Source organism: Cupressus sempervirens, chromosome 3 (genome assembly GCF_028749045.1).
Source record: "Cupressus sempervirens isolate cs-2001-9-10 chromosome 3, ASM2874904v1, whole genome shotgun sequence".
Lineage (NCBI taxonomy): Eukaryota > Viridiplantae > Streptophyta > Pinopsida > Cupressales > Cupressaceae > Cupressus > Cupressus sempervirens.
The window spans coordinates 414,547,404-414,691,582 of NC_143120.1; positions in this window are offsets into that span (position 1 = coordinate 414,547,404).

A 144,179-nucleotide genomic window follows, 5' to 3' on the forward strand; every position below is an offset into this window, starting at 1 on the left:
AGAAAAAATTAAGTAGAATCATCTCAACTTAATCTTACAAATATACCTACTTAGAGTTACACATGGAAGAAACATACGGGCATAAGACAAGATTCTAGAATTTTACTTGGCTATAATTAATAATCAACATGTTTGAACATAAGGGTCAACAATTGGTAGCCACATTAGTGAAATAATTAAAAGAGGTCTTTCAACATGCCCAATTGTGAGGCCATCTAGGTTTCATCCATATACAATAAAATTACAGAGTTAGAATCCAAATTTGCATCCTATCTAGCTTCTCCATATATTTTTAAGTCTCCTCACTACTCTCCTAACTCTAACCAAGCTCCTTATATAGCTTATTAAGCCAAAAGTTGGCTAGTCAAGCATTTAATTACATAATAGTTCCAATCTCTAAAGAGTAAACCAAAATTGGTGCTAAAGGAAATATAATTCATTGTACACTTGAAGGAAAATCCACACATGTCCAAGGAGTTATCTCCTAACTTTGCAAAATGTCACATTAACTTAAGAAACCACATCAAATGAAACAACATGCCTTGCTAGAAGGAAACATACTAGAATAGAGACCACAAAGAATAGTTGACAACTTGAGAAATAAAAATAATCAAAGCTTACACTCTTAGGAGGTGGATCATAAATAAGTCCTCATCAACATATTAATTGCACATAACATGAGAATGGAAATAACAACCACTACTTCATAAACAAAAGATTGGTACAAAAAATAAGATATATTTTCAGTTGATACAAGATCTCTCAAAGACACAAGATTCTCCTACATCACACACTTATGGTTAATAAATAACTAATATCAACATCAAGAACTACTCATATTGTGATGTACATCATAAAGATCCAATTCAGCTTGTGTAATCCAAAAACTATCTTCAACACGTTTATCTTTCTTGTTATTCCATGTAATATTTTCCTCTAGTAATCTTTCTTACTCTAATATAAAAAATCTTTTCAATGTCTTCTTTCTACTTTCTAGGATAATCAAGGTTATTTTTATTCTCATATTCTAATTCATAGTACTCAAAGATATCTTCAATGTTAAATATAGGCAATGTTTCCATATCTTCTAGTAATTTCACTTCATATGCATTTCCATTGTCAAACTTTTTGAAAGTCTTACAAGCTCCAAACTTCTTCATTTTCAGCTTATTGTAGGTACCATCTATAAATATATTATTCTTTAAATGAATCATAACCTCATCACCAACTTTGAAATATTTTTATCTCTTCCACATATTAGCTCCTTATTTATACTTCTGATTATTTTCTTTCAAATTTCTTTTAACTTCCTCATGCAAAGTCTTCATGAAAATTATAAATTCCTTAGGTTCAACACTCCTTCTTGTCCTAGAAGGAATTTCTCTCAACTCTATGGTTCCTTTAGGATTAAATCTAGCAACAATATCAAATGGCATCTTATTACTTATATTCATAGAATTATTGTATGCAAACTTTGCTTGTGCCAAAACTAAATCCCAACTAGTAGGCTTATCTCCAACTAGAAATCTTAGTCAATTACCCAAACTTCTATTCTCTACTTTAGTTTGTCCATTTGTCTAAGGGTGAAATGTAGAACTAAACTTCAACTCTATATTCATCTTTTTCCAAAATGTCCTCCAAAAATAGTTAGTAAACTTAGTGTCTCTATCGAAAACAATAGTCTTAGGAAAACCATGCAATCTTATTATTTCCTTGAAAAATAACTTAGCTAAATGCAATGCATCAAAGGTCTTCTTACAAGGTATGAAATGTGTCATCTTGCAAAATCTGTCAACCACTACAAAAATAGAGTCATTACCTCTTTGAGTTCTAGCAAATCCAAGAAAAAAACCCATGCTCACATGTTACCAAGGTTTATTAGGTACAGGTAAAGGTGAATACAATCACACATTTTGACTAGTTCCTTTCACTACTTGAAAAATTCTACAACCTCTAACCATTCATTGCATATCCCTATAAATATGTGGCCAAAAGGATCTCCTTGAAATAAGTTCAATAGTTTTATTTATCCCAAAATATCCAACAAGTTCATCACTACGTTTCTCTTTTATTATATTCTCTCTCATAGATCCTCTAGGTATATACAACTAAATTCCTCTGAACAACATATCCTATTGAATGAAATAATCAATCCACTTATCACTCATTGTCTATTCCTTACAAACTTTCCAAGGTTCTACAAAATCTGAATCATTCTCATACAAACACTTCAAGTCATCAAAACCAAGTACCTCAACTCTCATTGTTGTCAGCAAATTTCTTCTTTAGTTCAATGCATTAACAACTTTTTTTTAACTATCCACTTTTATGCTTCAATGAAAAGGAAAAATTCTGAAGAACTTAACACACTTCATATGTCTTTGATTCAACTTATTTTGACTTCCCAACTACTACAAAGCTTTGTGGTCAGCATACAATACAAAATTCTTAGGCATCAAATAATTTCTCCATTTCTTCAAAGCTTGAAGAATAGCATAGAATTGATGATCATAAACTGAATATTTTCTCTTAGCATCACTCAACTTCTCACTAAATAATGTTATAGACCTTCCTTATTAACTCAAAATAATTCCAATCATAGTTCCACTAGGATCACATTCAACTTGAAAAACCTTATTGAAATCAGACAAAGCAAGTGTAGGCAATCTTGGAATATTCTGTTTCAATGTTTCAAACTTGTTTGTTCTTTGTGTGTCCATTTGAAATCCATTTTATCTCCTCTCATATAGTCTTAACCATAGACTTATAAATAGAAATGAAATTTCTTATAAACTTCCTATAAAAACTTGCGAATCCATGAAGTAATATTACCTCTCCAATATCCTCAAGTGTAGGCCAATCAATAATTTCTCTCACCTTTTTAGGGTCCATCTTCAAACCATCAACTAAAATTATGAAACCAATGTACACAATCTCCTCTTTCATAATTGAACATTTCTTCAAGTTAATCAAACACTTTTTCTCTTTCAATCTTGGCAATACTTGTCTAATATGTTTAAGGTGCCCTCTCTTACTTTTACTGAATATAAAAATGTCATCAAGGTATACAATCATAAATTTACTCAACAAAATTTTCAAAATCTCATTCATTAGCCTCTTGAAAGTACTAGGTGCATTAGTTAACCCAAAGGGTATAATCAACCATTCATACAAACTTTGATTACTCTTAAAAATAGTCTTCCATTCATCTCATTTTCTTATTCTAATCTACTAATATCGACTTGATGGGGACACAACCCAAGAACAGAATGGAAACAACAGAAAAGGGAAATTATATTAACTGAGAAAATAAGCTAGTATAAACAGTGCAGAGAAAATAAACTTCAAAAATGCCCTAAGGGCTTACAATAGCATAAATCTGGAGATAATTTCTCCTTTTAGTACCTCCTCTCAAACTCCACTCCGAACTGCCTTTTACAATGCCAAAAATCTCCTTAAATAGACCCCGAAGGGTTAAGGACTAGGAGTACATTCTAGAAATTTCTAGTAGGCATCCACTGACCAAATAGAAGGTTCCAGAAGCGGCGTTAGAAGTCGGTGCAAATCTAGAAGAATCCAAAAATGGTAACCGAACTTCTGGGAGGCATAACTTTTGAACTGTAGCTCTGATTGACGAACCGTTTACATTTTTGAAAAGATCTCAAAGTGCTCTATAGCCCTATGGACTAGCTTTGCTTGTCCCCATTTTTTGGCCCTTTTCGAGGTCATTTAATGCCCCTAACCTGACTTTGAAGCATTCTTAGGTGGTCTCAAAAACTTGAAAAATTGCAATAACTTTCAAGCCATGGGGCCTTTTGACCTGATTCTTTTTCTAGAATGCTCTAAATCATAATTATATTCATTTGGCCAATTCACACCTTCTAGGTCACCAAAATGATGGCCAAATTGCATGCTCCTATTTTTTTGGGATTTTCAAACACACTGATAGTGAAATTGTGAGAGTTGAAACCTTTATTTGACCCAAATGGGTATCAAAAAATGTAAAGACATGAAATAGAAACTAAGTCTAAGTACATTTTTTTGGGTGACATAGGATTGCCCTTATACCTCTGGATGCTCCTGCATCATGAATTCAATTCAATATTTGTAAAATATTTTTCTCCACTCAAACTATCCATTATGTCATCCATCGTAGGCAAAAAAAAATTGTATTTAACTAATATCTTATTTATAGCTCTAGAATCAGTGCACATTCTCATTTTACATTTTTCTTAGGTTCCAATAATACAGGTGCAACATGGGCTCAAACTTTTTCTAATCAACCCTTTCTCTAGCAATTATTGCACTTATCTATTTAGCTCAATCTTCTCATCAGGTGTTAACCTAGATGTGGTGCTTTATTAGACAAACTAGCTCTAGGTATCAAATCCATACAATGACTTATACTTCTCATAGTAGGAAAACCATTAGGTACGTTATCATAAATGATTTTATGAAATTCTATCAGAAAATGTTCAATCTCAAGTGCATGTACTAATCCATCTTGTTTCTCAATTTTCCTTGGAATCAAAGCATAGAAAACATTTTTTTCTTTCATCTCTCTTACAAACCTATTACCCTTAAGTAAACATACTCTAACTATAGTACAATGATTTTCACTCAAATTTTCCACCAAATGTAACAATATTGGTTTCTTTTCATTCACCCAAATAGTATACCTATTCAATCTACCATCATGCAAAGCTTTTCTGTCATACTACCAACGTCTTCCCAAAAGAATATGACAACAACCCAAAGGCATATTTCTACACAAGACTTCATCTTGATAATTCCTAATTTTAAATTTGACAAGGCACCATTCACTTACAAGTAATTTATGTTCATTCTAGATCCAAGCAACATGGTAAGGCTTAGGGTATCTCAACCTCTATAGCTACAATTCGTTAACTATCTCTTTAAATGCCAAGGTAACATAACTTCCACTATCAATGTTTACCTTGCAACTTTTTTCAGCTATCTTACATTTCATTTTGAATAAACTTCTTCTTGGAATAGTTTCTTCATCTTTTTCTTCATTTCATAGGATTATTTTCACCACCAAGCTTTCATCCTTCTTAGGTTCGTTAAATTTTTCATCAAATTCTTCACAAGCCAAAGTATTTATGTTGCTACCTCCATCTTTCTTTCTAGAATTAGTACATTCAAAATCTCTGACTTTCTTCTCCACATTTATAACAAGTACCCTTAAACCAAGATTTTTCTTCCCTCTTTCCATTATTGTTATTCATAGAGTAACTAGTATAGTTTCTGCTAGAGTAATTACCTCTTTTACTAGAAGCTTCATCTTTCCATCCTTTATCTTGCACTGTATTGTTAGATCTACTACATTCTCCATAAGTTTTGCCTCTGCTTCTCTAATATCCAACACCTCTTCCTCTCTATCTTTAATCATGTTTCTGTGTCAATCTTTCTTCAACCATTAAAAAAAATTGATATGAGTCCTCCATATTATCCATCATAACATAGATGATATCATCTTGAATTGATATTCTCAGGCCATTTAGGTATCTAGCCACCTTTTCAACTTCATCATCCACATGTCCAAATGTGTTATCTAGTTTGTAGAAATCCTTAGTATATTCCTTCACACCCATGTCTTTTTTCCTAAAATTTTGCCTCTCCCTTAGCAAAATAACCTGGTAGTCTATAGGGAGAAACTTCTTCTTCATCTTTCCAAGCATTTTCATCCATGTCTTGATCTTTTCCTTCCCTCTATTTTATCTATCAAACTACAAATGATCCAACCAAAGAGATGCATGACCTTTCAATTTTGTAACTATTATCCTGACCTTGTTTTTATTAGTAGACCCTTTATACTCAAAGTACTTTTCTATTTTGGAGATTTAATCCAATACCACATTGGTCTCAACTTTTCCATCATAGCAAGAAACTTCAATAATAGGTATAGTATTTTCTCTAGGAAAAACTCTCAAAATCTTTTCTTTACCTTGTTTAACATAAGGTTCAATATTAGGGTTAGCTATTGCCTCTTCTTCATCACTAACATCTTCAAGATGTGCTCCTCTTCTCTAGGCTATCTCCATAGTTTCAAGTCTAGTTGTAATCTACCTCAACATATCCATTATAGAATTTTCAAGATTTCCTCTACCACAAACAATCTTGAGAATAATTCCTACAAGATTGTAACCTTCTGCAAGTGATAGGTTAGATCTCAGATTTTCCACCCTACAACTAATCCAATAAGGTTCCCCATGATCCAATCCATAAGAAAGAAGGAACTCAAATTCTACTTGATATAGGAAGTAGTCAAACTTAAGAAAAATCAACTCGAGCTTACAAATAGCCCTATGCAGAGTTACACATGGAGGAAACATACACATAATGAAAGGTTGGAGACTTTTGGTCAGGTTTAATTATAAGAATAAGGCTCGACAATTGAAAGCCACACTAGTTAAATAATTAAAAGAAGTATTTCATCATGTCCAGCTATGAGGCCATCTAGGTTTCAACTATATACAATAAAATTACAAAACTAAAATCCAAATTCACTTCCTACCATGCTTCTTCATATCTCTTGTTAGTATCCTCACTACTCTTGTAACTCTAACTAGGCTCCTTATATGGCCAACTAGGCCACAAGTCAACTAGTCAAGAATTTTATTACCTTATAGATCCAATCTCAAAAGAGTAAACAAAAATCAATGCTAAATGCAACATAAGACATTGTACACTTGAAGGAAAATCTATACATGTCCAATGATTCATCTCCTAACTTCAAAACATGCCATGTTAAGATAAGAAATTGCACTAAATGAAACAAAAGTCCTTGCTTGAAGGAAACACACCAAAAAAAAGACTAAAAGAACATTCAGTACTTGAGAAACATAAATGATCAAAGCTTGTTCTCTTAGGAGAAGGATCAAGAATAGGTCCTCATCAACATGTTAACTACACATAAAATGACACTAATAGTAGCAATGACTATTTCACAAATAAACTAGTACAAAAACCAAGATTAATTGTCAGTTAATGCAAAATTGTTCAAAGACCCAAGATGATCTTAAATCAATCAATAAAAAAACATATGATGCCATGCAAGTCAAAACAAGTTGTAACTAAGATCTGGGTTCTTTGTCCACATATTAAAGAAAATTGTACAACTCAAAGATAGGAGAAAATATTCAAAATGAAAGCACTCTAAGAATTTCTTATGTATTCATTTGTTTGAAACTGAATACATCAAGATGCAAATTAAAACTCAAAGGAACACAATAAACTAGGACCATAATTATTGCTTCACTATTTTCTCAAGGAAAATATATCTATTTTTTATACAATTAAAATGTTGAAAGAATGGTAGAATCACATCTTGAGAACTTTCTCAACAAGATGGAACCTACTCTATATAATGAGAAGAGAGAAGAAGATATAAGAAGAAGAAAATGGCCGAATCTAATCTTTGGATGTTAAATTTCACCTTCATTTTCTATTTGTTTTTGTTTCAAACTCAAGTTTATAGTTGTCAAAATTAAATAGCTCAAATGTAGTAAGTCTTCCAACTATTCCTCCAAAGGCTAGTGTGTTCCCTTGTACACACCTCAACCCTTGGATGGCTAAAACTCTTATAGCATGGATAGGGAGAAGAGTTATTAATTATTTTATTATGGATGTTTCTTCTTCAAGTTGTCCACCTAAACTTCTTATTGCACTCACCACTTCTTTTATTCTTGCAGCATACTGAGCAGCATTTTCACCTTCCTCCATCTTCATGTCATCAAACTTTCCACTTAGACTTTCTCTCTTTGCTCTCTAGACATTCTATTCACCTCCATAGATTTTTGATAAGGTTTTCCACATCTTGAATGCAGTGTCATAGTCTTTGATGTCATCATATTTTGCATAGTTGAGTACAGAGGCAATCTCCAACATTTTTTGATTATGCTCCTTCCTTTTGTTCAAATCATCTGTTGTCAGAGGTCCTAATAGAATTACATGTTCTATTCCAATTGAGGTTTGTGCATAGTCACCTATTGATTCAAGGTGTAATTTCATCAAACTCTACCATGCAACAAAGTTGTCTTTTTGATCTTGGAAACTTCTCTCTTGGACATCTTGATCTTCCTACTTCTAGTACCTTGAAACTAAATCAGCAAATGGCTCTAATACCAATTGTTATAATTTCTTTAGAATAACTAAGAGGGAGTGAGGTGAATCAGTAAATAAATTTCCAAATGTCCTATTCAAACTTTAACTTATCTAATCAGCAAGTTACTGTAGATCAACATGCAAGTATAACACATAAGAAATCAACACATGACATAGTGATTTATGTGGAAACCCAATATGGGAAAAACCACTAGTAACATGCTACTCAAATTTCACCCTTCTGAAGTGATACCCTATGAGAGGCTTGCCCTATTAAAGGCTTACAATACACTATTAAATGTGACCTTGTTAGAGGATTTAACCACCCTATTAGAAGTGGACCTAGTTAGAGGACTTTAGGACATCCACTTGGAATGCCACCATGTTAAAGGATTTACAAATGGCTGTTAGGCCAACCTATGTTCATAGGATTTTTAGATCTAATACAATTGCTAGAGAGTATTAGAAAATCTTGACCTGACTACAACATACAACTTATCTTGTAGATCTCATATCACTTCCCAGTTTATACCCTTGTCTAGCCTTCAATATCTGCAACTCTTGATAGATTATTCTCCTTTCAAGCTTTATCCTCTGTGAGTCTCCCTACTCAATGTACCAGTACAATCATTTCTTAATGAAAACTCATAAAATTAGAGCCTCTATGCTCTTCCTTCTACTAGATGTCTTCTTCTTTACACCCTTTCAACCACTTTACAGATTTGGCACTTTAGTAGCAACAGTATCAGCAACTCTCTACTTCTTGGTCTATGAATCCTTAAATAGAAGTCTTGGAGTTCATTTTCCCACTTTATTCTTCCATTCTTCAATTTCAATTCACATGGATTAGGTAGGATTCATTATATCTAACCCATATTCTATTTCCTCTGGAAACTTTTTGAACAATCCTTTAGAATTCGCCCAAAAATGGTTTACATAAGATTCTTTGCCAACAACTTATCATCCTTATCTTCCAACTTGTTCACAAAATTCAATGTAACCACTATGTCAGCTTAGATTTGGCAAATATTCATCATTTGAAATAATGTAGTAGCTCGGCACTATTGAAATACTAGTGCTCGACACATACTGTGTTACTCAGCATCAACTATGTTTTTCCTGATGCTTGGCACCTGAAGATCACTTGGCACTTGAAGATCACTTAGCACTTGAAGATCACTCAACACATACTAGAAATGTCTATTACTTGGCTTCTACTAAGAATTTACTTGACTTTAACTAACTTGCTCAGCACCTACTGATGATCTTAGTTAAAGCTTTGTAGTCAACCTTATTACAACTTCTTCCAATGTATCTATGTGTGAACAACCTCTATATCTTTGAGTATGTCATCAATAAATTACTTAAAAATTGTCTTAACTAATCATTTCACTTCATTACAACATCATAACTCAACCTTTCCTTAGGTGCTCTTGTTACATCTTGTTGATCAAATCCTCTTTATCAATCAACTAAGTGATAGTACTTAGATCTTATAAGAAAATATCATCCCTGCAAATAGTAGGTTTGACATCAATGGAAAAAAAATGATTGAACACATTCTTTTACAACAATCACCCTCTTTGATCTTCAAGAACAATGAACTTTTCAATCAAATTTCCAACAATCTCCCTCTTTGGCATTGATGGCAAACCAAACTGATCAACCATCAGTCTAAACTATTCCACCTAAAGCTTACTAGGTTAGAACAGTAAGTTAAATGCCAAAAATTAAATTGTAACATTACATCTCCTTCTACTATTTTCATTTCAGCTTCTCCCTCTTTGCTGCAGTATCCTTGTCCTTTGTCTTTCTCCCTCTGTCTTTATTTCAGTTGTCTACTTCTCCCTTCTTTTTTTATCATTCAATAGTTTATCAGTTGTTTACCTCTCCCTCTTTGAAAATAATTCCAAAGACATGTTAGAATCTTAGTATGTAGATGTAACTCTTACAAGTTTATTTAATGTCTCCCTCTATCACCTTACTTGTGATTGATTTGACGTTTCGGCACTTCTTCTACTTCAGGCATGGATCCCAAAGTAAATACCTTCTACATCAATTTATAAAATCTTCAACATTTTTCTTATTTGATGTAAAGCATTCTTGCTTTTTGGTTCAAGTAGCCTTTGCTAGGGGTATCACCCCTAACTTACCTCTAAGATACTCAAAAGAATCTTTAGGTAGTGCTTTTGTAAAGATATCAGCAATATGTTCCTTTGAGCTGACATATTCCATCTTCACTTTTCTGTCTTCCACCAGCTTTCTTACATAGTGATACTTGATTGCAATATGCTTAGTTTTAGCATCCATCACTAGGTTCTTTGGTATATTGATAGAAATTTTATTATCACAATAAAGTGTCATAGGCTCAATCACTTCTTCCTTCATACCTTGCAAAAAATGTTTGATCCACACATTATTGGTGCAGTTTATAGCAGTGGCCACAAATTCAACTTCAATAGTGGACTATGAGGTGCAACTTTTCTTTTTGCTTGTCCATGTAATCAACCTCTTTCCTAAGAAGAGTACTTCTCCACTGGTTCTTTTTCTATCATCAATGTTACCTCCCTAATCTACATTAGTGTAAGCTTTCAGTTCAAACTTCTCATTTCTCTTATAGTACAAACCAAAGTCATTAGTTCCTTTTAGGTATCCCAATATTCTCTTCATTGCTATTAAGTGATTTTCTCTTGGATTGGCTGAAAATATTGCTACTATTCCAATAGCTAATGCAATTTCTAGTCTACTATGTACAACATATTTTAGCTTTCAAATTATTGACCTATGCAATGTCTAATTTAATTCAGTAGATTCATCATTCTTGGATAGTTTATGGCCAATTTCCATTGGTGTGCTAACTATTTTTGAGTCTTTCAGATCAACTATTTTGAGTAATTCCTTGATGTATTTTGATTGGGTCACAAATACACCATACTTCAACTGATATACTTGTAATCCAACAAAGAATTTGATTTCTACGAACATTAACATCTAAAATTCATGCTTCATTTGATTAGCAAAATCTTTGCATAAAAAATCTTTTCCTCCAAACATTATATCATCAACAAAGATATTTGATATCAAAATGTCTTTACTTTACATAGCTTTGATGTATAAATTGTTGTTGTCATTTGTTCTTTTTAATTCTAATATCACAAGATATTTGTGCAACCTCTCATACCATGCTCTTGGTGCTTGCTTCAATCCATAAAGTGCTTTTTGTAGTTTTCAAACCATGTCTTTGCTCTTCTCCTCAACAAATCCCTCTAGTTGTTCTATGTAAACTTCCTCTTTTAGTATACCATTCAGAAAAGAAAACTTCACATCCATCTAGTAGACTTTGAAACCTTTGTATGTAGCATATGCAAGTAATGTTCTTACTCCTTCCATTCTTGCAATAGGGGAAAATGTCTCTCCATAATCTACTCCTTCTTCTTGTGCATAGCCTTTGTAAACTAATCTAGATTTGTTTCTTATTATTTCACCATTCTCATCAAGTTTGTTTCTAAACACCCATTTGGTATCAATCACATTCTTATTAGCTGGTCTAGGAACTAGAGACCAAGCTTTGTTCTTCTCAATCTGATCTATCTCTTCTTTCATGGAATTATACCAATCATCATCTTGTAGTGCATCTTTGACTATTTTGGGCTCAACCTTTCTTAGCAGACATGATTCATTCCTCAATCTACTCCTTGTCATTGGTCTAGCATCCTTCTCACTAATGATTTGATCTACAGGGTGATGTCTTCTCACATACTTGGCTAAACTGGGTTCGGTCCTTCTTTCCACATTTGATCCTTTAGCTTTAGATTCATTTCATTCTTCTTCATTTTGAATTTCATCATTTCTTTCTTGCATACTATTTACAAAATTAGTATATACATTTTCTACATTCTCCAACTTGGCTTATGAATGTAACTTGGCATTCACTAGTTGAGACTCGGCTGATACTGAAGTTTTTTGCTGATTCCCAACTTGATTTGCAACATTGTCTTCAACTTTCATTCCTTCATAAAAGTATACAAAGGATCTATAATCCTCTATTTTCTTTGACTCATCAACTTGAACTTTCCCATGCTCATCAAATTTATATTTGCACTCTCCACAACTTTGTTAGAGTTAGCATTCAAACACTTATATGCCTTACTTTTGGTGGAGTATCCAAAGAATATGCCTTCATCACTTTTTGCACCAAAATTTCTATTTATAGTGTCTTTTAGAATATATAATTACAACCAAACACTTTGAAATGGTTAACATTAGGTGAATGACCATACCACAATTCAAAGGGTGTTGCATTTGTACCTGTCTTGACTTGAACTCTATTTAGTGTGTAGACTACAATACTTACAGCTACTCTCCAGTATTTTAGTGCAACATTTTTCTCCATCATCAAGGTTCTAGCATAGCCAATCACTAACCTATTTCTCCTTTCAGTAATACCATTTTGTGGTGGAGTTCTTGGTGCTAATGTTTTCCTTTTGATACCTTTTTCATTGCAAAATGCTTCAAACTCTCTTGATGTGAACTGACCTCCTTTGTCTAACCTTAGGCATTTTAGATTCTTTCTTGTTTCCTTCTAAAATCTAGCCGAATACCACTTGAACATTTGGAATGCATCAAACTTTTTCTTTAAGAACATAGTAGTCATCATCCTAGAGTAGTCATGTACAAATAGCATTATGTATCTGTCTCCTAGGTAGCTTTGCACTTATATTGGGCCACATAAGTTTGTATGGACTAACTCTAGTACTTCATTTGAAGTGTATTTTTTTCTTTTGAAAGTAGACTTAGTCATCTTCCCTAGTTGACATTATTTTCACATTGTGTTTTTAAGTTTCTTTAGCTTGGGCAATCCTCTAACTTTCTTTTTCTTGTTGATTCTGATCATATTATCAAAGTTGACATGGCACATCCTTTTATGCGATAACCACACATCATCAAGTCTAACAACAAGACATGTTGTATCTTCCATATCTAGATAAAATAGATTACTCCTTGTTTGTTCACCCTTTCCTATCAGATTTCCATTGGTATCATAGATTTTGGAAGTTTTATTTCGAAATTCAACTTTGCAACCTACATTGCCTAATTGTGATAAACTCAACAAGTTGTAGTTTAATCCTTCAAAAAAATATGCATTATCGCATGAAATCTTCTTTGTAAGTTTGATAGAGCCTTTTCTTTTGATTTGACAGGGGACATCATTACCTAATCTAACACTATTTCCATCATATTGAGTAAAGGTAATGAACTTACTTTTGTCTCCTATCATGTGATGTGAGCATCCACTATCTATGATCCACTTGTCATTCTTGTTCACATAGGTAACTAATTTTGTTGCTTCATCTTCATCTTTGTTTGATTCATCCTTCATGGCAACATAGACTAATTCATCATCATTTTCATTAGAGTCTTCTTCAATAATGTAGCATCTCTTGCTTTTCTCCTTGTAATCTTTGTTTTCATCTTCTCTTTTGTTCTTGAACTTGTTTCCTTCTTTGTAGTTTTTCCTCTGTGGACATCTTGCAGCTATATGACCTACTTCATTGCAATTAAAACATATTATTGGGAGCTTGCCTTTGAATTTTCTTTTTCCTCTATGGAATCTCCTTGCCAGTAGTGCTTCTAATTATTCTACATCTTCTTCATTAGCATTGCTATCACTAGATGCATGTTTTCCTTTTCTTCTTCTCTTTCTTGATGTTTCCTCCTTACTATCTTTTATTTTCATCTTGGCCTTAAAAGAAAATTCAAGGTTCTCAAGTCTATAGTTGTCAAAATTGGATAGCTCAAATGTAGTAAGTCTTCCAACTATTCCTTCGAAGGTTAGTGTGTTCCCTTGTACACACCTTAGCTCTTGGATGGTTGAAACTCTTATAGCATATATAGGGATTAGAGTTCTTAAGTATTTTTTGATTGATGTTTCTTCTACCATTTGTCCACCTAGACTTCTTATTGCATTTGCCACTTCTTTTATTCTTGCAGCATACTAAGCAGCATTTTCACCTTCCTCCATCTTCATGTCATCAAACTTTCCTCTTAGACTTTCTCTCTTTGCTCTCTGGACATTCTAATCACCTCCATAGATTTTTCATAAGGTTTTTCACATCTTGAATGTAGTGTCATAATCTTTGATGCCATCATATTCTACATAGCTGAGTGTAGAGGCAATCTCCAACATTGCTTGATTATGCTCCTTCCTTTTGTTCAAATAATCTACTATCAGAGATCGTACTGGAATTACATGTTCTGTTCCAATTGAGATTTATGCATAGTTACCTATTGATCTAAGGTGCAATTTCATCAAACTCTATCATGCAACAAAGTTGTCTTTGTTGAGCTTGGGAACTTCTCTCTTAGACATCTTGATCTTCCTACTTCTAGTACCTTGAAACTAAATCAGTAGATGGCTATGATACAAATTATTACAATTTCTTTAAAATAATTGGGGGACTGGTGAATCAATTATTCAAGGTCTAAATGTCCTATTCAAACTTTAACTTATCTAATTAGAAAGTTACTATAGATCAACATGCAAGTATAACACATAAGAAATCAACACATGACACAATGATTTACGTAGAAACCTAATATGGGAAATGCCACTAGTAACATGCTACTCAATTTTCACCCTTCTCAAGTGATGCCCTATGAAAGGCTTGCGCTATTAAATACTTACAAAACACTATTTAGTGTGACCTTGTTAGAGGATTTAACCACCCTATTAGAAGTGGACCTGGTTAGAGGAATTTAGAACATCCACTTGGAATGCCACCCTATTAAAGGATTTACAAATGGTTGTTAGCCCAACCTAAGTCCATAGGATTTTTAGATCTAATATAATTGCTAGAGAGTATTATAAAATCTTGACTTGACTACAACATATAACTTATCTTGCAGATCTCAGATCACTTAACAACTCATACCCTTGCCTGGCCTTCAATCTTAGCAACTCTTGATAGCTTGTTCTCCTTTCAAGCTTTGTCCTATCTGAGTCTCCCCACTCAATGTAATAATACAATCATTTCTTCATGAACACTTGTAGAAGTAGAGGCTTTGTGCTTTTCCTTCTCCTAGATGTCTCCTTCTTGACACCCTTTCAACCACTTTGCAGATTTGGCACTTTAGTAGGAATACTATCAGTAGCTCTCTACTTCTTGGTCTATGAATCCTTAAATAGAAGTCTTGGAGTTCCTTTTCCCACTCAATTCTTCCATTTTTCAATTTCAATTTGCATGGATTAGGTAGGATTCATTCTATCTAACCCATATTATGTTTCCTCTAGAAACTTCTTCAATAATCCTTTAGAATTCGCCCAAAAAAAGTTTACATAAGATTCTGTGCTGACAACTCATCATCCTTATCTTCCAACTCATTCAAAAAATTCAATGTAACCACTATGTCAACTTAGATTTGGAAAATCTTCATTATTTGAAATAATGCAACAGCTCACTACTATTGAAATACTAGTGCTCAACACATACTGTGTCACTCGACATCAACTATGTTTTTCCTGATGCTCGGCACCTAAAGATCACTCAACACTTAAAGATCACTTGGCACTTGAAGATCACTTGGAACTTGAAGATCACTCGACACATACTAGAAATTCCTATTACTTAGCTTCTACTAAGAATTTTCTTAGCTTTAACTAACTTGCTTGGCACCTACTGATGATCTTAGTTAAAGCTTTGTAGTCAACCTTATTACAACTTCTTCTTTGATTGTATCTAAGTGTGACCAACCTCTATATCATTGAGTATGTCATCAATAAATTACTTAACCATTGTCTTAATTGATCCTTGCACTTCAATACAACATCATTACTCAACTGTTCCTTAGGTGGTCTTGTTACATCCTATTGATCAAATCCTCTTCATTAATCAACTAAGTGATAGTACTTAGATCTTATAAAGAAATATCATCCCTACAAATAGTAGGTTTGAGATCAATGGAAAAATAATGATTGAAAACATTCTTTTACAACAATCTCCCTCTTTGATCTTCAACAACAATGAGCTTTTCAATTAGATTCCCAACAAGAATCACATCTTGAGAACTTTCTCAACAAGATGGAACCTACTCTATATAATGAGAAGAGAGAAGAAGATATAGGAAGAAGAAAATGGCTGGATCTAATCTTAGGATGTAAAATTTCACCTTAATTTTCTATTTGTTTTTGTTTCAAAGTCTCTATCATCTATCCCCAACTAAAAACCAAATCAAATTCTATCATTTGGCATAACAAATTTGCAAAATATCTCAAAATGATGAGAAAAATATCTAATAGAAATAATTTTTGAAATAATGCTAAAAGCTCTAAGAAAAATCACTAAATAGATAGAAAAGAAAAATAGCACTACAAGGAATAGCTCTATCATGTTTGGAGTAAACCCACTTCATCATTTGCTCAAAAAATGAATCTGAACTACCTTTGGAAAACCAATAGAAAATTGTCTAAAAATGGCCTTGCTTTACAAATATGAGAAAATGATTCACCCTATTAGAACTAAACATGTTTTTATTGCCGAAATGGAATTTTTTCTCCAAGACATTTCTATTCATGCATAATAATCCTATGTTTGGATCAAAACCATGCCACGTGCATCCATTTGAAGTTTCAAGTTTCCACAATAAAACATTACTTTGAATTTAATTGAAACTTTAAATTACTTTTTCCCTCCAAATTCACATGCTTGGTCAAACTAGGTCAACTACCTGATATGACACATGGTTCTCTCTCATTAACTCCTTCTATCCTTGTCAAGGGCTAGTTGTTTCTCTATCATCCCTTACATGGGTTCCTTGCCACATCAATGCCATGAGGCACACTGTGATTAGTTTGTTTGCACACTAGCTACTTGGGCCCTCATGCATAGAGATGTTGCAATGAATCTCCCAATCTCCCATGCCAATGTTGCAATGAATCTCCCAATTATCCATATCATTCATGATAGTGTGGTGCTTCACCATGTGTTAATGTTGTAACGAATCTCTCAATCTGTCATATCATTCATGACAGTGCAATGCTTTGCCATGTGTCAATGTTGAAATGAATCTCCCAATCTACCATATCATTCATGGTGATGTTGCAATGAATCCCCCAATCTACCATATCATTCATGGTGGCATTGCAATTAATCTCCCAATCTAGCATATCATTCATGATGATGTTGCGATGAATCTCTTCAATCTACCATATCAGTCATGATGATGTTGCAATAACTCTCCCAATCTACCATATTATTCATGATAGTGTGACACTTTGCCACATGTCACTACTACTTTGTCTACCTATTTCATTATGCATTCCATGTGGCATCTCCTTCCTCATCCATCTATCATCTCCAAGTCTATGTGTCATGTCATTTAAATTATCTTATCATTGGAACATCAAGTAGTGTTGCATCTTCTTCTAGCTTAGCATCTAGTCATGTTGCATCTTCTTCTGGCTTGCTCTTCCACATATCATTCATGGTGATGTTGCAATGAATCTCCCAATCTACCATATCATTCATCATGATGTTGTAATGAATCTCCCGATCTACCATATCATTCACAGTGATGTTGCAATGAATCTCCCAATTTGCCATATCATTCATGATGATATTGTAATGTATCTCCCAATCTGCCATATCATTCATGGTTATGTTGTAATGAATCTCCCAATCTACCATATCATTTGTGGCAATGTTGTAATGAATCTCCCAATCTGCCACATCATTCATGGTGATGTTACAATGAATCTCCCAATCTAGCATATCATTCATGGTGATATTGTAATGAATCTCCCATCTGGCATACCATTCATGATGACATCACTGTAACATCTCCCAATCTAGCATATCATTCATGGTGATGTTGTAATTAATCTCCCATCTAGCATATCATTCATGATGACATCGCAATGAATCTCCCAGTCCACCATATCATTCATGATAATGCAACACTTCACCACATGTCACTACTACTTTGTTAGCCTATTCCATTATGCATTCCATGTGGCACCTCCTTCCTCATCCTTCTATCATCTCCAAATTATCTTATCATTTAAACATCCAGTCATGTCACATCTACTTTTGGCTTAACATCTAGTCATGTTACATCTTCTTCTGGCTTGCTCTTCTACATGTTGGCCCATCACAATGTTGCAATTAATCTCCCAATCTACCATATCATTCATGATAGTGTGATGCTTGGCCATGTGATGATGTTGAAATAAATCTTCCAATCTACCATGGTGACATTGCAATGAATCTCCCAATCTACCCATATCATTCATGATAGTGCTATGCTTCACCATGTGTTAATGCAGCAATGAATCTCCCAATTTTTCATATCATTCATGGAAATGTTACAATGAATCTCCTAATATTCCATATCATTCATGATAATGCGACACTTCACCATGTGTTGGATGTTGCAATGAATCCCAATCTCCCATATCATTCATGGCAATGTGGAAATGAATCTCCAAATCTACCATATCATTCATGGCAATGTTGCAATGAATCTCCCAATCTACCATGGTGACATTCTAGTAGTGAATCTCCCAATCTATCATGATAACATTCAGTTAATAAATCTCCCAATTTTACATATAATGCAAGATGATGTGGAATGAATCTGCTAATTTTCCATAATCATGATAGTGTAATGCTTTACCACATGTTAATGTTGCAATGAATCTCCCAATTTGAGATATAATTCAAGACAATGTGCAATGAATCTACCAATTTTCCATATTCACGATAGTGTGATGCTTCACCACATGTTAATTTTACAATGAATCTCCCAAACTAACATATCATTCATGACAACATTGCAATGAATCTCCCAATCTATGTGGGATGCTTCACTACATGTCACTACTCCTTTGTTGGCCTATTTCATTATGCATTCCACATGGCACCTCCTTCCTCATCCATCGGTCATCTCCGTGTTGGCCTATGAGGACCTCCTTCCTCCTTCACCACATATCGCTACTACTTTGTTGGTCTATTTCATTATGCATTCCGCATGACACCTCCTTCCTCATCCATCTATCATCTCCATCCATGTTGGCCTATTTCTTCCTCATCCATCATTTCTATGGCACCTCCTTAACCACCTATCTATCATCTCTATGTAGTATGTGTGTTTTCATTTATCAATTCCCTTACTTTGTTGGCCTATTTCTCCATCTGTTATCTCCTCCCTCATTATCCATCATCTCCATCTGTGTTGGCCTATTTCTTCCTCATTTGTCATTTCCATGGCACCTCCTTCCTCACCTATCTTGGAAATGTTCTAGAAATGAATCTCCCAATGTGCCATATCATTCATGGCAATGTCGCAATGAATATCCCAATCTATCATGGCAACATTTCAACAATGAATCTCCCAATTTGACATATAATGCATGGTAGTGTGCAATGAATCTACCAATTTTCCATAATCATGATAGTACAATGCTTCCCCACATGTCGATATTGCAATGAATCTAGAAATGAATCTTACAATTTGACATATAATGCATGATGACATGCAATGCATCTGCCAATTTTCCATATTCATGATAATGCAACGCTTCACCACATGTTGATGTTGCAATAAATCTCCCAATATGAAATATTATTCATGATGACATTGTAATGAATCTCCCAATATACATGTGATGCTTCACCACATGTCACTACTACTTTTTTGGCCTATTTCATTATGCATTCCACATGGCACCCTCCTTCCTTATCCATCTATCATCTCCATCCATGTTGGCCTATTTCTTCCTCATCCATCATTTCCATGGCACCTCCTTCCTCACCTATTTATTATCTTGATGTAGTATATGTGTTTTCATTTATCATTGCCACTACTTTTTTGGCCTATTTCTCCATCTATCATCTCCTCCCTCATCCATCTATCATCTCCATCCATGTTGGCTTATTTCTTCCTCATCCATCATTTCCATGGCATCTCCTTCTTCACCTATATATCATCTTCATGTAGTATGTGCATTTTCATTTATCATCGCCACTACTTTTGTGGCCTATTTCTCCATCTATCATATCCTCCTACCTCATCCATTGCCACTACTTTGTTGGCCTATTTGTCCATCTATCATCTCCTCCTTCCTCATCCATCTATCATCTCCATACATGTTGGCCTATTTCTTCCTCATCCGTCATTTCCATGGCACCTCCTTCCTCACCTATATGTCATCTCCATGTAGTATGTGTCTTTTCATTCAAATTACCTTTATCATTGTATCTGTGTTTTCATTCAAATTATCTTTATCATTGCCACTACTTTGTTGGCCTGTTTCTCCATCTGTCATCTCCAAGTGTGTCATCACCACTACTTTGTTGGCTTATTTCATTATGAATTCCCTTATCTTATCATCACCAACAGTCTTGTTGGCCTATTTCTCCATCTTGTCATCTCCATCTTCATCTCCATGTAATATGTGTGTTTTCATTCAAATTATCTTTATCATTAGCACTACTTTGTTGGCCTATTTCTCCATTTTCCATCTCCAAGTGTGTGTCATTGCCACTACTTTGCTTGCCTATTTCATTATGAATTCCCTTATCTTATCATTGCAAGCAGTCTTTTTGGTTTATTTCTCCATCTTGTCATCTCCACATGTGTGTTTGTGTTGCATCATTGCCACTACTTTGTTGGCCTATTTCATCATGAATTCCCTTATCTTATCATAGCTAGTAGTCTCAAACCATGTGAGCAATGATCTCTCATCTTTTTCAAAATACTTCATGTCTTTAACACAAATTTGTATAACTTTAGTATATTAAAACATTTGTGAATATAGACCTAGAGAAAATGTGGGATATTGGCTTATAAGCCTTTTTTCATAACATAACAAAAGAAGTCTTATGAAAATGATGAGTGACCTAGCTTTATCCATCTTATCAATTCTCATTTCACACCAAGCCAAGAAAGGTAGTGATAATTTCACATAACAGATAATGAAGGATTTGTTCACACTAAGATGCAATGACCCTACTAGGCCAACTAAGATAGTATGTGGAATTTATGGATTACTTGACCGACATGCAAATTGGGGTGCATAACATTTATCTATTATCTACTTTTTCTAACATGCCATTGCACCTGTTACCTCTGATTTGGATCAATGCAATCAGCATTGGAAATTGTCATGAGCTCCATAATACCAATCACAAATTTTTACTATTAAAATCTTCTCTTTCTAGGCATAATCAAGTTGGTCCCTACTTTATATGAGACAAAATAATGCCCTCCTACAAGATATTTTGACTACAATTAGAATTCATTCATGTTTTTCTTTGATCAGCGTGTCTTCTCCATATTCCAATTTTTCAAATCAATTATTTTCTTATTCTTGCACAAGAGGTGAAGGAGAAGAGAATAATTAAAGATCTTAACTTTTGTTAGTAATGAATAACTAAATTCACAAATGACTCATTTATCCTTATCCAACTTCTTGCAATTGGCTAAGTCGTGGGTTTTATGCAAATCAAACTAGGAGGCCATCATTTTAATGGAGGACTATGAACCAATCCACTTTATTTCTTAAGTTTTTGCAATTGCAAATTGGGGAGAATTCAATGATGGATTCTCTTGACTATGGTCAACTTCATGACAAGGTGTCATGTAAAGTTATCCTTTATTTGGGTTTGGAATTGACTAGCTCCTCCTTAAATAAGCTCATCTCCTTTTATCCTTGAAGAATAACAACCATATATATCTATTGACTACCCTTAATAGTACAATTAAAATAATTGAATCATCCCAAATGCTAGCGCAATACTACTAATGTAAAATCCATTCTATGTTGGTTGCACTTCAAATTAGCATTGTTTGATGTGTCTAGCCTAGAAACTAAAATTTTAGTTAATATGCATTTTGGTACAATAGAAAAATCAATGGATGCACAAATGTCCTTTGAACTCATGATTCCACTTAATAATGAAGAAATTTTTCATATCATATGGTTATGATATTCTTATCTACTATGCACTAGGCTGAAATAATCCTATTCAAACTAGAAAACGGTTCACCCTAATTCAACTTTGATATGTGCCTCTCCTACCATCCATTAAAAGATCACCATCCAATATCCCCACAACCTTTTATTAAAGTGGATGATGCCAAGTATAAGCTATGGGGACTCCCTTTTATATTCAATTTCCTCCTCTATAGTTCATTGTGTGCATAATCCCACACTCATTTATATGGAATACTTTCCTATGGAGGACACATTACTCTTTCCCACATTAACTCCCATCTCTATTGATCTCCTCCTTTGTACCAACTTCAACATGAAATTTGAAAATGGCATATAAGAGAAATGAGGACATAAGTAATATTATCCAAATTGACCTATAGAAAGAAACGATTAACTCAGATAGCATCATAATATGCCATCATGTTGCCCAAACCAAACAGTCTCCTCTATTTACCAAGTGGATTCTCACTTCATCAAGCATTATTCAATGAAGTTCATTGTGTGTTTAGAACAATTAATCCTTGTTAATTAATTATGATAAGCCTCATTTCAATAGCTCCCCATTTGGATATTTTTTGCAAATAAAAACAGACATCATGAGAGTAGTGTGATAACAACCACCCTTTAGCTTTGAAATGTAAGCCATATTTCAGTGTGCCATAACTTGGTTATAAATTGTTATTTTCAATTTATTCATGTATTATTTAAAATAAATAACCCTATAAATCTCACATTTTCTATAATGTTTACAAATTTAGAAAACTCCTCCTTGACCTTGTGTACATTATAATTTCGTATAGTAGAAATAAATGAATTACAAATCCATCTACAAAATCAACCATCAAAGATCTGACACTTTGCAAGAATGTTTATTGCTTTAGGTTTTTTCATCCCACAAATTTTCACCTCAGGATGAAATCTAGGCCAATAATTATAAATTTTTGAAATTGCCCTTTTCAATTTGTCTTGTAAAAAACTTCTTAGAAACAAATAATTGTATTTGGATTTGGCTTTGAAATTTAGTCAAATGGTCACTTGGGGAAATTAATATTTGGGCATAGGTGCACTTTTATATGGAGAGTATGAATTTGAATTTTTTTCTCATGACAAATAATTGGTTGTGATTGCAAAATGTGCAAAGTTGGCTCCCAAGAATCGCAAAGCTAGGCAACTTGGTAAAACTATAATTTTTGCAAATGAAATGGCTTTAGAAAAATGTATCGATGGATTCATAAAGACTTATAAAATAAAAAACTTTAAAAATATTTTTTGTAGAATACAATGATATAATTAGTTAAGGCTCATCTATCACAATTTCAATGTTATAGCATCCTGAACAAGGCTTCTAATCACTTTGCGCATTTGATCAACAACAAAACTTTAGAAATTGTATTTTGAATTGCATTTGAAAACTTATCAAATAGATTCATCATTAGCTCAAATATAGAATAAATGAATTGTTTCACTCCTATAATGAATTGGTGGAGGAAATTTCACATTTTTTTCAACTAGGTCAATTCCTTAACAAAGTGCATTAGCATGACAACAATTAACAATTGACTTTGGGAAACTCAAAACCTTATCAAAACATGTCTAAATGACTTGAAATGTAGAACATAGGATCTCTAATATGCATGGTAAACATTACCAAAGTGGTGGGTCATTAACCTCAACCTGGTGCAATATATTGAAATGCAAACTAACCCTCTAAATATTGTTTGACGCTAATGCAAAAATGGAGATATGACAGATTCTCCAAATGGCATCTCATGAAATGAATCAAAATTGAATCCTAACAACCTAATATGAATGTATATTCTAAATTAAATGCATGGAAAACTTGAAACACATCATAGGCCTCAAAATAATAAATGGGTATACATTCAAAAAATCATTTTCAATGCTATAATATCTTGATTTTAATTATCATGACAACAATTAACATTTTTGTCAACTGGGCGATTTCTTAACTAAGTGCATCAGCATGATAATAATTAACAATTGACTTTTGGAAACTCAAAAAATTATCAAAGTGGTGGGTCATTAAACTCAACCTAGTGCAATATATTGATATGCAAACTAACCCTCTAAATATTGTTTGACGCTAATGCAAAAATGGAGATATGACAGATTCTCCAAATGGCATCTCATGAAATTATTCAAAATTTCATCCTAACAACCTAATATGAATGTATATGATAAATTAAATGCATGGAAAACTTGAAACACATCATAGGCCTCAAAATCATAAATGGGTATATGTGCATAAAAATCATTTATAGGGGCTCGCTCTTGCAAGGTTTACATATATGGTATGACAGATCTTTTTACAATTTTGAGTCCGAACAGGTTGAAGAGAGGATTAGATTGGATCTAATACCTAGGAAGTAATATTTTAACCCAAAAAATGGGGATGGTTGGGTATTAAACCTATAAGTCTTATAAATAAGGCCCTTCTATCAAAAATAGGTTTGAATAATTTATGGGGAGACTAAGGAATGGAATCAAATTCTGAGAAGAAAAGACCAATTTTCCTTTCACATTTTGTGTTTATTTCCTTGGGTTGGATAACAATAAAAATTTCTCTTTTATTTATAACAAAATTTATAATGCAAAGGATACTACCTCTGCTAGATTGAGGTGGAGGTTGGGGTATGGTGAAAAAATAAAGTCTTGGGAAGACCTTTGGATAAGGGATAGCCCCCCTTCTCTAACCCTTCCTTATTACTAGTTATGGACATTTGTATTCAAATATATGGACATACTTTGGGGGAATATTGGACTAATTATTATTGGATTAAACGTGACTAAAGTAGACATTTCTCTAAAACCCATAATGGAAGCTCTGAATGTTTGGAATGTACAAGAAAAATGTGGATGATGCTTTGATTTTGGTAGCTAATTCTTTAGGTTCTTTATTTTTTTCTCTGCTAAATCTATGTTTTTGATCCAAATTGGATTGCCCCCATTTTTTATCCAAAGTGTGGGACTAGTACCTTATCCTAAAAATTAATATCTTCTTTTGGATGGATCTTCAAAATAAGATCCTCGCTATGGACAATCTTTGCAAATGAAGTATGACAATTCCTAACATATGTTTTTTTGTGTAACAAGGAGGATATGGTCTTGGTATCCTTTTCTTATGTATGGGAGATTTGGTCCCTATTTTTACAAAGCTAGAATTTGTGTTAGATTTTCCTAGATTCTATCCATAATTTTTTATATAGCTTAAGTTGGGGAGTATTAATGTGGAGAAAACACTATGAAATCTAGTTACTTCTCATGTGGTCTAGGATATCAAGAAATAAATAAACAGTAGACTTTAGAGATTTTTTTTTCCCTCCTATAATTATATCATAAAAAGTGAGAAGCGTTAAATAAAACTACATAATTAATGTTAGTCTAGAGCTTGATTTTAATGTTGATAGTGGTAAAGGAAACTCCAAGTTGGATGCTTGAAAAATTAAGGGAATTGGGAAAATGTGGTTAGGATGTGTGAAAAATAAATTTTGATGAGTTAGTGGAGGGAAACCTAGATATTGTAGAATGTAGTGGACTTATTTGAGACAATAAAGGAAATGAAATTATTGTTATGGCTTGTTCTCTTGGACTCATCCCAATCATGTGGTGAAATCTATAGTCTTATTTCTTATCGAATGGGCTTATTTCTTATCCTTAGCCTACTTAAGAATTCTCATTATAAAAAAGTATGAATCGAGGGAGATTCTATTAATATCCTTAATTGCAAAAATAAAATGAAAAAATCAAGAAATCATGTACTATTAATTCTCTAATTTCAAAAGCCAAAAATATTATTAATGGTTTTGATGAGGTTTTTGTTTCACATGTGTATCCTAAGGTGAATCTAGTTATTGACACCTTTGCGAGTATATTTTTCAAGTCAAATGCCAACATCACTTGTAAAGGTGAAAGTAAATTCAATGTAGATATTAACAATATCTTAAATTATGATATGATAGAGTATAAATGTGGTGATTTAGAGAATATTCTAGGTAATTATGACAAGAAAAAGAATAGTTCACATCAATTTAGATATTTTTCAGGGAATGATTCATCTTTCCCAGAAAGATTCTTATAGAAAATTCTTCAAAAACCTTTTTTTTGGGTTTTCATTTTTATTCTGGTTCCTTTGTGCATGTGCTCAGATATTTTCTATTTTTACACTATGAACTACAAAATATGGGGATTTGAAAGGGAGAGAGCCTCCAAATGAAGGAGGCTAAGGTCTCGTAAAATCTTACCAAAGGTTCCCTTACTCCTTTCTTGCACAAGCTTCAATACTTGATGCAAGAGCATCTAGTGGTGTAAGGGAAATTCTATATCAACCAAAAATATGCTTAATGTTAGTTTCTATTTAATTTTTCTTTATTTTTGGATATACATTTGGGTCGAATAGATATTTCAACTCTCATAGTCTCACTATTGGTTTTCTAGGTTAGAGTTTTTGAGCACCTTGGGATACCAACCAATGCAAAAGAAAGGTTATTTTCATATTTGAGCCATAACTATGATGATTTAGAGGGTGTAAGTTTGAGGGATGATTGTACCTATAATTTGAAGCACTTCACAAAAACAATTAGGTCAAAAGGCTTTATGATTTGAAAGTTATTACAATTTTAAATTGCTTAGAGACCCCATAAGAGCTCTTCAAAGTTAGATTTCAGCAATTAAATGGCCTTGTATGAACCCAAAAAATGGGGGATGAGCATATCTAGTCCATAGGGCTATAGAGTGCTTGGAGAGATTTCTAGGAATGTAAATGATTCATCAATTAGAGTCCTAGATCAAAAGTTATGCCTCCTGAAAGTTGGACTACCATTTCTAGATTCTTCTAATTTTACACAAACTTTTGATGTCTTTTCTAGAACCTTATATTTTGGAAATGGATTCCATATGGCATATTATAAAATTTATTCCTAACCCTAAACCTAAATTTTGTTACTTAGTATCATTTCTATGATTCTAAACATAGTTTTCGTGGAGTTTGGGAGAAGGTATTGTGAGGAGGGTTTTCTCTAGAATTAGACAACATTGTAAGCCCCTAGGGTACATCATTGAGTCTATTTTCATTGTAATGAATGTAATAGCATATCACTTTTGATAATAATATTCCCTTTTCCTATTGTTTTCATTTTGTCTTGGGTTGTCAGAGCAAGTTTTCTTGAGTGTGTAGACAAAGTGCTGACTATGAGGTAGTTTATACCAAGACTGTGTGCTTCTAGGTATTGGTATAGTGAACAGATGCCTCCATAAAAATAGCATGGTGAAATGGCTAGATTTGTTCCTCTCTAGGTTAGAGTCATTTAGAGACAAGTTTAGACATTGCAAGATGAGATCCGTAGAGTGATGAATATTGTCTTAGGCGATGAAAGTGAGGAGGAAAATAAAGAAGAAGGAAATACTATGAAGGAAGGGTAAGGAGAAGGAGATGTCCTAAACTAGGTAGAGGAGAATATTTTTAGATCCATTTCCAAGCTAGAAAAAAGAGCTAAAATTGGCGTTGGCATGTTTTCAGTAAATCTAAACCTAGATGAGTTGATTGACTAGATCAACGAGCTAGAGGAATATTTTGAGTATGAGGATATCAACAAAGGCTAGAATGAAAGGCCATGCAAAAATCTAGTGGCAAGAGATTTAGTAGAAGAAAAATAGAAGAGGAAAGGAGAAAATCACAAGATGGGATTGGATGGTGGAAAAACTAAAGAAGTAGTTCATTCATGTTGATTACAAGTTTGATTTGTTTAAGAAGATGCAAGGGTTAAAGAGATTAGGAAAATATATCCATGAATACATAGAGGAATTTTACTGAGTCCTTATTAGAGTAGGGCATGTGGAAGAAAACAAGGAAAGGTTGTCTATTACCTTCATAGGTTAAGACCTAGCATTTAGGAGGAGTTAAGTTTGGTTAGAATGACTAGCATTGAAGAGGCATAAAATTTTACCTTGTGACTTGAGGGAAAGTTAAACAAAAAGTTTGATAAAAGGAAAAGAGGGAACATCCAAGGAGGAAGGAGTGATGATAGGTCATTTGGAGGTCAAAAAAACCATAGGAATGAGAGTTTCAATAGCCTCTGTGATCAAAACTTTGGAGATTGGAGAGGAAGATGTAGAGGACATGGACAAATTTTAGGAAGAGGAGGCTTCTGTGCTACCTATTTTCATTGCAATGAAGAAGTCATTGTGCCTAAAAATGCCCTCAATGCTATGAAAGGATAGATATGAGAGATGATTTTCAAGCAAGGTTTTCTCATGCATATGACAATGCACAATCATTGCATTCAGAGGATGTAGAAGGAGGAGAGGTTTTGGTAAATGAAAGGGTCTTGCTCAGTAGTGAGAATGAACCTCGACAAATGAGGAGTTTGTTTCATACTAGCTGCAAGTGTGAGGATAAATGTTGTGATGTAATTGTTGATTGTGGGAGCACTAATGACTTGGTGTTAGAGGAGATGGTCTAAAAGATAAAGCTCAAGAGGGAGAAACACTACTATCCCTATAAGATTTCTTGGGTGTAGGATGATCATAAGGTCCTAGTTAGTAAGCAATGTTTGCTAAAGTTCAAGATTGGGAGTTACCATGAAAAGGATCTCTATGACATCATCCCTATGGATGTTTACCATTTATTATTGGGAAGGCCATGGTAGTTTGATAGGCATGCTATACATGATAGTCATGAAAATACATAATATTTGGCAAAGGATGGATTCCATCACAAATTGAAACCCTTGATAAAGGAGGGTGAAAATATATACAATAGTACTAGGGTATGTCTTGTTGAAGGAAGAAAATTTATGGATGGCATGAAACATTAGCATATGTGTTATGCTTTAATTCCTAGAAAGGATAAGGAAGGTAGTAGTGAAGTTCCACTTCAAGTTTTGTGTCTATTAAGTAAGTATGGAAATGTCATCTCAGCTAATGTTCTAGAAAAATAGTCACCAATAAGGCAAATTAGTCATCAAATAGATTTAGTCCATGGAGCTAGTTTTCCTAAAATGGGTGCTCATAGGATGACTTCTACTGAGACTATGGAGCTAAATAGACAAGTTCAAGAGCTATTGAGGAAAGATTTAATTTGGGATAGCCAGAGTCCATGTGCAGTACTTATAGTGCTAGTACCAAAGAAGGATGTAAAGTGGAGAATGTGTATAGACTCTTGGGCTATAAATAAAATAAGTGGAGCTCAGTACTACATAAAGATAGATCTCAAGAGTGGCTATCATGAAATATAGATATGAGAGGGAGATGAGTAGAAGACTACATTCAAGACCAAGGAGGGTCTATATGAGTTGTTAGTCATGCCCTTTGGAATGACCAATGTGCCAAGTGCCTTCATGAAACCTATGAATGAGGTACTAAATATTTTTTTTGGAAAATTTGTTATTTTCTATCTAGATGATATTTTTATTTTTGGTAAGTCTTTTGATGAACATTTATTGCACATTCATAGTGTCCTTAAAAGGTTGAGGGAAGAGAAATTATTGATTAATTTGAAGAAGTGTAGGTTTGTCAAAAGGGAGTTAGTATATTTGGGGTTTGTTGTATTAGTTGAAGGTTGCATAATGGACCCATAAAAGGGAAAGGTCATCTTAGATTGGCCTACTCCAAGGTCTACCATTAAGGTTAGGTCATTCCATGATCTAGCTAGTTTTTATAGGAAGTTTATTAGGAATTTCAGTAGTATATGTGCACCCCTAGCTAAAATAATGAGGGGGGATAGAAAAGAGTTCAAGTGGACTACAAGAGCTACAAGGAGCTTTGTATTGTTGAAGAAGAAGGTGATAGAGAAACCTATGTTGGCACTTCCTAATTTCAACAAAGTGTTCTAGGCTATGTGCAAGATCATGGTCAACCAAACTATGCTCTTAAGTGGCAATAAAAAATTAGAAAATCAGGGTTATATCAACTTGATGTGCAATTTTCTACTTGTTATTAACTTTATATCAAAAATTCAATAGAAAAGAATCTCTAGAAAATTGAATCTAGTTTCTAAAATACTAGGACTTATCTCAAAAAAATAAAAATTGATTGGTCAAAGTTTTGAATTTTAATGCAATATTACAAAAAATTTAAAACAAAAATAAGAAGTAGATGTATGTCTGACCACCTTAATCAAAATCAAATGATAATATTTTTTAATAATATTCTAGATATAAGTAGTAGAATCATACTTGGATGTGACATATTTTTGGGTTTTTTAATTCTAAATAAATAATAATTAATTAATTTTTGACTTTAGTATTTTTGGAATTCAAAAACTCTCATGTCTAACCACCTTAACTAATTCAGAACTCTACAAAATTCAATTTTTCATTTTTTCTCCTTATAGTAGAAGAAACATAGAATGTGATGCAACTTTTGGATTTAAAAAATGTTGTACCATTTGAAACTTCTAGTTATTTTTTAAGTAGTGTGTCAGTCAACACTTTATACATAACTCCATTAGAAAATAAGTAATAATTACTTACTAAACTCATAATTTGACAAACCTTACATTTATGGAAAGCTAAGAACATTCTTAAGAAACCCTTTTCATTTCATCAAATTTTGGCAAAAAAAAAAGTCATCAGCTACATGTTTGAAGTAAAAATCACATAAAAATAGGCCAAAAGCACATTTTAAGTATTTTTTTTAAGTTAACCATATAGGTTTGGTATCAATATAAAGTAGACCTTATAAAGATGTTAATTATTTTTATTTAGTATCAAGGTGGGTAGGAAAAAAGTTGGAATAAATTTTGAAATGGTTTGAGATATTTTAGAACTAATTTATTTTTTTAGATTGCCACTTTTTGACACACCATGATCTTCCACATACTCTCGAAGTGGATTGCAGTGCTAGTGGAAATGATATTGGGGCTATGTTGAGCCAAGAAGGTGAGCCTATTGCCTATTTTAGTGAAAAAATGAGTGATGCAAAGAAGAAGTATTATGTTTATGATCAAGAGTTCTATGAAATAGAGCCATTATTTGTTTCCAAATGAATTGTTCTTGTATACTAATAATTAGAAATTTTAGTACCTAAATAGCCAAGGTAAATTGAATTAGAGACATATAAAATAGGTAGAGTTTATGCAAAGCTATACATTTGTGTTGAAACATAGAATTGAAAGGTCTAACAAGGTTGCAGATGCATTAAGTAGGAGATAGTTGTTGCTAATAGAAATTTAGGTTGAAGTGGTTGGGTTTGATGAACTCAAGAATCTATAACCTAAGGATCCAAACTTTGCAAAGGCATAGAAGGCTTGTAAAGAACCTGTTACTCTAGAGAAGACTAGGTGGTGAGATTGCATGATCTAGGATAGTATGTTATTTAAAGGAAGTCAATTATGCATTCTAAGGAGTTCCATGAGGGAGAACATGATCAAGAAGAAACACAATGGAGGGATAATAGGAAACTTATGTCAAGATAAGACCATTTTCAGTATTAGCGAACATTATTTTTGGCCTCAACTATTGCAGGATGTGAAGAAGTTTGTGTGGAGTTGTTGAGTATTTCAAATAGCCAAAAGATTTAGCCAAAACACTAGACTCTATCAGCCGTTACCTGTTCCATCAAAGCCTTGAGAGGACATAAGTATGGATTTTGTTCTTGAATTTTCAAGGACGCAAAGGGGTAATGAATCTATATTTTTGTGGTTGATAGGTTCTCGAAGATCGAAAACTTCATTCCATGGCACAAGACTCATGATGCAATGCATATTGTAAATTTATTTTTTAAAGAAGTGGTGAGGCTACATGGCCTCTCCAATGGGGAGAGTTAGGTTACACTAACAATTATATGTCAATAATCCTCAACTAGGATTTTGGTGTTCTCTTGAAACCTATGGTGGTCTATAGGATTCCTTGTTCACTCTTGGATTCCTCTAACCTACTCTAACCTACCCACTAGGTTGAGCAAACAAAATCTTGTAGCATTGCTCCTTTGTTCTTCTAAGAAATCAATTCCTCCAAAAGGCTTGTATAGGTCTACTAGGGTTCCACAACACTCTCTATTCCAACAAAATTTTTCATGAGTTATAAGGTGTTATTTGGAGCACTTTTAACATATCTAAAGAGAATGGGTTCATGCTTGAATACTTGGTTTCTTCACAATAGGGCTACTAGAAGAGGCCCTAATTAGGCCTCCACATAGATTTATACATCTTATATCTAAATTCACTAAAAGATTTAGCACATATTTCCTAAAGAACATATACTACACTAGACCCATTCTTAAGGATTTTTAGGATCTTAGGCTTCCAAAGGGTCGTACAACATTAATGGTGAACATGCATGTTATGGAGGGTATTAATGGTTGCCTCTTGTCCCCACTTTTTGGACACCTTCCTCATCTCAAGAAAAATTCTTCTCTTTAGGATGGAATATTCACATACTCTCCTTCATTCCCTCAAAGAAGTAGGTCAAGATCTTTCTGTCTTTGCTTTTGAGAACTCTTTCACCATTGTTTGCTCCTAGTCGGGCATTGCCTAACTCACCTAGGGCTTTGTAAAATAATTAGCTACACTTTTTTGGTTGGCCCTTGCTTGCATATTATTAAAAATTAGGGTCTTTAGTCTTAGAATTCAAAGAACCAAGGTTTTCCCATGGTGGAAACAAGAAAAAAAACCCATTTTCCATTAAACACTTCAAAATTGGTAGTGTATAGTCACTTTCAAAGAAATTTATAAAAAACCTATAAATTTTAAACACAAATCAAAATTAATTCAACTAAAATAGAGAACACACCATACACAAACTAATTCATTCAACAATTTGACAACTACAATGTTATTTGATTCCAAAAAAAGCCAAAAACTAGTCAATACTATTGTAAAACATTCATAGTCTGTTGCAACTGTACGGTGGCCATACTAGGAAATGAATTCCAACCCTTGGTTAGGGTTATTCAAACCTTAAATAGGTTCCTCCTTAGTGTGTGGAAAGGTTTTAGGTATTTATGTTTCCCATCTTACAAGTTATACCTTTTCTTAAACAAAGGGAAAAGTTTCTCAACAACTTTGAAAAGTTGCTAGCAACTTTGGAGCAATTTTTATTGCCCGAGTAGCATTATTTTTTCCCACACTTTCAAAACATTGCTAGGTCTTCCCAAAAAACTATTTGAGGTTGATGGTTTATTAGGATACATGTTACCAGGATGTCCAAGTTGTCCACATTGATAACACTTCATCGCGGCTAAGTAGGAGCTATTTCTTCCTACTCCTCTTCCTTTGTTACCTTGAGATACTCTTCCTCTTCCAACAGATCCCCTTGTGCTTATTTCATAACTTTGTTCCAAGAGTCTACTCTCCCCTTGGTTTCTTGATTCACTAGCTCTACTAGAATTACCTCTTTGACCACCTCTAGAATTTCTACCTCTTCCTCTATTCTTGGAAGTACAATTCTGCTTTCTTTTTCCTTTGTCTTCAACCTTTAGGGCCATTTGATAACATTGATGAACTTTTTTAGGAGTGACAAGGCTTATGTCTTCTTGAATAGACCACTTTAGACCTTAAGGATAGCTTTTGGAATTATTTAGTATAAGAGTGTACATCCATAACTTTTTGTTTCCTATTTTGTCTCCTCCTATGTGGTTATATTTCATAGTCTTTAGGAATGTAGGATTGTTTGATTTTAGCCACCATTCCTTTCTAGGTAGCAATATGACCTTTTTCCTTCACTTTTCGTCTCTATTTGAACAAATTTCCACTAGGTTAGAGCAATACCTCTCAAACTTTACCTTGCCATCTTAACCTTATGAGCATCAGAGAAACCATCACATTCAATGTCATTCTCCATTTCTTTAATCCATTCCATGATGAGATCAAGATTCATCTTGCAACTAAATAGAGGAATGCCTTTTAAGGATTTATTGTTTATTGCCTTGATTGCCTTCAAAAAAGGGTCTTCTAGTAAAACAAGGTCTAGTGTTGGAATTGTAGACACCTAAAATTGTCGAAATACCAGTTCATAACCAATTAAATAAATACTTATTATTTATTTAATTACCCTACCATTTAGTTAAATAAATTTACATTTATTTAATTATGTTCACCTTTCCTTGATTTAAATAAACTAAGGTTTATTTAAATCCTACCTCATTCACTTTAATTAAGTACTTTTTTTACTTAATTAATCCCCTTCCTAATCCCACTTGGAATTAAATATTAAATTTAATCCTATTTGAGCACATGGCTCCTAACTTTAACCCTCATCTAACCTCACTTTCCTAACCTAACCCATCCTTCTAACCTAGGTCAAACCACTTATCCACTAATTAATCCTAGTTTCTTATCTAATTACATCCTTGATCATTTGCACAATCCTAATCAAAAGATTAGCAAACCCTAGTCACATGTGACATGCAACTCTTACACACTTACAACTTTGTCCCCCTTTACATGTGAACCAAGGTGTCTCACACATGTGTGAGAAACCTTGAGCCTCCAACCCTCTTAAACCTATCATAGATATGTCACCATCAAAGGTTGCTCACACATGTGTGAGCATCTTGCCCCCTTTGAATGGTCACAAACCTAATCCACATGGAGTCTACTTGGTCTCCACCTCATGGACACCTCATTGATCCTAAGAGATCCTAGCCCTCCATCTTGGCTTCAGTCTCAACCATCTATTGCATCTCTTTTCCTATAAAAGGAGAACCCTCTCCTCATTTCCACAAACACTATCTACCTCATTGTTATGCTATAGGAATTGTGAGCAACCACATCCCATAACAATGAAATCATCTACACTTGATGATTTCATGAGGTTTGCATATGTGCTATTTTGAATAGTTTATACTCTTTTGATTTCATGTCATGCTTAGTTACATGTTTATCTTTCATATTTTGAGGTTTTCATAATCATGTAGGAATATATGTTAGTTGCTTAGTGTTTATTCTCGTGATTACATTTTTTTGCAATACATTTTGGCATGCCTGGTGGGACCCACTTCACCAGTTTGAACTAATGATCTAATGTGTTTTTGAGTATTTTGTGAGTCTAAACTTGTAGGTCAAAGGCTTGCATTTGGGGATCAAGTTTCATGAGGAGCGTCTAATCGAGCCATAAAGCCCATCATGGCGTTTGGAGGACATAAAGGAAGTTTTTTGATATAAAACACTCTATATTTTGCTTATTGCTTTATTTCCAAGTTATAGAGGTACATATGCATTAAATATACTCTTTGTTAATAGAAAATAGAAAATAGAAAAAATAAAAAAAATATTCCTTCTTTATTGATAGATAAATAGTTTAAAGGCAAAAAAAAAAAAAATAGGGGTGGGGGGGTTACCTAATTTTGCTTTATTTGATTTATGTTAAAAAATTTTAAAAAATAAATAAATTTACTTCTCTTTACATAAAATTTTGCTTTTCTTATTTAACTTGCTTTTTTTTGTTGTAGGTTCGACCACTTGCGGTGCCACCAGTGGTGGTGCTAGAAAGTGGCACCCCTGCACCGCTGCAAACCCCTAGCAACTCCTCCCTTTCTCCCCACCCATGTCATCTCCTCCACCTGCCTTTGCACTTCCTATTCATTTTGGCCACTACCGCTTCCACCACCACCACCACTTGCAACCCTAACTCACCCCTGCACCTCTCTTCCCCATTGTCTAGCATTGGCCTCACTTGACATCACTTCTCCACCCCACTCAGCATTGGCTGCCGCTTAGCCCGACTCACCTTTGCTTCTATTGCTCTGCACCTGTACACCCACCGCCTGCACAACCTTTCACAACCACCACTGTAGTGCTGCCCACCACCGCATCCCCCCTTCCCTCCCCCACATCCACCCCACAGCTACGCCACTGTGTCTATCCCACAGCCGCTGCTCATTATGGAAAAAACACCACTGCCTTAGTCCTCCCCGCCATCCGCACTGAACGCGACCTCCTCCACCTTGCCCACTGCAGTCGAGCCACCTCCTCCATGTGGCTGCTTCCTGTAGCCTGCCCATGTTGCACTTCCTCCACCTACCACGGCTCACTTGCTCCCCATCCACCCTCATGACCACCACCAATGCGCCACTCTACCAAAATGCCAGACCTCCCTCCTGCTCATCTTCCGCCTGGTCTCAAAAAACCCTTCGGCCCTCTTACACATTATTGTTTTGTTTCTGATACTTAGGTTAAATTATAAGTATTATTATTATTATTTAAAAAAACAAACTTTATTTTCAAAAAATAAAATAAAAAATTAGCTTTTTACTAACCAATCTAGGATTTTTTTATTTTTTAAAATTTTTCAATAACTTAAAAAAAAAAAAAATTGCTTGACATGCACCTAACCATCAAATTTAATCCTATAGGTCATTGATGCCAGCACTACATTAGTAGTTTTCATGCCCTTTTAGGCCATAAAGAGTAGCCTTTTTTTTTTTGCTCATAACTTGAGCATACGGGCCTTGTTTTCAAAAAATGAAATATCATTGAAAATTTGATTTCGAGCCCATCACACTGATGTTGGTTTCATGAGATTTTGATGCTATTTATATCTTTTTTTTTTTTTTGACAAAGATGAAACTTTATGCTAACACTTTCATTGTAGGGTTGTTTCACGTTTGTCCTACAATTTTTGCTCCCCTAACTTGTGTTTGCAAGGATATTTTTCTCACTAACCATATTGCTTGCAGGTTTTGCCTTAATTTTGTCTTGGGAATGAACTTGTATACATAAACACTCATCTTTGAATGCATGATTAATGCTAAAACTCAATCTTGAATACATGGTTAATCGAACAATTTTGGTTTGGAATGAATGATCACATAATATTGAATGTCTAAGGATCAACAAACATTGCAACACACACTTCATTTTGGTGCATAAAATGAACAATCTTTCCTTATCAAATTTTCTTATGTGGATGATGCTCACGTTACTTATGTTGGCAAACTCTCAATTTTTCTGATGTTGTCAAATTGGAAAGAACATTGTATGCTTTAATCATGTGTGTCTTCAAAGTAGATAGAAAACCTAAATCTTCATTAGGAACGAATGCGTGTTTGTTAAACCTCGAGGCCACTTACGTACTCTCTCCCCTCATGCCTTTGGGTGATCTTGGGTGCACAAGAAATAATTGGTCTTATTTTTATTTTTTAGGAGGCCTACTTGGGGATTTCATCACCCTTTGGGATGACCTCAACTCTAGTGTTCTGGCAAAGTATAAAAATTGAGAGGTGAATCGAAAGAAACCTCTCTTGGAAGCATAATATTGTCACTCTTGGCTAAGCCTCAAATAACTTTATACCTTTGGGAAGTAAAGGAGATTTGGGTTACCATCTCCCCCCAACTATGTCATAGTATTTTCTTTCATCTACAAATTTGGGCCTCACATACCTTACGTATATTGAGGATGCCCTTTAGTTGATCCTTGTATATCCTAGTTGAAACCTTATAGGATTGTTGGTGTGTTTGACATGCTTGAGTGTTTGAAACCCTCCCCAGTTGCAGGAGACACACTGGCTACACTTTCCTTGTACATATTTCCTTGTTTGATTTTACATAATAAAACATAAAAATCCAAAAAAATCATAAAACATAAAAATCAAAAAAAATCATAAAACATAAAATCCAAAAAAATTGTATAACTTTAAAAGTCCAAAAAAAAATCCAAAAAATTCAAAAAAAACAAAAAGAAGCTCTCAATTTCATGTCACTTCTTCTATCCATCAAATTCATCACCCTCACATATTTCGTCTTCATCATTCAAACCATTCCTTGATGTCTTAATCATATCCATTTGTCCAAATCATTTTCCTCGTCATTCAATCTAATTCGTAGTCTTCATCCTAGTCATACTTCATCATCATCCAGCTTCAATTTCCTCTACCAATCTCATAATGCATTCTTAATTCAATCTTTCACATCATCATCCTTCTAATCCAATCCCTTGTCAAATTCAATCATTTCTAATCAATTCTTAATTCGATCCATTTACATCTTTATCCATAATCAATCTTTCTAATTTCATTCACCTATTCTTCTAATTCAACTTTTCATCACATCTTTTACTTTGAACAAAGGAGCATTTTCATGAATATAGGACTTTCATTCAAATCCCACATTCACTTGTTGGCAATATCATAATGTTTTTAACAAATAAAATAAAATAAAATCAAATCAAATCAATATCAAGTCAAATCCAATTCAAAACAACACAAAGTCCAAAGCCCCTAATCCTAAGTTCATATTCCATCCATCATCGAATCTTTCATCACTCTTCATCTGACATCAATGGATTTGAATATTCCTAATCAAATGGTTGACAATCTTCAAAGACAATATGGAGTTCTTCCTCCTGTTCAACCTTCATATCAAATTTATCCTCACAACTATGTATCCAACTCTCATCCATCTCATGTTCATTATTCTTCTACCTTTGACAAGGGAAATCAACCTCATAATCCTTCAACTCCATACAATTCCATTCATAGCCCACACAATTCCTCAAACACAAATGCCCTTGCCATGGAAATGGAGCAACTAAAGAATTATCTTTTAGCAAGCCAACAGAAAGAGGCCACCTTCCATGCCATGTGTCCTCTTCCCCCATGCTTCGAAGACCATAGTCCTGATGTCCCATCCAACCAAAACCCTCCATGTAATCCCCTACCTATAGTTGAACCTTCAAATAATCCTAATCCTCCACAAACATTACCCCCACCTTGTAAGGGGTATTTCTCATCATTCTTGGCTAAGTGTAAAATCCAAAATGAAGAGAGCCAATCACCCAAAGTCATACTCCCCATTCCATCCCAAGACTTTCCTCCAAAGCATGACATTATAGATTCCTCTTGTCCCCTAGATCTGAGCATTTCTCCATCCCATCATTCCTCTAGCCCTCAAGATCCCTTTATCACTCCTAGTCCATCTAATGATCCCCTTCCTAATCAAGATCAAGACATTCCATGTACTGCACCCATTACCAATTCCATTCCCTCCCATGAGTTAGCCTCCTTCTATCCTCCACTTCATGAAGAAATTCCTTCCACTCCATCCATTGATATTCCTCCAAGGCAAGATCAAATCACTCCATCTCATGATCCTATTTCATCTCAAGATCCACTCATTTTGCTACATGATCCCCTTTAAAGTCAAGATCAAAGCACCCCTTCCTTTGTCTTTCATGATCCCCTTCTATCTCAAGATCCTATTATCCCTCATAATCCCCCTTGAAATCCTAATCCTCCACATGACCTTATCACACCTATCCAATCCACTCATGCACCCCTTATACCTAGACTTGCATCTTGTGTTGACAATGATAAGCATCCCATTGAAGAAATAATGTCTCAAGGTGTTGGTATACCTTCCACTTCTTCCAACTCCAAAATTCCTCCTTCCAAACCTTAAGCTTCCCATCATCCATATTCCAAATCTACTTTGGGCCCTTACATCCATATTCACATTCCTTCCTCACTTCCATCCATTCTAGGTCCTTATGTTCCACTGCCAAATCCTTCATCCCTTCCTTCCATTTTGGGTCCTTACATGCATCCATCCACCATATCAAATTCTTCTACTTCATCTACTCATGCTTCTAATCAAGATCAACAAAGGCACACATCCTTGAATTCCTTACCATGTTCACCATCCATACACTCTCCATCCCATTTATCTTCATGCACCCATACCATGGCCAATGGAAGCAAATTGGATGCCAAAGAAAAAGTGAATAAAGCCAAAAATCCACAAAAGTCCAAGGGTCAACATGTCCCCTCTAAATGACATGTCCAAGAAAAGAAAAATCTGATCCAAAGCAACATCAAAAGGCCACAAAGGCTGAAAATAAAAAATGCAAAAATTATGTGGATCCCAAAGCTACTTAATGTAGCAATGAATCTCAAAGAAATATTCCAAATGACATCCAATTTGCTAATCCCAAGGCTTCCCTCATTCATAAATCCTCCAAGCTTCCATTTTTCAAATCCATTTTGGGTCCTTTTATTCCCAAATCCATCATTTCCTTCATCCATTTTGGGTCCCTATATCCCCAAATTCAAACCCACACTTTCTCCTACATACCCTCCAAAATTTCCTCCTTTCCATCACCCTTCAAGGTGTGTGCCAATGAAAATCTTTCCACCTCTTTCATCCACCCATTCACAAGTCTTCCAACCTAGCATCCATCAACCATGTCTTCCTCCCTCCCACTCCACCCCCTTAATCCAACCTTTTTCATAAGCCATTTTCCTCCATTCATTATCCTACCAACATCTAGGAGAAACTAGTAAAAATTCCTTGAAAAATCAAAAACGAAAAAAGAAAAAAATTATCAAGGGATACCATCCATGAGAATAGATGCTTGAGTCCCCCCTTCATTTTCCTATCATGCATTCATTGCCTTCCTCTTCCACTTATCCACCCATCTACTTTTCCTCTTCCACTTGCACTCTACACTGAGGGCAAGCTCCATCCATACCATTTTCCCTTACATATCTTCCATACTTCCATCTACCATTCATCATCCTTTTCTATCTTTGATCTTGACTTTCACTTTCCTTTCATCCATCCATATGCACTTTCCATATCCCCTGTGCATTATCCATACATCTTCCTACATACTTCCATAATCCTTCCATACATTTGATGTATGGAAGGATTATGCCTTTCTCTTTAGCTTCCTTCTCTTCTTTCTACTCCATCTTGTCCTTCAATTTATCTATGGTCACTTGGATGTCACTCAATAATTGTTCTATTTGTGCCAATCTTTCTCTCAAAGAACTATTGTCGTCCTCTTACTCTTCTACCTTCTTGGAAAATTCAGCATTGGTTACCATTGTGTTAGAATGACTAGATTCACTAGGTGACAACATTCACCTTTCTTTGCACTTGCTTTGTCCCACACCTTTGCATGCTTCGATACAAATCTAATGGGGAGAGTTAGGGTAGAATGACTAGTTTATGCCAATAAGCCTCAACTAGGATTTTGGTGTTCTCCTGACACCTATGATGTTCTATAAGATTCCTTACCCACTCTTGGATCCCTAACTTACCCTAACCTACCCTATAGGTTAAACAAACCAGATCTTGTAGCATTTCTCCTTTGTTCTTCTAAGAAATCAATTCCTCCAAAAGGCTTGTATAGGTCTACTAGGGTTTCTAATCACTCTCTAGTCCAACCAAGGTTTTCATGAGTTATAAAGTGTTATTTGGAACACTTGTGGCATATCTAAACTAATGGTGAGAATGGGTTTATACCTGATTACTTTGTTTCTTCACAAAAGGGCTACTAGAAGAGCCCCTAATTACATCTCCACCTGGATTTATAGGGCTTATTTCTACTTTCCCAAAAAGATTCAACATGTATCCTAAAGAATATCTACTACACTAGATCCATTCTCAAGGATTTTTGGGGTCTTATGCGTCCAAAAGACCATACAACATTAATCGTGAAAATGAGGGTTTTGGAGGGTTTTAAGGGTTGCCTATTGTCCCCACTTTTTGGACACCTTCCTCAACTAAAAAAACTTCTCCTCTTCAATATGGAAGCTTCATATACTCCCCTTCATTCCCTCAAAAGAGCAGGTCATGATCTTTCTTTATTTTCTCATGAGAATTTTTTCTCTATTGTTTGCTCCTACCCGAGCATTGCCTAGCTCACCTATGGCTTTGTCAAATAATTATCTCCACTTGTTTATTGGGAAAATTCTTACATAGTTTTAAAAATTAGGGTCTATATTCTTGTAATCCAAATAACAAGGTTTTTCCATTGTGGAACAAGAGCTACAACCCATTTTCCATTGAACACTTCAAAACTAGCAGTGTATAGTCACTTCCAAAGAAAATTACAAAAAACCTATAAAAGTTGAACACAAATCAAAAATAATACAGCTAAAATATAGAAAAAACCATACACAAACTAATTCATCCAACAATATGAAAACTACAATGTTATTTACATCCAAATAAAGGAAAAAACTAGTCACTACTATTGTAAAACATTCACAGTATGTTGCAACTGTCTAGTGGTTGTACTAGAAAATGAATTTCAACCCTTGGTCAGGGTTATTCAAACCTTAAATAGGTTCCTCCTCAATGTGTGTGGATAGGTTTTAGGTCTTTATGTTATCCACTTTACAAATTATACCTTTTTTTAAAATAAAGGGAAAACTTGCTCAACAACTTTGGAGCAATTTTTATTGCTCGAGTAGCATTGTTTTCTCCCACACTTGAAGAACATTTCTAGGTCTTCCAAAAACATAATTTGGAGTTAAAAATTCATCAACTTACCTCACCTAAGACCTCCAAAATCTTAACTATATATATCATATGGTGATAGTTTTTAGATAACATTGTATAGTTTAAGAAACTTTTGGTCTTTATAATGCACACATGTGCTCATAGTGCAAAATGACTCCTATTACCACCTTTTAACAACATGGGAAATCAAGGAACTCAAGATGATACCAAACTAAGATTGTGATACCTTTCCCATCAAACACTAAAGAGGACTCTTTAAGAACTACCATAAGCCTAGACACACAAGCATGAGTTAAAAATCTTATTATACTTACATGCTTCCTATGAGAAGTTAAACACAAAAAAAATGCGATGATGGGAGACTTTGAATGGTGCTTCTATACCATACTACCCCCCTCAACACAAACTAAGGCTCTTTGGGGTCAAGAAGAGTTCAATCAATGCCAAGCTTCTTGAAATGTCCTTCCTCAACCCAAGTGGCTTTAGATTCAGGTTGATCCTTCCATTTGATTAGATGTTCCATATACACTTGATTCCTTGTAGCTTTATTTACTCTAGATTCCAATACTTTCTCTAATTTGGCTAGTTTCTTCTTTGGCATTGCATTGTTGTCAATGTCTTGTAGGACCCTTGGTGGAGCTATACTTTATTAACTACCATCTCCTTTAAATCTAATCAGATCTACAACATTAAACATTGGTGAGCTAGCTATGTCTGATGGCAAGTCCACTTCTTAGGCATTCTCTCCATATTTAGCTAGAACTTTACATGGGCCAACTCTTCTAATCTAGAGCTTAGTGTGCATATGTTGCTACATTCTTGCTTTGTTAAGGTGGACCATGACATAGTCCCTAATATGAAATTGTACTTATTTCCTGTTCTCATCGATTTTTCCTTGAGTCATTGATTAGATTCCAATATAGTTTTCTTCACTTGTTCTTGAACTTCTTGGATAGTTTGAGAAAAAATTTCATCTTGTCCACTTTTTAACTCCATAGAACCTATGTCTCTTAACTCACTCGCTCCTCTACAGTTCCTTCCATACACTATCTCAAAAGGACTTCTTCCTATGGTCCTATTGACACTATCATTATAAGAATATTCAACCTAAGATAGAACAAGATCCCATGTCTACCCATACTCTTTTTTTAAACACCTTAGCAATTACCAGGCACTCTATTGATGACCTTAGTTTGACCATCAAATGGTATGCTGAATTGAAAGAGATATTAGTTTGCAGCCTTTTCCATAAGGCTTGCCAAAAATAATGTATGAACTTATTGTTCCTATCAAACACAATACTTAAAGGGAGTCCATGAATACTAACTATCTCCTTCAAGAAGAGATGTGCTATATAGCTTGCATTGTGAGTATTTTTACATGGAATGAAATGACTCATTTAGGGAACCTATCTACTACAACATAAATGCTAGCCATACGTAAATTAGTTTTAGGGAGTCCAACCACATAATACATGCTTACACATTCCTAAGGCTTATTTGAAATTGGCAAAGGTTGATAGAGTCCTACATTGCTTGAACTTCCTTTAGCTCTTTGGCATATTCCACATTGCTCAACATATCTCTATACATCCCTTGCTAACTTAGGCAAAAAGTAGTATCTTTGTACTAACTCCAATTTCATGTTTATGCCAAAATGTCCACTCGAGCTGCCATTATGTGTCTCTTGAATCAAATTTTCTATCATGGATCCCTTAGGTACACATAACTGATTATCTTTAAATAACAATCAATTTTTAAGGGTATAATCTGCAAACTTACTATGGAAATGGTTCTCAAACTCTAGGCATATGTTGTAGGCTTGGGAGACATCTTCATCTTCCTCATGTAAGTCTTTGAAAACTACTTGTCCAATGCTTTGCAATTGTACTTCTTAAATAGTCAAAAGACTTCTACTCAAGGCATATGCTACCTTGTTGAGTTGCCTATTCTTATATTTGATTGTGAATGTAAAAGACTGTAGATACTCCATCTAGTTAAAATGCCTATTACTAAGCTTCTCTTGAGTGTTTATGTGACTCAAAGTCTAATTCTTAGTGAAGACAAAAAATTCTCTAGGTAGGAGGTAATGTCTCTATTTCTTGAGAGATTGTATTGATGCATAGAACTCCAAGTCATAAGCTAGAAACTTCTTCTTTGCCTCATTGAGTTTCTCATTAAAGAATTCCACAAGTCTTCCTTCCTGACTCAATACTCCCCCTACTACTACATTACTTGCATCACATTCAATAGTTAATAACCTATTAAAATGGGTTTTGTGGCTACCTCTTGTTTCAATGTTTGAAATGTCTTCTCTACTTCCTTGGATCATTTGAACTATTTTTTTCAGCCCTCCTTTGATGGTGTTTAATATTCATGCATAAATCCCATTGATGTTCCTCACAAACTTTCTATAAATTGTGCCAAACTATGAAAATTTCTAACTTTAGTTCCTATTTTAGGAGTAGGCCAATCTAATATTGCCTACACTTTTCTTGGGTCCATTTTTAGATTACCCTTGGACACTACAAAGCCCAAATAAAATAGTCTTTTTCTGCATGACTACACACTTTTTTAGGTTAATGGCTAGTTGTTCTTCCCAGAGTCTCTTCATGACCAACCTTGAACTTTCAAGGTGCTCTTCTTTTGGTTTGCTATAGATGAGTATGTCATCTAGATACACTACCAAAAATCTACCTATGAAAACCCTCAAGAATTCATTCATTAATCTCATGAAAGTTCTTGGGGCATTTGTAAGCCCAAATGGCATTACAAGCAATTCATACAATCCATCTATGGTTTTAAAAGAAATCTTCCACTCATCACCCTCCTTTATTCTAATTTGGTGATAACCACTCTTTAAATCTAGCTTGGAAAAGTACGTAACACCTCCTAAATAGTCCATCAAGTCATCTATTCTTGGAATAGGGAATCTTTACCTAATAGTGATTTAGTTAATAGCCCTTGACTCTATAAAAAGCTTCCATTTTTCTCCTTTCTTTACTACTAAGACCACTAGGACTATACATGGACTAATACACTTCTTAATCAGCCCTTAATCCAATAGTTCTTGCACTTGTCTTGCCACTTCCTTATTCTAATATAGAGTAAGCTTATAGGATTCTTTGTTAGGAAAAGAAGCTCTAGATACAAAATTATTTTGATGTTTTATTTCTCTTTTAGTTGGTAGTACTGTTGGTGTACCATTTGAAATAATGTCCTTGAAATAATCAAGAATTTTTTGCACTTTAAGAGGTATTGGCTACAACTTCTTGTCTTTCTCCTTTGGCTTCTCTATAATGGCACATCTTATAGTCTCCTCATCCTATAAAGATTCCAAGAACTCCTTACCACTACTAAGTAACACACTAGGTGTCTTAGAAGTTTCCCCTTCATTCTCTATTAAGGATTGAATTTTCAATGTCTTTCAATCTTTCTTGAAAGAAATGTCATTTTCTTCTCCATCATAGATCACCTTCCTATCAAATTTCCATGGTCTTCCCAATAGAAGATAAAATTCATCCATGGGTAAGGCATCACAAAACACTTTGTCTTTATAGGCTTCAATAGAAAACTCAACCCATGTCTACTCATTAACTAGTACACTTTGCACTTGATTCAACCAAGTCACCTTATAGGATTTGTATGGGGAACCCTTGTAAGTTTCAACTTGTTTGTTGTGTCCTCTTATTTAATGTTATCTATAGATCCTAAATCAATTATAATCTTGCAAAATTTTCCTTGAATCTTATACCTAACTCTAAAAGGAGCCCATTTCTATTACGGTTCACTTTGATTAGGTTGCTTGATGCGTATCTTTCTAATCATCAAGTTCTCACCCATTTCTAATTCTAATTTTCTAAATGCATTAGTGCATGAGCTGCTGCTATCTTCTTGGGCATAAGCTACCATCTTCTCACTACTTGAGGCTGATGGTTTATCAGGACACCTATTAGCAAGATGTCCAAGCTATCAACATTGATAACACTTCATGGTGGCAAAGTAGGAGCTATTTCTTCCTACTACTCTTCCTTTTTTACCTTGAGATACTCTTCCTCTACCAAAAGATCTCCTTGTGCTTATTTCATAACTTTGTTCCAAGATTCTACTCTCCCCTTGGTTTCTTGATTCACTAGCTGTACTAGAATTACCTCTAGGACCACCTCTAGAATCTCTACCTCTTCCTCTATTCTTGGAAGTACAGTCCTACTTTTTTCTCCTTTCTCTTCCACCTTTAGGGCCATTTGATAACATTGATGAACTATTTTAGGTGTGACAAGGCTCATGTCTTCTTGAATAGACCATTTTATTTCATTCATATATCTTTCCAATTTGATACTTTCATTTTCTACCACTTTAGATCTTAAGGATAGCTGTTGAAATTCTTTAGTATAAGAGTGCACATCCATATATTTTTGTCTCATGTTTTGTCTCTTCCTATGTAGTTTTATTTCATAGTCTTTAGGAATGTAGGCTTGTTTGATTTTAGCCACCATTCCTTTCTAGGTAGCAATATGACCCTTTTCCTTCATTTTTCATCTCTGTTTGAACAAATTTCCACCAGGTTAGAGATGTGCCTCTCAACCTTGACCTTGCCACCTTAACCTTCTAAGCATTAGAGATGCCATCACATTCAATGTGATTCTCTATTCCTTTAATCCATTCCATGATGAGATCAAGATTCATCTTGCCACCGAATAGAGGAATGCCTTCCAAAGATTTACTATTTATTGCCTTGATTGCCTACAAGAAAGGCTCTTCTAGTAAAACAAGGTTTGGTGTTGGAGTTTCTTCTTATAACTCAATGTCTTTCTCTTTATCTTCCTTCTCTTCTTTCTACTCCATCTTGTCCTTGACTTTATTTGTGGTGTCTTGGACATCACTCAACAATTTTTTTAGTTGTGCCAATATTTCTCTCAAAGAACTATTGTCTTCCTCTTGCCCTTCTACCTTCTTGGAGATTCAGCATCAATTACCATTGTGTTAGAATGACTACATTCACTAGGTGACAATATTCACCTTTCTTTGCACTTTATTTTTCCCATGACTTTGTAGGCTTTGATACAAATCTATTAGGGAGAGTTAGGGTAGACTGACTAGTTTATGCTAATAAGCCTCAACTAGGATTTTGGTGTTCTCCTCACACCTATGATCATCTATAGGATTCCTTTTCCACTCTTGGATCCTCTAACCTACCCTAACCTACCCAACAGGTTAACAAACCAAATCTTGTAGCATTGCTCCTTTGTTCTTCTAAGAACTCAATTCCTCCAAAAGGCTTGTATAGGTCTAATAGGGTTCCACATCACTCCCTAGTCCAACCAAGTTTTTCATGAGTTATAAAGTGTTATTTGGAACACTTTTGGCATATCTAAATTGATGGTGAGAATGGGTTCATACCCAATTACATGGTTTCTTCACAATAGAGCTACTAGAAGAGCCCCTAATTATGTCTTCCCCTAGATTATAGGGCTTATATCTACTTTCCCTAAAAGATTAAACAAATATATCCTAAAATAATATCTATTACACTAGACCCTTTCTCAAGGATTTTTGGGGTGTTATGCTTCCAAAAGACCGTACAACATTAATGGTGAAAATGAGTGTTTTGGAATGTTTTAAGGGTTGTCTATTGTCCCCACTTTTTGGACACCTTCCTCAGCTAAAAAAAATTCTCCTCTTCAAGATGGAACCTTCATGTACTCCCCTCCATTACCTCAAAAGGGTAGGTCATGATGTTTTTTTCTTTTCTCTTGAGAACTCTTTTTCTATTGTTTCCTCCTAGCCAAGCATTGCCTAGCTTGCCTATGGCTTTGTCAATAATTATCTACACTTTTTTTCTAGGCCCTTTCTTACATAGTATTAAAAACTAGAATATATAGTCTTTAAATCCAAAGAACAAGGTTTTCTTGTTGTTGAAACAAAAATTACAACCCATTTTCCACTAAAAACTTCAAAACTTGCAATGTATAGTCACTTTCAAAGAAATTTACCAAAGGCTTATAAAACTTGAACAAAAATAAAATATAATGCAACTATAATAGAAAAAATATCATACATAAACAAATTCATCCAACAAGATTATGAATATAATGTTATTTACTTCAAAACAAAGCCAAAAGCCAATAAATGTGACTTTAAAACATTCATAGTCTATTGCAACTGTTCAATGGTCATACTAGAAAATGAATTCCAACACTTGGTCTGGGTTATTCAAACCTTGAATAGATTCCCCCTTAGCTTTTGGATAGGTTTTAGGGCTTTATGTTAGCCACTTTACAAGTTAGACCTTGTTTTAAACAAAAGGAAAAGTTTCTTAGCAACTTTGGAGCAATTTTGATTGCTCGAGTAGCATTGTTTTTTCCCACACTTTAAGACCATTGGTAGGTCTTCCCAAAACATCCTTGGGAGTTAAAACTTCACCAAATTACATCATATAATACTTGAGAACTCTTAATGATATCTATATCATATAGTGACAGTTTTTGCATAAGATTGTATTTTTAAAGCAAGTTTTGGTGTTTCAAGTGAATAATCCACCTTGGAAGTTCTTCTAATACACACATGTGATGATATTACAAAAAATACTCCTATTCCAACCTTTTAACAATGTGGAAAATAAAGTAACTCAAGATGATACCAACCTAAGGTTGTGATACCATTCCCATCAAACACCAAAGATGAATCTTTAAGAACTACCCTAAGCCTAGACAAACAAGTATGAGTGAAAACTCTTACTATACTTATATACTTCCTATGAGAAGTTCAACACACCAAATATGTGATGGTGGTTGCCATTTAAGGGTGCTTCTACACCACTCCCAAAAGGTATTATTTCATGTAGAGATGGTAAATTTGCTGGGTATTTTTTGAGGATGTTGTGGAAGATGTTGAAGATAGAATGGAAATTTATTTCTTCACATCACCCATAGAATGATGGACAAATAGAAGTAGTGAATAGAAGGTTGTAAAATTTACTAAGGTGTTTAGTAGGAGATAAGCAAAAAGAATGGGATTTAACTATACTACAAGAATAATTTTCTTACAATGATTTTGTGAATGGGAGTATTGGTAGATCTCCATTCCAAATTGTGTATGGGAGTAGTCCAAGGACTACACCAGAGCTAAGGAAGATGGAGGAAGGAGAGAGGAAAAGTGTAGATGTAGAAGAATTTTTTGAAAATGTAAGAACCTATATGATGAGGCATGTATACATATTACCAAGATGAACTTGTTGTATAAGGGTTGAGTAGATCAAAATAGGAGACCTAAGGAGTTCCAAGTTAGGGATATAATTATGGAATACTTGATGAAGGAATGATTTCTATTGGGCACCTACAAAAAGCTAAGGATGAAGAAATTTGGTCCTTACAAAATTTTGAAGAAACATGATTTAGGAAATACTTATAAGGTGGAGTTACCAAATGGGATTCAAATTTCTCCTATTTTGAATATTATAGACTTAATAGAATATCATGATGAGGGTACCAAGGAGGGACTAATTATGGAACCATGCCTAAATCCTACTTTTGAGAAGGAATAGATTGAAGAAATGTTGGATAGTCATGTGGGTTGGAGTACCAGAAATAGGCAATATGAAAAATACTTGCTAAAGTGGAAAGGATGACTAGTGGAAGATTCAAAGTGGGTATCTGCAATAGAGGTGGCCCATTTGGGTTTTCCTCTAATGCATATAAATTGATAGGGTCACTTTTCCATTTACCTTGGGTGTCTGATGTAGGAGCATTCAACGGTGTAAGGGCAATCTTGTAACAACCAAAAATATACTTTTTGTTAATTTTTATTTAATGTGTCTTTATTTTTGTATACCCATTTAGGTCAAATAGAGATTCCAACTCTTATAGTTCCACTATTAGTTTTTTGGGTTAGAGTTCTTGACCACCTAAGTTTATGTGACAATGTAGACAATAGGTTATTTGTAGTTGAGCCATAATTATGATGAGTTAGATAGTGTAATTTGGAGGGATGATTATACTTGTAATTTAAAACACTCTAGAAAAGGAATCAAGTCAAAAGGCTTTACAATTTGAAATTTATTATAGTTTGAAGTTGCCTAGAGACCCCCTAAGAGTGCTTCATAGTTAGATTTGAGGCACTAAATAGCATTTTATGGGCCCAAAAATGGGGGACAAGAATAGCTAGTCCACAGGGCTATAGTGAACTTGGAGATCCTTTTCAACATGTAAAAAATCCATCAATCAAAGTCCCAAATCAAAAGTTATGCTTCTCAAAAGTTAGACTACCAATTTTAGATTCTTCTAATTTTACACCAACTTCTAACATGTTTTCTAGAACCTTCTACTTTGGTAGTTGATGTCAAATGGCATATTCTAAAATTTATTCCTAACCCTCAATCTAATTTAGGTTACTTAAGGTAATTTTTGGAATTGTAAATGCAATTTTGGTGGAGTTTGGGAGAAGCTACTATGAGGATGGTTTTCTCTAGAATTAGAAAACATTGTAAGCCCCTAGGGAATGCCATTGATTCTATTTTCATGGTACTAAATGTAATATCATATCACTTCTGAGAATAATATTCCCCTTTTCCTATTGTGTTCATTTTTTCTTCGATTATGCCCTCATCAAGAATTTTATGAGAGGGTTACCAATAAGTTTGTCAAAGATTGGAAGGAGGTCTCTATGATAATGTATAGGAAGTTTTCTAATGTTACTATTGAGGTCATTGTGGAGATTTTTGGCCTCAAATTGAAATGTATGATTTTTTTGTGATAATAAAATTTCTTAGAGGATTATTAAAATGTTCCCTAATGATATTATGGAGGTTAAGAAAAGTGTTAAAGATTCTAGGGGGTTTTATGATGTTAATTTGACTAAGTTAATCTAGATATGGTAATGGTAGTATGTAGTATATAAAGAGGGTACATTATTACCATTTTGTCTTGTTTAATCACTTCCAACATAAGTAAAGGGTTTCCTTTCCATTTTACTTAATTAATTCTCTTCAACATAGTATTTTTGTTCATAAGAACAAGCCTAGAAAATTTGTGGTGCATAAAGCGTTGATTCTTTTGATTATGAAATATATTAGAGATAAGGCCCCTAAACTAGTTCAGTTGGGTATTTAGGGTGTTGATAATAAGGATTACATTTCTAGTTCTAGCAAGGGCAAAGGAAAAATTAGAAAGAATGAGGATATTTCCATACCCTCCTCTTCTAAGAAACAAAAGGTTGTTTCTAAAACTATGGGTGACGATTGTATGGAGACAAAGAATGAGGATACTATTAATGATCAATGGATTATTGGTGAGGGTGAGAAAATGGCCAATGCTTCTTCTAAACCTAACACCATGTCTCCCACTATTAAAGAAACTTCTACTGAACCTTGTGAGAAAATGTATTTCCTTTATCATAGTGATAAGATAGATAAAAATATGGATAGAGTGAGAGGGTCATAATCCTACTAGACTATGAGCATTATGTGGATCATGATGTGTCAATGTTTCTAAAGAATAAGGAGGAAATAGAAAAAATTAGGAACTATGCATGGTGACAGAAAGAGCCATATGGTGGATGAGATAAAGTAGGAAAATAATACCAAGAATATCCCTTTCATCAAGACTCTAAACTTGGAAGAGCAATATATTTGGGTTATAGTGGAAGATCTACAAGATAAGGTTGAATCAATGTTGGGTGTGTTGAAAAAAACTAAGGCTATGTCTTCTTTCCATCTATAGAAATAGAACTTCTAGGAGATTAAGTCTTTCCAATTTAAGTAGAGGTCCCTATTGCCAAAATTCAATGGTTATATCTAGAACCAATTTCATGTGCAACTAAAATTACATAGAATAACTATGATAAAGGTTATCTCAAGAATAAATTGAAGGATTTTTTGGAGATAGTGGGGAACATGGAAAGTAATATGAAGAACCTCATCCAAAACTTTCATGATATTGTTTTTTCCTCTTTTGAAAATTTCAATAAAATGATTTCTGAGTATGGAATCTACTTCTAGTTCTCCTTTGATCCTAGATATGGATGAGGGAAACATGTTTAGGCAAGGATCCAGTTCAAGGAAAAGGGCTTGGACTATGATGAAGATGATGGCTACATAAGCATCTCTATACCTCCTTGATAATTATAAATATAGGAGGAGTAATTGAGTAGGGAGGGGTGAATCACTTACTACTAAAGTAAATCCCAGACTACTTAGATGTCACCATAGAACATAAATACTACTAAAAAATATTGTAGCTCGACAAATACACAAGCACTTAGTTAACACTGATAATATGCTATAATGTGGTAACCACTAAAATAACAATTGTTACTTGATAAATGCTTAACATGAAAATCTTAAGATATTATCTATGATTAACCTTAACTAAATTATTTTCTTAAACATGAAAGAAATATCATGAACACAAGTGACACCAAGATTTAACATGGAAACCCAATTTGGGAAAAACCACCAATTGCAACTAGTTACTAACTTTCACTCTTCTTAAGTGAGACCTGTTAGGAGCCCACCCTACTAAAGGTTACAAAACATATTGTTAGGTGTGACCTTGTTAGAGGATTTACTCACCTTTTTAGGAGTGGTCGTGTTAGGGGTCTTTAGACACTTGAATCTAGAAATTCCACCTTGTTAGAGGATTTACAAATAGCTATTAAGCCAACTCTATTAAGAGATTTAGATCACTACTACAATGGTTAGAGAGTAATAACAAGATGACATGATTTCTAAGGCAACTGTATTGCTGATTTTAGATCTCAATTTTGGCTTGAATACTTGATTCTTCCTGATCAAATGTATCTTTGCATCTCTTTGAGCATATTCTACTTATCCTTCTAATTCACTTTCTCTTAGCATCTTCTATTCTTCCATTGCATTTTCACACATTCAATCCTCAACTTGATCTTATACCTATATCATATCCATTATCAAGTTGGCTTGAATATAACTTAGAATAATTAATATTCATCTCCTTGGTTAGCTAGAACCATAAAATAAATCTAATAAACTTAATAAATCTAATAAACTCAATATTCCATAACAAGAAAATCCTTCATTAGTTGACCTTGCTTGGGAGACACTAACTCACAAATGATTTTCCTATGTTAACCAAGGTAACTCGATTAGCACTGAACCTTCACAAACTTTCCTTGGTAACCAAGTGAACTTGGTTAACAATGGTTCCATAAAAATTTCCTTTGCTACCCAAGTGAGCTTTGTTAACACTCAACTTCATTAAAATACTCTACTTCTATTTTAGACTGATAAATATAATTCTTATTCTTACTTGTCCAAGACACCAATCTTTTACCAAGAAAGTACTCTCCACCATTGGTGCTCTTCTTATCATCAACACTTCTTGCTCAATCAACACCTATAAAGGATTTCAAATCTAAACTACCTTCTTTCTTGTACCATAATTCATAATCTTCAATAACCTTTAGATACCTCATGATTCTCTTGATTGCCATTATATGATCTTCTTTAGTATATGCTGAGAATCTTTCCACCATACCAACTACTAATGTAATATCCGGCCTTGTATGTACTAGATATTGTGGTTTACCAGTCATTGATCTATATGTTGTCTAATCTACTTCCTTGGAATTATCATTCTTGGAAAGCTTATGTCTAGTAGATATAGGATTTCCAACTAGTCTTGAATCCTCCATTCCAATTTTCTTTAGTATCTCCTTGATATATTAAGATTGAGTAATGTAGATACCAAATTTCTTTTGTTGAATCTACAATCTAAGAAATAATTTTATCTCTTCAAACATGGACATCTCAAATTACATACTTATTTCCTCTAAAAAACCTTTGCACAAGTCATCAATTCTAGTAAACAATGTGTCATCCAAAAATATTTATGCCAATGCAATCTTCTTCTCTGATCCTTCTCTAATATATATACTTAAGATGTTCTTATCATTTATCTTTTGAAAGCTAATCTTTATCAAGTAGTTATGAAGTCTTTCATACCAAGCTCTGGGAGCTTTCTTGAGACCATACAATTCTTTGTGAAGTTTACAAACCATATCCCTTTTGCTAGGATCTACAAAACCTTTAGGTTGTTCTATGTAAACTTCCTCTTCAAGAATTTCATTCAAGAATGCAGATTTCACATCCATTTGATAAACTTTAAATCTTTTAAATGTAGCGTAAGAAAGTAAAGTCCTAACACCTTCTAATTTTGCAACAAGAGAAAAATGTTCTCCATAATCAATACCTTCTTCTTGAGAACAACTTTTGCATTATAGGGTAGATGCACAAAGTTGGGTAGGGTACCCGATTATAACAAATTGGCTTCCTATTATGGTTCAAATGTCTAATCCATATTAAAAAATTGGGTACCCAATTTTTAAATATTGATTAGTCACTCAAAGTATATTTTAAAAATTAGGTACATTATTTTGAACAAATTAGGTACCTGATTTTGAACAAATCAGGTACTAATTTTGAAAAACTACAAAACTCACTTCTTTTGGGTTTTTTAGTGATTTTTGCTAGCATTGAAAAGGAGAGCCCAATTTTAGCATAGAAATAGAAGCCTATTTTTGGATTTCTCCTAACCCTTTGTTGCTCTTTTTCAATATACTAGGTATTTTACTTTGTTTTCTAGTATTTTATTTCATTTTTTTAGTTTTATGCTTTATAATTCCATCAATTTTTTTTTTTTCACTTTTAATATGTAAAATTGTAAATTTCCATTATTAATAGTTTTATTTTGAGATTATTGTATCTATTCATATAAATAATTTCATATCTATTCATTTAAAAAAAAAAATTGTAGATGTACATTTAAAATTTATTATTTTAGCTGTTTTGATGTATTTAATAAAAATTACAATGTTGAATGATTAGACAAATGTAAATTAGATTGTTTAAACATGTAATTACATTGATGTTTTAGATTTATTTCAACTATATAGTAATTAATTATAAATTAGTTTGTAAACCATATAACAAAAAAAGTAAAACTAACTATATTCCTAGGTTTAACCTCAACCTAACCATAACTATACAATACTTTAATCTAAACCCTAAACATAAAACTAAGTATTTAATGTGTTCCCTTACCTTAAAACCATAATTTTAACTCTAAACCATAGATTCATGTAACTCAAATCCTAAGCTCAATTCTTTAATCCTAACATCAACTAATTCTCTAACACTAAACAATCATACATAACCATTTATACTTTACACAACCTTAGCCTTAATTATGACATTTAAATGTAGACAAGCTCTTAAATTATATTTTTTATTTTCAATAAGTAATTTTTCCCTTCCAAATCAAGTGTAATTTTAAATCCCCTACTCCAAATTATGTGGACAATCATAGATTCATTTATCATTTAATTATTTAGTTAGATAAATTTTACAACAAAATTTTCAATAATTTAATGATCATATCTTTTTTTATAAAACTAAACACTAACTGTAAACTTGAATGTAAAATCTCACTCTCACCATAATTCTAAGCCTAACCCTAACACTGATTAAAATTTTAACCATTATATAATTAAAATTGAGAAACCTAACACTAATCATTAATAAACTTAATCCTAAATATTAAACCACAATTCTAATTGTAACTTCAAATCTTAAACCTAACACTTGATCCCTAGCCAGATAACCATAGCAGTACCCATAATGAAAAATAATCTTAATCCTAACCATAATTAAAAATTGTAATCCTTAAAGCTGGCATGTGATCCTAAAATGTAAACCCTAATTCTAATCCTAATCTTTAAACACTAGAATTGTAAATGTTAAAATATATAATATTAAATAGTCATCTATCAATGCTAAATCAAAACCTAAACCATAATTCTAAACTCTAATGCCTAATCTTAAACATTATAAGTCTTGAAATACTAGTTGTAATCCTAAATCTTATATTTTGTACCCCAATAATTTAATTTTAAAATTTACTCTGCCCTAATTCTAAATGGATAACCCTAAGTCCTAACCCAAACCAAAATCTTATTAAGTTAAATCCTAGTTGTTTTAATAATGAACCTTAATTGTAAATGCTAGAGCATAATCATAAATATTTAAACATAAATGTTAAACACTCATATTAAATTTCCTAGAAAATGCATACCATAATCCTAATCATATTTCTAATTTAATGGTGTAAACCCACACCATAATCTTTACCCTAGTCCTAATTCTAAATGCCAATCCATGATTATAAATGGCAGGCCCTAATTTCTGAATAATTGTCCTAAATGCTAAAATCTAAATTACTAAACACTAAATTAAATCTCAAACTTAACCATAATTAAAAATCACAATCCTTAAATCATAATGTCAATTAAATTAACTTATTGGTATATTTTGTACCCCAATCATAATGTTAATTATTCTACCCTAATTCTAAATGGATAACCCTAAATTCTAACCCAAACCAAAATCTTATTTATATTAAATCCTAATTGTTTTAATATTAAACCCTATGGTATATTAAGCTTTATGGTAACTAAATTGATTTATTGCAAATTTTGACAATTAATTTATGGTATCCTAATTGTAAATTAAGCTTTAAATAGTATATTAACATTAATGGTAAATTAATCTATGGTATCCTAATTGGAAGCTTTATGGTAATTAGATTAATTTAGGTTATATTCTATGCCCCAATCATAATGTAAATTACTCTACCCTAATTCTAAATGGATGATTCCTAAATGCTAACCCAAATCACAATCTTATGTATGTAAAATCCTAATTGCTTTAATATTAATCCTTATGGTATATTAAGCATTATGGTAATTAAATTAATTTATGGTATCCTAATTGTAAATTAAGCTTTAAAAGGTATGTTAAGCTTTATAGTAAATTAATTTATGGTATATTGTGTGCCCCAATCATAATGTTAATTACTCTACCCTAGTTCTAAATGGATAACCCTAAATCCTAACCTAAACCATAATATTATTTATGCTAAAGCCTAATTGTTTTAATATTAAATCTTAATTGTAAATGCTTTAAAGAATAATCATAAACATTTAAATATAAATGGTAAACACTCATATTCAATTTCCTGTAAAATGCATATCATAATCATAATCATATTTCTAAGTTAATGATGTAAACCCATACCATAATCTTTACCTTTGCCCTAATTTTAAATGCCAAACCATGATTATAAATGGTAAACCCTAATTTCTCAATAATTTCCCTAAGTGCTAAAATCTAAATTACTAAACACTAAGTTATCCCAATCTTAACAATAATTAAAAATTGCAACCATTAAAGCTAGCATGTGATCCTAAAATTTGTAAACCCTAATTTTAATCCTAATTTTCAAACACTTATTCTAATTTTAATCCCAATCATAAATGCTAATTGCACTTATATTTTGTGCCCCAATCATTATGCTAATTCTAAATCTTATATTTTGTGCCTCAATCATAATGCTAATTACTCTACCCTAATTCTACATGGATAGCCCTAAATCCTAACCCAAACCATAATATTATTTATATGGTTAATCCTATTTTTTTTAAATATTAACCTTAATTGTGAATTTGCTAAGGCATAATCATAAACATAAATATAAGATATTTTTAGAATTCACATTTAAGTAGATTTATTAATAGTTTTTGGGAGTATTATTTTATGATTAGGCTTTAAATTTGGTATTATGTTCAATTAGCCTTAACATTAAAGTTTACTTAAGTGTTTAACTTTATTTCTATAATTGATATGGTTTTACAGATGTGTGTTTATATAATTGATAGTTTAGATTTAATTTAATAAATAGTGATTTTGGATTTTTTATGTTGTTTAAACATATATACAGATTATATTTGATGGACCCAATTGAACCCCACCTCCACCCCTACCTCCACCCCCTCCATCTCCACCTCCACCTCCACTCCCACCTCCATGAACATCTAATCCTCCTCCAACACCTATCACAAAGTATTTGAGGGATAGGATGAGGCACAACCTTTGTGACCTCATGCATGATATTCAGACCTTTAAGCATGAGGCCCACCCTACGCACCCACTTTTCCTTGCAGATAGTACGCAAAGCATTGCACACTCTATTGAGCATTTGGATTGTGAAATCAATAGCTTTAGATTATGGAGGCAAAACGTGTGTAGCTTTTATTTTGATGACCTATCCTATAGAGAAGTCCATCAACTCAAAATAAATAAAGGTCATTTTACAAGATATTTTATAAACCCTAAGGTGGGTCTTGAGATTACTAAGAAGAAGCCTTACATTTCTATTAGATGGTACATGCATCCATATATATTAACACACTTACATGAAAATCAAGAGGTGCCCATGTACATCCTTAGGAAACTATGGGCTGAATTTGAATTAGGTTTGAAACCCAATTATTTTGATATTAGATCATTCTAGGGGGTTGGTGGAGGGATGCCTCAAGAGGGGTAATATGAGGAATCACATATGGCCTCAGCAAGTATGTGCACCAAGTTGTGGTGCCAAAAGGGGGGTATAAGTGGACACCTTTTTCCTAAAATCAGTAACTTCTGAATTTCAACAAGATCTTGAAGATGGTTACACTCAAAATTTTAAGATATGACAAAACCAAAAATCATAGTCCTTTGAATCTAGTTTCTAATCTACTAATTTTTTTTCAAAAATATTTAGTTTTAGGTCCTCAAAAAAGGGGGCCACAGAAAGTGGTACTATTTATTCCAAAAAAACATAACATAGTACAAAGTGTGGCCCTCATAAAATTTTAACGTTTAAAAAAAAAAAAAAAAATTGCTTTGGTCAAAAGTTACTAAACACTATGTAGTTTATCCCAAATTTTTCGGGTAATTTTATAATGTGTATTTTTTTTTAATGAATTTTTTAACTAGACACATCCCAAAAACATGAAATATCTATGTGCTTCCCCTAGAAATAATTGAAAACTAACCTAAAATCAAAAATTTTTTTTTTTTTCAAAGTTTTTAGAATGTAGTCTAGGTTCTTACAAACTAAGTTGTTACAAAATTTGATGAATGAGCTAAAATCTATAGCCCAATTAGTACATGGTGGTTTTTGACAAAAAATGGACATACATTCAAAAGAAATTATATATGAAAGGCCTGAAATAGTTCAAATTAAAAATAAATTATATGGTTATATAGCTAACACAGAGACCTACAATTTCATGTAACCTGATTTTATCAATGCTCAACCACGAGGAAACTTGATGGAGAGCACACGAGAAAAATCAATCATTTTTTGTATGTTTGCAGCAAAACACATCTTAGACCAGTTTACAAACTCCAAACCCTTGCGTTGGATCCCCAAGGCAAAACCAAACCTTAGGCTTGGTAGAATGGAAAGATTTAAATAGCATGTGCACCCTATAAGGCGTGCATGCTATAGTGCGCATGCGCTATTTAAAACCTTTTAAATTTAATTCTAAATAGTACATATATGCTTTATACTTTTTTTAAAAAGTGTGTATATGTTATAATGCGTACACACTATAGCATGTGCACACTATTTAAATTTAATTCTTAATAGCACGTATGCACTTTATAATTTTTTTTGAACAGAACATACGCACTATAATGCGAACACACTATAGCGTGTGTACACTATAGTTCATACGCACTTTTCAAAACTAGAAAAGAAAAAAAATGTTTCATCATTTTGGCACCAAAACTTGGTGCACTTACCCTAGCCTCTTATACCTCTTCCTACACCAATTATCCCAGCGCCACACCATCATTGAGCAATGTCATCTGCTCTTACCTCATTGAGTGCCCTTTTGTAAAATTTAGTAGAGCAGTGGATGTAAGGCAACAAATATTCATCCACTTGGACACATTTGTACTAGTTGTGGAGATATATGTAGAGGCCACTAGAGCCATGTTGATGTGGCACATGATGACCATTATGCTGAGGGTGCTGATTTTGATGATGATGCATACACTACTCATGGTGATGGTTGCAATGATATTGATGTGTCATCATTTTTTGACCTCATGCATTGAGAGCCCATAGATAGTTAGGAGCAATAGGTAAATTTTTTATTAAAATTTAAATAATGTGCATAATTATTTACTTTCCAAATACATGCATAATTATATTAAACATATTAATGTATTTTGATTTTGAAATACTAGAGGATGGATGATACTATTCCTCCTAGGAGATAGTATAATCTTTTTTTGAGACCTATAGACATTGGCATCCCTCATCTGGTATGCAATTTGAATTACATTGTAAATAATGTACATTTGAAGTAAAATTTAATAACATGTGCTCATATGTTATTTTTATCTAATTTTGTAGGGATTGCCATCTACTACACAGTTTGATGTTTGTACAAGTCTTGATCCATTGATCATTGAGGCACAACCTCAAATACCTATGGTATATTTTTTGTCTCAAGATAAATAATTTGTACTATTTTTTATGTACACATTGTTATTTTAAAATTATAATCTTGAACTTTCATTCATGTATAATTTTATGTGTTTGCATTTTACAAATAGGAGATGGATTCTACTTATCCATATAGGCCTCAATATAGTTTATTTTTGACTCCATTTTTTGACCAATTGAGACATGTCAATGATCATCATGGTAGCATATCTTTAGACACATCTATGGAATTGGCTACTACTCAGGTATGATATATATGTTTATATATTAACTTATAAATAGTGTAGTGTAAATTATGTACTTTGTAATTCATGTATATATAATTTTGACTCGTGGTTTATGTATCCATAAGTTTACGACTATGTTGCCATGAGTGTTGTTGAGAGTATGAGACTAAGCTAGATGGAGGTACATACACCATCCTTTGAGGTTAGTATTGTGATTTATGTACATACATAGTTCATTATGCTCTTTATCAACTTATTAAAATTTATTTATTATAAATTACAAGACCTCACCACTGCCACATTTGGTAGCTTTCACACTACACCTTCTTCTATTATAAAGGGACACCCATCTCATGTGGTATTATTATGTAGTAAATAATTTATTTATTTTTAAGCTAGATTTTGAAACCCATTTCAATTAAGCATGTGCATGATAAGACATCTCATGTTACATAGGATGACACCTCATTTTACATATGATGATCCATCTATCTCATAGGGTGTCCCACATGATGAGACACCTCATGTTACATAGGATGATCCATTCGAGTCCTCTTTGTGTGGAGTAAAGAGGATTGTAGATCAAATAGATTAGGTCTTTTCAACACCTTTAGATTGTGTTTTTATAACACATATTGTTTATTATGATACACTTTATATTAGGATAGTTAATTGTATTATATGTATTTTTTTGACTTTATAGATCATGTTATGGCATGTTAGATGATGTACTATATTTTTACAACTTCTTATCATGCTAGTGAATGCATTATAGATTATTATGTTATCATGTTGTATGTATTAACCATTTTCTTTAATGTGACATATTTCGTAAGTATATGGTACATGAATGGTAATTTTAATAATTTTAATTACTTATATATAGGAACATTAATTTAAACATGTTTGAATGTAAAAACAAAATGAAAAAAATAGGAGGTCATTACTTGAATTGATGGTTAATTTATAATATCAAGTGCACACCTTTAACTTTCAAATAGAAGTAAACTCTTGTTTTTAAATGTTTACAACATGTTTCATAATATATGTATGACAATTTCAATGACATAAATAGAAGTGAACTCAAAATATAAAATTGGTTCAATGGATTTCTTCAAATGAGGTCCTAAGAAATAGAATTGTAAAACAAAAACATGTTTTAATAAAAGCATAAATTAATATGAGCTATATGAATTATGTAAATATGCATAATTTGTATGTGCTTGTGTTATGTGTAATTACACAAGATGTTGGTGTTCAATCCACCTTAAACATTTAAATTTGCATAAATTGTAATTGAGACTTGAGTAAGAGGCATATATAAGTTCTTTAATTTTCTATTGACAACACATACATACATTTAATTTAATTATATAAGTTCATCTATAAAAATAGCAAAATAAGAAAAAACTTACATGTGTTTGATTTAAATGTAGTCATCCCACTGTACCAGCTACATCCTCTCTCTTTTGCAATGCATCTATGACTGTCTCATGCTCATCCATTGAAATTGTCCATAATACCTCATTGGTGGGTCTCCCTTTGTATCTTTCTAATTTGATATTCATTGCCACAACCAAATGAGAATAGTATAAAATCTACTTTTTAGATTGTTAGTCTTCAATTGTCAATAAGTCATTTCTTCGTATGAAGCTAGGTGCTAGCTACAATGATAGATGCAATTGGATACTCAAAATCATCATCATCTACTTGATGACATATCATTTTTTTCTTAGGTTCCACACATCTAGCTAGCTAGTACTCAATCTATTCATCATTATCACTAGGTGCAATAGTTCAACATAAACATGTCCTACAAGATAAGATAAAGTACATAAACACTTTAATCATGTATGTGTACATCTATAAATAATATATTAAATACATTTACATTAATAAAAAATATAAATTGAAGCGTGATCACATGAAAATTTAGTTAAATTGCACATACTAGGTTATATGAGGTTTGAAATATGACCATAGTCTTCTAATACAAAAGTAACATTATGGCCTTCATTTATTGTATCATCTTGAAATTGTGTTTCAATAGGTGCTAATGATTTTGTTGCCAATCTTTAAACCATTTTGTATTCTCACATTCTTCCCGTTCACCTACAAGACAAAATTAACAAAAATAAGTGAGCTCCCTAGTCCATATAGTGCACGTTTTAGAATTTGAACTCCTAAATGAATGACATTTAATTGACTTGCTAATTATGTCACAGTCATACCTTGAAAAAATATTCATCTTTTCAACTAGGAAAAAGAAACATTTAATTGTAGAGTTTTGACTTGATCTTGTGTATAAATATTTGTTACACATTCCACAATCTCATGTGCATTTTTGAATTTGGCTTTTTCCTCAAATTTTAATTTCTTTCTACTAGGGACACTCTACATGCATGCACCAACACCATCATGTTTTCCTTTACCATGTCCAGCCTCAAAAAAACTCCACACATGCTGCATATTAGTTTGCCTATGTCTCCTACTCAAGCACTAGAACATTCTAGCATTCTTGAATTTTACTATACAATTATCTGACTATATCCAATGTTGTGTCATTTGAATTTGTCTCTCTTTTAAATTATCATAAAGAACCTTGAAAAAATATTGTAAAAACTTAGATGAATTAAGTTTATTATCTCTCATATATAAATGGTATTCTCTCAATATTTTTTAATCCTCCTCTATATTGTTAGGTGTGTGCCTATAAACTATACATGTATACAAATTGTTGCTTGCACTTAATTTTAATATTGTGGTTGTACCTTATCTTGTGGTGCAAGTGTGTAGTTCTCTGCAAAGTCAACAACTAAAAGTATAGTACAAATGGGAAATGTATTCTTGCATATGAAAAATTATCCATCAAGTCATCTAGCATATTCAGAGTATTTAACATATTTTGGTATGATCAAACTCTTAAACTCACCCATAAATGCATGAAAACTATCTTTATCTATAACTAGATCACACATTCTTCCAATCTTCTCATCCTTCAATGGATATTCAATAGTTTTGAATCTTTTTACATCAAATAATTATTTTTCAAAAGTAATCAAAATATTTTCATGTAAAAATTCATCTAACAAAGAAAGATTGTCACACATATCACATGTACTAGAAAGATATGCATTGAAAAGAAAGCATTGATCTTTACGTGGCTTACAAAATAAACATGATATGAAATCCTTTATAGTTTTAGGTGGTATTTTTATACCACATTCTTGCAAGATTTCTTTACTATGCATGGTACCACATATAGATTGAAATACATCATAATGGTAACAAAATTGAACACAAGCTTTACAAAAACATCTAATTCATTCCTTGTTAATCCTTACATACCATGGCTTACACTTTTCAAAAGATATTTAACTAATGGAAATAGTTAACACCTTACCATCTACAAATATTTTGAACAATTTAGTTTGAGTCATATCCAAAAGGTGTTTAGGATGTGGATCATACATTTTTGAACCAAATCTCAATTTAAGAAAATCTCTTGAATTAGGTGATACTCTTGTATTCTTCACTAGTAAGTTTCATATAATCTCAGGAGTCTACCACTAGAAATCCACAAAATATTTGTTGGGTCACATTCAAAGTTAACCCTTCTCTTTACAACTCTTTCTAAAGTCTTACAATTTACATTAATATATCCACTTATGTTACTAATAAATATTTTTTAAGTTTTTGAGTTTTTAACTAAAGTTTTTGTTATTGCTCATCATGTTGCATTCCTATCTTTAGAGTGACTTCTCTTTCCGGTAACATCAAAGGCACTAGAAATAGTGGATACAACATGTTTTCAAGACTTATTTTTATTGTTAGGTTTTGCATACATTCCTCACCTTTTCATTACTTTTCACATTTTAGTTTTTTTAATTAGTTGCAAGATCTACTAACATTGAAACCCAAATTTCTTATTATAAAAAAAAATGTCTACATAATCTATTAGCATGTTTCCTAATTTATCTCTATGAAACCAATCCATAAAGATTATTGAGCACATCATTAGAAAAATGAAAAGTATGTTCATGCACTTCAATATCATTTTGACATGTTTGTTCAGTACTTGGTATTTCCATGTCTATATTCATACCATTTTTATTTTCAATTGTTGTTTCATCTTCAATGTTATTTGGAATTTGAATCTCATTTTGATTTTTTCTTGGTATTTCTTTCAGGGCATGGATTTTTGTTGGATTTTTTTGTGCATTATCATTTGGAAATCTACTCTTATGAAGAAAATCTAATTCATTTAAATCATAACCTACTTCTAAAATATCACCAATTTCATCATGAGAAAAAAACTTGAAGGTTTGAAGACACACTTGTATTGAATGTTTGATTACAATGTGCACTTGAATCTCCTTGTACTAGGTTCTCTTCTTTAGCCTCTTCATTGATCATGGTATCCTCAATGTCTTTCTCCTCTAAAACATTGCTCAACTCTCTAATTCTTTGTCTTCTCTCCCATTGATCTTGTGTTCCATTCTCTTTATTTGTTGCAATATCCTCATTTGTCAAAACTTTTTTTTCTTTCTTCATTGTTTTGATCCCATGTTTGTATCTATTTTGACTTCAAATCAATAGATTGAAAATTGCACAAGAAGATAGGAAAATAGAATAACTATGACAGAAAATTGCTATTGTAGTTTGAAACTATCATTCAATCATTGCTATCATTGAATTATAAGGTATGACACCCTTATATGTAAGATATGCAATGAATTTTTTTTTTACTAAATCATTGGGATGGTGTGTGCTCTTCACCTAAGAAAAGAATAGGATAAACCAGGATGTTCGTAGCTACAAAAACCCTAGGCAGAAATAGATTTGGGCAACCTATAACACCTAGTGGAATAGATATCACAAGTTACCTTAAAGACCTTATAATACTACTCCTACTCTAATCTAAATGTATATTAGTCCTACTAAGATGCAATCTAGGGGGGAGAGGAGAGATGCACATGAAACATGAAATGGAATCCAACATTACTAATAACCCTCCACTAAAATAGAATCTAGTAAGATATCACTAGCTTCAAATACATCTATCCTACAATCCCACAGAAACTACTTTACTATGCATATTTAGCTCAGATGGAGGAGACAATAAATAAAACATTAGAATTGTTGATCCCAAATAGAATTAAGACCACACAAAACCTAGTTGTTGGTATAATCAAATCCTCTATTTCATAGAATCTCTTGATTCTCAATCAATATCTACAAATATAGGGAAAAAAGTTGTATAAAATTGCTGATCCTTTCTATTAATTTAGAAAATTACATATATAGGGCCCCTCTTAGGGTTCTTGGCTAGTTATAAATTCATCTGTTACATTAACAAAGGACTTGAATCACTCAAAAATCCAATAGTCACCAATTAAAATTCAATGCATCAAAGAAAGAAATTAGAAATGATTAGAAACCCTCAAAATGGTTCATATTATTCTTTGATTTGTAATAGTCACCTTGTGCCAAATCCATATAATTTGAATCTCAATGATCATAGCAAGTTTAAATCTCCACCACTAATCTCATATCAATGATCACAATCAAAACCTAATAATCCTCATTTTTTCTCCCTTATCACTTCTATTGGAAATCTAATTGAAAAACTCATTGTTGAAGATCAAAGAGGGAGATTGTAGTAAAGAAGAAATTTTTTTGGTAACAAAATGTTTTCAATAATTGTTTTGTCATTGATGTCAAACCTGCTATTTGTAGGAATGAAATTTTCTTATAAGATCCAAGTACCATCACTTAATTGATTGATGAAGAGGATTTGATCAATAAGATGTAACAAGAGCACCTAAGGGAAAGGTTGAGTTATGATGTTGTAATAAAGTACAAGAATTAGTTAAGACAATGGTTAAATGATGTACTAATAACATATTCAAAGATACAAAGGTAGGTCACACTTAGAAACATTGAAGGAATAAGTTGTAACAAGGTTGATTGCAATGCTTAAACTAAGTTCATTAGTGTGTGCTGAGCAAGTTTGTTGAAGCCAAGAAAATTCTCAGTTGGAGACAAGTAATAGGAAATCCTAGTTGGTGCCAAGTGATCTTTAGGTGTTGAGAATTAGGAAAAACACAATTGATGTCGAGTAACATAGTATCTGTCGAGCACCAGTATCTCAATAGTGTCAAGCTACTGCATTATTTTAAATGACAAAGATTTGCCAAATCTAGGCCAACTTAGTGGTTACGTTGAATTTTGTGAATGAAATGAAGGATAAGGGTGATGAGTTGGTGGCATAGAATTCTATGTAAACCATTTTTGGCAAATTCAAAAAGGTTATTCAAGAAGTTTCTAGAGAAAAAAAAATGGGTTAGATACAATGAATCCTACCTAATCCATACAAATTGAAATTAAAGAATGGAAGAATTGAGTGGGAAAGAAATTCCTAGGCTTTTATTTAAGGAGTCATAGACCAAGAACCAAAGGTTGCTGATGTTATTGCTACTAAGGAGCCAAATTGTGAAGTGGTTAGAAGGGTGTAAAGGAGAAGACATCTAGGAGAAGGAAGAGTATAGAAGCTCTACTTCTACAAGTGGTCATGAAGAGATGATTGCACTGGTAGATTGAGCATAGAGACTCAAGGAAACTAAGCTTGAAAGGAGTGTAAGTTGTCAAAGTTGTAGAGATTGAAAGCAAGACAATGGTATGAGCTAAGAAGTGATCTGAGATCTGCAAGTTAAGTTGTATGCTGCAATTAGGTCAAAATCCCTAATTTTTACTCTTTAGCAATTGTATCAGTTAGGATAGAGGGAAAATCCTATGGACTTAGGTTGGCCTAATAACCATTTGTAAATCCTTTAACACAGTGGCATTCCAAGTGAATGTTCTAAAGTCCTCTAACAAGGCCCACTTCTAATAGGGTGTATAAATCCTCTAACAAGGTCACATTTAATAGTGTGTTGTAAGCTTTTAATATGGCTAGTCTTTTATAGGGCATCATTTCAGAAGAGTGAGAATTGAGTACTATGTTACTAGTGGTTTTTGCCAAATTGGCTTTCTACATAAATCATTGTATTATGTGTTGATTTCTTATGAGTTATGCATGCATGTTAATTTATAGTAACTTGTTGATTAGAAAAGTTAATGCTTGATGAATGAATCATTGAATGGGCTCACTACACTTAGTGAGAAAGTTTGAATAGGGCATTTGGACCTTAAATAACTAATTCCCCCCCACACCCCACACCCCCCCCCCCTCCCCCTCTTAGTCATTATAAATAATTTCTAACAATTGGTATCAGAGACATCCGCTGATTTAGTTTCAAGGTACTAGAAGTAGGAAGATGAAGATGTCCAAGAGAGAAGTCCCCATGCTCAATAAAGACAATTTTGTTACATGATAGAGTCTGATGAAACTACACCTTGGATCAATAGGTGACTATGCACAAACCTCAATTAGAATAGAAAATTTAAGTCTAATTGGATCTCTTACTGCAAATGATTTGAGCAAAAGGAAGGAGCACAATCAAGCAATACTAGAGATTGCCTCTACACTTAGTTATGCAGAATATGATGACGTCAAAGATTGTGACACTACATTCAAGATGTGGAAAGCCTTATTAGATATCTATGGAGGAGATTATAATGTCTAGAGAGAAAGAAGAGAAAGTCTAAGAGGAATTTTGATGACATGAAAATGGATGAAGGAAAAAATCTTGCTCAATATGTTGCTAGAATAAAAGAAGTGGTAAGTGCAATAAGAGGTCTAGGTGGTCAATTAGAAGAAGAAACTATCATTAGCAAATATTTAAGAACTTTTCTCCCTATCTATGCTATTAGAGTGTCATCCATCCAAGAACCAGGGTGTGTACATGGAAATATGCTAACCTTTGGAGGTATAGTGGGAAGACTTATTGCATTTGAATTATCCAAATTTGATAACTATAAATTTGAGAACCTTGAATTTTCTTTCAAGGAAAAGATGAAAATAAAAGATATCAAGGAGGACACATCAAGAAAGAAAAGAAGAAAAGGAAAACATGCATCTAGTGATAGCAGCGTAGATGAGGAAGATGTGAAATAGTTAGAAGCACTACTAGCTAGAAGATTCCATAGAGGCAAAGGTAAATTCAAAGGTAAGCTCCCTATCATATGTTTCAATTAAAATGAAGTAGGTCATATTGCTACAAGATGCACACAAAAAAAGAACTACAAAAAAGGAAACAAGTATAGGAATGAGAGAGAAGATGATAGCAAAGACTACAAGGAGAAAGGCAAATGATGCTATATTGTTGAAGAAGATTCTGATGAGAATGATAATGAAGTAGTCTATGTGTCCTTGAAGGATGAATCAGATAAAGATGAAGATGAAGAAACAACATTGGTAACCTATGTGAATAAGAATGACAAGTGGATCATAGAGAGTGGATGCTCACATCACATGACAGGAGATAAAAGTAAGTCCATTACTTTTACTCAATATGATAGAAATACTGATAGATTTGGTAATGATGCTCCGTGTTTGATCAAAGGAAAGGCTTCCATTAAACTCATAGAGAAAATTCCATGTGATAATGCATACTATGTTGAAGGATTGAATTACAAATTTTTGAGTGTATCATAGTTAGGTAATGTAGGTTGCAAAGTTGAATTTGGAAAGAAAACTACCAAGATCTATGACATTGTTGGAAATTTGATAAGAAAATGTGAACAAGCTAGGTGTAATCTATTTTACCTAGATATGAAAGAAGCAATATGTATTGTTGTTAGACTTGATGATGTGTGGTTGTGACATAAAATATTATGTCATGATAATTTTGATAATCTGATTTGTATCAGCAAAAAGAAGAAGGTCAGAGGGTTGCCCAAATTAAAGAAACCTAAGAACACTATATGCAAACAATGTCAACTAGGGAAGATGACTAAGTCTAGTTTCAAAAGAAAAATATACACTTCCAAAGAAGTACTAGAGCTAGTCCATATAGACTTATGTGCTCCAATAGAAGTGCAAAGCTACCTAGGAGATAGATACATAATGTTATTTGTAGATGACTATTCAAAGATGATGACTACTATGTTTTAAAGAAAAAATCTGATGTATTTCAAATGCTTAAGTGGTATTTGGCTAGAGTTGAGAAGGAGACAGGGAAAAATTTGAAATGCTTAAGGTTAGATAGAGGAGGTGAGTTTACATGAAAGGAGTTTGAGATATTTTGCAATGAGAAAGGCATCAAAAGGAAAACATCAAAACCAAGAAGTCCACCATAAAATGGTATTGTTGAAAGAAGAAATAGGTCAGCGATTGACTATGCTAGAACCTTGATGATGGAGAAAAATATTGCACTAAAGTATTGGAGAGAAGCTATAAGCACTACAATCTACACACTAAATAGAGTTCAAGTCAAGAAAGGTAAAAATGAAACACCTTTTGAACTATGGTATGGTCACTCACCCAATGTTAAACATTTCAAGATATTTGGTTGTAAATGCTATATTTGTAAAGATACTAGAAATGGAAAGTTTGATGCAAAGAGTGATGAAGGCATATTCCTTGGATACTCCACTAGAACCAAAGCATACAAGTGTTTGAACACTAACACTAACAAGATTGTAGAAAGTGCAAATGTAAATTTTGATGAGCATGCAAAAGTTAAAGTTGATAAGTCTAAGTAGTGAGATAATTATAGATCCTTTGTATACTTCTATGAAGGAATGACTGTTGAAGAAAATGTTGCCAATCAAGTTGGGAGTTAGCAACAAATTTTAGTATCAACTGAGCCATAGCAAATGAATGCCTAGCTGCATTTAGAAGCTGAGCTATAGAATGTAGAAAATGCACATTCTAATTCTAAAAATAGCACACATGAGAGAAATGATGAAGTATCAGATGAAGAAGAACAAAATGACTCTGAAGCTAAAGGATCAAACATGGAAAGAAGGACAAAACCAAGGTTAGCCAAATATGTAAGAGGACATCACCCTACTGATCAAATCATTGGTGACAAGGATGCTAAACCAATGACAAGGAATAGGCTCAAGAATGAATCATGTCTACTGAGCAAGGTTGAACCCAAAATAGTAAAGGATGCACTATAATATGATGACTAGTATAAAGCTATGGACGAGGAGATAGATCAAATTGAGAAGAACATAACTTGGACCCTAGTTCCTAGACCACCTAATAATAATGTAATTGGTACCAAATGTGTGTTTAGAAAAAAACTTGTTGAGAATGGTGAGTTAAGAATAAATAAAGCTAGATTATTTTGAAAAGGCTATAGAAGGACTGGATTATGGGGAAACATTTTCCCCTATTGCAAGAATGGAAGGAGTAAGAACGCTGCTTGCATATGTTGCATACAAAGGTTTCAAAGTCTACCAAATGGATGTCAACTCTAATTTTCTAAATGGTATACTAGAAGAAGAAGTCTACATAGAACAACCTAAGGGATATGTTAATGACAAGAACAAGGATATGGTCTGCAAACTACACAAGGCACTTTATGGCTTGAAGCAAGCACCTAGAGGATGGTATGAGAGATTGCACAAATATCTTGTGAAAATAGGATTTGAGAGAACATATAACAAAAACAACTTGAATATCAAAGCTAAAAAGGTAAAAACATTTTGATATCAAAAATCTTTGTTGATGATATAATATTTGGAGGAAAAGATGTGCTATGCAAAGATTTTTCTGATTAAATGAAGCATGAGTTTGAGATGTCAATGTTTGGAGAAATCAAATTCTTTGTTGGATTACAAGTACATCAATTGAAGAATGGAATATTTGTGACCCAATCAAAATACATCAAGTGGATACTTAAGACATTTGGATTAGAAGAGTCAAAACTAGTCAACACACTAATGGCAACAGGACATAATTCATCCAAGAATGATGAGTCTATTGAAGTGAATCAGACATTGTATAGACCAATGATTGAAAATTTGCAATATGTTGTGTGTAGTAGACCAAAAATTGCATTCGTTATTGGAATAATGGCAAGATTTTTTGCAAATCCAAGAGAAAATCATTTAATGGCAGTAAAGAGAATACTAAAGTATCTAAAATGAACTGATGACTTTGGTCTATAGTATAAGAAAAGTGAAAAGTTTGAGCTAAAAGCCTACACTAATGTAGATTGGGGAGGTAACATTGATGATAGAAAAGGTACCAGTGGAGGAACACTTTTCTTGGGAAAAAGATTGATTACATGGACCAAAAAAAAGAAAAGTTGTACCTCGCAGTCCACTGTTGAAGTTGAATATGTTGTAGCCATTATAAATTACATCAATATTGTATGGATCAAAAAATTATTGCAAGGTATGAAGGAAGAGGTAAATGAGCCTATGATACTTTATTGTGATAATACAAGTTCTATGAACATATCAAAAAACCCTGTAATGCGCATGCTAAAACCAAGCACATTGTAATCAAGTATCACTATGTAAGAGAATTGGTGGAAGATAAACAAGGGAAGATAGAATATGTAAGCTCAAAAGAACAGATTGCTAACATCTTCATAAAAGCATTACCTAAAGATGCTTTTGAGTATCTTAGAGGTAAGTTAGGGGTGATACCCCTATCCAAGGCTACTTGAAGCAAAAGCAAGACTGCCCTACATCAGATGAATTGATTGTTGCATATTTTACACATTGATGTAGAGGATGTTTAATTTAGGATTCATGCCTAAAGTAATTATAGTATTGAAGTTCCAAATTAGTCATAAGCAAGGTGATAGAGCAAGAAATTGAATGAACCTTTAAAAGTTACATTTGCATATTAAGATGCTAGTATGTCTTTGGTATTGTTGTTAAAGAGGGAGTAGTAAGAAATTGATCAACTGCATTTTGATCAAAAGTATGAGGGAGAAATGTCAAGAAAATGTAGAAACTGATCAAATGAAGATAAGTAGACAGAAGGAGAAATAGACAAAAGGAGAAAACAAAAGAAAGGATACATCAAATGAGATTGAGATTTGAGAACTAATGGTAACACAATTACTTTTTGGCATTTGACTTACTATTCTAACATAGTTAGGTTGTGGTTCAATAGTTTAGTCTGATGGTTGATCAGCTTGGTTTGCCATCGACACCAAAGAGGGAGATTGTTGGAAATCTAATTGAAAAGCTCATTGTTGAAGATCAAAGAGTGAGATTATTGTAAAGAAGAAAGTTTTTTGTCAAAAAATTGCTTTCAATCATTGTTTTGTCATTGATATCAAACTTGCTATTTGTAGGAATGACATTTTCTTATAATATCCAAGTATCATCACTTAGTTGATTGATCAAGAGGATTTGATCAATAAGATGTAACAAGAACACCTAAGGGAAAGGTTGAGTTATGATGTTGTAATGAAGTGCAAGGATCAGTTAAGACAATGGTTAAAAGATGTACTAATGACATATTCAATGATATAGAGGTTGGTCACACTTAGAAAAATTGGAGAAATAAGTTGTAACAAGGTTGGTTGCAATGCTTAAACTAACTTCATTAGTGGGTGCTAAGAAAGGTAGTTGAAGCTAAGGAAATTTTGAGTTGGAGTAGAGTAATAGGAAATCCTAGTTGGTGCCAAGTGATCTTTAGGTCCTGAGCATTAGGAAAAAGACAGTTGATGCCAAGAAATATAGTATGTGTCAAGCACCAGTATCTCAATAGTGTTGAGCTACTGCATTATTTTAAATGATGAATATTTGCCAAATCTAAGCTGTCTTAGTGGTTACCTTGAATTTTGTGAACCAGATGAAGGAGAAGGATGATGAGTTGGTGGTATAGAATTCTATGTAAACTATTTTTCGGTAAATTCAAAAGGGTTATTCAAGAAGTTTCTAGAGGAAACAAAATATGGGTTAGATACACTGAATCCTACTTGATCCATATGAATTGAAATTAAAGAATGGAAGAATTGAGTGGGAAAGGAACTCCAAAACTTCTATTTAAGGAGTGAGAAACCAAGAAGCAAAGGCTATTAATGTTACTGCTGCTAAGGAGCCAAATTGCAAAGTGATTAAAAGGGTGTCAAGGAGAAGACATCTAGGAGAAGGAAGAGCGAAGAGGCTTTGTTTCTACAAGTGGTCAGGAAGAGATGATTGCATTGGTACATTAAGTGTGGAGACTCAAGGAGACTAAACTTGAAAGGAGGGCAAGCTGTCAGAGTTGTCGAGACTGAAACCCAAGCAATGTTATGAGCTAAGAAGTGATTTGAGATCTGCAAGTTAAGTTGTATTCTACAATTATGTCAAAATTCCTAATTATTACTCTCTAGCAATTGTATCAGTTAGGATAGAGGGAAAATCCTATGGACTTAAGTTGGCCTAACAACTATTTGTAAATCCTTTAATAGGGTGGCATTCCAAGTGAATGTTCTAAAGTCCTCTAACAAGGCCCACTTCTAATAGGGTGGATAAATCCTCTAACAAGGTCACATTTAACAGTGTGTTGTAAGCCTTTAATAGGGCAAGTCTTTTATAGGGCATCAGTTTAGAAGAGTGAGAATTAAGTAGCATGTTACTAGTGGTTTTTCCCAAATTGGGTTTCCACATAAATCACTATGTTATGTGTTGATTTTTTATGAGTTATGCTTGAATGTTGATTTATAGTAATTTGTTGATTAGGAAACTTAATTCTTTATGAATGAATGGTTGATTGGGCTCACCACACTTAGTGAGAAAGTTTGAATAGGAAATTTGGACCTTAAATAACAGATTCAGCCCCCCTCTCAGCTATTCTAAAGCATTTCTAATAGCTTCTTTGCGAGTTTCTTTCATTCAAAATCTTTACTCAATGTGATGATGCAGTCCAACAATTATGATTTCATATTTTAGTTTCATAGCCTAAAATTTTTTGAATTCTTTTTAGCCTATGACCTTGCAATTCCTATTATTTGACACTTCATAGCTTGACATGTCTCCATTTTACTAACCATAATTACTTAGCAATAACTACACACTGACATGACCACACCTTAAAAATTTGAAAAAACTTCAATATCTTCTAACCTGTGACCTTGCGATGACTGTTTGAGGTTGATTGTTATCACTTTCACTAGGTCATAACTTAAAATGTATTGAATGCTTCTTAGCTAGTGACCTTGTGAAAAATATTTTCGTTAACTTTTATTGTCTTTCTCACTTTTCTAGCAGTTTATCCCTTGACTTTTTTTTAGATTGTGATCACATGAAAAAGGTTTAACTATATTATTTCACTCTATCACAACCCTAAATAATGGTCAACTAAAACTACCAACAATGATGTGACCTTTAGCTTTTCATAGCTTGGCTACTTTAACTCATGATTTATCTCTAACCCCTGTGACCATATGATTCTTCTATTTTTTCTCTATCAATGCCTTTACTGTAGGTTACCTCTAACCTTCTATGACCATGTGATCATTGGCTTTCACTAATTTGTCATGCTAACTTTGGGTTATCTCTAGCCACTTGCAACCATGCAATCATGTCCTTTTGTTACTTTCTTGTGCTAACTTTGGGTTTTATTCAACCACCAAAAACCATGTGACTGTTTAATATTTGAATGCACTGGGTTACATTTCATAGTTTCATAGCCTAAAACCTTTAACTTCTTGATTATGCATGATAATTCAACTATGTGTTTTAAGGTTTAACTATTAACACTTTCATTGGGTTGCAACTTAAAATTTATTAAATTCTTCTTAGCTGGCAATCTTGCAAAAACTATTTACCTTAACTACAATCACCTTTCACATTATTACAACCTTAAACTTAGGTCAACTTAAACTACCAATGATGATATGACACTTAGCTTTCATTGTATTGTAGCCTTAACCATAGATTATTCTTAACCCTCTACGATGATGTGATCATTCTATTTCCACTATGTCACTATGTTAACTTTGGGTTTCTTCTAACCACTCATGACCTTTTGATCATTGATTTTCACTTATTGGCCATGTTAACCCAAGGTTGACTTAATCTATCTACAACTCTACAAACACAATCTTTTCACTTTGTGACAATACTAACCTCATACAATCTTTAACCTCCTACAAAACTTCAAATAATGGCTTTTGTTACTTTGCCATGTCAACTATGCATAAATTTAAATCACTGGAAAACATGTAGTGATCATTGATCTTTATGATCTGATGGTTGGGAAGATACATTTTTAAAGACCATTTTAATTCCATCATAAAATGTCATTTGCCAATTTGGTCTTCATCTAATGATCCGGAATTAATCTTTGAGCCATTTGACTTGTAAACTTTGCTATATAGATGCACAGATTAATTATAACTCATTGATTGGAGTTCAAATAAAGCCATACCAAATTTTACTAGTTTCTTTCATCATTTCTAAGGATTTATCTACTTCTCCTATAGTTAATTCAACTTCTTTGGTTTTCATGATGTTCCTATGATCTACACCTTGGACCTAAGCTTCAATCCAAATGTTTTTAGTTGTCATCTACTCTGAATGCAATGTGATCTTCTTTCATATGTATCATGCCTTTAATGAAATAATTTATCATAGAATTAGGGTTTCTAAACAACTTTCTTCTCATTTAAGAAATACATAAGTTTACCTCCCTTTCCTAATCACCTAATATGAACCAATGCATTAGATTTCTTCTGAATGGCCACCTAAGTGTACAAAAAGGAATAGATGAGAGGAGAAGTTACTTAAAGGAAATATAGACACGAACATGAAATCACATTGACCTAATCCTAATTGTAGAAGCTTGAAAAGTATAGGGGACTGAAATCATGGTAACTATTGGCTCTGACTAGGGAACTAGGCATGTTAGTGCCTAGGTAGGAACCTAACAATCTCTAGTTTTGCAAATTTTTTGACAAAAAACACACAATAATATACTACATACTTCCTTTATTATAGAAAGCACCGAATAGAAAATATTTGTGCATTACTCCATTAGGTGGTAGAGTATTAAATAAAATAGGGAGATGTTATGCATTTGGGTTGTGGGGAAGTAGGGAACCTAAAACACAAGAAAATCAAACACACAAAAATTAGGAAAGCATGGAAAGAAGAACTACTAGACTATTGACATACATAAACTATCATATTTATAGATGTGGGATGAATCTTGCCTCATGAAACCAATATAAAAAGATACTCAAGTGAATCCACTTACCGATTGACTGAAGTATGATCCCTTCCTCCATAGTTGATTTTGGCCTCTAAGTAGGATCCCTACTTGTAGCAATAGCAACAACATGGAAACTCCACATTTTCCTTGATTATATGCACTAGCTAGATATATATCCATTCAAGTTTGAACAACCATGTTTGGCCATATACTTTATTATCTCCCTTTGCATTTTACATATCATTGTCTTGATGGTCTTCTATTCTATCAAGGAGGGCAGGAAAGTCATACATTTCTTTTTAAAAAGTGAGCTCATTTTTGTAGTGGTATGTACTTTCCTCATGAGCCTAAGAATAGGAAGACACCACCTTCACCATGGAATCCACTAGTTGATGATCTATTACATTATTTCTTTGAAAAACCAAGTCAATTTCATCCCTTCCATCATTTAGTTTATCATTATTGCTTACACAAATTGAATGCACATAAAGAGATTCACAAGCCAATGACCTTTCTTCAAGTTTTAGTTTAGTAGCTGAGTCATCTCAAGAGGTTTCATCAACTTGGAAAGGTGACAAGAAATCGCAAATAATCTCCTCTTCCCCACTATAAGAAAAAGTTGTGTCTACCAATGGAATTGATTCTTCTACAAATTGATGGTTAATCTCAAGACTCTTTCCTTCAATCATGTGTTTATCAAGGATAAGAGTCTTACTAGTGGGTTCATGAAGTTCCTCCTCATGTTGATACAACCATTCTTTAGGCTAAACTTCATTGCTTCTTTCATCAACTAGAGTTAGATTTTTAACTATTAGAAGATCACAAGTGGAATACTCTAGAATAGGCAAATGATCATCAAAAGATTCTTCTTTAGAGGGCTCTGATGGAGTATTGTCACCTTGACCTATAACATTAGGAATAGCTTCTAGTCTACCAAAGACCACAATAATATGAGAATTAGAATTAGGTGACATTACCATGGAGCTTCATGATTAGGTGTAGATGCTATCTTCAACTTTTTCTCCTTTCTCTTGTCCTTTTGATGGTTCTTCAACTTGTGGAATTGGTTGTAGAGGTGGTCCCATATCTTCTTTGATTTGGGGTCATCTCTACTATTAAGAGTCTCTATAATATTTAATAAGGTCTTGTGAAAGACCTTGTCCTTAGTTGTATGGAGCTCTTCAAGAGTAGGTTCAGGGCTTGGCCTCTCTTTGGTGCTCACATCAAGGATATTCACCTACTCTTTAAACATCTAAAAATCATAGGGAATATATTTAGTTGTCCCTACCACACATTTTTTATGTTCAACTATTTCTACTTATTTCAGCTTCCTTCTTTAATTTTCTTGTAGGTCTTTGAGTCTTTGGAAATGTGCACAATGTGATTCCAAAATGTCTTTGACATATGATCATCCTCTATGTTGATGTTTTCTTGGGCTGAATAGGAGATGATTTCTCTATATTATTCAAAAATCTCACGAAGCACCTTGTCATATTTGTGGTGTGAAGTTCTTCAAGAATAGGAATGAGATTCATCCTTTCTAGCTTCAGCCTTAGCTTTTCTCTTTGCATGTCGTTTAGCTTGTAGAATTTGGAGCACACACATTCCTATAGGGATATAGAAACATGATAATCTTTAATGCTGATATTATTTTGGATGGAATTTGAGATGATTTCTCTATATAGAAGCACAAGCTCTTACAACATCTTGTTAGTAGTCTCATTGAGTTCTTGGAGAGTGAGCTTAGACCTTGGCTTTCTCCCATTCTTTGAATTTGGCATAGACATTGAGTTACGTTGGACCTTCTTAGACCAAAAGGACTAGGTCCTTCATACAGAGTTACTAGTCTTCATCCTAGGGAAGACACCTTTAGATTTACAAGAATTAGAAGCTACACACTAGACATAGATTCCAAACACTATCAGAGTTGCCAAAAACTATTGGTTAATAGTTTGTCCCTGTTTCTAACTTGGCTTTACCTTGACTCTAGATGCCCATAATGTGAAGAATCAAAAGGATGACACCAACAAATGGGCTAGTGTATGTGTTATATCATTTCCATCTAATTTATAAGGTACAAATCCCTTGTATGCATGATATGCAATGAATTTTGTTTTTAATAGATCATTGGTATGGGGTATGCTCTTAACCTAGGAGAAGAAGAGGATAAACCAAAATTTTCATGGCTACAAACACCTTAGGTAGAAATAGATTTGGGCAACCCATAACACCTAGTGGAATATATATCATAAGTTACCTTAAACCCTTTCTAATACTACTCTTACTCTGATCCAAATGCCCATTAGTCCTACTAGAATGCAATCTAAGGAGAGAGTAGAGATGCACATGAAAGATGAAATAGAATCCACCATAACTAATAACCCTCCACTAAAATGGAATCTAGTAAGATATCATCAACTTCAAATACATCTATCCTACAATATCATAGTGACTACTTTACTATATATGTTTAGCTCAGCTGGAGGAGACAATAAATAGAACATTAGAAATGTTGATTCCAAATGGAATTAAGACCACACAAAAGCTAGTTTCAAATATCAATCAAATCCTCCATTTCATACAACCTCTCTATTCTCACTCAGTATCATGAAATATAGGGGTAGAGGTTGCATAAACTTTTTGATCCTTTCTATTAACTTATAAAATTACATATATAGGCCCCCATTTAACGTTCCTTGCTAGTTACAAATTCATCAATTACATTAATAGAGCACTTGAATCACTCAAAAATTTAATAATCATGAATTAAAATTCAATGCATTAGAGAAAGAAAATAGAAATGATTCGAAACCCTCAAAATGGTTCATATTCTTCTCTAATATGTAATAGTCACCTTGGCAAAAAATCCATAATTTGAATCTCAATGATCACAGTAAGCTTAAATCTCCACCACCAATCTCTTATCAATGATTATGATCAAAACCTAATAATCCTCCTTATTTCACCATGGTCACTTCTTTGCAACTTTCTTTCATTTGATATCTTTACTCGATGTGATGATGCAATCCAATAATTATTATTTCATTTTTCAGTTTTGTAGCTTTGAAATGTTTTGAATTGTTTTTAGCCTATGACCTTGCGATTCCTCTTATTTTCACTTCATAGCTTGAAATTTCTCCATTTTACTAACCATAGTGACTTAGCATCAACTACACACTAACATGATTGTACCTTCACAACTTCAAACATTTTCAGTGTCTTCTAACCTATGACCTTGCGATGACCATTTGAGGTTGATTAAGCTATCACTTTCACAAGGTTGCAACTTAAAATATATTTAATGCTTCCTAGCTGGTGACCTTGTGAAATTATGCACCTTAACTTTTATTTTCTTTCACAATTTTTCTATGGTTAATTCCTTAACATTTTCTTAGACTATGATCATGCAAAAAGGTTTTAGTTTATTATTTCTCTCCATCACAGCCCTAACTCATGGTCATTTGAAATTTCTAGCAATGATGTGACCTTTAGCTTTTCATATATCAACTACTTTAACTTATGATTTATATTTAACCCCTAAGACCATGTGATTCTTCTATTTTCACTCTTTCATTGCCTTAATTTTGGGGTACCTCTAACCACTTGTGATCATGTAATCATTAGTTTTTTTCTTTGTCATGCTAACTCTAGGTTACATCTAACCATCTACAACCATACAATCACTGGCTTTTTTTGCTTCTTTGTGCTAACACTATGTTTCATTTAGCCACCAATGACCTTGCAATTATTTTATATTTGAATGCCTTGGGGTAACTTTTCATAGTTTCATAGCCTAAAATGTTTAACTACCTGATTACTTGTGATAATGTGATTTTTTTAAAAATGTTTACCTATTAGCACTTTTTCAAGGTCATAGCTTAAAATGTTTTCAATTCTTCTTAGTTGGCAATTTTGCAAAAAAAGTTTACCTTAACTGCTATCATCTTTCCCACTATCACAACCTTAACCTCAAGTGAACTTGGACTTCTACCAATAATGTGACCCTTAGCTTTCATTTCATCATAGCCTTAACCATAGGTTACTCTTAACTCTAGGTTTCCTCTAACTAGTCATGACCATGTGATCATTGGTTTTTGCTTGTTTGCCATGTTAACCCAAGGTTGACTTAAACTATTTGGGACTCTATGAATGCAATCTTTTCACTCTATCACAACACTAACCTTAGATCATCCTTAACCCCTATAACCTTACAAATAATGGCTCTTTCTACTTTGCCATGCCAACTTTGGGTTACCTTAAATCACTAAGGAACATATGAAAACCATTGATCTTTATGATCTAACAGCTGGGAAGATACATCTCTAAGGACCATTACAATTCCATCTTAAAATGGAATCTATCAATCTAGTCTTCATTTAACTATCTAGATTTAATTTCTAAGCCATTTGACTTGTCAACCTTGTAACATAGACATGGAAATTAAATATAAGCCATCGATTGGATTTCAAAGAGATTCATACTATTGGTGTATTTTTATACTACTGAGCAATAAAGTGCTTCAATACTAGAATGATAATGCTCAAATATGCAATCTAAGGATTAGCCATTTCCTATTCTCAATTACATATGAAAACCATTTGGACCCAACATCTACAAAACCAAGAATGGTTTCCTTCACTTTAGGCTCTACAAAACAAAGGTAGGTATACCTAGGGATAATTCAAATTTGACTATTGTTGTCCAAGAACTACATTAGTTTCATTCTAATTCTCATCCTCAATCCTTAAACACATAGTTAATTGTGACATTTAAAAAGAATGCATCCCATATAACAGATTTGGTCATCAATTCTTCTGTAGATCTACAAGTATTCTCTGTAATAGTGGCTAACTAAGGCTAGAATATTTCATGCAAACAAGTATTGACCAACTTTGAAGATCCTTAAGAAATAAAAGAGGAATTGGTTATAACTTTTCATTTGATGTTCATCTATGATCTATTTCTCTGATTGGATGAATTAATTTGACTAGTGCCTAGTTCATTGGGACTCAGAGTCTGCTGCAATTACATGGATCTAATTTGTTGATTTACAACAAATATTATAAGCAATTCTTATTGGAATTCATCATTCAAAATGTCCATCCCATTACTATAGCAACCTTATCAAATTCATCAAAGCTTTTACTTAATTCATTGAACTAATAGCAATGATGAAAAGATATACAACCTAAAAGGATTGCATTCAATTGCACAAGTTTTTACTCACACAACATCAAGATAACCAAGTAATCAAAAGGAGACAAAATTTAGAAAGAACTAATATGGGGAAAACTCATAATTTGTATTCAATTTCCTTGAAAATTGTATACATATTTAGTAGACTCTGAATGACCATAGAAAGAAACACAAAGATCATTCTCTATTCATGTATTCTAAAAAAAATTGCAAAGAAAATACATCATAAGACTTGCTCAAAACTACTAGTCCAAAAACAAACTAAGTATATGACTAAAAAACATTAGAAATTAGACCACTGTCTAGCCCTGGAATCTCACTTAAATAATGTGAGATGCAACAAACTTCAAGATAAGAGAATTGACAGGTGTCTTTTACAAGAGATATTTACATATACCTATCATAAAATGACAGAAATGTGAGTAATAGTAGATTTCTAGATCAAATATTCTTTTTGGTGGGTCCCTTTCCATTACATCCTCTAATGTCATTGATTTGGCTGCTATTCTGATTCCTCCATGTATACAACTATCAAGCTAGCCAACGATGAAGTTTGTTCTAATGATTGTAGGTTAACCTCCACCCATGGGTTCTTACCATCTTCATCCTATACTGTAGCAGTAACTTCTACCATTCCCTCTTCTTCAGTTGTGTTAGCATCATGTGGGTCTGGGCCTGCAACTAAAATTTACTAATCATTCTTGTCTTCTTCTTCTTGTGGGCCTTGTGTAGTGGCAGTGTCAATGATTTGGATCTCATCACCCTACACCTCATCATTGTCAGTTTCAACTTCCTCAAATTTTTTAGTAGGAGCTATTTCTACCATCCACTTGTCAAACAGTGTGTCATCTAACCAATCAAATTGTAAAATATCATGTTGCTTCTTGATAAAAAACTCTAACTTATTGTCAATATTAACAAATTCATGTTTCAAACAATGAAAGAATAGTTGAACCTTTACCATTTATCTAGTATTTGTAGCCCACCATGCATGCCCTTTTTCATTGATAACTTTATTCATTTTGAGACAAAATAAATCATTTAACTGCTTGGTCCATTCATCTTTACTTTTCAATTTATATTTTCTATCTAGGGAATGAGGGAATAAGCTAAACCTTTGGCTCTTATATTTATCTAAATAGCCAATAATTATTATCTGCAAATGAATTCTCTTTTCATCAAACTCTCAGAGATCAATAACCATGTCATAGGTTCTCTCAATTATATCATGTCAATTATTTCTTTCCCCATTTGTTCACAATAGGCTTTAAAGACTCATCATTTTCTTTTAATTCATTCTAGATATTTACCACCCTAGCCAATTGGTCATACAATTATGGCCATTCAATTTTATTAGCCAAGTATGTAAGAGCTTTTCTCAATTTATCTTCATATTTCGACTCCAACTCCACATGTAATGCCCACAACTTTCTTTTTTCTTCCTAAAAATATTTTGCTATGTAGTACTCCAGCCTTTGTGGTGTATTTGGTACTTCTATGAGGGGGGTGGATTTGAAAGGTTCAACAAGGGGCTGAGGGTATGTTATTCTTGGCCTTGTGGACCTCCCCAATAACTTGTTTTCAAGTTCAATTCTCCTCTTTACCTCTTTATTGTAGGAATCCACAACTACCTTATACATTCTCTACAAATCAATCATTTCTTTTACCTCCTTCTCTATAGTAGCTAATGAAAATTGAGAATAATCCACATTCATATGGGCTGCTTGTACATGTGAGGTGTCAGTAGCTCTATTTACAATGATATTCCTTATTGGCCCTAAATCATTAGGCTATGATGAAATAGCCCTGGATCCTCTTCTTAGTGACCACATGACAATAGTAGCTTGGTAATTACTAAATGCATCTCCCAAGAATTCCTTTCTATTTGGATCTTGCAATCTGAAATTATTTGACACAAAATTTAAAATTAATGCATCAACAATGTCTCAGTTGGAAAATAATAAAATATTTGCAGCTTTTATAATTAGTCTCCCCTCTTTAGGGGTTATACTTTGGAACTAGTGAATCATCTATTCCTTTATTTCACTTTTAATGGAGGCTTCATCCATTTCTAGATGCTCTATTTGCAAGTTCTTACATCTTTCCTCAAAATTGTTCATGTTTTCCCTCCAAGCAAACTGATGGAAAGCCCTAGACTTCACAAAACTATCATTAGACAAATTTTTTTGACTAGCTTGCTCCAAAATAGGGTCCAATTCCCTTCCTGTATAATCTACAATAGTTAATTCAAAACTTGGCAGAGGAGGCTCTTGGGGGCTCCTTTCATCAATCTCTACTTGGGTAAAAAAAACTCCCCCTTTTGATTCAATTTTGTTAACTTGCTCATCGGTGAGCTACTCCTCCTCAATTCTCATGGGGGTTTGGGAAGGTGATGACTCCTCAACATGATGTTTGTCTTCCCTTATTATCTTTCTCCTTTTAGGAGAAGGTTCAAGAGGCCTTTCTTCAAGATCAACACTACTAGATTCAACTACCTATTTTCCTTTATCTATAGTGGGCCTTTGATTCTGAATGATAGTATATCCTGGCCTCCTTTGAAAAAATAATGGACTTGCCCCTATATTGGAAGTAAAACCCAATCTCCTCATTATTTCCCTAGCCTTATCTTGAAAATAATTAATGAAATATTGCTTCTTCTCATTCATTGCCTCCATTATTTTAGGGAATGTATTCATAAGCTTATTAATTTTATTGGTAGTAGTTACAACATTACTTAGAGGATTGTAATATTTATCAAAATAATTAATAAAACTCAAAACTTTTGAGTAGAATCTCCATTTTTCTTTCTATCTCTTGCTCCTGCAAAGAGTACTCATTCCTTATTATATCTTCAGGAAAATAAAATTCATGTTCAACTAGACCAAGCTTGATCCTATGCCTAAGAGCCAAATGATAGAAACCCTCTATATCACAAAAATGAGGGTGAGAGAAAGCTATCTTATATTGTTCCAAAAAAATTTAAAAGAAAACCTACCCTTCCTTGGTTATTACAAACTGGTGGGCTATTGTGCAAGTGGGAAAAATTGATCCCATCACCTTCTTGTGCAAAAAAGTTTCTTTTACTCCTCCCAACTAACACAAGAATTTAGCTACTCCTACCTTTAAGGCCACCTAGTAAGGTACCACATGGGGTGTTCCTTTCAATCCATAAATTTTGATAACAGTGAAACTAAATATGGGATGATGTCTCTCAAATTATGTGAAACCTTCAAATTATGGGGTTTATCCATAGGCCTAATGAGGTGCATTAGTGCCTTAGGGATCCTAGGATTATCACTCAATATAAGGAATCTTAGGTTGGAGGCAAAATACCTGTCAAATCTAACAAAATTGGAACTCCACAATTGAACTCGTAATGCTTTCCCTTCTTGTTCTCTATTCAAAACCATTTCTTTACCAAATTTTGTCATCCCTTTAAACAAAAACGTGTGCATCAACAGAGAGTATCATCCCCAAACCTTCTCCACCTTGCTCTTATCAATCCCAAGCTATCCACTGTAAATCTCAACAGCTAAGCAAGAAGTAAAATCAAAAATTATTTCCACACCAAACGCGAAGATTTGAGTAATCATATACATGAAACTCATAGGCATAAAATCTTCTTCATCCTCTCCAAAAACTCTACACAGGGTCTTGTATATCTTTACTACCTTGGCATTAAAGTATGCTTTCTTGAAAGGTTTTTTAGAGGATGATGTTATTGCTGGTAGGTTTCCAATTTTACCAATATGGGCCTTTAGTGCACCTTGTCTAACTATATCCTTCTTAGATCTATATTATTTTTCTAAATCTTTCAAATTAATGGGCACATCATACCTAGTGAGAGGTCCCAAATGGAAAACTTCTTTAATTTCCTTTGGGCTAATGGTGACTAGAATTTCACCATCTATTCTCCTTACTACCCTAGTGGCTTGATCATAGCTTTTTGCCTCGGCCTCAAGGAGATCATAATCCATAAAAACACTATGGACCACTAGCTTTCCTAGATCAAAATTCCATATATTCACATGTGGGACAAATAGTTTCCTCTCTGCAAATGATTTCTTGAACAAATTTAAACCTATTTGCAAGGTATGAGCACCCCGAACCTAGTTTCCCTTATGAAACAATCCATCTACTATCCTCAACCTAGGGTTTAATGAGGTCAATTTCTTAACCTATATTGTCTCAATAATAGACTCAGGAAGAACCTCAAGCAAATCATCATGTACCTTTCTATTCAAATAATTTTCCTGACCTAAACATTCCTTCTTTGGAGGCATGTTCACTTATGCTTTGTAGAACTAAAACACATACAAAGATGACTATGTAATTACTTACTTATATTTCATTCTCGTTCCTCTCTATAGTTTTACAATTTCTCTATAAACAAGCTCCTTCACAATCTCACCAAATTTAGCATGATCTTCTTAGTAACTGATTTTTCTTAGAAAAGGCTCAAAATTATTATTTGTGTAAGGTGGAAGTGAGAAAATATTCTAAGTTATACTCTATTTTTTCTCACACATGAAGCTTTCATGTCTAATTAATACACAGGGTGGCACCACCTTCTTCATTTAAATCTGTGCCATTGATCTTTAAAAATCCTTTGATGAAGGGATGCAGAAAAAGGTGACTAGCATTCCACTTAACAAGTTTTCTAGTCAATCCAATGAGAACTAACCATGTATACAACTCCTTCTATGATGACATTTTTGTCTAGACCCACTGGTGATTGAGGACATGCATCAACAGGTCACTAGCTCGTTATACATAAAGAATGAGCACCTTGCCATAGAAAAGTAGTGATAGTCATTTATTCAATTTTGATCTTGTGGATGACATGTTATTGCATTGCTTAAGAGAATAGATGTGGGCCCCATATTTTCTATCTTGCTATACATATCCTTTGACCAACTCTTCATAGCGAGATAGTGATGACCATTGATTTGAGATCAATCCAAGGGTAAAGAATCTGCATGAACTTAAGATGAGGTGGGTCCCATATTCGCTATGTTGCATAGAGTAAAAAATGCACATCTTTCTATGGGTATATAGAAAGAATCATTGATCTTAGCTTCATTTGATGATCATAATCCCTCATGTGTTTTATGAATGGGATGTGGGTCTAGGATACTGATGACGTGAGAAATCCTGCATAGTTGGAATAATAAAACCATATTTTTATCCCAGTCACCTTTCCTTGTTGCTTGAGGTCCCACCATATGTTCATTTCATGGCAAATCACTATGTTTCTAATGGTGAGATGCCTAAATTTTTTGATAATGAGGTAGTGAGCTCTAGTGACTTAACAAAAACTCAGTACCAAAAAGTAAAAGTATGTCACATCACAATTACCCACTTCATGGTTTTGACATGGAAATGATATCATCATTTATTATACCACTTGGAACTCTTAATGAACATTGAGAAGTTTGGAGACCATCGTGTAATACATTCTTTGGCTACTCACTATATCACTAATGGTGAGATGCTTAGCTTTTCTGATAGCAAAGTAGCGAATCATCAGAAAAATCAATATTTTGGTGACATCCTCTGCTTGTCTTTTACTAGGTTTCTTTTCCTTCTTTGATAGCTCTAACAAAATGCATGTGACTAAAATTATAGCTACAACATATTTTTTGACTACTGCATCTCCATTTTACAATGTTATTCTTTAGTTTCATGGCATTTTCTACCTTGCTATACATAAGAAATGCACAACTCACCATAGCAAAGTAGTGATAGCTATATATTTTGTTAGAATTGGATGGTGAGAGACATAAGAGAACAAGACTGCTTGGGGGTGCAGAAAATTTAAAATGAAAATAGAATATTCACAAAAGTTTAAAAGATTTTGCACCCAAGACTTTAAAAGGAACAAGACATAGGGCTTAATAAGATTTTTCAAAGGCAAACAAAATCTAGAAAACGAAACAAGAAACCCTATTCATGAATGATGGATTCAATCTAATTTTTTAGTACCTATGTTAGGGAAATTTCATCATGCAAAAAATCAGGCCAACAGTGGCTCTATGTTGGGACATTGAATTATGCAGATTCAAATGAAGGTTCAAAATTAATGGGAGAAGCAGACCAACTAGGCTTCCAACAAACTAACTACCAAAGGAGAACAACCAAACATGAGAAGACTATATATTGGAAATTGAACAAAGACCAAGAATTTACAAAATAAACAAGAAAACCTAAACTAATGTTCATGGAAGAAATAATTATTTCAGCAAAAATACCTCTTCAAGAACTATCCATGAACTAGCAATTCTAGAATGTTGTTTGATAAATCCTTGAGAACATATGAATCTTCTCCCCATGTATTTTCAATCAAATAGGGGCCTAGCTAGATAGGGTCAAACTTACCATGTTTTCCTTTATCTTCAATTCTAGCATTCCACATAAGGACTAAATCTCCATTTTGAGATTTTTTACTCACTGTCCTTTTATCATATAATGTCTTAACTTGTAGTTGCAACTTTTGATTCCTAAGAGATGCTTCTTTTTTGGTTTCTGCTAACCCTACAAGCTCATCCAACCTTTCTTGCATATCATCTATAATACCTTCATCATATAACTAGATGTAATTATAGAGTCCTACTAGGTTATTCTGAGGTATCCTTGCCTGAATTTTATATACTAGATCAAATGGGGCTACTCTAATGCCCTTCTTTAAGTCACTCTATCAATCCATATTGCCAGTTGCAACTTAGAGTCCCATGCCTTCTTGTTATCATCCAAGGTCCTCTTAATAATTTTTAATAAGCATTTATTTGTAGATTTAGCCTATCCATTTCCTTGTGGATGATATGGGGAAGATGTTGACCTAGTTATTCCATACTTGTCACATAACTTTATAAATTCCTTAGGCCTAAAGCACATGGCATTATCTATCACAATTTTCTGATGGCAACCAAATCTAGAAATAAAATTACTTAGCAAGAAATTATTGACAACTTTACTTGTTGCATTTCTTGTAGGGATAGCTTCTACCCATTTTGTAAAGTAGTCAGTAGCAACTAAAATCCATGAATAGCTAGTAATAGATTTGGGAGAAATATCACCTATGAAATCCATACCCCACTACTAAAATGGTGCTTGCACCTCAACTAGCTTTAAAGGAGTATTACATGAAAATTTTAGTTTTCTAGCAAGCCTTTGACAAGAGTCACATTTCCTAACCAAATGTTGAGCATCTTTAAAAAGGGATGGCCACTATAATCCAACTCTCATTACCTTGTGTGTAGTAGTCTTAGCCATATAATGTCCCCCACACACTCCAATATGCATCTCATTCAAAATTTCTTCATCTCTTTCTTGATCAAAACATTTCAGTAATATCCCTTCAAAATTTCTCCACCACAAACTGCCTCTTACAATTATCTACCTGATGGCTGACAATTTTGTGCTCCTCTTCTCATTTTTAATTAAGTGAGATGGAACCTATATGTGTTGTAGATAGTGAATAACATTAGTATACCACTCACAATGGTTCATAACACATGAATTGGATCTATGATCATCTATCACCATATTGATTTGGTTAGCATCCAAATTAGATTGAGCCATGAGTTTAGTTAAACCTTGACCTCTTACCAACTTTGTTAACTATATCTCAATGTTAAATTCTTAGATCCTATTGATCCACCTACATCTTCTTCTTGACACTTCTTGTTGAGAAAATATATCTTTCACAGTAGCACTAGGCACAAATGCAATGTCAATAGAACCTACGAAGTAGCATCTAAAAGCTTTAACAACTTTTACTAGAGCATATGCTTGCTTTTCATTTATTTCATATTTCAAGTCAGCTAGCTGCAATGATTTACTAAAGAGTGCAATTGTTTGTTCATATCCCTCCTAATTCTTTTGCAACAAAATTGTAGCTACAATATTAAAAGAAACAAAAGAAAATATGTGCATGGGTTTTGTGTAGTTAGGAGTTCTCAGCACTGGAATATTTTTTATTGTAGTTTTAATATCATGGAATGCTTGTGAAGGCTCACCTTCCAATCTATAATAGCTCCCTTCTTGAGCATCTTTGAAATAGTTCTACTAATTTCAGCAAAGTTAGCAACAAACCTTCCTAGAAAATTAACTTTCCCAAAGAAAGATTGAATTCCTTGTACATTCTTTGGCTTAGGGACCTTATCAATAGCTACTACTCTCTCAGGATCCATCTTTACTCCATCCTTTGATACTATATGCCCTAATAACTTACCTTTAATTAACCCAAATGCACATTTCTTAGGGCTTAATGACACTCCATATTCTAATGCTTTAAGGAAAATCCTTTCCAAATGTCCACAATGGTCTTCAACCTTCTTGGAATAAGTTGTGAGGTCATCTTGATATACCACCATAAACCTATTTATATATTCATGAAAAGTCACATCCATGGCTCTTTGGAATGTGGCACCTACATTAATCAACCCAAATGGTATTCTTACATACACATAGGTTCCACAAGGAGTGGTAAATGCTATTTTGAATTGTTCTTCTTCCTTCACCAGTACTTGGTTGTACCCTGAGAGTCTATCCATCATTGAAATAAGTTCAGATCTAGTTATTTTTTGTAGCATGGCTTCCATGTTTGGCAATCAATAATTATCCTTTAAGGAAGCAATATTTAAATTTCTAAAATCTACACAAAGTCTAATATCTCCATTTTTTTTCTATCAAGAACTAAGTTTGAAACCCAAGTGGAATGTCTAATAGGCTTGATTATTCCCCCATCCCTTAATTTCATTAGTTCCTATTGCATTTTGGAGCCTAGGGTTGGTTTGACTGGCCTTTTCTTTTGTCTAAAAGATTTTATATTGTCTTTCAATGGTATGACATGTTGAAAGAGATCTTCTTTGTAGGCTTTCAAGTCATCATATGACCAGGAAAAAACATGTCTATATTTTCTTAATAGGTCAATCAAAGGCTTCTTAATTTTAGTTGATAAATTTTGACCAATATAGACCACCTTTAGGGCCTCAGTAGTACCCAAATTTATCTCTTCTAGCTCCTAAGGTTTACAGCCCTTAGCTCCATGTCTTACCCTATCCTAGTTATCAAACATATTCTCCAAGATAACTAGACCTTTAGGTACTTTGTTAGTCTTCAACTATATAACTTCTGTTGGTGTTTGAAAACGTTACCCATTTCCAATTACCTTGATGAGAACAAAACACATTTAGGGGCAGCTAACTCCCATTTCCAACATGCCCATTCAGATACCAGGCCAACTATAAGGCTTGACCCTTCTTCTACTTCAGGCTCTGCAAAACCTAGGCGGGTAGACCTATAGATCCTTTATATGGTACCAGTTATCAAAACAAACATTGAATCTAATATGAAGCAGATAAAACCCTTATTTCTCCTAAAAACTCATGAAATAACATCAATCTATAGTAGCTAAATGCAGATCTAGGAATCTCATAAGATGAGTGAGGACATTCTATTATAGCTCTTCAACATGAAAGGGGAAAGTGGTTTGATTATTGATGTCGATCTCAGCAAAACATGACATGAACAACACAACTTTATGATCCTTCAAAATGATTAGTGCCTTATCTATTGGGCAATTCACACAAAACCCTAACACACATCCTTGAAAGTTAGTGACATATGCCATACATCAAGACTTCCTGATCTATCCATCCACTTTGTGAGTTAGACATCTACATCTTTCTAGACCTCATACTCGACTTATCCCTTCATGAAATCTGCAATCCTATGATGATGAATCAAGCATTTACATAACTCTTTGAGTCATAAGAAAAATAAATCAACATATACAACCAATAGGTTGCAACTGAGTTTCATATTCTTTATTACAAAACATAAAAGATCACAAATAGCCTAAATGAGAGACAAGATATCAGAATGAAGATTGGCTTGCTGCTGCCTTATCATTCATTTCCTTGAAACAAATTATAATAAGATGCATGAAATGTAAATGCAAAGTTACCTAACAGATTAGACTATTTGTATTCTTATTTCTTGCTGTTCATTACATGAGAAATTTACTAAAGAATGGTATCACAGATCTGAGAGAACTCAAGATTGGAACCATGAATGGTCTCTCAGTCACCAAAACTGGAACCTCCCAAAAATTGGAACCTCTCAAATGGAAGGAAGAAAGAATAATATAGCTAGGAGATGAATTCCTGGATTAAAACTGAAGATGACAAGTGTCCATTTGGAATCCCATCTTGTGCAACTGAAAACCTCTTTCATCATTTTACCCATTTGATCTGATTTTCTGTTTCATCATTATATTGTAACTAATTGGAAAATATCTCTGTTTAATGATGAAATTCTTTGAATCACCAAAATATCTAATATCTTCATGAAATGCCAAAGGAATCAAACTTTAACTGATTTGAAATTAGTTCCATTCAACCCCAACTACATTTTACTATCTTTTATGCATATCTAGGTCATTTCCATGATAGAAATCAATTTTGAACTCTAATACCTAAAATTGGTTACAATCTAGAAACCTGGGACAAAACCCTCTATAGCAAGAACAAATTGCTACCTGTGCAAAATCTGACTCCAAAAATGGATAGCTCATCTTTTTCTAGTTCCGATGGTATATTGAAGTGCCCATTTTCGATACCAGAAACTCTCAGAATCTAAATTTGAAAAATACCCCCTTTGATATAAAAATGATGTCTACATTCCTTTGAAATTTAAATTTCAAAAAATTTAAATTATTCTAAAGTAAAAAATTTAGACTAAATGTCCCCTTTTGCAATTTTTTAAAAAAAAAATTTGAATGTACCCACTTGAAAAACAATAAAAGATATATTTTTTATCATTTTCAAACTTTTACCCTTGCCCTTCAAATTTGGGGTCAACCGACGGTTGACTGAGCCTCTCTGCCTCATGGCAATTTTTTATTAGTCAACCTCTAATGCTAGACTGCCTCATCATCACCTTGGCTACAGTGCCACATCAGCACCACAGAGACCCACACTGCCACATGTCAGAAATGCGCTTCCCCGCATTACTTATCGAGTGTGCACTTTTTATTGCGGTGAAGCACTAATCGTTGGATCGTGACACGTGTCATGATCTTGTGCATCCCATTTGAACTACTCGTCCTTGCCATTTTATCATCCATGGGACTCACGGTGCCACATGGTGCCTAGGTGCATCCTCGCATTATTTAACTACCCCGCAACTTCATATTTTGGGGAAGCATCATTTGTCGATTTGGCCATGTGTTGATATCTGCTATGATCTCTAGTTGGGTGCTACATCAGCGTATGAGCAACTTTTATTAAAATATTGCTCTGCACAACCCTGCTGACGTCACACCTCCATCTCATCAACTGGAGCCCTCTAGCGTGAGCTTTGCCTTCAAAAGGCACTTTCTTTTTAGACAACATATAATATGTTTGTTTTTGTATTTAAAAGCCTAATAAGTCCCCCGTGTCAACAATGTGGGACAAAAACTCTATATGTACATCCTTTGCTAGTCTGCTCGAGTGTGAGTTACCTTCTGCATTTGAATTGGCATGATTTCTCTTTAATAACTACTGGCTTCTTTCGTTCACATTTTTTAACACTGCTTTGAATGTGTGGAAGCTTTTATTGTGGTAGTTTGTGGCTTGATTATTTACATGAGCTCTGTTTTTCTTTTAAAATTCCATGCTCTCTGGTTTATGTTGACTGTCATCTTTTCTACACCATGGCTTTGTGTTGGGTCTGCCCTTCTTTTTAGAAGCTGTGGACTATTCCTTTCTATTGCTGGCTGCTCCAAATTTAATGCCGACCCTGCCTTTCTTACTATGAGTTCTTCTCTTTCCTATATGCATGAGACTACTTTGAGCTTTTTGCTTTAAAAAATAGTGAGCTTCCTTTGAAAAAACGTGTGGAGAAACCTCTAGTTACATGTGTGAGGCTCTGCTGATATGGCATGGATGGCTTTGAGATGCTCCTTGCTACGGATTCCCCTGTGAAAAATGTTTGAAACAATGTGCTCATCTTTTTGTGTTATTGTTGTGCAGCCCATGGGAGATATTAAAAACAATGAAGATGTTCATTCCCTTTCAAAATGAGAATGTTTAAGACAGCGGTTTAAACATGGATGGGTGTGCTTATTTGAAAATCTACCTCTAAACATTATTGCAATGCCCAAAATGGGGTGCACGTAGAATTAGACCTACTATAATAACTGATTCTGCTCCACAATTCTTTACACTTTCTCTCCTTTTTACATAGATTCCCAAATAACTATGGCTTGGATGATCTCTTTGTAGATCAGTTTTGTTTAAAATAATAGACTTGTTTTTCTTTATTGAGGAAGAAACCATTACCTTTGATACAGAAGTAAAGCAAGTAATATCCACAATTATAATCATCAGAATAGGAATCCCTTGTTGTAATAATTGACATCCTCATATTTATCACATGACCCTACTGTAATGATTGGAATTAAAAACAATCACTGAAACATCACTTTAAAATTCCACTTTAGTCATTTCTACACTAGTGTGAAAATTGTGCCTGGAGGCCTGCCAGCTGGCCTTAAAAACTAACTCAATCAAGTAACCAGGCCATAAAAATTTGCATGAGTGTTCAATCCTATACACTTTATCATACTACAAATTTTTAACCCATGATGAATTTCCAGTCAAAAGATTTTAATTTCCGAACATCCATATTTCAATTATCCTACAGGCAAACAATGTTAAAAAAACATAAACTAGGCTCGGGTTCGGCATTATAAAACTGAGTTATTGATCACTTGGGGTTCTGAAAACTAGGATATAAGTTCTTTTCCATGAAGAGAATATAATTTCATGTTTTGGGCTCATGACGAATTTCCAAAAATAGGTAATTGGAAATTTTAATTGGGAAATGTGTCAAAAAGTAATTTTTGGCAAATGTACGGACATATGAAAATATGCAAATGGATTAGTCATGACTTGGGAACTGGCATACTTCAAGGATTTTTAAGAGACAAAAAAATGATATAATCTATTTTGGCTCACCAATCACTGGATCAAAGTTATAAATTTCCGAACAGGGGTACAGATCAATTAGGATACATTAGCCGTAACAAAATAATATAAACTGGGTTTTTGATCATTTTAGCAAACTGATCAAATGGATTTTTCATGACCTCAAAATTAGAACATATGAAGTGTCTTAGCCCTGGAATATAATGCAAAAATATTTTTTTCACTTGGGTCAACTGGGTCAAAGATATGATTGGTCGAACAGGGCTTCCCAGAATTGTGAACTAGTCAAATGCACAAAACAGTAAATGGCCAACTTTGGGGGGTTTGAAACCTAGTCAAACCGATTCAAAATGACTTGAAAACTGAAAAATAGGTTCTTTTTTATGCATAATAAACATCCCCAAAGTGGCTAGTCATGAAAAATTCTTGGGTAAAAGATATTGAAATGCAAACTGGGCCTCTGGTCACTATTTGATACTTGGGCAGAATTGCAAATTTTGACACTAGCTCAAAATGGGACTTCACAGAATGGTTCAAAATGTTAGTTTAACTTCATAGAACACATAGAAACACTAAATGAAAGGTGTTAAAAGCATTAAACACCTCTTAGGCCTCAGACTGACAACCAAGTACAATCTCATTTAAAAGCATTTAAGGGCTTGATTTTTTCAAAGGTTCTCAAAATTGACCATGCAATTTTTAGTCCCAACAACTTCCTGGCCAAAAATTGTTTCCCTCTCATCTATGGTCTCAACCAAGTAACTGCAATCCATCTCCTGACCATGATACTTATCTTCATTTAACAAGAAATTGACAATATCTTTATCATCTTAAAATACCTACCAATGTTCAATATTATTAGGTACTGCAAGTCTATTCTAAATTTGAATTTGTGATATCCCTCCAAATGATATCTCCTGGGGCTTAATTGCTACATTTTCTAACAAGTCAACCATCTTATTTTGAGTCCTATCTCTCCATGATATACTGAATGCATCAAAGAATTCTATCTGATCCCAAATAGTATTTCTATACTATTTTAATCTTCTATTTTTGGATGCATAGGTTTCCTTTATCTGTGAAATAATTAATTTAGAATCCCCTTTGACATGTAATTTCTTAATTCTATGGTGAGAGGCAACCTTTAATCCTAATAGTAGAGCGTCATATTCAGCTATATTATTAGTGCATGCAAAATTCAAGGTAAAAGAATATCTGAAAGTGTTTTTCTTTGGAGAAACAAAAACTACACCTGCTCTTGCACCTTCTTTAGAATAGTCTCCATCAAGGAACATTGTCCATAATATTGGTGAGTCCATACAACATTCAACTTCATGTTTAATAACAATAGGCAGATTCTCAACTTCTTAGATAATCAATTCAGCTTTGAATGCATTCACACCAGTATCTAAAAAGCAAGTGCCATCTTTGTCAATTTCTTCTCCCAAAATGTGACTAACCCTTAGCTCTCTATTTACCTTAATAGCTTTATCTCCAATATGAAAGGTAGCATAAGTTAAGTCACATTGTAGACTACCCCACATAGTAGCACTCCACTTTCTAGATAGCAACATTTCATAGTGTGGAGGGATATCAACTATAAGAATTGACATGGTCAATTCTACCTTGAGATATGCTGCTAGTTTAAATGGAAAAGCACTTATATTACCTATGATTGGGACTTCCCTAGCATCCATACCTCTACATCTACCTTTTGTAGTGTCTACTTTCAACCCTAAGGCTTCCATTACTTTGAAAGGCATTATGATGTTCGAGGCTCCTGAGTCTATCATGCAATTTTTTAAGGGTCTTTCCATTGATAATTAGGCTAAGAAAAAATGGGTCAATGTCTTCTATATATGCTACTGATGAATTATCTAAGAACATCTGTAGAATTTGAGACATGATACCATTATCCTCTATTACTAATGGGGTGTGCTAAATAGCATCTTGTCCTATATTACTATTACTTTTTCCTATCCCTCCCAACCATGACAATGATTTACTCTTATGCTCTTCAACTCTAAAGAGTTCATACAAAGGTACTTTAATAGTGATTTGGGACAACATGGATATCATATCAATTTGCTCAGACATAGTGGGTTTAACAATCATACCTGGGGTAGGAGCCTTTTGAGCAACATGGATTATTATTTGCTTGGAATTATCAGACCTTGATCCCTTCTCTTGCACAATTAATTTTGCTATCTCATTAGCTTGGAATTGCGCTTTCTTCTTAGGTTCCCACTTCTTTGTTTTAACATCTTTAACCTTGACTATTTCTATACTAGCCTTTTTGTCTTCATCTTTCATCTTATGGGTGATATCGTTTATGAATATACTAGAAGGCTTCCCAATTTCATTTTTAACTATTCTATTTCTCAAATTATAATTTCTATGTACTTGGGAAATCATTTATGTAGTGATCCTATCAATTTCTTCTTTGGAAGACATTCTTAAACTTACATGACCCACTTCAAAAAATGTAGCACATACCTGATCTTCGTCATAGCCTTCATTATTTGAAAAAAATTGTTGGTGATGTAATTGATAAGAAATTTTCTTATTATCTAGATCACTCTCTATTTCTTCTAAATTAAAATCAACACAATCACTACACATGCTTACCATGTTACACTTACATCATCATGACTCTTTTCTTCTTCCTCTTCAATTTGTAAACTGTGATTAGAAGCAAATGATTGAGTAACTGCACAATACTCTACAGAGTGAGGTGATTGGAAAATAATATACCATGGCACATTATCATTTATATTTACTGAACTCCTTTGTAGACGATATAGTGTACCTTTATCTTTCACATTTTGGGTCTAGTCAGGGATTGGCTTACCATCCTTCCATTGAGTTGTATAGGAGTAATTTTGCATTCTAGGTTTTCTATTGAAATTTCTATTATTCATAGGGGTTTTCTCAAAAACATTTGTCTTATTGAAACTAGTGGGATTCATCTTTTTAGTAACTCCAACACTTGGCCTATTGTAGGTTCTTTTGGCTTTTTTCCTATAGGATTTTTACCACCCTCCCTTTTGTTGTTATTCTTGGGATTAAAAAGCTTTGGATCATCTCTCCTACCTAATTTTCCAAATGTGTTTCTATTATTCTCTATATTTAATGAAAATTTATAGGCATCCCTTAAAGTTTTAGGATCCTTATCCCTTAACTAGTAAGTCATTTTTCTATAAAAAGCATTAAAATATGTTGTAAGACAAACATCCTCATTTAACCTCATAACTTGAAATAGTTTGTACATACCTTTTTGGAATCTTACATTTAAGTCAAATGTAGACTCATTAGGATTCTTCATGATGTTATTGAATTTAGTTAACATGAATCTTGCATCAGTGTTGTCTCCATATTGCTCCTTGAACAACTTTTCTAAGTCACTCCAAGAGGTAATACTATCATCAGACAACCTTCTGAACCAATCCCTTACATCCTTAGTTAGTTAATGCACAAAAAACTTCATGACCACATCTTCATGCTCAACTTCATAATCATTTAACATGTCTATAAAAACTCTCAAATGTTCTTCACCAGTGATAGCATTATTTCTAGAAAACTTAACCAATTTATCTCTTAAATCAAATGATATGGGATATGGAGCACCAAGAATACCTACAAATGATATTTGTCTATACTTTTCCATGTATACTAGTTTCTTCTGGAATCTAGAAACATTTGAGGTACTTGCTATGTTAGCTTGTTTTAGAGGAACACTTTGGGATTGTTGAAGTTGAGTAAGAGGGACTTGAGTATAAGTGGTGGATGATGAGGCAAGAGTAGATTGAGATATTCCTTGAACTGAAACTACTAGTCCACTAGGAGGTATAGAGACTGAGGCTAGGATGGATAAATTTTTCCATAAGGCTAATGCTAAATTAGACTTAATGAACTAGATTTTTCTCCTAGTTTCTATAGCTTGGGTTTCATTTTCCACCTTCTCAAGCTCTTTTACAAGATCTTCCTTCTCCTTTCTAGCCTTCTCCACTTCTAGATCTAATTTTGACATGGAAGTTTTTATAGGTTTTCTTGGTTGAGGTTAAGGTTCATTTATTTGGATTCCCATAGTTTTATCCTTTTTCTTTGTCTACAACTTTCACAATGGGTTCTATAGGATTCACTTGTACAGGTTTATAGTCTTGGACTTGTGCAATAACTAGTTCTTGATTTTTATTTAGGAGTTTTTCTTGTTCTTCAACTTTAGCTCTCATACCATCTACATCTCCAAAAATGTCAGTATGGAGAGCTATAGTTTTTTCTTTCGACCTTTTATTCTATTATTTCAAGGAAACCATCCTTCTTAGCAGAGCATCTCTTTCTATTATAGCATCCAAGGTGGCTTGGTCCTTCTCTTTTTCAAGACAAATGTGCTTAGCCTCTTCCTTAGCAACTCATTTCTTCGAAAATCCTATCTCTGATTGCACTTTTGCAGGATCTACAAAAGTTAGCTTTAGCTTTTTAAGCTTTCTCTACTAGAATAGAATGTTTCTATTCTTTACGATCATTTCCTAAGGAAACATCATTTTTTTCTTTTTTATATATTGAATTTTCATTCTTTGTTAATAAAAAGAAAATATTTATCAATTAGTTTGTAATATAATCAGCCATAAATCAGCAATCATATTTGATATATTCTAATACATACTATTTAAATCAGTTATATATTCTAGTAGCACAAGTGTTCAATATGCAGGGTCATCTAGATCTATAAAATTTGGTTTTGTATATGGGACAATTTTAGGATTAGAAGGATCTCCAAAAGAACTCCTGAGTCATAACCTATGATGCATTTGACCTATGAGATCCAGTTTAGGGGATATATTCCCTACTAGTGACATATCCTTATCTTGATATGTTCTTTCATCCAGTACTAGGGTAGTAAATATCCCTCTTAGGAGTCTTGTGGTTTCTAATTCAGAACTAAGTGAAGAAGACTGTCTCCCTATCACTTGTTGATACTGGGAATTGATGGATACACTACCTCTGGGTTTCTAGGTGGGATTTGGATCTATCCTTTTCTTATTTAGGTTCTTCCTACCACCTTTAGGTAAATCAATATACATTGGTTCATCAGGATGGGCTCTTGTGTTTTTTCTTTTGTCATCCATTTCACTATATACTAAATAAACACTAACTTCAAAACCTTGACTAAGTCACCACCCTTTTCTTGGGAAAATATACAATTACAATTATTCTTATCTTTAACAAAAAACACAAATAGAATTGGAAATATCTAACACAAATGGACCAATTACGAAGATTATAGGACTACAACTCTTGCTTGTAGGTAAGACACTTGGATGGGTTGGATACGTCAGTGTATCTTTGTGGTATTTTGGTATTTCTTTCTATCTTTTTAAATTCTCAAGGTTTGTCACTAAAACACTCCCTTATAACTATGAGCAATACTAAATAGTCTAACACACACATGCACATTAGGACCAAAGAAACTGCAGTACTTTTTACAGATGCGTTGAACAACTCCCCAGTAGAGTTGCCATTTTGTTGGTGTATTTTTGTACTACTGAGCAATAGAGTGCTTCAATACCAGAATGATAATGCTCAAATATCCAATCTAAAGATTAGTCATTTCCTATTTTCAATTACATATTCAAACCATTTAGAAAAAACATTTAAAAGACCAAGAATGGTTTCCTTCACTTTAGGCTCTGCAAAATCAAGGTGGGTATACCTTGGGATAACTCAAATTTGACTACTATTGTGCAAGAACTACATTAGTTTCATTCCAATTCTCATCCTCAATTATTAAACATGTAGTTAATTGTGACATTTAAAAAGAATGCATCCCATATAACAGATTTGGTCATAAATTCTTCTATAGATCTGCAAGTATTCTCTGCAATAGTAGCTAACTAGGGCTAGAATATTTCATGCAAACAAGTATTGACCAACTTTGAAGATCTTCAGGAAATAAAAGTGGAATTGGTTATAACTTTTCATTTTATGTTCATCTATGATCTATTTCTCTAATTGGTTAAATTAATTTGACCAGTGCCTAATTCATTAGGATTTAGAGTTTATTGCAATTCCATGGATCTGATTTGTTGCTTTACAACAAATATTATCAGCAATTCTTAGTAGAATTCATCATTCAAAATATCCTTACCATTACTATAGCAACCTTATCAAATTCATCAAAGATTTTACTTAATTGATTGAACTAATAGCAGCGATGAAAAGATATACAACCTAAATGGATTGCATTCGATTGCATAAGCTTTTACTCACACAACATCAAGATAACCAAGTAATCAAAAGGAAAAAATTTTTAGAAAAAATTGATACGAGGACAACTCATAATTTGTGTTCATTTTCCTTGAAAAGTATATACATATGCAATTCAATCAGAATGACCATAGAAAGAAACACAGAGATCATTCTCTATGCATGTATTCTCATAAAACTTGCAGAGAAAATACATCATAAGACTTGCTGAAAACTATTGGACCAAAAAAAAACTAAGTATATGACTAAAAAGCATTAGAAATAAGACCACTCTCTAGCCTTGGAATCTCACTTAAATAATGTGAGATGCAACAAGCTTTAGGCTAAGAGAATTGACAGGTGTCTTTTACAAGAGATATTTACATATACCTATAATAAAATGACAAAAATGTGAGTAATAGTAAGATTTCTAGATCAAACATTCTTTTTGGTGGGTACCTTTCTATTACACACTTTGATCTCATTGATTTGGCTGCTATTTTGATTCCTCCATGTATGCAACTACCAAGCTAGACAATGATGAAGTTTGTTTTGATGATTGTAAGTTAAACTCCACCTATGGGTTTTCACTATCCTTATCCTATACTATGGGAGTAACTTCTACCTTTCCCTCTTCTTTAGTTGTGTTAGCATCCTATGGGTTTGATGCTGCAATTGAAATTGACTAAGCATTCTTGTCTTCTTCTTCCTATGGGACTTGTGTAGTGGTAGTGTTAGTGATTTGGATCTCATCACCCTACACCTCATCACTGTTAGTTTCAACTTCCTCGAACTATTCATCAGGAGCTATTTATGCTATCCACTTGTCAAACAATGTGTCATCTGGCCAATCAAACTATAGAATATCCTCTTGCTTCTTGATAACAAAATCTACCTTATTGTCAATATTAACAAATTCTTGTTTCAAAGAATCAAGGAATAGTTGAACCTTTACCATTTCTTCAGTAGTTGTAGCCCACCATGCATGCCCTTTATTCATTGATAAATTTATTCATTCTGAGACAAAATAAATCATCTAACTACTTGGTCCATTCATCTTTAGTTTTCAATTTATTTTTTCTATCTAGGGCATGAGGGAATAAGCTAAACCTTTGGCTCTTATATTTATCTAAATAGCTAATAATTATTCTCTGTAAATGAATTCTCTTTTCATCAAACTCTGGGAGATCAACAACTATGTCATAGGTTCTCTCAATTATATCATGTGATGACCTTATAAAAGAGTAAAAGAAAAAGGTCACCTCTCTCTTCCTCTATTTCTTTTCCAATTTTTTCACAATAGGATTTAAAGCCTTATCATTTTCTTTTAATTCATTCTATATATTTACCACCCTAGCCAATTGGTCATAAACTAATGGCCATTCAATTGTATTAGCCAAGTATGTAAGAGCTTTTCTCAATTTATCTTCATATTTTGACTCCAACTCCACATGTAATTCCCATAGGTTGCATTTTTCTTCCTCAAAACCTTATGTTGTATGGTACTCTAGCCTTTTGGGTGTATCTAGTACTTCTATGAGAGGGGTGGATTTGAAAAGCTAAATTGGGGGGCAAGGGTATGTTATTCTTGGCCTTGTGGACCTCCCCAATAACTTGTTTCCAAGTTCAATTCTCCTCTTTATTTCTTTATTGTAGGCATCCACAACTACCTCATACTTTCTTTGCAACTCAACCATTTCTTTTTCCTCCCTTTCTATAGTAGCCAATGCAAATTGAGAATAATCCACATTCATATGGGCTACTTGTACATGTGAGGTGTTAGCAACTCTCCTTACAATGATACTCCCTATTTGTCTTGAAAAATCAGGCTGTGATGAAATAGCCCTATATCCTCTTCTTAGTGATGACATGAAAAGAGAAGATTGGTCATTACTAAATGAAGTTCCCAAGAATCCCTTTCTATTTGGATCTTGTAATCCCAAATTATTTGAATAGAATTGAAAATTAATGCATCGGCAATGTCCCAGTTGGACCATAATAAAATATTTGCAGCTTTTGCCATCTATCTCCCCTCTTCAAGGGTTATACTCTGGAACTCTTGAACCATCTATTCTTTTATTTGATTTTTAATGGAGGCTTCATCCATTTCTGGAAGCTTTGTTTGAAAATTCTTACATCTTTCCTCAAAACTATTCATGTTTGCCCTCCAAGCAAACTGATGGAAAGCCCTCGACTTTACAAAACTATCATCAGACAAAAATTGTTGCCTTGCTTGTTCCAAAATAGGGTCTAATTCCCTTCCTCTATAATCTACAATAGTTAATTCAAAATTTGGCATGGGAGGCTCCTGGGGGTTCCCTTCATCAATCTCTACTTGGGTAAGAAAAACTCCCCCTTGTGATTCAATTTTCTTAACATTCTCATTAGTGAGCTGCTCCTCCTCAATTCTCATGGGCCTTTGAGAAGGTGAGTACTCCTCAACATGATGTTGCTCTTCCCTTATTATCTTTCTCCTGTTAGGAGAAGGTTCAAGAGGCCTTTCTTCAAGAACAACACTAGTAGATTCAACTACCTATTTTCCTTTATCTATAATGGACCTTTGATTCTGAATGATAGTATATCTTGGTCTCCTTTGTACAATTAATGGACCTACCCCTACATTGGGAGTGAAACCCAATCTCCTCATTTTTTCCCTGGCCTTATCTGGAAAAGAATTAATGTAATATTGCTTCTTCCCATTCATTGCCTCCATTATTTTAGGGAATATATTCATAAGATTATTAATTTTATCTACAGTAGTTACAACATTACATAGAGGGTTGTAATCTTTATCACAATTAATAAAACTCAAAACTTTTGAGTAGACTCTCCATTTTTCTTTCTTTATCTCTTGCTCCTGTAGAGAGTACTCTTTCCTTATTCTATCTTTAGGAAAATAAAATTCATGTTCAACTAGACCAAGCTTGATCCTATGCCTAAGAGCCAAATGATAGAAACCATCTGTATCACAAAAACAAGGGTGAGAGATAGCCATCTTATATTGATCCAAAAATTTCTAAAGGAAAACCCACCCTTCCTTGGTTATTACAAACTTGTGGGCTATTGTACAAGTGGGAAAAATTGATCCCATCCCCTGCTTATGGAGAAAAGCTTCTTCTACTGCTCCCAACCACCACAAGAATTCAACTACTCCTACCTTTAAGGGCATCTTGTAAGGTAGTACATGGGGTGTTCCTTTGAATCCATAAATTTTGATAATAGTTGAAACTAAATATGGGATGATGTCTCCCCAATTATGTGAAACTTTAAAATTATGGGGTTTATCCATAGGCCTAATGAGGTGCATTAGTGCCTTAGGGATCTTGGGATTAACACTCAATATAAGGCATCTTAGCTTGGAGGCAAAATACCTATCCAATCTAACAAAATTGGCATTTTCTACTTCCCCAATCATGTCTGCACTCCACCATTGAACTGGCAATGCTTCGCCTTCTTGTTTGCTATTCAAAACCATTTCTTTACCAAAGTATTTCACCCCTTTAAATAGAAACATGTGCATCAACAAAGAGTACTAGCCCCAAACCTTCTCCACCTTGCCCTTAGCAATCTCAACCAATCCACTATGAATCTTAAAAGCTAAGTAAGAAGGAAAATCAAAAATTATTTCCACACCAAAAGTAGAGATTTGAGTAATCATATACATGAAACTCATAGGCATAAAACCTTCTTCATCCTTTCCAAAAACTTTGCACAGGGTCCTATATATCTCTACTACCTTGGAATTGAAGTTTTCTTTCTTAAAAGGTTCTTTAGAGGATGATGTTATTACTGGTAGGGTTCCAATTTTGCAAATATGGGCCTTTCGTGCACCTTGTCTAACTATATCCTTCTTAGATATATATTCTTTTTCTAAATCTTTCAAATTAATGGGCATATGTTACCTAGTGAGAGGTCCCAGATGAAAAGCTTCCCTAATTTCGTCTAGGCTGATGGTGACTAGAATTTCACCATCTTTTCTCCTTACTACCCTAGTGGCTTGATCATAGCTTTTTGCCATGCCCTCAAGGAGATCTTATTCCATAACAACACTAGGGACCACTAGCTTTCCGAGATCAAAATTCCATATATTGGAATGTGGGGCAAATAGTTTCCTCTCTACAAACCATTTCTTGAACAAATTTAAACTAGTTTGTGAGGTATTGGCGCTCAAAATTGCTTCCCATTTTGAGTGCCCATTCCAAATTTTGAGCCCTATGAATATCGATAAATGCTACTGTACTCGGCTATACCTTTGAAACCTCTAAGGTGTTTAATATTTCTAACACCCTCCATTTAGCCTGTCCACATGTTCCATGATGTTCAATTGAGTCTTGTTTTGAGTTGGTGTCTAATCTATATTTTATCCTAAGTGTCAGACAGCGACAGGAGGCTATGTTTTTCTTTGAATATCTCACACCCAAAAATGTTTTATGACTTTCCTCTTTGGGAACATAAAATATCCATACCTGAGAACCTATGTTTTAGATTTCAAGTCATTTTGAGTTCGTTTGATTAGGTTTTGAATCCCTCAAAGTTGGTCAGTTACTGTTTTCATATTGATGCACTTTGCACACTTTTCTAGGAAGCCCTTTTTGACATGCTATAACTTTGATCCAGTTGACCCAAATGTTGAAATTCCTATTGCATTGTATTTTATAAGTCAGAGACTTGTTATGTTTCAATTTTTGAGTCATGATGAATCTGTTTGATCAGTTTTCAAATGCGATTCCAAATGGAATTTCTAACCTTGCACTGGTGTTAGTATTTGTAGATTGATCAGTACCCCTGTTCGTGACATCATATCTCCTGATCCGTGATTGGTTGAGTCAAATGGATTGTACCCCTATATTATCCTCTAAAAATAATCCAAGTGTGTCAATTTGCAAGTCATGACGAATCCATCTGCACACTTTTCCAGGTCAATTCCATTCGCAAAAAATGCTTTCTATCAGCATGTCCAGTCTGCAAACTTCTGAGTAGCCTACTTTGAACATCCGCCCTTTGCGCCCAGTTATTCATCATGAGATTAAATCGTAGATCCATAATTTCTTCATGACAGAGAACTAGTATCCCAGTTTTTATTTCCCCATGTGCTCATTTGCCTAGTTTTTCAGCCCAATTTGTTGTTTTCTGACATGTTTTCTTGCAGGTAAATATGAGATGGCAACTTTGATAGCAAATATCTTTTGACTGGGAATTTGTCACAAGATGAGATCGGACAGGGTGAAATTATGCAGAAAAAAGAATTAGTGTGCTGAATTTTAGACCCCAGTCAGGCGTTTAGATCAATTTTTAAGGCCAGTCAAAGGACCATCTGATACTAAAATGATAGTGGACAGTAAAGGGTAAAGATAAGTTTTTAAAGATAATTATTGCTCGAAATCAATTTCAATTAGTTTGAGAAGATCAATGGATCAATTTTCTATGCTAGTTGTCCGAAAATGAAATTTTTTTTAGCCGAACCCACTTTTGGGGCCCGACTAAATCTCACCTGATTGATAAAAAGTGATGAGTTTGACAAAGCGTTAGCGGTGGTGACTCTCTGATTTTATGAACCTTTCTATTTCATTGAGATAATCATGAAAATATAACAGAACTTTTAAGAGCCTCGACCTTGAGAAGGTAGTCAACATTTGTGAAATACCATGCAGAAGGTTCTTGGATTAAGAATAGATTCTTTGTTTGGATGATGTGTTTCATTAGACAGTTTGGAGAATCTGTTTCAAAGGCCGATTACTTGGCTCTGAGAATGGGGTTTTATAACATGCATTTTTGTGGGGTTTTTTGATTGCTTGTATGCTTTTTAATGTGAAGGGACCCTTTATCCTATTGTTCTTGTCTTTGTTGTGGGAACAAATTCCAAAGTAGCATTGCTACCACTAGGAGCAAGAGAAACTACATATGGTTGGGGTAAAGAGGCAAAGAGAAGACAAAGGTGAGGCCTTGTGACAGGAAAATTGGCTACAATTACTACTATTGGTTCAAGTGAAAATACTAATGTAATGACTCATGATGAAATCTATGGAAATGGATTTAGTCTAGGTGACAGTAGCTATCTGAATGGCCATATTGATACCACTACTAGCAATTCCATTGAGATTGAACTATAAGCTAAGACTTATGATTATGTTGCCCACTTTTTAGATCCACATATCCACACAATGAATCAACAAAGGATTTTGTTTCTATTACCTTCTCAAATGCATCAACCAAATTGATTGATGAGATGGAAATGAAGAGGTTCTTAATGCAGCAATCTCAGGCACATTAGAAGTACTCATGTAGTCTGAAGCAAGAGAATTTCATCGCCACAGTAAGAAACTTTTTGATCCACATAAATTAATAAAGGATGCCATCAAGGAGGCTACAACAAAAGAATGCAAAAAGCTCCAAGCCTCATGCCATCAGGAAGGAGGAGCTCCAGTGCTAAAAAATCCATGCTGAAGTAGTCCATGGGAGTCATAGCCATAGAAGGATTCTTTATCCTATGCATTTGAAAATAGAGGCAACATTTTCAGCAGAGGAGGAACACATTGAAAAATGCAGTCAAAGAGCAGACTATGAAACAAGTTTCCAGTATTTTAAGACAAAGACACAACCCATGCGATAAAACAAAATGCATGAAGAAAGGTACCATAAGCATGTAGAGATCCCACATTGACCACTATTTCATCTCCATGTTTGAAAGTAGTAGAAGACATGAGTCACCAGAACTCACGTTTCAAAAAGAACAGGAGTATTATACACTGAAGGAGAATAGCCCACACTTTTTTGAAGGAGTGAAATGCATGTTTTAAAAAGGGGAGTCAGTGCCAAGCAAGGTGAAAGGAAACATCCAAACTAAGAGTTTAAAGCCACCAGTAAAAAAGGTCACGCAGTCAAAGTGTAGGGGAGCCACCTAGGAAGAGACTCTAGTCTCCAATCAGCCACTTTTCATAAAAAAGAGTAAATTGTTTCACTTGATGGTGAAAATTCTGTCAGCATGCTTGCTGAGTGTAACATTTTACAAGCTCCAAGTAGTTTTATTGTCGAGAAGAGTTCTAGCGGTAGATACGAAAGTGTAGCAGATAGTGGTAGCTTGTGAAAGAAGAGCATTCGATTGTTTCCAAAGTTGAAGCATCTTAGTACTTGAGCAGCCCTAGCTTTATGCCATGAAATTAGAGACAGGGAGCAGAAGTTGTATCGAGTAGAGAAAGGGTTATAAAGCTTTGTCCCACATGTACTGTGGTAAGGAACATTTAGTTGTTCAAATACTCCAACACCTACATTTTAAAATTTCTTAAGACAAAAGGCCTTTTGTAAAGGCAACCGCATGCCATGGGCCCCCAAATCCGATCGAAAGAAAATTGACGTTAGTTATCCATAAGGACATAAATTTTGAAAGAACGTGCAAATACAAGAAATGATGTCAGCAAGAAGTAAGTTGCCGGATAGGTCCAAAATCCAGTGACTCGCTACCTCACCACCAAAATGTGGTGAGAAATTATGGCTAGCGAGGTAGCGACTAGCTGGAAAATTTCCAAAGCCCGATGGGAGTAAAAGCCAATGTAAAATGCAATGTGGGTCCCATTTTTTATTCAAAAAAAAAAATCAAGTAGCGCCAAGTGGCAGATGGTTGAGTGAGCAGGAGGTGATATGGCAAGATCAGATCGGTTACAATGAGATTGTGCCACGTAGCACATCCGGTGGTCCTCACTAACTCACCAAGCAGAAGATGGACAAGATTTAGCATAGTGAGTTAGCGAGAAGATGACATGTGGCACTCATATCATGTGTCCAATTAGAATATGTCACGTGCCACTAGTCAAACTTAAGGTTGACCACAGATTCAAAGAGTCAGGGAAATATTGAAGAGTAAAAAATAATAATATTTTATTATTATTTTGTTGAAAATACCCACGTCAAGTTAATCAAATGGGATTTTTCTAAAGTTTGACTTTAGAATTTTAAAAAATTTTCAAAAAATTTAAAGACAAAGATGTGCAGACATGATTTTTATATCAGAGGGGGCATTTTTCAAATTAAGATTATGGGGGTTTTCGATATCGAAAATGGGCACTTCAATATACCACCAGAATCGACAAAATCTAAATTTTTTGATTCTATAGTTAGTTTTTGTACATGAAGCTGTCTATTTGAGCTACAGGAGGATTTGTCTTAGGTTCCTATTTTGCAACTATATTCAGGTATGAAAGTTCAGAATTGTTTCCTAGCATGGTGGTGCTGAATATAGTTAAAAGGCAACAAAGATTTAGTTTGGGTTGATTTTTTATCACATTCATTCAGTAAAAATTGAGATTTCACCAGCATTTCAATAGGTAAATCAGATATTTTGACTCGAAAAGATTTCATCATTTCAACAAAGATATTTTGCAAGTCAGTAACAAAAATGATGGAACAAGATCATATTAGAATGGGAGATGGAAGGAAGAAGTTATTTAGTTATAGAGGATTGCATTTCAAATGGACACTTGTCACTTGAAGATCAGATCCAAGATTCTTTCCTTTGCTATATCTTTCTATCTTTCATTCTTTCTAGGGGTTCTAGTTTTTTGTGACTAAGAGACCATTCATGGTTCCAATCTTGAGTTCTCTCAGATTTGTGATACCATTTTTCTCAGTGTTCCTCCTGTTATGAATAACATAGTGTATTCCTTTTGAGGCATTTGTATTACACAGTCATTCTATGTGTATTTTCTAAATTTTGATATGCAGATGATGTATTGTTTTCGAGGAAATTAATGCAAGAGTTTCACCTTTCTTAGTTTCATTCTAATTCTCATCTCCTGCTTCTGTTACTTGCAATATTCTTGGTTTAAGAACTAAGAGCTTGAACCCAGTTACATCCCCTTAAGGTTGTATATCAGAATAGATTTTTTGTTAGAACAAAACTCCAAGTAAATGCTTATTTATACTGATAGGATTGCAGGTTACACCAGAAGGATATCACCATAAGTACGAGAGTTTTAATGAATATTGATGTCTGTTTGCAAGTCAAGCAAATAGACCATATACCTTAATATATGAGTATATTTTAGGTATCCATCTGTATGTGAAGATTCAGTTAGTGCCCAATGGATAAGGACTGGTCAGCTTGAAGGATGCATGTTCTTTGTTGTTGCATACCTGATTATGCTAAGAAACCAAATCAAAATGATTATTATTTTCCCATTTTATGTTTTGAAGAACTATAAGTGTAGGTCATGGCTTATTTTTGGTTACTTTCCTTGGTTATGATTAGCTACTGTGATCAAGAGATTTACCAAAAAATTGAAGAAGAATATTGACCATATCTGCTATAGAGGGTAGTCTTATAATGAAGTATCAAGATAAATTAGACAAATCCCTCAGGTTTGCCCACCTTGGCTTTGTAGAACCTAAAGTGAACTGAGTCCTGATATGACTCTGTTAATTGGCCCAAAACTAAGATTTAGCCTTGCTGAATATAGGTTTTAGCTCATCCTTAGGCATGTTCCTAGTCTTTGTTTCTTAGTATCAGGTTTAAATCTACCTGGTATGTTCTTTCCCAAAAAAGAACACCAACATGAGGTATGAGCATCTCAAAGCTAGTTTCCCTTATGAAACAATCCATCTGCTATCCTCAACCTAGGGTTTAATGAGGTCAATTTCTTAACTTGTTCTATCTCAATAGTAGACTGAGGAAGCAACTCAAGAAAATCATCATGTACATTTCTATTCAAATAGTTTTCCTAACCTAAAAATTCCTTCTTTGGAGGCATCTTCACTTAAGCTTTTTAGAACTAAGACACTTATAGAGATTACAATGTAATTACGTACTTGAATTTTGTTCTCATTCCTCTATATACTTTTGCAATTTCTCTATGAACAAGCTAGTTCACAATCTCATCAAATTGAGCACAATCTTCTCAGTAATTGCTTCTACTCAGAAAAGGCTTAAAATCTTTGTTCATGTAAGGTGGAACTGAGAAAATCTTCTGTGTTATACTCTATTTTTTCTCACATGTGATGTTTTCATGTCTAATTAATACATAGAGTGGCACCACCTTCATCATTTAAATCTGCATCATTAATCTTTAAAACTCCTATGATCAAGGGATGCAGAAAAATGTGACTAGAATTCAACTTGACAAGTTGGCCAGCCAATGTAATGAGAACCAGCCACATATATAGCTTCTTCTTTGATGACATTTTCATTTGGACCAACTGGTGACTGAGGACATGTGTCGACAGGTTGCTACCTCGCTATACACAAAGAACGAGCACCTTGCCATGAAAAGGTAGTGATAGCCATTGATTCAATCTTGATCTTGTGGATGACATGTTACTACATTACTTAGAAGAATAGTGGCGGGCCCCATATTCACTATCTTGCTATAAATATCCTCTGAGAAACTCTTCATAGTGAGATAGTGACAACCGTTGATCTAAGATCAATCCAAGGGTAAAGAAACTACATAAACTTCTTAAGATGAAGTGGATTCCATATTCTCTATGTTGCATAGAGTAAACAATACACATATTTCTATGGCAAGATAGTAAGAATCATTGATCTCAGCTTGATCTGATGATCAAAATCCCTCCTATGTTTTATGAATGGGGTGTGGGTCTAGGATATTGATGACGTGAGAAATCCTGCATAGCTGGCATAATAAAACCATATTTTTATCTAAGTCACCTTTCCATGTTGCTTGAGGTCCCACCATATCTTCATTTCATGGAAACTAGATATGTCGCTAATGGTGAGATGCCTAAATTTTTTGATAGCAAGGTAGTGAGCTCCAATCACTTAACAAAAACTCAGTGCTAAAAACTAAAAGCATGTCACATCACAATTACCCACTTCATGGTTTTGACATGGCAATGATATCATCATTTATTATGTCACTTGGAACTCTCAATGACCAATGAGAAGTTTGGAGACCATTGTCTAATACATTCTTTGGCTATGGTGACATGCTTAGCTTTTCTAATAGCGAAGTAGTGAATCATAAAAAAAATTAATATTTTGGTGACATCCTTTTCCCGCCTTTTATTGGGTTTCTTTTCCTACTCTAATAGCTCTGAAAAAATGCATGTGGTAGAAATTCTAGCCACAACATATTTTCCAACTATGACATCTCCATTTTATGGCGTTGTTCTCTAGTTTCATGGCATTTGCTACCTCACTATACATATGAAGTGCACAACTCACCATAGTGAAGTAGTGATAGCTATAGATTTTGTTCGAATCAGATAGTGAGAGACATAAGAGAACGAGACTACTTGGGGGTGTGGAAATTTTAAAATGAAAATAGAATATTTTCCAAAGTTTAAAAGATTTCATGCCCAAGACTTTAAAAGGAACAAGACATAGGGCTTAACAGAAATTTTCAAAGGCAAACAAAATCTAGAAAACTAAACAAGAAATCCTATTCACCAATGCTGGAGTTAATCTAATTTTTTAGTACCTATGTTAGGGAAATTTCATCATGCAAAATTTTAGGTCAACACATACCACCTTTGATTGGATTCTTTCATCATTTCTAAGGATTTATATACTTCTCCTATAGTTGATTTGACTTCTCTAGTTTTCATGATGTTCCTATGATTTTCACCTTGGACTTGAACTTTGATCCAAATGTTTTTAGTCACCATCTATTTTGAATGCAATGTGATATTCATTTAGATGTATTAGACCTTTAACAAAATACTTTATCATAGAATTAGGGTTTTTAAATAACTTTTTTCTCATCTAGAAAATGCATAAACCTACCCTCCCTTTCCTAATCACCTAATATGAACCAATGCATTAGATTTATTTTGAATTACCACCTATGTGTACAAAAAGAAATAGATGAGAAAAGAAGTTCCTTAAAGGCAATCTAGACACAAACATGACATGACATTGACTCATTCCTAATCCTATAAGTTTGAAAAATATAGGGGACTAAAATAATGGCAACAAAATTACATTTTTATCCTTGGTTCTAGGGACAAGAGTCCCAATCTTATTTCTTTATTTTTGTTCTATCTCTTCATTCATTGCTTCAATCTAGCTTTCATTAAACAAAGCATTTTAAATTGATCTAGGTTCAAATTTAGTAAGCAAACATGTACCTTTCAATTTGTTTCTTGTCATTGTACTGTCTAATTTGTCTCTAATGATCTAATTAGATGCATGATTCCTTCTGAGATATCTTTCTGACACAAGTACTTTGGATTTAGAAGTTGTTCCACTATCCTCACCATGACCTTTTGCATCAAGCTTGCGTCCCCTTGTCTATGACTCAAGTCCTTTAGACTCAATTTTCTCTAGTTGTAGCTCAGTAGCATATAACTACAACTTGGTTCCTTTTGAGTATGACTCAGGTTGCACTAGATGCAAGTTAGGTGCTTCTGGATATTTTGGGGACTTGGTAGGTAAAGTTTTCTAAATTCCAATTAGATTTGAAAATGTATCAGGTTCAAAGGAAATACAATTTCTATAATCCTTAGGTTCTTTGCTACTCTCTTCTTCTCTCTTTTTTGAAAACTCATCAATTCTCACATGTGCCCTTTCTATGATCTTATGAGTAGAAAAATTCAAACATTTATATGATTTATTTATGCTATTGTATCTAAGAAATGTGCCTTCATCACCTTTGACATCAATTTTACCTTTCCTAGTTTCTTTCAGAATATAACATTTTCTACCAAATACTTTCAAGTAACTTACATTAGGTTTGTAGTCATACCATAGTTCATAAGGATTTTTATTTGAGTCTTTCTCCATCTATACTTTGTTCAAGGTATGTTTTGGAGTACTGATTACTTTCTTCAAGTATTTAGTTGCAACATTCTTTTCTATAATTGGGGTTCTTACACAATCCATGATTGATTTGTTTCTTCTTTTAGCTATACCATTATTTTTTGGTGTACTAGGGGTTGATACTTGTACCTTAATTCTTCTTTCAATGCAAAATTAATTGGAAATGAATTCACCAGCTCTATCCAATCTTCAACACTTCAGCTTTTTACTATTTTCTTTCTCTACTCTTGTCAGATACCATTTAAACTTTTAAAAAGCTTCAAACTTATCTTTTAGATACATTATAGTCATCATTCTAGAATAATCATCAACAAAAAGAATACAGTACTTGTGTCCATTATGGCTTTTAATTCCAATAGGTCCACATAAGTCCATTTGAACTAGCTCCAATACTTTCATAATGATAGTTCTTTCTTTTGAAACTTTTCTTTGCCATCTTATCAATTTGACAATTTTTGCATAGGCCCATATTTGGTTTCCTTAAACTAGGAATACCTCTCACTCTTTTGTTTTTCCTAATCTTAATTATATTATCAAAGTTCACATGACATAACCTTTTATACAATAACGATATTTCTTCTACTTGATAAATAAAACATGAACTTTCACTAAGTTCTAGGTAGAATAAGTTACCTTTTGTTTGGTTACTAGACCCAATTAGATCTCCTTTTCCATATAGAAGCTTAGCCTTCCCATTCATGAATTCTACCTTGAATCCACTATTATTCAACTATGCCACACTTAGTAGATTATTCTTTAGTCCTTGGACCCAATAAGCATTATCACATCAAAGTCCATTGGATAGTGAGATATAACCTTTGCTCTTTATGCAACATGGTTCATTATTTCCAAATCTTACACTTCCACTATTATAATGTTCTAAAAATTCAAGCTTTATCTTATCACCATTCATATGATGTGAGCAACCACTATTAATAATCCATGTATCATTTTTGCTAACATGATAGATAATGCCATTTTATCTTCTTCATCATCAAATTCATCTTTTACAACAATATAGACCATTTCATCATCATAATTACTATCTAAATCTTTAGCCATACAATTGGACTTCTTATATTTGTCTTTGTAGTCCTTGAAGTTCTTGAAATTCTTCTTTCATTTGTACATACTATGTTTCTTTTCATCCTTGTATTCTCTATTTGGACACCTTGAAACAATGTGACCAACCTCTTCACAAGAAAAATAGACTAAAGGAATTTTACCTTTATACTTTCCTTTTCCTTTGGGATACCTTCTTGAAAGAAATTCTTCAATGGATTCAAGATCACTTTTAGAATTTTCTTCCTCTTCACTTTTAGATTGCTTTCCTTTAAAAATTTTAGCTTTCTTCTTGAGCAAAAACTTGGCTTCAAATGTAGACTCAAGATTGCTAGAACTAGGAGCATAATTATCATAGTTATCTAGCTCAAATGCAATCAATCTTCCAACTAGAGCATCCAAATTTATCTTGTTATTTGGATCACATCTCATTTATTTAATATTAGTCACTCTAATTGTATAGATTTGAAGAAGGGTCTTGAGTACCTTTCTTACCACTATTACATCTTCAATTGTTCATCTAGATGCTTTGATTGTGTTGACACTAGCTTTGATTCTCTCAACATATTTTGCAATATTTTCAAAATAACCTCTCAAAATTCCATTTTTTGTTTGGCCTTTTCACATTATCATCACCTCCATAGATATCATTTAGTTTTGTCAACATGTATTGAGTAGTAGAACATCCTTTGACCTCCTCAAATTCAACATAATTAAGGGTCGATGCAATCTGAATCATTATAATGTTATGATTTTTCTTTTCAGTAATCTCCTCCACAATCAATGTTCCAGTAGGATCCTTGTAATAGTGTTCTAAATATTTCAAACCTAAATATTTAATAGTTTTTAGGTAAAAATTCACAAGTTCCTATGATGCCTTGAAGTTATCTCTATTTATCTTGGGAATCTCTTTTATGGAAGACATCCTAATCTTTAGCTCAGGTTCTTGAAACCTTTTTTGCAAACACCAAAAGCTCTGATACTAATTGTTGGAAATATAGGAGGAGTAACTAAGAGGGTGAAATTTCCCTTCATCTAATTTTATATGATATTTCAAGCCTCTAATCATATTTTTAAAATCAAAGAACCAATATTTCAAAGATCCACCAATTTCTCAATAAACCCCAAATCGGGTATGCCCGAAATAGTGCCAAAAACTTCAGAGCTTCACATATTATTAATAGATCTGAAAGTGAAAATTTTTACAGAAATTTTAGCAGAATAATAGCCTAAAAAATGAAATTTCTATATCTTTATAAAATCTACACAACATCTCCCAAATGGAGGGCAAAAACAATGCTCATCAGGTTCCCGGAAATACCACAAAATAGCCCAGAAACACCGCAAAACACTAATAATCTATCACAGAATTTTAACCATGACCCAATACATATATTAAAATCTATTTTAACATGTAAAATTATAAAATATAGCAGCAACCCAAACTGATATGAAATACTCAACCAGAAACACCAAACTCTTCCAAAAAAAACACACCTGAAAATCCACAAATTTGCACTGTTTAGCACAAGGAAAAACTCTACATGAGCTTGCACATGGAAAGGCTTCAAAATAACATCCTTAGACTTATTAAAAACCTAAAAAATCCCATCCTTGGGTCTCTTTCTCCATAGGTTTGGCAGCCTCTGAAGAACAACAAAGCAATAAGAAAAAATCAAGTTCTAGAATAAGCCCAAAATACCTCCAAATTCCTTAAAAGAGGGCATAACCCTAACTCACATCCAGGAGGGGTTAATAAAACATATTTTAATAATAATTTTTATTTATTAGTCCATTGGTTTCCTAAGATTAGCCCCTTTTTCCAAAACTTCACCTTTTTGAGCCTGCTTGCCTTATCAAAGATTATTATTTTTAATTATTTGAAAAGGGGACATGACAAGTCCTCCCCTCCTAAATATTGCTTGTCCTCAAGCAATGAAGGTTGGAATTCTCAAGAATATGTGCTCCTTCCCAAGTTTCATCCTCCATTAGCAATCCTTTCCATTTGACCAAATGCTCTATGATGCTCCTATTTCTCAATCTTTTCTGTCTTGTATCCAAAATTTCTTCTAGTATCAAAACTAATTTCCCTTCATCATCAAAAGGTGGTAATTCTATAGATACTATAGTTTGCTAGCCTAGAACCTTCTTCAAGCAAGATACATGGAAAATATTATGTATTTTTCTATTTGGTGGGAGCTCCAATTCATAAGCTACCTCTCCTACCTTCTTGATGATTTTATAAGGCCCATAGAACCTTGGCTTGAGTTTCTCTACCCCACTCCTCTTCAAGGTGCTTTTCTTATATGGATGAAACCTAAAAAATACCAAATCTCCCATCTCAAAAGATCTTTCAGTCCTTTTCCTATGATCATAAAACTTTTGCTGGTTCTGTGCATGTTGTAGATTATCCTTGAGGGACCTTATTATGTCTTGGCTTAGCTTGATGAAATCACTTGCTGTAGGTACTCTACTATCTGAAAGTACTGGATCAAAAAAGGAAAGGGCATCATAACCATAAAGAGCATGAAAAGGAGGCATACCAAGAGACATGTGATGAGATGTATTGTAACAATACTCCCCTAGGTGCAACCATTTCACCCAAGCATGTTGTTGATTTGAAACATAGTTCCTCAAATATCCCTCTATCCATTTATTAACTATCTCTATTTGTCCATTTGTTTGAGGGTGATAGCTAGTACTAGGAGTGAGTTTAGTTCCTACCAAATGAAAGAGATCCTTCCAAAAAGAGCTGAGGAATCTACTATCCCGACCACTGACAATGTTTCTAGGCAAGCCATATAATCTAAAAAATTTCCTTGAAGAGCAATTCGGCCACTTGTGATGCCTTGAAATTAGATGTGATAGGAAAGAAATGTGCATACTTAGTTAGTCTATCTAGCACCACATATATGTAATCCTTACCTTGAACCTTGGGGAACCCAATGATGAATTCCATAGAAATACTTTTCCATTTTTGTTCACGAATAGGAAGTGGCTGCAACAACCCTGCAGGAAAATTTTGCTCACTCTTGCTTTGTTGGCATACCATACATTCCTTAATGTGTTTAAGGACATCCTCCTTCATACCCTTCCATGAAAATTGCTCTTGAATTTTCTTGTATGTCTTGAAGTATCCCTGATGACCAACCAAAGATGTGTCATGAAAGGACCTCAATATCCTCTCCTTAGTTTTTGATCCTAGCACTAAGAAGATCATGTTCTTGTAATAAATCAATTCATCAACAACCTTTTACCTATTATCATCCACTAATTTATCCTAAATCTTGGTGGCAAAGGAATCTTTAGCATACTCTAAAATTATGGATACTTTCCAATTAGTAGAGATAGATGTTAAGGAACACAAACTGGGCTTTCTTGAGAGAGCATCAACAACCACATTATTCTTTCCTTTCATTTATTCAATATCAAAATCATAAGCTTGCAATTTCTTACCCATTTTTGTTGATGACCATTCAAATCCCTTTGGTTCAACAAGAACCTGAGGCTAGTATGGTTTGTCTTTACAATGAATCTCCCACATACCAAATATTGTCTAAACTTATGAAGTGCATGCATGATTGCCAACATTTCCTTATCATAGATGGAGTAACCTTTCTCTAATTGATTTAATTTTTTACTCCCAAATTCTATTGGATGTCCCCTTTGAGTTAGGACAGCCCCTATACCTTCTCAAAAAGCATCACATTTAACAACAAAAGGTAAAGAGAAATCTGAAATTACAAGCAGAGGGCATGAACTCATTACCTCCTTAAGCTTATCAAATGTTTTTTGTGCCTCTTCTATCCAAACAAAAGCTCCTTTCTTTGTCAAATCAGTCAAGGGAGTAGAAAGCTAAGAAAATACCTTGGCAAATTTCCTATAGTAGCTACACAACCCAAAGAAACCTCTCAACTATGTAAGATTGTTGGGTGGAGGCCAATCCAAAATTGCTTGAATTTTTTGTTGATTAACCTGTACTCCTTTAGAACTTATAATATGTCCCAAATATGGGATCTCTATCAAACCAAACTCACATTTAGATAGCTTAGCATAGAAGGATTGCTGCTCCAAGATTCCCAAAATAGCATCTATGTGCTTTAGATGCTCTTCCCATGTTTTAATGTGAATCGAGATATCATCAAAAAATATCAAAACAAATTTTCAAAGATGTTGGCTAAATACCTTATTCAAACAAGATTGGAATATTGCAAGTGCATTAGTGAGGCCAAATGGCATAACAATAAATTCAAAGTTCCCATAGTGACATCTGAAAGCATTCTTTTCCACATCTTCACTCCTCATTCGAATTTGATGGTACCCTGATCTTAAGTCAATTTTTGAGAAGTATACAGCACCATGTAACTCATCAATGAGTTCATCTATATGTGGTATGGGATACCTATTTTTTATGGTCATCTTGTTTAGAGCCCTATAGTCTATACACATTCTCATTGTACCATCCTTTTTCTTGACAAGTACTACAGATGATGCAAATGGACTACAACTAGGCCTTATGAATCCCATGTCCAGGAATTCTTTAATAGTTTTTTCAATTTCTTCCTTATAACCTCTTGGATGGTGATATGTGGTTGTTATAACTGGTTTGGCACCTTGTTCTAACTCTATAACATGCTCAAAACCTCTATCTGGTGGTAATCCTGGAGGCAAGTTATTGAAAACTATACTATGCTTATCAAGAATATTTTGAATTTCAAAATAGAAATTACCTTGATTCTTTGGAGAGCTTGTTGGATGGATTATGACTCCTACTACCCATGCTACTTGTCATCTTCAAAAAGTCCTCTCCATCCTCTTTGCAAAGACCGCCTTAGGTGCTCCATTTGATAATCCTCTCAATAAGACTTATTTCCCATTGGAATGAAATTTAAACTCCATAGTTTGATGGTTCATGTAATAGCCTCCAATAGAGTGCAACCATTGAACACCCAATACAAGATCTGTATCCCCAATTCCAACCACATAGAAGTCATCACATAACTCATAATCTCCTAAGGTCATCTTGAGTTGTTTCACCACCCATGTGCAAGGCATAGTGTATCCATCAGCTACAGTAACATTGAATCCCTCAAAATCTTCTACTTTAAGCCCTCTTTTCATGACAAATCCCTCATCAATAAAATTGTGACTTGCCCCACTATCAAGAAGAACTGTCAACCTTTATCCTGCTAGTACCCCTCGAATTTGAAAGGGATGGTATCTTGGGACTCATGATAATGCTGCTAAAGTGCCATCCTTGCTGATTTCTTTTTATTTCTCTTCTTCTTCCTCCTCCTTAGTGTCATAAAATTTCTCATGCTCATCTGAATCAAATTCTGAAGCAACTTCAATATAGTGCACTTGACCTTTCCCCAAACATCTATGTCTTAGAACCCATGGTTCTCTACAAGTGAAACAAAGCTTTTTCCTTCATAATTCACTCCTAGTCTCTTCATCTACCTTCTTTTTTGCCACATTTAACACATCTTTTGGTGGTAGTGTTGGAAAAGTCTTTTTTTGAAAATTCCCCTTATGTTGCCCAATATTTGGGGGTTTTTGATTAGTGACTGGTTTCATAGGCATGCAAGTTTCAAGTTGCAAGCTTCTTTTGATAGCTTCCTGTAAGGTTGAGGGTGAGAAAGCCTTAACCAAAACCTTAACAGAATCTTCCAAACCATCAAGAAAAAGATAAATAATCCTCTTTTCACTCATATCAGGTACCATAATAGCCACTTTTTGAAACTCTTCTATATACTCATTAACTGATTTGGTTTGCTTCAACTTTGACAATTCTTTAAAGTACTCTTCATCATCCTTGAGGTCAAATCTATCTATCTCTCTTTGACTGAAATCATCAAATGTAGTTACCTGATCATGACCTTGATTAGTCATTCCATGACACCACCAATCATAGGCTACATCTTCCAAGTGTAGACTTGCAAATTGAACAACATCACTCTCCTTCATGGGGTTAAGTGTGAAGAAGGTCTGTAATTTTTGTAGCCATGCTCTAGCTGAAATTTTATTTGTTCCATCAAAAGTAGGTGCTGCAAACTTGCTTATTTTATTTTTGAGCTCTCTTCCACTTATGTCATGCTGCCTCCTATACTCTTTCTTGGGCATCAAAGTGTTCATCATATCCACATATTCTCTAAAAGGAACTAAACTGCAAAAGTCATCATCTAAGCCATTGTAAGTAGCTCTTAATGCAATCAAGTTACCTGTAACATCTTACATGGGATTAAGGGTTGGACTGGTGGCTCATCTGTAGGTAGGAAAATAGTTTTTTATTTATTTAGAGGGTGTGGTTTTCAGATTTCTTGGCTCCTCTGAAGTGCTCCCTTTCTCATTAATAGATGCAACTCCTTGTAGTTTTTCTATCAATATCCGCAAAGCCTCTCTAGTTTCTACCAAACTATCCACTATTTGCTTCTAAGTATTTTGGATGTCTTGGAAATATTTCTTTGCCATCTCATCTTGATTAACCATACTTTTTTCTTCCTTGGATTTTTTACTTTTACTTTTAACTAGAGGTTTGATCAAAATTTCTTTATTCTTTTCTCGCTACAAATATCTCTTTTCTCTTTCACTTGGTTGCATGCAAACTTCTATAAACCCTTCAAGCTAGCAAGATCATAGCTCTGATACCATTGAAATTTCCCTTCCTCTGATTTTATATGATATTTCAAGCATCTAATCTAATTTTTAAAATCAAACAACCAATCTTTCAAAGATCCACCAATTTCTCAATAAACCCCAAATCCAGTATGCTCAAAATAGTGCCAAAAACTTCACAGCTTCACATATTATTAATAGATCTAAAAGTGGAAATTTTTACAAAAACTTTAGCAGCATAACAAGCTACAAAATGATATTTCTATATCTGTATAACATTTATACAACAGCTCCCAAATGGAGGGCGAAAACAATGCTCATTAGGCTCCCGAAAATAACACAAAATAGTCCGAAAACACCACAAAACACTAATAATCTATCACATAAGTTTAACCATGACCAATTATATATATTCAGTTCTATTTTAACATCTAAAAATCTGAAATATAGTAGCAACCCAAACTAATATGAAATACTCAATCAGAAACACCAAACTCTTACAAAAAAAACACACTCGAAAACCCACAAATTTGCACTGTTCAGCTCAAGGGAAAACTCTGCATGAGCTTGCACATGGAAAGGCTTCAAACTCCCATCCTTGAGTCTCCTTATCCATAGGTTTGGCAGCCTTTGAAGAACAAAAAAGCAATAAGCGAAAATCAAGTTCTGGAATAAGCCCAAAATGCCTCCAAATCCCTTAAAAGAGGGCATAACCCTAACTCATGTCCAAGAGGGGTTAATAAAACATATTTTAATAATAATTTTTATTTATTAGTCCATTGGTTTCCAAAGATTAGCCCCTTTTGCCGAAACTTCACCTTTTTGAGCCTGCCTACCTTAGCAAAGATTATTATTTTTAATTATTTGAAAAGGGGACATGACAGAGGGGAGTTGTGAATAAATTACTACTAAAATGAATTCTATATCCATTAGATTTCATCATACAACATAAACACTACTAAAAATCATTGTAGCTTGGGAAACACACAGGCACTCGATAACCATTGAAAATTCTTAACATGAAAATCTTAAGATATTATCTTTGATTAATCATAATTAACCTAGTTGCATAAACATGGAATAAATAGCATGAAAATAGGTGACAACAAGATTTAATGTGGAAACCTAATTTGCAAAAAATTGCCAATTGCAGCTAGTTACTAATTTTTACTCTTCTTAAGTGAAATCTATTAAGAGCCAACCCTATTAAAGGTTACAAAATACACTATTAGGTGTGCTCCTATTAGTGTACTTAATGACCCTATTTGGAGTGGCTTTTTTAGTGGTCTTTAGACACTTAAATCTAGAAATGCCACCTTGTGAGAGGATTTACAAATAACTATTAAGCCAACTCTGTTAAGAGATTTAGATCACTACTACAATGGTTAGAGAGTAAAAATGAGATAACCTAATTTCTGATGCAACTATATTTCTAATTTTAGCTCAAATACTTTATCCTTCCTTATCAAATGTATCTTTGTAGATCCTTAAGGATATTCCACTTATCCTCCTAATTTTCTTCCTCTTAGCATGGTCTATTCTTCCATTGCTTATTCACACATTCAATCCTCAACTTGACCTTATACTTATATCATATCCATTATCAAGTTAGCTTGAATATAACATAGAGTAATTAATATTCATCTCCTCAGTTGGCTAGAACCAACAAGATAATCTAATAAACTCAATTTGTCATAACAAGAAAATCCTTCATTAGCCAACCTTGCTTGGTAGACACTAACTCCCAAATGATTTCCCTATGTTAACCAAGGGAACTCAGTTAACACTGTATCTTCACAAGCTTTCCTTTGAAACCAAGTGAAGTTGGTTAACATTCAACTTCTTTGACACTCAAGTGAACTTGGTAAACACTATCTTCTAAACTTGGCAAACATGAGAATGGTTAACAGAAATGAAAAATTGTCTTCATTGCCCAAGTGAGATTAGCATACATTGACTGGTAAAGATATGTCACTTTTTGTAACATCAGAGATAATACACAATTAACCATTTTTTGTTAATAATTAAAACATATGTGTGTAACATGTTAATTCTCAAGAAAGATATGATAACTTATATTAAGGAGTTACTTTGATGTCTTTTGTTTTTATGTTCATTGTTGGTTGTTGGGTTTGGGCTTTTTTTGTCTAGTTATTTTTGTTGGGTTTTTGCTCTTTTGGTTTTGTTGGTTTATGACATGGTTTTCTGTTTGGTTTCCATTTTAACATATTTATGTAACTTTTTCTAATGGGTTTTAGGGTCCCCTTAAAACCTATTTTTATCCATTAATTCAAACTATAGTTGTACAATATGGCATGATAGAAAGAAAAGCTAAAGATTTCATTAGATAGTGCCTTGCAGACTCAATTCTGATCAATGTCCATGAACAATCTACTTTAAATAATCTTTGAAAAAAGGTAAGTGAAAAAAATCAATAAAAATTACTTGTAAATAATATTTTCTTAAAGAATAAGTTGAATTCCTTTAAAATAGAATAAGTTCAATGAACATATAAGCATCTAGAAAGCTTTAATACGGTGTTGACTCAATTAACCTTAGCAGGGGTATCAATATATGAAGAGAAAAAGTTACAAAACTTTTTGTGTTCATTTCTAGACTCATGAGAAAACCTTTACATGAGCATAGGGAGTACTTCTATTGTTTTGAAGATGGAGGGCATTGTTGGTTCTCTACTTTCTAAGGGGATGAGAAGGAAGGTATCTCTAAATGCCAAAGAGGATTTGAGTGTTTGAGGAAGGTCCAGAGAAAGGAGAAAGAATTTAAACAAGAATGGACCTTCTAAGAGAAAGAATAAGGGGAGATCAAAATCCCCTACTAAGTCCAAGGAAATTTGCTTGATTTTTGGACAAGGTGGATACTTCTAAAAGGACTACAAAAAGAAGAAGTGAAAGAACCTCTTATTCTAATTCCAAGAAGGAATATGGATATGCTTTTATTTCATCCTTGGTTTCTTATGAAAGTGATAATACATGACTAATATAGTTAGGTGCATCTTTCAACATGACTCATAATAGAAATTTATTTAGTAAGTATAGAAAGTTTGATGGTGGTAAGGTGTATTTGGGTGATAATTCTTTTCTTGATATTTTTGGTCATGGAAGTATTCATGTGAAGTTTTTAATGGAAAATTTAGAAAATTTTATGGTGTCATGCATATTTTGAGACTAGAAATAAATTGGTTATTTGTTAGCAAGATAATAGATGTAGGTGTAGGTGTACAATTTTCTCAAGCATGTGTGAAAATGATGAGAGGTTTAATGGAGATAGAATGAGAAAGAATATTAGGTAGATTTCACTAAATTGATACATGAACATTTGAGTGCAATAATACCTATAATATTATTGTTACAAAGGCTACTCCATAACAAAAGAAGAGGGTTCCTTTTTCAGTAGATGGTCATAATTTTTGGGTAATCGAGTGTGCTCTATCTAGCAAATCCAACTTGTCTACAAATCCTATGATGTTATAGAACCATGTAGCCAGCCATATATTTGAGAAGGGTCTACAAACCTTTAAAAATAAGAACATTATTGATGGGTTAAGTGATTGCAATCTTGAGTTTTATTTTTGTTAGCATCATATCTATAGAAAAAAAATCTATTTAGTTTTACTCGAGCTCTCATAATTCTTCATGTGTTTTGGATGTGATTCATTCAAATGTATATGGTCATGTTTATTTCTATAATTGATTTATTCTATTATGTTTCTTTGATTTATAATTTCAATATAATAACATGGGTTTATTTTCTTATAGGTAGATTTGAAGTTTTTAGTCATTTCAAAGAATTTAAAGTTATGGTTGAGTTATAGTTTGGAAAATAGATAAAATATTTAATAATAGATAATTTAGTTGAATACTGCTCCAATGATTTTGATACATTTTTAAAAAAAAAATTATTAAGAGATATAGGAGAACTCTATATTCTTCACAAAAGAAAGGAGTGGCAGAAAGAATGAACATGACCTTGACAAAGAAGGATAGGAATATGTCAAGTGGTGTTAGACTAGAACAATATTTATAGGTTGAAGTTATATATAATTCCTATAACCTAATAAATAGGTAGCATATTTAATCTCTTGTTGATAAGACAATAATGGAAGCATGGCTAGGCCACAAGCCTTCACTTATATATTTTAGGGCTTTTGGTTGTAGGGAATATGCTCATGAGAAAATAAGAAATAAAAAAATTGGATATATAATTTATTAAATTTATATTAATTATATATAGTTATGATGTAAGATATACAAGCTCTGGGATCGTATTGTACAAAAGATATTTTATTCAAGATGTGTTATTTATAGGAAAACTAAGCCCCCTTATGTTTTGGTGTAGCTAGAAAAATGAAAGAAACAAAGTTGTGATTCAACTGCCTCTTATATGTTGTAAATTTGAATATGTAATCACCTAAAAATGATCAAGGTAAATCAAAGGAATAAATCCTAATCATGTTCACCAAATCAAATCAATTTAAATTGAAGCATAAGTGTGTGATTACATTCAATAAATTTAATGAAATAAGTAATCAGTAATCAAGGAAATAGCTCATATAAATTTGATTTTATTGAATCGAAACATCATCAGCTGAGTGATTGCATTGGAACCATATCAATTTACTTTTTATTAATCAACATTAGTATCCTTTGGGTAGTACTCAACTTTATCAAGACTTCTATCAAATTGGTTACTCATTCTCATAGAATTAAGCAATAGTTGTCTGACAAGCTAATCAGTTTCAATATGACATATATCAAGTTTATTATGCTAGCCTTAATTAGTAATTTTTTTTTAAAAACCTCATCCATGAAGATTGAAATCGAACATAACCATGTTTTGATTAGTTTCCACAAGATTCATATAAAAAATTTCACTCAACATAAATATCATTTCATCCATCAAATTATCAGATCTATATCAAACATCAAACATTAATTAACAATCATATTATTTTCTTTTTTATCAAGGGAAACACCATATATTATTTCAATCAATTTGTTTCCTCACATATTGACTCAAAGAGGTAAAAATTTGATCACCTAAAAATGGTCAAGGTAAGTCAAATGACTTGCTGACAGTTAGAGTTACCTCTAGGCCAAACTTTGCTTTAGCAAGGTGTAAACTATGTATGGGAGGTAGTAGTGGTGTTGGTGACCTAATTAGATGCCACTATACAACCTTCCAGATTATAGAAGATGACTCTTTGTTCTTTTGGTGGATAAATGAATGAGAAATATGAAATTGGAAGAGGTGATACACTCAGTTTAGAGACACTCAAAGACTTTCAAGCATACGTGATACTAGAGTGGGAATTACAAGGTGTGTGTAGACCAACCATCTTAAATACCAATATTATTATAAATAACTACTTTAACAATATAAATTAAATCATGTAATAATGCCTTCACCAATGGAGAATCAACCATGATATAATTCATCCAAAAATGGGCTTTTTATAAGCTAGATTAAAGTTTCACTAGCACATAAACTACAAAAGTTTAAATGAATCATTGAACAAATAAAAGGGTAAGTGAAGAATCAACCATATTCATAATTATAGGACATAGTTACATCTTAAGTAATTGCAACAACCTTCACAATTATAGTGATGCAAAGATGATTGCATTAAACTCTAGGTGTCCCTTAAAGAAACTCCAAGGGAGAAAAGGAGACTTGATCCTCTCATGATATATCTTATAGATATCCAAATTTTCTCCCCATTTCTCAAGATATTAGAGTATTTTTTATTACAAAGATTAAAATGTGCATAAACTTAAAGGGATAAATCCTCTCGATTATGGAAGTGATTTTAAGTCATGAGATTGGTGTCACCATTTTGGGAAGACTAAGGAGTCTCTTTATTATATTGGCTCTTATGGAAGGAGTCATTCAATATCATGACTTTCACTAAAGAGTCACACTCCTTTTCCATATTTGGAAACTATATATTCCAGATGAATGTGACCTTTTCTTGAAGAAACATCATCCTTTGGTGTCTTTGTTTGGTGAATTTTGATAGTGTGAAGATGTACCCTGTAAGTCACTATTTGTTGGAGAAATGTTCCATGTAGGGAGCTTTAGATAATTTGTAAATGGATTGCATCTATGATGGTTTGGTCCTTTTAGGCCAAGACATGAATGATTTATGTTGTGAGAAGTCAAAACCATGGCAAGTGAATATATAATTAGTATGGGACCAAATTTCTTTTGTAGGAGACCTTTCACAAGGTTGACATGCAACCAGGGTTATTAATACCATGCTCTATTAGTGAGAGGTGGAAGTAAAAGAATGTCATATAGAATCCATATGAGGAAGGCTAAGAAGAAAATGAAGAGAAGTGAATTTTTTTTTTTCTATAATGACACGTGTCATATGCAATCAATGAATATTCATGTGATGAAAGTTCTTAATGTGGGAATTAAATTCCTTTGTGGACACATAAATTAATGTTTACACCTTTTGGAAGCTTCAAAAATCTTTCCTACTAGATTTGATGAGCTCACATCTTAGGGATTGATAGAATAACTATTACATCTAACTTATGTTGGGGTACACAAGGACCAAAGGGCTGAAACCTTTTTAAGAAAGAAAAGAATCAAAATTCTCTTCAAGGCAACGAAAAAATGAAAAAACACAAAAAAAAGAGATAACTTCTAAGTCTCAAAAAATTTCAATTATATGGGTAAGGAAGATGATGGAAAGGATGTCTCCATAAGTGGCAACCCATGTTGTGTTTAGAGCACTACTAGAACATTATTTTAGATGATTTTTACATATCACTAATAAATTATCCTTTTATGAATAGAAGTATCTATTAAATTTCAAAAGAAAGCATCTCTATTTCCTACTTCATCACAAAACTTTATATTTGATTCCCTACATGAGACTACTTTGGAAAGTAGCTGATATTACCCTAGTATAATCATGAAGATAGCCTAAATGAGGGATATGTGGGTGTAGGTGGAAAATTATTTATTATACTAAAAGAATACATGTACTATATATTCATTATTAGCTACATAGGTAGGCATAAATCCAATAGCCAATAAAATTAAGTCCTACTTCTAGCATCCATAGCCATGATGAGGTTATGACTTTGATAAGCCCTCAATATTGTTTTACTTCCTATGAGAATCCATAGCTTCAATAGTGTTATAGATGTGGATTGAACACTACATGTATTAAATTTTGTTTCTATTCTTTTCAATTTCTTTGAAAATTTCCTCAGGTAACTTTCTTTTCTAATTTATATATGTGGAGACTATGACATAATCCTTCTAGGTTGGCCACTAAACTAGTAGAAGGATATCTCTATTTTTCCCCAAGCATGCCATAAAACTTACGTTTTCCTAGTTTGTTTAGGAAATTAAATTTGAAATGGTTATAAAAGGACTAGAAATGTGTGCCCATGAAATGCACAAAGATTGGAAGAAAAATAATTCTAGTAACAAGGATTGAAGAGATGGACACTCTTTTTTCTAAAAAGCTTTAGAAATTTGAAGCCATTTTTTTACCACATTGATGATGACCACCTTATTGGTTAGAAAGGTGTTGGAAAAATTCTTGTAATAGTAGGTCCTTAACACTAATTTTATTTTTAATGAGAACTATTAGAAGTTGGATACTCACATATCTTTGCATTTTTTGGCTTACTATTAGAACTAAGGGAATTTGATGACACCATCTCAAGCTTAGAACATGAATTGTTTGGTCTAGACCTATACAAAGGGTTGGAAGATATATTTTCAATCACATAAAGGAGGGTTGGTCTTTCTTTTTCTATAGACTTGCAATTTCACCAAGAAATGGGCATAGATGTGTCCTTCATGTCATTTATATTGAATTTTCATAGTTCTCCCATTAATGTCCACCATATCTATTCTAAGAATACTGTAGAATTTCTAAATAAATTATTCAATTATAGTGTCTTGGGAATAGATGAGGTAGAGGAATAATTTGAATCCTATGAAGTTTATTCTTCCACCAAGACCCTAAATGAGGATGCATCCAAGGAGACCTAGGGGACTGAGTCAATCTCACTAGGGAACATGGATAGAGAGGGGTCTTCTTTAGATGGGATTTTCCCCTAGACCATAGATGAGAGTGAGGAGGGAATTTGGGAGTTATATATATATATAATAGACTAAAAATATATCTAAGGTTTAATAAAACTAAAAGAAGATCAAGAGATCTTGTTATCACATAATGGATGATAAAACAATAAAGAACTACCTTTTTTGTTTAGAGAATGACTAAAACCAATGGGATTATTCATAGAAAAAATTATTGTTTAGAAAACCCAAAATTGAATGATGAAAATCTTTGTAAGTCCCTTGATGACTTATCTAGAGAATAATGGGGAAATTAAGAAAAAAAATCTTCTTGTGTTGTGGTGCTTATTTGAACAAAAGAGATCATACTTATTTATACTAATAAAATAAGATTATTTTTCTAATAGAAGAAATTAACTACACTAGGGAAATAGTCACCCTTGTAACCTATACTTTTCTTCTTCCTTGGTGGTTCTAAAAATTCCTATGGAAAAATAAGAGGAATAAGGATCTTCTCCTTGGGAAGTGGGTAGTCACTAGTGAAAACATCACAGTTTTCCATAATCCTAAGTGTTGACTCTCTAATATCCTATGCTTGGGGAGACATTCTGACCATTCCTTTAGATTGTATGACTAGCAGGACTCAGGGTATGTTGTTGCACTCTTCTAAAGCTAGGTGTCATAAGTGAAACCCTCTAGATAGCACCAAATTTAGGTGGATCCTCAAGTTATTTTCCATTATTGTAATCACATTTTTGTTAGGTTGGTTCTCAATGAGATCTTCCCTTAATGGGTTGTTAGAGGGTTCATTCTTTTTGGCATTGTTCTTCTTGGGACAAAATAATGGATCATTATAGAATCTCATCTACCACTATGATAGATCTCCATCTTTTAGGCTCTACAAAAATAGTAATGTGTCTAATGACAAAAAAAATTCAAACTCATCCTAGAATTTATCATCATCATCATACTATCTCCTCTGGGATAGATTTCTCTATGGATGGGGATGACTCTTCAATCTTAGGGCTCTTAACTAATTAGAGAAACAAGTCATTTCCTCAATTGCATCCCCATATAGGCTATATTTTTCTTCTCCCTTAGACTCATCCTCATTTCCTCAGTCTTCAAATTCTTTCTATTTAGGGAGGCTCCATCTAGTGAGGGATGGTGTCTCATTTGAATAGGTATCTTTCATAAAAGATTGGATTTTTCTAGCTCACATAACCTCAAAGATATGATATCTATCATTCATTCCTTCTAACATAGGAGTATCATTTGTGTAAAGAAATCTTGCATCATTGCATTTTTTTTTTTTTGAATAAGGGTTGTCTTAGTGCAGAGTTATTGTTAATGGAGGCTTTATACTTAGTAAATAAGTCATACAAGCTTAGAATGTCCTAATTTTAGAGGTAGATATTCATCTTGGATATATCATCTTGCTAGTTGAGCCTCAAAGTCATATCATGAGTATTTCTAAATTTATTCCAAAATTTTCGTGTGCAATTATGGCACAAAATTTTTAGTCTTAGTTTTGAAAGCCTTTGAGACCCTAGCCCATAGCCCACCCAGATAGGTTTTTGTAAAACCTAGGTAATACTTTTAATTAGCCCTATGTGATACTTTCTAGTACCATATGACCTCTCTCAAGAAAGGAGGAGACACTTTTAGGGTTTGGGTGACACTTATCTAAAGGGAATGCGATACTTTACACGTATCGTATGACACTTCTTCAAAGGGATTGCAATACTTAAGAGTATCACATGACATTTCTCTAAGAGATGTGCAATAAAAATAAGGATTACATGATATATCTATTTTGGGCATGCAATACTATAAAGAGTATCGCCCCATGCTAACACATGGTCACCCAAGAATACAAGAAAAACTAAAAGGATGAATTATGGGATAAAAAAAGAACTAGAAACCTCCACATTAAGGAGTACTAGATCCATAGTCAACATATAGGCACTTGAACACAATGCTACAAGACAGAATCTACATCTAACTATCTAACAAGTAGTGAAAGGAAAGTACAAAAGGAAACATCGCATTACACTAAAACAATGCTGCAATGAAATAAAACAACATTGCAATGAACAAAACAACCAAAATAACTATGCAGTTCCTTCCAACCATTAATAGCATCATGAGACCATTGTGGGTCCTATCCATCCCCTAAGTTTAACATCCTAAACTGTCGACTAGATCATCAGTGTTATCTCATGAGGATATCAAGACTAGAATGTGCTACAACATAAGCATAAGGAAATCTAACATGCTAGAAGTAAATCATAAGGATTTTCTTAGTGCAAAGTTATTCTTAATGGAGGATTTCTACTTAGTAAGTCAGTCATACAAGCTTAATGTAATGACCCCATTTTGGGCTACACTTCAAATTGCTCTTTGTTCCAATTTAAAGATTTTAAATCTTCATTTTATTCTGGGAATTATATGGAGTTTATAATTATCTTTAATGATATTCTATTCTTTTAAGTTATAAATATATAAATAACTTGTATATGAGATAAATTATAATTAAGGAACTCTCCTCATTATATGTCAACTTGTTATTCTTCTCTTATCAACCATTTAATCCACTTTAATTCCTCCTTGAAATAATAGTAATGAATTGCTCTGTAAGTAAATATGAATACCCAAGAATCTTCACGGGTTATATGGACTGACGTCGTTCAGTACCTAAGCGTTATCCAATGTGCCTAATCTCGCATAGACGGTTGTGGATTGTTGTGTTCTTATATTACTTCGATGCCTTGGAACTTCTTGCCCTTACCACCTTAATCAATGGGCGATGATTGAAATACAGATTCTTCTACAATCTTATTGGTAGATCATCTTATAAACTTATTACCAATACTTTCTTACCTATCGATTTCCCTATATGCTTGATACTCTTTCAATTCCCCTTAACAATCATGTGTCTTGGTCTTCAAAATATCTCTTCTTTCATTCAATATTGGATATGTGTTATTATCTTCATACCAAATCTCACTTTATTCCACTTTATCCTTGATGGAGATATTATCCTATCATATCTCATTCATTCTAAGTAGAAACCATCTTAAAGTACGTAACTCAGTTCTCCTTAATACGCTTGGTCACTCATGAGATTTATTTAATGTGCTCGGGTGATATTTTCAGCGAAGCCTTTTCCACACCTTTTATTGATACCAAATATTCAAATGCTATACCCCCTCAATCCAACGCTTGTTTCTTCTTTTCAAATTCTGAAATCTTCCTGTACTGACATGGGAGTTGATGGAGAATCCTCCTACACATACTATTTTCTGACTCGTATACTCTGCTCTTTCCACACTGCCTATTTTCAATTTGATTCAATGTTGTACCCCCTATACGCTCTGATTTGTATCTTTGTATTCAATATTATTCTATCTCTCTCTGTTTCGTGATGTTCATTCCTTCTTAACTTTTGTATGAAAAATTGTTGTTCTACGCTTTTCCTATCTCTATAAATATCGCCAACTAGGCTTTGAATGAATATGGGTGAAAGGATGTGTCTTTGGAAAATATGCTATTTTATTATTATTATATATCAAATTCTTATGCAATGGGATACTTGAATATAATTTATGAGACATAGTTTTATAAGACTCATATATCGCTATATTGTGTTATCATTAACTATTGCATCATATTTATTAATAGGTACTTAATATATTTATTATTTAAATATGTTAATTAATTCATAATTTCTATTTTCAAATGTGATAATGGCTATATATGTTATTGTCTTATTGATTTATAATATAATTATAACATTTATTGTTATATCTTAGTATTATAATCATGAATGATAATAATTTATATTATTATTATGAATAATACAAATGATTAAGTAAAATGACTAGATCATAAATATTTATCAATATTATTTCTTCCTTGAATGATCAATAATAAAATTATTATTATTATATTTTATCCAGTTATAATCATAGGATTATCTTTTAGGAGGGGTCATGACACTTAAAATGTCCTAATTTTAGAACTGGATGTTCATCTTGAATATATTAGCTTGCTATTTAATGCTCAATGTCATCTCATGAGTATTTCTAAATTTATTCCAAATTTTTGGTGTGCAATTATGGTACAAAATTTTTAGGCTTAGTTTTGAAGGCCTTAGAGACCATGGATTGGCTTGAAAATAGGGTCAACTACAACTTGCATGATTTGGTCCCTATAAATCAAAAGCTAAGGATTCTAAGAAGGGTTTATAATTGGCATTCAAAGAAACAACTCAAAATTTATGGTCTTCCTAAGCTTGGCCAAACAAAGTTTCCAAAATAAATGTCAAAAGGTTATTGGGCCAAATCTGTATATATTTTTAGGGAGGATCATCCTTGAGGGTTAGGATTCGATTCCTAGAAGCTTCCCATGTGAAATATAATTCCATATATAAGGAAGGCCCATGGATTTTCTAGTATACATCTAGGTGATATTTTACAAATATTAGTTGCAAATTATTGTAAGGAAGGCACCCTTGTGGGTTCTCATATTGTATCTCAAAATTCTATATTTCTACATTTGCAGAAATAATAAGAAACCCATATTTTGTTCTTTCAAATAGTTTTTATTTTTTATTTTTATGTTACAATTTTGTTGTATGAAGGGGAGAACCCTTCACTGCCTTCTTAGCAACCTTCATTGATAGTTCTTTTTGAGATATCCTTTGTTGGGACTCCATTTCACTTTCATTGATATATCCCCATGAACCCTAGTTGAATCCAAGACATCTATGCAAAACTCAAGCTCTATGAATATCCTCACTCTAACTCTTCAAATCCATAATTATGGACTCGATCTTAATGGCCTCATTTGGTCATGTTAATAGTGGAAAACAAGGTACAAAAGTGTGAAGTATATATTGTGTCCATCAATCTTACCAAAATGGGTTTAACGGTAGAACTATGCAAAAGGGATTTAAGAGTATGGGGAAAGGAAAATGTATTTCCATAGGCTAGATCCAATACTAGGGATTTTAAAAACTAGAAAGCATTTTAACAATGATTTTGTATCATCTTTAATTGGTATTTATATTATAAGTCATAGAATTAGGTCCCATTAGGCATGCCAAAAAATAAAATTATTGAATCTAAATTTATCTTTGGCCAAGAACTGCCTTCAACAAGGTTTAGTAGGTCTATGAGAAGGAGGAGTAATGGTTGATACCTAATTGGGTACCATTATGGGACCTCCAATATTTCAAAAGATATCTAATCATGATAGGGGTAGAGAACAAAATGGAAAAGACAAATTGTAAGAAGTAATCCACTTGACTTAGAGGAAATCCAAGAGTTTGAAGCACATGTGATTCTAGACTAGGAGTAATGAGGCATGTGAACCAACCATCTTGAATATAAATATTCCCCTAAATAAATATTATGAAAACATAAAGTAAAGCATATAATGAAAATTTTGAGAATAGAGAAGTGAGCAAGGCATAATCCATCTAGAAACAAGAACCTTAGAACCTAGACTAAAGTTTTATTGTCATATAAACTAAAAAAATTTAGATGGATCATAGAATAAATCAAAGGGTAAAATGCATGATCAATCAAATGAATTTTATAGGACAAAGTTATATATTAAGGTACAATAATAGGATTCACTATTGTAGAGATGTAAACATGATTACATTAACCTCTAGTTCTCCCAAAAGGAAATTCTAGGGGAGAAAAGGAGTTTTGATCATGTAATGATATATCTTATAGATATCTAACTTTTCTCCCCATTTCTCAAGAGATTGGAGTCCTTTCTTAATTTAAAATACTCAAATATATATAACCTAAAAAGGAAGAAAGCCTTGTGACACTTTAAATAGTATTGTCCCATGCTGGCACATGGTCACTGACTAATATAAGAAAAATTCCAAGGATGAATAATAGGATAAAAGAAAAACTAAAAACCTCCACACTAAGGATTACTAGATCAACAATCAAGGTATAGGCACTCAAACACAATGCCGCAAGATAGAATCTGCATCTAACCATCTAACAAGTAATGAAGGGAAAGAAAAGAAGGAAATATTGTAGTGTACTAAAACCACATTACAATGAATAAACTAACCAAACTAAGTATGCAATGCCTCCTAACCATTAATAACATCATGAGGTTATTGTGGGTCCTAGCCATCCCCTAGGTTTAACATCCCAAACTACTATCCAGATCATTGGTGTTATCTTATGAGGAGGTCACAACTAAAACATGCTATAGCACAAGCATAATGAAATCTAAAATTCTAGAATTAAATCATAAGGGTTGTCTTAGTGTAGAGTTATTGTTAATGGAGGCTTTCTTCTCAATAAGTCTTTCATGCAAGATTAGAATGTCCTAATTTTAGAGGTGGATGTTCATCTTGGATATATCAACTTGCTAGTTGAGGTTGAATGTCATATCATGAGTATTTCTAAATTTATTCCAAAATTTTTTGGTGCAATTATGGTAAAAACATTTAGGCTCAATTTTGAAGGCCTTAGAGACCCTGGATGAGCTCGAAAATGGGGTCAACTAAAGCTTGCATGATTTGGTCCTTGTAAATCAAAAGCTAAGGATCCTAAAAAGGGATTATAATAGCAAACCAAAGAAATAATTCAATATTTATGGTCTTCCTAAGTTGGGCGAACCAAAATTTCCAAAATAAATGTCAAAAGGATATTGGGCCATCTTTGTATGTATTTTTAGGGAGGATCATCCTCGAGGGTTAGGATTTGATGCATAAAAACTTCCCATGTGATATATAATTTCATATATAAGGAAGGCCCATAGAATGTCTCATATAGATCTAAGTGACAGTTAATAGTTATGAGTTACAAATAATTTTAAGGCATCCATGTGGTTTCACATATTGTACCTCAAAATTCTATATTTATGGATTTGCAAAAATAATAAGCCCATATTTTGTTCTTTCAATTTTTTAAAATTTTTTTTTTAATGTTATGAATTTGTTTTATTAAGGGGAGAACCCTTTGTCACCTTCTTAGCTACCTTTATGGATAGTTATTTTTGAAATATCATTTGTTGGGACTCCATTTCAATTTCATTGATATATCCCCATGAACACTCATCAAATCAAAGAAATCTATACAAAACTCAAGCTCTGTCAATATCGTCACTCTAACTCTTGAAATTGGTGCAGAGGCACCTAAATTTCAAGAAGACAAAGATATAAAAGCTAGAGAAGCCATTTGTAATAAGCTGTCAAAGGAGGTCTTAATATGATAAATAATGTAAAAATGTTTATATAATTGGTGAATAGATCTATTAACATCCATTTAAAGTCATTTGAGTCATTTGTATTGTATTTGGGTCAATTTGTAAAGGCTATGAAGCCATTTTTTGTCAAAAATGTAAAAGTTGCGTAAAAAGTTGTAAAATGCAACTTTGAGAAAGTTGTTAATAATAGAAAAACGATGTAAAAAGGTATATGGTTGGTCTTGGGGGTAGTTAGGAGGGTTTATAACTGTCAAATGGATATAAAAACCATTTTGTGGTAGAACCAAATCAATTTGGAGAAGAGGAAATACTTTGATACATTTTTGGTGCATTTTATTGTTGTGATTTTGATTGGTTTTTTTAAAGTTTTAGAGTAGTTTCCAGGCCTTGTACGTCCATTTACATCTTGGAAACCATGTAATATACTAATGAGAATAAGTTATGGGTATTTTGGTGAAAGTGGATGTTTGCAGATTTGAAATTCGCTGAATACAGTCATGTTACAGCGTGTGATGTGGAAATATTTTGGAGACTCAAGATCTCTAATGATATTAATTGGAAATATATGTGAACTAGCTTTCATTTCCAACTAGTTTGAATCATTTTCATTTAGATTTGGGAAAGTTATGAAGATTTGAGTGAAAACTGGTTTTTAAAGATATCCATTCAAGATGAAGGCAGGGATTTGTGCTTGAAAAATTATATATGAATGGGAAAAATAAATGACTTACAGATTTGGAAATTAGAATCATAGATGGATAATTTGGAATTGGTTTGAGATTATTTTAAAAAAAAAATTGCGAAAGATATTTGATGCCCTAGGCAGGGTTACCAGTTTTGGTTCTGGTTTATGACAGAGAAAATGGGTCTTGATACAAAGACCATAACTTGTAATTGGTTTATTTTATGGGTACTATCTTTGAATATGTTTGAATATACCTAGTTTTTAACAATTCATCCAAAGGGTTTGGAAAGAAGATATTTAGAACTGAAGTTATGAACAATGCAATCAGACATAGCAATCTGATTGTGTGAGTGAAGATATTGTATTTATTGGTGTATAATGTCAGGGTTCTTTGTTGTAATCTTTGAGATGTTCTTAGTTCCTTGAGGGTGTACCAGCCTATTTTGAATCCCTTGAGTTGAACTAAGATTCTTTGAAGATAAATACAGAGGGCTCTGCAACAGATTGGTATCAGAGCCCAAAAGATTCTGAGTGTGTAGAAGGTAATCTACACCAGGAAAAGTTGGGTATATGATTTTTGTTAGTGAAGTTTTTGTGGTTGCAGGTGCTAGTTCACTCACTGCAATGAGTGGATAGGAGAGGTCTACCAAAGGATCATAAGAGATGATCCAGGGCCAGAGAGGATGGTCCTTTGTGTGTCACCAATAGACTAGGGAGAGAGGCATGATGGGACTCCTAGGTGAGGGACAAGAGGTTGTGATGTAGCATGGAGGAGTGGACTAAGGAATGAGAAGCACCATAGAGGCAACCAGCATAACTCCATTGATGGGAGTCATTAGTGAAAGAGATAGGAAAGTGGAGGAGGCATCGATCCAGTGATGATGGTGAAGAGTCAAAGGAAAAGATGGGGATTTTGATCTAATATTTTTTCTTGCAAGTTATTGATTCCATGTTTCCAAGGGACTTGGAAACTTTTCAAGGTTGGGAGTATGGTGCAGAGGCACCTAAATTTCAAGAAGACAAAGATATAAAAGCTAGAGAAGCCATTTGTAATAAGTTGTCAAAGGAGGTCTTAATATGATAAATAATGTAAAAATGTTTATTTAATTGGTGAATGGATCTATTGACATCCATCTAAAGTCATTTGAGTCATTTGTATTGTATTTGGGTCAATTTGTAAAGGCTATGAAGCCATTTTTTGTCAAAAATGTAAAAGTTGCGTAAAAAGTTGTAAAATGCAACTTTGAGAAAGTTGTTAATAATAGAAAAATGATGTAAAAAGGTATATGGTTGGTCTTGGGGGTAGTTAGGAAGGTTTATAACTATCAAATGGATATAAAAACCATTGTATGGTCAAACCAAATCAATTTTGAGAATAGGAAATACTTTGATACATTTTTGGTGCGTTTTATTGTTGTGATTTTGATTGGTTTTTTTAAAGTTTTAGAGTAGTTTCCAGGCCTTGTACGGACATGTACAGCCTGGAAACCATGTAATATAGTAATGGATATAAATTATGATGAATCCTTCTTCTCATGCTTTTGGTTTGGTTCAATTTTATGAAGAAATGAATAAGTTATGGGTATTTTGGTGAAAGTGGATGTTTGCAGATTTGAAATTTGCTAAATACAGTCATGTTACAGCGTGTGATGTGGACATATTTTGGAGACTCAAGATCTCTAATGATATTCATTGGAAATATATGTGAACTACCTTTCATTTCCAACTAGTTTGAATCATTTTCATTTAGATTTGGGAAAGTTATGAAGATTTGAGTGAAAACTGGTTTTTAAAGATATCCATTCAAGATGAAGGTAGGGATTTGTGCTTGAAAAATTATATATGAATGGGAAAAATAAATGGCTTACAGATTTGGAAATTAGAATCATAGATGGATAATTTGGAATTGGTTTGAGATTATTTTAAAAAAAAAATTTTGAAAGATATTTGATGCCCTAGGCAGGGTTACCAGTTTTGGTTCTGGTTTATGACAAAGAAAATGGGTCTTGATACAAAGACCATAACTTGTAATTGGTTTATTATATGGGTACTATCTTTGAATATGTTTGAATATACCTAGTTTTTAACAATTCCTCCAAAGGGTTTGGAAAGAAGATATTTAGAACTGAAGTTATTAACAATGCAATCAAACATAGCAATATGATTGTGTGAGTGAAGATGTTGTCTTTATTGGTGTATAATGTCAGGGTTCTTTGTTGTAATCTTTGAGATATTCTTGGTTCCTTGAGGGTGTACCAGCCCATTGTGAATCCCTTTAGTTGAACTAAGATTCCTTGAAGATAAATACAGAGGGCTCTACAACAAAGAATCTTCAAGGAATCTTAGTCAACTCAAGGGATTCACAATAGGCTGGTACACCCTCAAGGAACCAAGAACATCTCAAAGATTACAACAAAGAACCCTGACATTATACACCAATAAAGACAAAATCTTCACTCACACAATCAGATTACTATGTCTGATTACATTGTTCATAACTTCAGTTCTAAATACCTTCTTGAAAAACTATTTTCAGGAATTGTTAAAAATTAGTAATTCTAAAACATATCCAAATCTAAGACCAATCCAATTAGTAGATTATAAATTACATACTCTGAAACAAGACCCATTTTCTCTGTCATAAACCAGAACCAAAACTTGCAACCCTTCCTAGGGCATCACATAACATTCACAAAATAAATTCAAATAACCCCAAACCAATTCCACATCATCCATTTGTGAGTCTAGTTTCCAAATCTGTAAGCCATTAATTTATCCAATACATAAATCAATGTATAAGCACAAATCTTTGCCTGCAACAACATTGAAGGCATTTAAAAACCAGTTTTCACTCAAATCTTCATAACTTTCACAAATCTATATAAAAACAACCCAAACCAAAAGGAAATGAAATTTAATTCATGTATCTTTCCAATGAATATTTTTATAGGTCTTTTTTTTCCAAAATATTCCTGTACCAAACTTTTCAATCTGACTTTAGTTGGGCATTCTCAAATCTGCAATTTACAAGCTTTGCCAAAACCTGCATAACTTCTTCATTTCTAAATGAAAAAAATCCAAGACAAAGCCAAAAGAAATTTTATTCACTTCTCTATCCAAATATACAAAATTTACATGGTTTCCAGGCTGTTCATGGTCGTACAAGACCTGGAACCAACACTAAAACTGAAAACCAATCAAAATAACAACTCAGAATATTACCAAATTTGTTTCAAAATGTATCTATTCCTTTCCTTAATGCTTTGGTTCGACCTTACATCCATTTTTATAAATTTTTTAGTTGGTTATAACTTCCAAACCACCCTTTAAACCAACCCATTACATTCCTTTAACCCTTATGCATTTTTGACAACATTTTATGCACTTTATGCATTTTTACATTACAACTTTCATACAAACCCAACCTAGACCAACATTATGACTCAAATGACTTTAGATGGATTTCAATAGATCCATTCACCAATTAAATAAATATTTTTACATTATTTATCATATTAAGACCTCCTTTGACAACTTATTACAAATGGCTTCTCTAGCTTTTATATCTTTGTCTTTTTGAAATTCAGGTGCCTCTGCACCATACTCCCAACCTTGAAAAGTTTCCAAGTCCCTTGGAAACATGGAATCAATAACCTGCAAGAAAAAATATTAGATCAAAATCCTCATCTTTTCCTTTGCCTCTTCACCATCTTCACTGGATCGGTGCCTCCTCCACTTTCTTATCTCTTTCACTAATGACTCCCATCAATGGAGTTCTGCTGGTTTCCTCTATGGTTCTTCTCATTCCTCAGTCCACTCCTCCATGCTGCTCACAAACACCAACACTTTGTCCCTCACTTGGGAGTTCCTCTTGCCTCTCTCCCCAAGACTTTTGGTGACACACAAAGGACCATCCTCTCTAGCCCTGGATCATCTCCTATGATCCTTTGGTAGACCTCTCCTGTCCACCCATTGTAGCTGAGTGAACCGGCACCATTCTGCAACCACAAACCTCAAAAAAAGAATCCAAAACAACCCAACACTGCCTGGTGTAGATCATCTTCCATCTACACGCTTAGAATCTTCTGAGCTCTGATACCAATCTATTGCAGAGCCCTCTGTATTTATCTTCAAGGAATCTTAGTTCAACTCAAGGGATTTACAATAGGCTGGTACATTCTCAAGGAACCAAGAACATCTCAAAGATTACAACAAAGAACCCTGACATTATACACCAATAAAGAACCCTTTGGAGGAATTGTTGCAAACTAGGTATAGTCAAACATATTCAAATATAGTACCCATCCAATAAACCAATTACAAGTTATGGTCTTTGTATCAAGACCCATTTTCTCTGTCATAAACCAGAACCAAAACTGGTAACCCTGCCTAGGGCATCAAATATCTTTCACAAATTTTTTTTTAAAATAATCTCAAACCAATTCCAAATTATCCATCTATGATTCTAATTTCCAAATCTATAAGCCATTTATTTTTCCCATTCATATATAATTTTTCAAGCACAAATCCCTGCCTTCATCTTGAATGGATATCTTTAAAAACCAGTTTTCACTCAAATCTTCATAACTTTTCCAAATCTAAATGAAAATGATTCAAACTAGTTGAAAATGAAAGCTAGTTCACATATATTTCCAATTAATATCATTAGAGATATTTATTCTCCAAAATATGTCCACATCACACGCAGTAACATGACTGTATTCAGCGAATTTCAAATCTGCAAACATCCACTTTCACCAAAATACCCATAACTTATTCATTTCTTCATAAAATTGAACCAAACCAAAAGCATGAGAAGAAGGATTCATCATACTATATATCCATTACTATATTACATGGTTTCCAAGCTGTACATGGCCGTACAAGGCCTGGAAACTACTCTAAAACTTTAAAAAAACCAATCAAAACCACAACAATAAAATGCACCAAAAATGTATCAAAGTATTTCCTCTTCTCCAAATTGATTTGGTTCGACCATACAATGGTTTTTATATCTATTTGACAGTTATAAACCTTCCTAACTACCCCCAAGACCAACCATATACCTTTTTACATCATTTTTCTATTATTAACAACTTTCTCAAAGTTGCATTTTACAACTTTTTACGCAACTTTTACATTTTTGACAAAAAATGGCTTCATAGCCTTTACAAATTGACCCAAATACAATACAAATGACTCAAATAACTTTATATGGATGTCAATAGATCCATTCACCAATTAAATAAACATTTTTACATTATTTATCATATTAAGACCTCCTTTGACAACTTATTACAAATGGCTTCTCTAGCTTTTATATCTTTGTCTTCTTGAAATTTAGGTGCCTCTGCACCAGAAATCCATCATTATGGACTCAATCTTGATGACCTCACTAGGTGATGTTTATAGTGGAAAATAAGGTACAAAAGTGGGAAGCATATATTGTTCCCATCAATCTTACTAAAATGGGATTAAGGGTAGAACTATGCAAAAGAGATTTTAGAGAATGGGGAAAGGAAAATGTATTTCCGTAGGTGTATCCAATACCAAGAATTTTCAAAACTAGAAAGAATTTTCACAATGATGTTTTATACTCTTTAATCAATATATCTATTATATATAATATAATTAGGTCCCATTAGGCATGCCAAAAATTAAAATTATTGAATCTAAATTTATCTTTGGCCTAGAATTTCCTTCAACAAGGTTTAACAAGTCTATGAGAAGGAGTAGTGGTTGATACCAAATTGGGTACCATTATGCAACCTCTAGGATTTAAAAAGCTAGCTCTTCATGATTCGGGTAAAGAGAGAAATGGAAAAGATAAAATTGTAAGAAGTAATCCACCTAATTTAAAGGAACTCCAAGAGTTTGAAGTATGTGTGATTCTAGACTAAGAGTAATGAGGCATGTGTGGACTAACCATCTTGAATATAAATATTCCCATAAATAACTACTATGGAAACATAAAGTAAAGCATATAATCAAAATTTTGAGAATAGAAAAGTGACCAAGGCATAATTCATCTAGAAACAAGAACCTTAGAAGCTAGACTAAATTTTTACTAACATATAAACCAAAAAAAGTGAAATGAATCATAGAATAAATCAAAGAGTCTAATGCACAATCAACCAAATGAATATTATAGGACACCATTATATATTAAGGCATAATAGTAGCCTTCACTATTATAGGGATGCAAACATGATTACATTAACCTCTAGTTCTCCCAAAAGGAAATTCTAGGGGAGAAAAAGGAGTTTTGATCATGTAATGATATATCTTATAGGTATCTAACTTTTCTCCCCATTTCTCAAGAGATTGG